Source organism: Periplaneta americana, chromosome 14 (assembly GCF_040183065.1).
Source record: "Periplaneta americana isolate PAMFEO1 chromosome 14, P.americana_PAMFEO1_priV1, whole genome shotgun sequence".
Lineage (NCBI taxonomy): Eukaryota > Metazoa > Arthropoda > Insecta > Blattodea > Blattidae > Periplaneta > Periplaneta americana.
Genome location: NC_091130.1, coordinates 69291219 through 69422660, shown reverse-complemented (window position 1 = coordinate 69422660; position 131442 = coordinate 69291219). Strand labels below are relative to the sequence as shown.

The following is a 131442-nucleotide window of genomic DNA, read 5'->3' as shown; positions in this document are numbered from 1 at the left end:
ACGCCAGATTTCTAGCACTGGCAGCACACAAATGTTCACTTGATATTTAATTTGTGAATTTGCATAGTGAATATGCAAACATACTTTCTGTTTATGGATTTTGTTATGGCAATGCATTGACTGCTGTTGAGGAATACAAACGACATTTTCCCAATCGAAGTGTTTCATTTAGCTGTGTGATTTCCTGTGTTAGTGGATGTTATCTAAAACTGACAAGCTAACAGATGTTTCATTGAGGTCAGAAAGAGAACCAATATCAGCATCTGGTATGAACTTACAATTCATGCCATTGATAAGAAGGATTTTATCTCCTTACTGAGTCTGTAGTTAATTATGAAATAAACTTATTGGAACAGCACAAGGTGCAGCATTTTCAATAATGTATCATATTACAATGTTCTAAAACATTGAAATATGTCTATAATGCCTCTCTCAATTTAAAAGTTCGTTCATCAATAACTTCCGAACCGTTACATTTCAGACATAGGTATGTTAGGTTAAATCAATGTTGTTGTTGTAGTTGTTGTTGTTTTCTAATGCCAGGTGTTTGACAATAAAGTCATTTGACCTCTTGCACTCCTATATTTTTCGAAGGTATTGTCATAGTCAGCTACTAAAGCACAGATTTTGAGGTGTTTCGAATCCATTTCTTGGTTTGAGTTGCACAATGGGCAGTTAGGGGACTGATATATTCCAATTCTATGCAGCTGTTTGGCCAAACAGTCATGGCCTGTTGCCAATCTAAATGCAGCTACAGACAATTTTCGTGGTAAATCGGGAATTAACTGTGGATTTTGATGCAGAGAGTTCCATTTTTTCCCTTGGGACTGTGTTATCAAATTTTGTTTGTTGAAGTCGAAGTATGTAAATTTAATAAATCTTTTCACAGAGTAATATGCAGATTTAGTAACAGGTCTGTAAATAGCAGTGCTGTCCTTCTTTGATAAAGCATCCGCATTCTCATTTCCCAGGATTCCACAATGGGATGGTATCCATTGGAATACAATTCTTTTATTGAGTGTTATTAATTGAGAGAGCATTTTAGTTATTTCTGCTGTTTGAGATGGTGTGTGTCTCGAGACTATTCATAGACTAGCTGCTTTGGAGTCCGACAATATAACTGCATTCATAAATTTATTGATGTGGCATAGAAGATTCCTGAGACTTTCACTTATTGCAATGATTTCTCCATCAAAACTTGTTGTTCCATATCCAAGCGATCTATAAAGTGAGAAGAGACAGCATGTAACACCTGCATCTTGTTCCTGAAGATCAAGGATCCGTCAGTGTATAAATGAAGCCAGTTTTGTGGAGGGTACCTAATTTTAATTGTCTCTACAGACAATTGTTTCATTATTTCAGTGTTTACTTCTGATTTCAGTATTTCTCCTGTTAAATTTAGATTATACTCTATATTTAATAGAGTTAAAGGGTTTGGTTTAATTTGTAAGTTTTCTTTTAAATTCGAGATGTTTATTTTCTGTTTTAATTCTTGAACCATAGATATGAAACTTTTTTGAGTTTTTAATCTACAGAGAGGACTGTATTTGTTGTTTTCTGGTAATCTGATAAGTTTTTCATATTAAATCAATGTAGATTAATCCAAACTACATTACCCTAAACAATTTTACATTGCTCCTGAGACACACTGTATATTATGAAGGCATGATTGTTGTTTCTATGAAGTGAAATTATATTTCAAACTGATGCTTTATTGAACAATTTCCAAGCTGCACATGAGATGATGGACTGGTGTGAAAAGAGAAATTCTCAATGGATAACCTCACAATCTACTACAGAGCATTTAGTTTGGTTCCCAGCTGGAAACACGCGCATCAGACATGCTTGCATGCCCAGTGCATACTGCATCATTATTGATTTGTAACCTTCCACGTGTTTTTACTCATATAATTTTTTACTAATAATAGCATGCACACAATTATATTTTTATTTCATATTGAGTATTAACCAGTGTTACAGGAATTGTTCAGAGTGATGTCCATCTGTATTCACACATTCCTGATATCTTTTGATGAAATTGTTATTCATAATCTAAAAAAAATGAGTATAGAAGAATAATCCCCACCACTATAAACGAACTTAAAGATAATATAAGAAGAAAAATTGCAAGTACAATGGAACCTCAATTTATCATTCCCAGATGTATCATATTCCTGGATCTGTCATTCAAATTCGTTAGTCCCTGAACATATTCTATTTAAACTATGACTATAAAACTCACATCTATCGTTCCTCGATTTATCATTTTCCCGCATCTCTTGACCAGATTTTCTAGCCCTGAAGCATGTAAATCCTGGATTGATCAGTTTTAAGAAATAGTAACAAGCTTACAAATGCTTGTAGCAGTTGATGTGTTCAGAATGTCTTGCTGTAAACTCCATTTGTGAAGTTTTATGGTTATTGCCTGCCGTGCTTACACACTAACCTTCCTTAAAGCTTGCCTGCCAAGATAATATAGAAGGGTCATGTTTCCGATCGATTATATTGTAAATCATTCCAGTCCACGCTTTCACCGAGTTGTGTATGCAGTCTATCACACCTATTCGATTCTCGATAGTTCGTATTTTTTAACTTGGCAATTTTTAATCTGAATTTCTCAGATATAGCATTTCCGAGTAAAAAATTCGGACTTTAGAACGACTTCGTATCATAGAAGAGAAAAATCCAACAGAGAAGAGGATTGACATAGCTAAGCATCTTGGCCTGCCTCCTTCAACTTTAACTTGCATAATGGCAAAGAAAATGGAAATCAAACAGCAGGCTGATAAGTGTGGTACATAAGCGAAAAAGAGGAAGACAGGCAAGGAATCAACTTGTAGCTAGCTCGAAAATGTTCTCTTCACCTGATATCAACAGGTGCGAGCATCAGGTATTCCCATTGATGGGACCAGCCTGAAGGAGAAATCCCTGAAAATTTCTGAAATAATGAGGATTGAGAACTTTTCTGTATTGAACGGCAGGATCTCCCATTTCAAGCAATGCCAAGGGTTGGTATTTAAGAAACTGGCTGGGGAAAATGCTGCTGTGGACACCAATGCCACAGATCTCTGGTTCCAAAGACTCCCAGAGCTGCTGGAAGAGTATGAGCCTCGGGACAACTATAATACAGATGAAATAGGCCTTTTATTCAACTGCTTTCCAGATCGAACACTGGTACTTAAAGGAGAATCCTGTGACAGAGGCAAAAGTGCGAAGGAGCGACTGATTGTACTGCTGTGCACAAATTACGATGGCTCAGACGAACAAATTCTCATTGTTATTGGCAAATCTGTGAAACCACGGTGTTTCAAAAATGTGAAGAAACTACCTGTGAGATACTATGCTAATTCCAAAGCATGGATGATGTTGGAGATTTTCAGAGACATTCTTCGCACTCTTGATAAATTCTTTGGTGCAAAAGGCAGGAAAATCCTCCTTTTTATTGACAACTGTGCTGCACATTCTCCAGACACATCCTCTTTGAAGAATGTGAAGGTGATGTTTTACCCTCCAAACTGCACCAGTGTTGTTCAGCCACTTGATTTGGGATTTATAAAGAACTTCAAGCAGGTGTATAGGAAGCAGCTAGTACAGAGGGCTTTATGCTTGATGGATGAAAGAAAAGAGGTCAAAATGAAGACAGACATACTACAGGCCATTCACTTTATTGTTTTGGCATGGCAACAAGTGACAGTCCACCATTCAGAACTGTTTTGTAAAATGTGGTTATGGGACAGAAATGAAGTGTCAGACATGTTGGAAGTCAATAGAAGTGATGAAAACGAAGACTGGCCCTGGCTGGAGACAGGAACCTCCAGCGCTGATTATTACGGTTGTGTGTCTGAGGACCAAGAGCTTGTGACATGTGCTGTGCTGTCTGTGGAAAAAATGTGTGAGGAAGTGGCGAGTGAAAGTTCCATGGAGAAGGAACAAGTCGACAGTGATGATAATGATGAAGTTGATCCCAAACCAGTGCCGAGTTTTCAAGAAGCACTAAGTGCGTTCGAGACCATGAGAGCATTCATATATGCTCACGAGATCGCCGACAGAGACCAAGTGAACATTATTAATATTGAGAAGTTACTATTTAGCTTAAAAAGTAAAGGAGGAAGTAAGCAAATAAAAATTAGTGATTTGTAAACAAGAAATTAAGCGAGTTAATAAAAAAAATCATTGATATACTACACATTCTTTAGTGCATGAATACATGTGTGTACTGTAAGTAAATTAGACTGTTTATATTCATTTTCTACAGGTCACCGTATCATTGTTTTCCCCTTTTCACCTTTTTTTTCAGAAGTCCAGAACAAACAATGAATCGAGGTTTCATTGTACTAAGGAAATATGTGAAACTTTTACGTATGAATAACAATTTCACCAAAAATATCAAGAATGTGTGAATGCAGATGGACACCGTTTTGAACAACTTCTATACAGGTCACCGTATCATTATTTTCCCCTTTTCACCTTTTTTTTTCAGAAGTCCAGAACAAACAATGAATCGAGGTTTCATTGTACTAAGGAAATATGTGAAACTTTTACGTATGAATAACAATTTCACCAAAAATATCAAGAATGTGTAAATGCAGATGGACACCGTTTTGAACAACTTCTAAAACCTATAATATTAAACGAAAAAGTTTTTTTTCAACCGCTTATTTAACGATGTTGTATCAACTGAAACACAATGGAATTGGTAACAGCGAGAAGGTATTCTGAGGATGAGTCTGAGGATTTGCATTCAATTGACAGTTGGGAAAAAAACCTAGGAAAACTCCGATCGGGTAGTTGGGCGAATCTTCAAGCTGGATTACCGTTTTTACCTGTACACAATGCCGGTGGACAGGGGCGGCTTTAGAGGTAGTGCCGTTGTGCCATGGCACTACCAGAATACAGAAGGAAAAGGAGAATTCATATTTTCCGCTCAAAACCTGAGAGAAACAAGTTACGCTTATACAATCTCTACCGTCAATATGATCTTTGCAGCGAAACACGTTGTAACCAGTGTTTGGAGGATGGATCTGTGCCAGGCACTACATCCCATAAAAAATATAATGGGATGCGCGTGCAGTCTTCATGTTCGCTCGCCCTTTTCAGCATCCAAAGCATGATCTAAAATGTGCCAGGCACAAATTGCCGCTGGCTTTTGCAATGCTTGTAAAACTGTATACATCCCCATTTACTACGCCGATCCCTTACTACCTCTCGCTCTGTCTGCCCTTCCACTTTGTCGGAACAAGTTTCGTAGAGCGAAGACTGCAACAATAAGATAATAAAATCTCTCCCGGTTTCTTGAAAACTTGCTTGAGAAAGTTTTCACTTTATTATTTCTACAACAGTACAAATTGTAGTGTGATCGTGTTAATTCGTGAGGTTGTCATCATAATAGTGGTCGTGTTATCGTGTTGTGTACTGTGAAAAAATGAACTCGGTTGGCACTTTATTGAAATCTCCGTTTTCAACTTTAACATATGAAAACAAACTTCGTATTAAAGAATTAGGCAGACTTATACCGCACTTAAATATTCATCAAAAGCAGCAAAGTGCTAAAGTTAATAGATCTCGCAAATTCAACCCAGATATTTATTTAAAAAACAACTGGATTTGTGGATGTGATGTGAAAAATGCGTTCTTCTGTTTCCCGTGTGTTCTGTTCCGAGGTGAACTTAGCTGGTCAAAAGTGGGTGTGACAGATTTAGTACACTTATGTGGTAAAATAAAAACACATCATAAGTCAAAGGTTAATATGAATAACGTCTTCAGTTTGTCTATGCTGGGTAAAGCGAACACTGAAAATCGGTTAAATTCACACTACAGACTCGCGATTGCAAAACACAATGAGCAAGTTGATAAAAACAGATATGTGTTAAATTTAATAATAAATTGCATACGATTTTGTGGGGCACTAGATTTAGCACTAACAGGGCACGATGAATCTGAGGAGTTTTGTTTGCAAAATAGACAACTTCAACAAAAAATGATGGATTTATTTTCAAGTCAGAAGAATCGGCGAACGGGTTTTATCGCGCATATCAACCTGGTCAACAAAAGTGCTCAAGTGCTCCAGTTGTATAAATTTTGGTGAATGATTATTATTATTATTATTATTATTATTATTATTATTATTAATTATTAGAGACGAGAATTTCATGCACTATAAAATCCCAAAATATGCATGCATTCATGCACTATCAAACAATGAAATATGCATGATCAAGCGAAAAATACATTAAAATATGCACTTTTATTTTTGTTTCAAATGTCTTATTTCACTTCACTTTTTTTGCACAGTTAAAAACCTAACAACATTTTTAAATTGGTTTTCCTGGACTTGTCAGTAAATATGTTTTTGTAGGCAGGGAATGACCTCTCTATATTGCAAGAAGTTACGGGTTTAAACTTGAATGAACATATTTGTGACAGTGTCAGGTTAAATTCTTCATTCAGTTTTCGCCACAAATAACCTTTTTCACTGAACAAAAGAATCCACAGTCCGGGTTAGCATTTATGACCCTGTCCAATTTGTTTTTCGCCGCTACATCCACTTTCCCACGGGCATAAGTGAGGGATCTATGAAATTCTTTGCAGATTCTTTCTTTTGTTCCATTCTTACAATATGTGAAACAGATGCGACATGCTGGTCGACTTGAACATTTTTGGTACATTTCATCTGGAATTATAGTAGACCTTACGGTTACCTAGGTACGATTTAAAAACGGACATCGTAATTTAATAATTATTTTAAACAAGTTTTGTAAGTTTTTTACAAAGAACAACTGCCATATAAAATGTTCGGAAACAGAACAGCATTGCTTAACTCTTTACTCCAACAGTCGCAAAATACGACATCCTCATCTGATCTAATAAAATCTTTTCCTTTACAGTAATCCACTGTGCAAAGAGTACACTTCTGGAATCTTTAAATTAGAAACATATTAGAACCACATTAACACTCGCAAACAGAATAAACAAGCACATTAACAACTTACGATATTCACACACTGCAAACACAGTTTAACGATGATTCCAATTTTAGAATAATCTAAATTGCTACTAGTACTAGAAAAGGAAGAGAATTTACAACCTCCCTGAAAGAGGATGCTTTTGACCTAAATTATTTGTCGGCAATTTCCTTGAACCCTCTATATTTCCTCTCTACTTACTATTCTCAAAATATCCAACGTAATACATTCATTTATGACACGCAGTGTATAGAGGGTCGTCGGTAAAGTGTTGTAAAAGTGGACTTCCATCCAGGGAAAGGTCCTCTAACACCTTATTGTGAAAATCTTAACATTTTATTTAATTTTTCTGTTATTTAGTTTTTTTTTATTCTTCAATCCTGATTCCTGAAGATAAAATATGGGATATAAAATCGAGAAACTGAGGTGTCCACACAAAACCATTAAAACATGCATTTAAACTGAATGTAATGTATATTATATGCATTATTAAGCTAAAAATTACCTAAATATGCATTATGCATGTTTTTATCCCTAAAAAGTCGAAAACATGCAAATATCCACGGGAAAAGTACACATATATTTGGAACCGGACAGTAATGAAATGGATAAGTACTAAGTTTGAGCTATGTCCTATGTTCCTATAAAAACATGCATTTGCATGGAATTCTCGTCTCTAATTATTATTATTGCTTATTTCTTGTCTTTGGTTTAGACCATAGGCGGATCCAGGGAGGAAACAGTAGGAAAAAGAATTACCCTCCCCCTTAGGGTATCCTGGATCTACCACTGATTTTGGCACTAGGCATTAAATATGTATGAGCCGCCACTGGGTCACCGTATCATTATTTTCCCCTTTTCACCTTTTTTTTCAGAAGTCCAGAACAAACAATGAATCGAGGTTTCATTGTACTAAGGAAATATGTGAAACTTTTACGTATGAATAACAATTTCACCAAAAATATCAAGAATGTGTGAATGCAGATGGACACCGTTTTGAACAACTTCTATAACACAGGTTAGTATTCAATATAAAATAATAATAATAATAATAATAATAATAATAATAATAATAATAATAATAATTGCATGCATGCATGCTGTTATTAATCATAAAAAGTATAATTGTGTGTATGCTATTATTAATCAAAGTTATATGAGTAAATTAAAAAAAAATTATATACTGTACAAATAAAGAACTTCAGTTTCATACATTTTTTTCTCTAATGGTAGGGACCTTAAATTTGAAGTTTTTCACTCTGGTTCTATGAGTGTGGCTCATAGATGTTGCTAGAGATGAGAAACATAGATCACTTAGTTCGTCAGACACTAACCAGAGCAACCACAGGCAGTGGATCTACACTACACTTTTAATGAATGATGATAATGGAGAATTGAATACCTGCCTGAAATGACCTTGTATGTAGCAATTTGCTAACTTCTCATATAACAAAAAAGTTTTACAAATGTATGCAGGGGTTAGAACCTGATGACAGATTTATTGGAAGTCTGGAGATATATCAGCCATGATATATATTGGTCGAAAGTTCATAGTTAAAAAAAAAAATTCCCCAAATGTTTAACAACCTCTTATTCGGTAACTACTACGAGTAGGATCGTTATTTTTGTCCATATCAATAGGAAATCTAACAAAGAATAATTTATCCCTCTTGTGTATTTCAATAGCATTTACGTGTAAATTTAATTTCAAAAACCTCTCATTTCAAGCCACTGCACGATGCGAGCAAGTGGCAACATCGAGGCAGAGAGCAGCTCACCTACCAAGACACACTGTGTTCATTGATCTCTGACATCTGTACCATGAGTACAGTGTGTTAACGGAGATGTTGCCGGACTGCTGAAACTTCAAACTTAATTTTCTAATTAACCGTTCATTTAATCACAAAACGCAATACAGTTTTCTATTCATTTAAGTGTACCCTATCATTCCTTTCAATCTGCAAGGTTATTTCACTTCCACCCTGTATATTGGGCCTTAATGATGATCCAACTTGTAGGAAATGTGGGATGGACAGTGAGTTGTCACCTTGCATTTTGCTGGATTGTCCAGGTCTAAGTCACATCAGGGATCACTATCTCTGGAAACAGATGCTGTCTCCCGAAGAATTTCGGTAAATTAAACAGAATATATTCTCTGTTTGAGATTCTGGCCAATATGTATATCTATTATCAGGCAGTACATCTCACTTGATGATATGTATCAGAGGAAGAATAATTGTTTGTATGCATCTGAAGTCTGACTAATGTAGTATGTAGCTAACATTGGACATGCTTGTAACAGACATGTTAAAACCTAGTTTTAATTCGACAGTGTTTTCATTCAACTGATTAAAAAATTTAACATACAAAGACTAAATTTTAATAATGTAATAGTTATATTGTCTTTGTATATTATATTTTTTAATTAATATGTAGCTAGTTGGCGATGTATGCAATGGAGGAGGAAAAAAACTGGCCACCCTTCCCAATTATCTCTTGGGCTAGTTGCCCTATAAGTGGTATGCCTTCTTGGTATCACTTGTGAGATTCAGACCTGTCTTTGGACAGTTGACTAAACAACAACAAGAGTAGCATCGTAAAGTTGGTCACACACTGCAGTCTTCTGGATTGATTTCCATTTTATGGGGTGCACAATGGGTCTAATGTGCCTAAGTGCTGCAATAGCAGTCTACGTCCTTAGTTAAGAAGAAGAAGAAGAAGAAGAAGAAGAAGAAGAAGAAGAAGGAGGAGGAGGAGGAGGAGAAGAAGCAGGAGTTAGTACGTCCAGAAGACAAAATGAATGCAACCACTATGTATTTGTTTTACAAGAATGAATTATAATCTGGAGCAGGAATTTTCATCTGTTTTAAATTTTTTCAGTGATGAATAATATTTTCATCTCAGTGATCATGTTGTTGTTGTTTTCTAATGCCAGGCATTTGACAATAAAGTCATTTGACCTCTTGCACTCCTATATTTTTCAAAGATATTATCATGGCCAGCCACTGAAGCACAAATTTTGAGGTGTTCCGAATCCATTTCTTGGTTTGAGTTGCACAATGGGCAGTTAGGGGACTGATATATTCCAATTCTATGCAGGTGTTTAGCCAAACAATCATGACCTGTTACCAATCTAAATGCAGCTACAGATGATTTGCTTGGTAAATCGGGAATTAACTGTAGATTTTGATGCAGAGAGTTCCATTTTTTCCCTTGAGATTGTGTTATCAAATTTTGTTTGTTAAAGTCTAAGTATGTAGATTTAATAAATCTCTTCACAGAGTAATACGTAGATTTAGTAACAGGTCTGTAAGTAGCAGTGCTGTCCTTCTTTGCTAAAGCATCCGCATTCTCATTTCCCAGGATTCCACAATGGGATGGTATCCATTGGAATACAATTCTTTTATTGAGTGATGTTAATTGATAGAGCATTTTAGTTATTTCTGCTGTTTGAGATGAAGGTGTGTGTTTAGAGACTATTGATAGAATAGCTGCTTTTGAGTCTGACAATATAACTGCATTCTTAAATTTATTGATGTGGCATAGAAGATTCCTGAGACTTTCTCTTACTGCAATGATTTCACCATCAAAACTTGTTGTTCCATATCCAAGAGATCTATAAAGTGAGAAGAGACAGCACGTAACACCTGCAACAGCACCTTTTTCTCTGGAGATCAAGGATCCGTTGGTGTATAAATGAAGCCAGTTTTGTGGAGGGTACCTAATATTAATTGTCTCTAAAGACAACTGTTTCAGTATTTCAGTGTTTACTTCTGATTTCAGTAGTTCTTCTGTTAAATTTAGATTATATTCTATATTTAATAGAGCTAAAGGGTTTGGTTTAATTTGTAAGTTTTCTTTTAAATTCGGGATATTGATTTTCTGTGATTATGTTAATAGCCAAAACAACAGTTACTGGGTTGTGGAAAATCTGTATGTAATGTTGAATATCTTCCTTCTAAAATACAAGATTTGACATCTCCAAGTTTTTTCTCACGAAATTCTACATTTAATTTTAACTGGATTTATGTGTTACTCATGAAAAACTATGTATAATTATAAGCAGAGGCCGGAAGTTTAGACATTATGAATCATTAAAACAGGCAGGCAAAAAGGCATCATAAATAGCTAAAATGGGCAGGTAAAAAGGAATTATAAACAGCTAAAATACGCAATAAAAGGCAATTACAAAAACCTTGCACTAGACCCACAACCTTACACTTTCCACAAAGGGATTTTGGCAGCAAGAAAAGCTTTACATAAGTCGAATGCAAATTGGGATTTTCGACTCGATGTTGCAATTACTATTGGAAGCAAAGAATCTTCTTCCCAGTAAGTTAGCCTTGGAAAGTGCATTTTTGTGTTTGGTTGTACTGATATGTTGCGATATGAAATATTTAGCTAGCTACAACAACGTCGCAATGAAAACTGAAAGAAAAATAACGTTAGACCAGCACTCATTGTTGCCTTGTCAAATAAACACAAGCAATAATTAAAATGTTTACTGTTATACATTTTTGCACGGCAGCACTCATTATTGCAAAGACAATAATATACACTTTCATTGTAGTGGTTATAGAAATAAATTAAAATATACCTGTAGGCAATTTTTAATAACAAATTAATAAATAATAGATAAATAATCAAATAAGGGCAAAAAAAAAAGCATTTATTTTGTAAATTAGGCATTTATATTAATAAAGGCAGAAAAGAGCAATATAAAACTGTGACGTTTCAATCACAAAGGTATAATTCGTACAGATTTACTTTCAAAATGAAGATAGATTTAACACATTTAAAAAGGCATTCTGCCAAAGTTCTGATCTCTGATTATAAGCATGCTTGAATAGTAAAATTAAAATATTTAAATTTCAAATATGTATACTGACTGTATAATATGTCCAATGAGAGTTGGAATCTGATGTTTGAGCAACATATGTCTAATGTTGCCATATATTCTCTCATAGTTCCAATGAAAGTTGGCATCTGGCAAGAGAGCTAGCAACATTTCTGTCACTCTACCTTCATCTGCTACTTGTTTCTGCTAGCATTCATAATCTGTCTTTCAATACAGAACAACATGTAACGTAAACCTAAAGCTTCAATATCCTTCAAATTACTTCCATTCCTTTCCAGTTTTTAACCTGCTTCCTAATTTCTGAACTACAATGATTCACAGATTCCAGATACAATATGTTATTGTAGATTTTAGTTCATTATCAGTCATAAAAAAAAAGGGAAAGACTAAAATGGAACACTAAAATAAAAACTAACGTACAATTGCAACCAAAGTGATATATTACTACATTTCTTTACTGGCATAATTTGTTTCCACTAATCTTTTAACACGACGAAGTCATAACTTAATGTGACTAACAAAATGCTGTAGTTGACTAAATTGCATTAGGTCTATTCTAAAATATTTGCAATATTTCACCTCAATTTTTAATGACACTTTCTGTACAAGAGCAGAAAGAGAGAACAGAAAACATGATGATGTGATGATACATTATTACATATTACTATGAATCGAGTAAAATAACATAGCAATGAAATAGAGAGGTGAGCAATAAAACATAGCTGCACCACAGTCTAGTATATAAAGTCACGAAGCTTGAGTTTATGAGGGTACTAGAAACAATAGACTGTGCAGGTACTATTTCGCATTGTGTATAATGAGGCGATAGTAGTGATCCTAGTGGTTAGCAACTATCTATGGACGCATATTTACTATGTATTGAACTTCGTAACTGTATATACTAGACTATAGCTGCACTTAGTAACATCAGCATCTAAAAGAATATTACAAATGAATGGTCTGGTATTGATATTAAATGCAGGAAACGTGTGAATAAAAGCATCTCTAATTCTGCTAACATGGTCACCACTACCATTGCAACAAGCCACTCTAGCATAGCAGTAGTCAATTGTTGGGTGATGCTAATGCTTCTGTCAAACTCCAACTCTCGTTGGACATACTACAATTAGGCTAGTTTTTTTCTGACTTCTAGAATACTCACTGCATAAATTTGCAATCAGGTCCTTCAATACAAAGTCCCGCAACATAATTCATACATAACACACGTCTCACATGACGATGTCGACAGTTAGGCCCATGCCGACAAAAACCTCTGTCATACCAAGGACAATCCTTTATTTTACTTTCTGGATCAATATGAAGGAAGGGGCATTCTTTATTATGACAAGCATCTGAAATGATATTAAATTTTAAAAAAATTACATACTATACAAACAACTTTTGTTTCAGACATTTTGTTTCTCTAATGGCAGGGACCTTAAATTTGATATTTTCACCCCAGCTCTATGAGTATGGCTCATAGATGTTGCTAGAGCCGAGAAACACAGATCACTTAGTTCGTCAGAAACTAAACAGAGCAACCACAGGCAGTGGATCTACACTGCACTTGTAATGAATGATAATGGAGAACTGAACACCTGCCTGAAATGACATTGTATGTAGCAATTTGCCAACTTCTCATTATTTTTATTACCACACATAGTCATTGGTTACAGAATGTAAGCCTAAAATTTTCTACATACCAATATTTGAGAACATATATTACTTTATAAACAAAAATGCAACAAATTCTTTTCATTTATAATAATTTGTGGCGTCACAGCCCTTGAAGCGCCCAGACCGACCAGCCAGATGCTGGCATCACGTTCACATGCTGAAGCAGAGGTGGACGATCATCCAACTAGAATGGAAGTATCATATGGTTAGCATGATGATCCCTCCAGCCGTTATAGCTAGCTTTTGCTACCTATTGTAGCTCCTCAAGTGTATCACGATGTTGGATGGGCACTGGCCGAAATTTCATGAGAAAATTTCTTCCCTCATGAGGACCCGAACCAGCGCCAATTCCGTAATGCGAACCCATGTGTTGCCTGAAACACGAGCTTTCCCAACACAAGTTACAAATTTTTGGTGGACCAACTGGGATTTGAACCTAGCCCCTAGTGCCAGCACTAAGACACTATGTCAGTCGTTTTAGGCAACATATTACAGAAGAAAATAGGCAACATAATTATTACAGAAGAAAATTTAACATTCCATATATATATAACAGAGCTTCACAATTCAACAACTTCATTATTCTTTCACTTCTCTAATGCTCACCCTTGAAGATGAGAAAGGGAACTGAATGGTTCTCTTCTCCCCCCCCCCAAAAAAAACTGCCACTTTGAAACACTTGAAGAGTATTTATAAGAAAAATTGTCTGCAATTAGATCAATAGTTTCATTTGTTGAAGTTTAAAATTCATTTTCAACATTAAAGAAAGTACACCCTTTGACACAGAAAATGGTCGCAATTCTGTAGCGTAAATTTGTCTAAGTGTTGTCGTTCGGGTTAACGTAAAATTCACAGGGGGAAATATTAAGCATTGAGGTCTGAGGATGAAATCAAGTCGTAGCAGCGACGTATCTGTATGTCACAAAACGACATATTCTCTATAAAGCCTTTATGGCTTAGCGATTCTTTTTTTTTTGGTAACTCTATAGCATCTATTAGATGCTTTATGGTTGTGCTAACAGATGGAGTTACTTGTCAACTATGTGATGCTGAAACGTATGTTCAGGTTACTGCCCAGCGACAGTCCCGATGTATTTTATATTTTGATGATTGGTTAATTAATATTAACCCGGCACACTCACAATCACACTCACATTCATACAAATTTCCAGACTCTAGACACCCAGGTAATTTTTCTTCTTCAAAAAAAATTCACAGGGAGCTGAGCCCGGGAATCGAACCCGGGACCTCCGGATCTGCAAGCCAGCATGATGATCAACAGACCATGGAGGCAGTCGATTCTTCCTTGTCGTTACAAAGATCGGGCTTCAAATCTCTCTATGTAAAACCACGACTGTTAACACAATGCACACAATGATTTCCAAGCTATTCCGAGATGGAACTTACTCTCTGAATACCAACCAACTTCCGTTAACACAATGCACACAATCATTTCCAAGCTATTCCGAGGTGGAACTTACTCTCTGAATACCAACCAACTTCCGTTAACACAATGCACACAATGATTTCCAAGCTATTCCGAGGTGGAACTTCTGTCTGAATACCAACCAACTTCCGTGTCAAAGGGTATACATCTAATTCACAATGATCATTATTACAAAAGTACGTTCAATTTTGATCACCAATACAAATACAACGAACATTTGTATTAGGATTAAATTTAACTAAGACACAATCACAATGAAGAAAACCAAAATATAAATACAGTCTGTTCTGAAATTAAATTTTGTTTGATTACAGGAAACTTTAAGTGGCTGGGTAGTTCAGTTGGTAGAGCAACTGGCTATGGACTGGAAGGTCCTGGTTCACTCACTCACTGTCAGTCAGTATCCTATCAAATTGATTACCAGGTCTTGTTTGGCAGAGAAAGGCTGTCAGAATGTGATGCTAACCATACTACCTAGTGCCGAGGTCAAGACAGTATGGACTTTGCCACAAAGTTCCTCGAAAGCTTTCAAGGCGACATAGGGAATACCTTCACCTTTACAGGAAACTTTAATGTAACACGAAATGCTTACTTGATGATGGTGGTGATGATGATGATGATGGTGGTGGTGGTAATAATAATAATAATAATAATAATAATAACAATAATAATGTGGGGCAACAAAATAATGAAGAAGGAACTTTAATTTTCTGAAATTTATTTAAGCAATGTTCAGTCTATGGCATTCAACGATATTTCATTTATAATATATTACTTACTAAACCTTGAGTAAAAGTAGCATTCTGGCATTTTGCTCATGTCATATTCGTGCAGAAATTCACACTGATCTCCCTTCTTGCACAAGCCTCGGAGCCAATGCTTGCAGACAATTGTTCTATCACCACGAACATGACGGAAGGGACAGGCTGCTCCTTTCTGACAACTTCCTTTCGGGTAAAATTCGCATACAGCTGCTATTGACTCTGTAACAGAGGCAACATATTAGGGCCGATTTTCTATATCTCCCCACATAATACAAGGGATTGACGTCCGATTTCCGTTTCGTTATGGATTAGATGATGGTATAGTTAAGTGACATAGGCCCGAGCTATGTAATAAAGTTGGTGGTTAGTTGAGGTAAGTGACGTGAGGGCGAGGACTGTGAAAAGATTTCATCATTACAATCCAGACCAAAAAAGAAATGGAGAGACCAGTTCCCTCGATATGAGAATTTTGATGATCAGTTTGTGTCGAGAGAGTGGGATTAGTTACGACTGCGTTCACATCGTGATTTTAAGTGTGTTCTTTTATTTTCTAGATTATTCGGGTGATTTTACGTTATTTGTTTACTTTAGCGGCACTTACCTATCATCTCATTTAACCTCGTCACAGTCCTCAATCTCTCGTCAATTATCCCCTCATCTAACACACTCTAACCTTGTCACGGTCCTGGTCTCCTGTCATTTAGCTAACCCCTCATCTAGTCTAACCTAACCTGCAATATTTACGGAAATACATGCCGGTAGAGGTCAAAATACAGTGCAACACGATCCCCACGATCAGAAACCACCACTAATGTGTGTCAAATTCTGTAAACTCACAGTGCGTAAGTAACTACGATAAATTGTATTAATTTATCAATATATAAAAAATAAACTTACTATCCATTCCCGCGAAAGGCAGTGGTAAAGCTCCATACTGTTCTTCTAAAGCTATCTCTATATCAAATTTCATATTGTCAACATTGGCAACGATAAATTCCATTTTGACTAATAGAACGGGCTTTATTTTCATGAATTAAATTAAATCTTTCTTGTTTACTTAAGATATATAGGCCTGGTTTTTATCTTCTATAAACACTAAACCATGTCTACAGTACTCTTCTTCTAATTACAATTCGCAAAACCTAAACATACGACTTCTATTTCCACCATGTTTAGTTTATACAATGCTACCAACATTCACATCCACTTACGATAATGAACCATAAATTAATTTGGTGAACTTTTTTATATTAAATTAACAAAACAAAAAAGTTTTTCGATGATTATGGAATGGCGGTATTATCTGAAAAATTAAAAAAAAAATAGGATTATATAAACCGAAACCTATGCACAGTAAATCGTATTCAGATTTCACTGTTCTTTAATACTTCATGTTAATTTTTATCGGTGACTGTGATAGATGCTTGAAAATATCGTTTAAGCCAGTTTAAGCCCTGATTACGTGATCAGGCGTTTAAGCCACTGCCATCGTGATCTAATACAGGCCGTAAGGCAGACCACGTGACTCGCTTAACAGCTGATCGCGAAAGGCGGTCTTTCAACCATATGAATTAGTTGCAGTGCATAAAGAATAACATATATTTCTCTGAAATGCAGTGTAATTGCGTCAGTAAAATTTTAAACAGTGATTGTGAGACACTTGAGACACAATTTACTTGCAATTTAAGGTATAATATTATTTTTGGTGTGAAAATTACGTTGTTGCAGGCAGAGTTCGTATGTGTAATACCTGCCTTTATTTCGATTAAATATTGCGTCCTTATGTGGTTAAGTGAAATTTTGGTCTTATAAACAGTAGGCTAAATATGTGTAATAATATATACGTGAAAGTGAAACATTGACTGGCATGTGAAGTAAGTTGTGATTAGGCCTAAGTGCAGCGTTACCGATGTTACTCTTGTCTAATCCATTATTGCTAGTTTACCGTATTTGTCTTATTAAATTTAAATTATTGCGCCCTTTTTATTTGTGAATAACCTACATTATACGAGTAAATAATACGACGTTTGATAATATACACAATTTGAACTAAAAACGAGATACATATAGTATATTACGAAAAATTATACCCTATAGTTTTCATTACTGTTACAGTATCTAGAATTATAATTAGTTGAAATAAAGCACTCATGCTTCATTACGAAATTCTTGCACATTCATTTATGCACGTTTCAACAGTTTTCAGTTGCATCGCACGCATATTTTAATGTGTTGAAGTTATAGGTTATGTTTATTCTATCAGCACTTGCCTTATTTCCATATTCGCAATTATGCATTATAATTAAGCATAACGCTACGTATAACTTATAAATGCAATTTGTCTACACTTCAATTGTATTTATTCGTTTCAGACGGTACTCCAGTCTGAAGTCTGATTAGTTTAATATGTTACTAGGGCTAAACTAGCGCTGAGGTAGTTCCCTTCGTATTCATACATCTTGCATATACAAATTAGTTCGGTTCGTTCAGGATTTTAATATGCCTTGCTTATAGGATCAAATGCATCTCCACAAAAAATAAATTCAACTGTTTTCAGTTCAGAAATTACCGGAACTATACCTCAGCGCTAGTAAGTAATATAACGTATGTACATTTCATAGGAGGGACTGTGGTGAATTTTCTACCTATAAATAAGGACGGTAACCGTGTTCTGAAGTTTATCCTAAAAATATATTCTTCTTTATTAAATCTCAAAACCGTTTTCGTTCTCAACTTAAGCCTAAAATGTTGACGCAGATAGGTTATGTTAACATGGTAAATTCTCTTCACATAAAAATAACACAGTTTTATTTATTATTCCTGCCACATTATGCAACACATAAATGGAACTTATGCACATATTACATTGAATAAAAACTTAATTGTATTATTTATTTGTTCCCTACTTTACTGGGTTGTAATGAATTGTATTTATCTAACCTACCAGATTAACACACAACTGTACATACACTAATTTCATAGGAGGGACTGTGGTAAATTTTGTACCTACAAGTAAGGAAGGTAGACGTGCTAAATTAAAATCACAATATAAATAATTATTCTTTATTAAATCTCAAAATAGCTTCCATTCAAAACTTAAAATGTTGATGCAACCAGGTTATGTTACCATGTAAAACTCCGTTCACATTAAAATAACACAGTTTTGTAATTATTTCTGCAACATATTATGCAATAAGAAGTGTGAAGGGGTCTTATACACACATTACACTAAATAAAATTGAGCGCCGATACGCTATAAAGTAATATCTTTCTCTCAGCTCCGTATACTCAAATAGAAAAGCCCGACTCATCGAATGACGTCACACAACCTGCATTACGGCCTGGTCTAGATCACGATGGCAGTGGTTTAAGCTCATCTCTAACTTGTTGGTTGCTATGGTTGCCGCAATCAGTGTCGCCAACTCGATTATTGAAAACTCGCTAAGATTCAGTACAGAAACTGCTAAATTGCTGTACTGTTAATGTAAAAATAAGATTATATTACGGCTGTGAGTGTTAAAAACGCTAAATCCCTATATGGGCAATACAAATTTCATAAATTTTACCCGCTAAACTAACACCCTATGATCTAGGCTAACACTGAAAAACGCTAGATCTAGAGGGGAAACCCGCTGAATTGGCAACACTGCCACCATCTAGGCATGACAGTTCCGGTCAGTGTTGCCAACCGGACGGAATTTCAATGCAGCGAACGGGGGAAAAATGCCTTGGACGGGTTTTCTGTTGGAAATTACGATATACATCGTATTTTGACTTTTTTTAGCTGCTGTCATTTTTAATTGTTTAATTATTGGAGGAGCGTAGACCAACCCAGCACATCAACTGGAGAACTAGAGGCAATGATGTGGATGAATTATTATTATTTTAATCAGGATTGGTAAGGGAGTTGCGTTAATATAATTTACTTTCATTTCGATATCGATATCAGTGGCGGCTCGTAGTCAAATGTCCAAGGTAGGCAAAACATGACTTAATAATGTACACAGCTGCTGACTTTGTATATAAACATAAGATTATAAAGATATGCACATTATGTAGCGATATCGATATATGAGCGCGTAGCAAATGTGTAGTGCCCGGAATCGTATTTTGCTCAAGATTTGTTATTTCAAAGTGTATGGAAACGTGTGCAAGAAGTAGCGAGTGGTGATTAGCGATTGCAAAAGTGTTATCTACAAGTAATGCTACCCAGAACATAGGTAAAACATTCAGTAACCGCACAGTCACATGCGCACCTAGCCAGCGCCATCTTTCGAGTGCATCCCAAAGATCATATCGAGACAAACGTTAGGTTGGTAACAGTGCTCAGTTTCCAAAGACAATAGCCTTAGAAGACAAATCGACTCCACGATTCGACAGTACAAAGAAAACAAAAGATCAATCATGCCTGGACCTACCGACGCTAATGGCGCCCACACTGGCAGAAAAAAAAAAACAACTAGACGAAGACAGGAAGTACAAATGCAACAAATGCAAAGAAACACTAGAAAATGAGAACGTATTTGGATGTGAAGGCGGCTGCAACGGCTGGTTCCACGCTAAATGCACTGGAATGACACAAGGCGACATGAAAGCTATAGAAAAACCTTCAACGTGTCTTATGTGGATCTGCGAACTATGTCGCAATGAGAAAGGGATACTAGAAGAACTCGTAAGATCCGTAAAGACACTTACGATCCAATTTGAAAATCTCAGGGGAGAAATAAGAGAGACGGTATCAGAAGGAGTTAAAGAGGCTCCAAATCATGTAACAGAGAGCACAATACGAGGCAGGGAGGGAAGCCTAAAGGAAATTATCAAAATGACGGTGGCCGAAGAAATAAGAAAGACGGATCCCAGAATAGGGCGAGAAAGTTCGACGGGCATCTCCCAAATGGAGCATAACCGAGAGAACCAAAAAGAGCCAGCTTCAACATCGGAGCCATCGGCAACATATCACAACACCAAGCAGAACCAGGAGATCACAACCACAAGAAATGAGGAAACTCCAATGCCCCAAAACGAAATACTACCCATGTCAAACAACGATACAAGTACCGAAAACTCCACAGATACAACAGATCAACACACCGTAAACATATGTAATACATACACAGAGGCGGTGAAAAGAAACGGAGTAAACAGTTTAAAAATAAAGACCCCAACTATCGTAGGCACAAAACAGAGCAACACCGAAAAAGGAGCGGAGAAAACCGAAAACGAACTACAAGGCGGGACTCGTAGAGCGTGGCTATATATCGGAAGACTACACCAGACTACAACACAAGAGAAAATCAAGAGACACCTGACCAAGCTGAATATAACGAACATAGTGGAATGCGAGGAGCTACAAACAAAAGGAACACTTAAAGCCTACAAGATAGGCATACCCCTCAACGACTTATCAAAAATCGACGCCCCAGAGTGTTGGCCAGAGGGAGTTATAGTTAGACGATACCGATTCTTTCGCCCCCAGAGAACCGGCGCAAGACTCGAAGATTAACTTCCTCCTATGGAACGTAGAAGGGCTGAAGAGCATTCTAGAGCTAGCCCCAAACGAGCTTCTAGCAAAACGAGACGTACTTATTCTTACCGAGACTTTTATGACTGACAACATAGACATCCCTGGATTCTACGCAACGCACGTCAACGCAACACAAGGACCGAGAGGAAGACCTATACGGGGAATCTCCTGTTACTACAAACCGTCAATCGGGAAAATACTAAACACATACCAAGACGAGGACACGCTAGTAATCAATTCTGAAAACCTAACCCTGATTGGTCACTATTTCGAACCCCGAACTCCAATAGAAGACATCATATCGACAATCATGACGGCATTGGCTCAAGCGAACCCAGGTCGCAACATAATAGTCGCAGGAGATATGAACTGCAGGATAGACCTCGCCGACCACAGAAGCGACGAATTACTAAATCTGATGAAAGAGGAAGGATTCAAGCTCCTCAACAAAAGAGACAACAAAACATACTTCGCGCACAATGGCAGCAGTACCATAGACCTCATCTTTTACAAAGGCCCTGAACTCAACCTTACAGAACACAGGGTGTGTTACAACACAGCAGGAACACCGCTAAAAAATCACTGCCCAGCAATAGCAAGCTTCTCTATTCACGGTCAGACAACGCCCACAAACCATCCCATTCCGAAGACACCCTCTTCAAGGAAACTAGACGAGAACGCGATTAATAGAAACACGGATAAACTCGACGAAATTAACAAACTGATAAAAGAACACAACCTAGATGCTGCCGCAATAACCCTAGAAGAGCTCATCAAAGATGCCACCGTGCCCAGGTCAAAAAGAAGAGCCCAAAAGTGGTTCGACGGGGAATGCTACCATGAGAGGAGAAAAGTATTAGAGAAGTTGCACATCGCAAAAACCACAGATAACCAAGTGGCTCTAAGAACCTACTGCGAATCCAGAAGAAAATACAAAACCCTACTGAAACAGAAATGGAAGGACTTCATCGAATCCGAAGCAGTTAGGATGGTGGAGGAAGCCAAGAGAGACCCCCACGTGGCTTTGAAGCCCAGAAAATCTCAAACCATAGGACAAATAGACATGACCACCTGGGAGGAGCACTTCGCTAACATACTTAATCAAGGGAAGAACGCAGCTGCATACACAACGAAGACTATAGACAGAGACCATACTAACACACACCCTTTTACAACAGACGAAGTACAGGACACCATAAGGAACCTAAAGAACAACAAGGCGGCCGGCCCGGACGGGATCTTCAACGAGCACATCAAAATTTCAGCCAATCTACTTCTCCAAGTCATCACAGATCTTTTAAACCTCTGCCTAAGAATGAGCAACATACCAACTGGATGGAGATCGTCGACCTTGAAGGTGCTACACAAAGGAAAAGGCGACCCGAACCAATACAGAGGAATAGCCTTGGAAAACAACATTTTCAAAATCCTGACCAAACTAATAACAAAACGTCTCACAAGAGAAACAGACCACAAAATTCCTGACGAACAATTCGGTTTCAGAGCAGGACGAAACACACTACAAGCAGTTCGAAACCTGATCGGAGACATAGAAGATGCTCTAAGATTTCCCCGTGGAAAATTCCACATGGTCTTTATTGACTATACCAAAGCCTTTGACACACTCAATAGGAACGTCATCTCATCAAAACTTGAGGCAATGACAGGAGAGAATAAAGAACTAATAACACTGATTCAGAATATACTAAGGAATAACACGGTCCGAGTCTCTGACATCAGCATATCAGAAGAAATTACCCAGACCAACGGAGTGTTGCAGGGAGATCCACTCAGTCCCCTGTTGTTCAACATTGCTACATATGATTCAGTCAGCAGAATACGACAGGAAGCGGAGGAAGTGAAAATATACATCTATGCCGACGACATGGTCATCGGATCACATGACGCAAACGAGCTGCAAAAAGCAACTAAGGCACTGGAGAAATGGGCTGAGGAAAACGAACTACAGATCAACCTAGAGAAAACCGTGCAGATGACTTTCCGAAAAGGCGGACGAATATCAACTAATGACAGAATACTGCTGAAGAACGAACCAATACACATGACAAATTCATTCAAATACCTCGGCATGACCCTACAGACAACAATGACGTCTTTCAGAATCCACGTCAAATCCAGAGCGGCAGCAGCTACAAAGGCTATATACGATATCAGATCACTGAGTAGACTCTCCCTAAGTTCAGCTATGGCACTCTTCAGAACGAAAATAGTCCCCATCCTCACCTACGGGATCGAGTTAATATGGGAAAAACTGAATAAGACCGACCTTCGTACCTTAGAAGCAGTGAAAGCACGATTCCTGAAAGCCGCACTGGGTGTGTCTAAATACACATGCTCCAGACTAGTCTACGAGCTCGCAAAAGAGACATTTCTGATAGAAGACCTGCGTCTAGAGTTCTCCCTGCCTGCCACAAACTGTTGGGCAAAATTATTGGAAGAAAGGGAAGAGAAACGAAATGAGATATGGCTGGAGTTCTACTCAACGGAAGCAATAGTAAACCGATCATGGACGGACACGGATCAAGAACTTCGCCACTTTGTCACCTCCATGGCAGTACATGGCTACCACCACAAGCTCTGCAAATCAAACATTTACCACGATCCCAATCCAGAGTGTATATGTGAACTGTGCGACCTAACCTGCGATCGATACATCACCCAGTGCAAGAAGCTTGACAAACCAATAATCGAATACAGCAAGAACTAAAGTGGAATCCACTAACACACTCCTGCACAGTTTGTGCGCATTTCATATTTCATAATGTAATATATGGTCCACACCTGTGGAGTAACGGTTAGCGCGTCCGGCCGCGAAACTAGGTGGCCCAGGTTTGATTCCCGGTAGGAGCAAGTTACCTGGTTGAGGTTTTTTCCGGAGTTTTCCCTCAACCCAATATGAACAAATGCCAGGTAATTTTCGGTGCTGGTCCATGGACTCATTTCACCAGCATTACCACCTTCATCTCATTCAAACGCTAAATAACCTAAAATGTTGCTATAGCGTCGTAAAATAACCTACTAAAAATTAATATATACAGTGATCATCAACCACCTACATTCTGGGCACTCACAAAGCTATGTTTATTTTCCATTCTATATTATGCTATGCTAAAAATGTTTTGCTTGCAGTAGCTGCCCTTAATGCAGGCACTTGGGGGAACGCTGAGTTTAAGATTTTCTTATCTTCATTTGTACAGTAGGTCTATGCACCGATCCTTCTTATAAGCATACCACTTAATGACGTAATTGTACCACGACTGCTGTTTTTCTTACGAATTTAGAAGCTCTCTTTCAATTGATGCTGTGGCTAAGGCTGTCACTCTACTCTGTCCCATGGTACTCCTTAAATAATACTTCACTCTGTTCAGGCAAGAGAAACTTCTCTCAACACTACAACTTGTTGCTGGTATTGTTGCAGCTAAGCAATACAGTCTGTAGGCTCCCAGCAATACACTCTGTATATCACTGTCCACAAACATCTTGATAATATCCGTTGCACTACGAGACATGAACTGATTGTCCGAATAGACAAATTCCAATTCATTTTTCAGTCGTGAAAAATTGAAGTGAAGAGAAAAATGACTTTTTACTGAATTTAACTCTTTAGAAGGTACACATTTTTTGAATTCACTAAAGCATAATGAATTTACCAAGTGAAGGAATTCTAATTTCTGCATGTCTCTGAACCTAGTCTGAAGCTGAACTATAATGTTATATAAAATTTCGAAGTATAGCTGTCTGTAATGGACTAGGCTTGAAGTAGAACTATCTCTGGTTATTTTCAGATCATTTGTACTGTTCACAATGTTGAAATATTCTTCGGTCTGGTTGGCACAGCTGGTATAGCATTGGCCTTCTATGCCCAAGGTTGTGGGTTCGATCCCGGGCCAGGTCAATGGCATTTAAGTGTGCTTAAATGCGACAGGCTCATGTCAGTAGATTTACTGGCATGTAAAAGAACTTCTGCAGGACAAAATTCCAGCACACCAGCGACGCTGATACAACTTTGGCAGTTGTGAGCATCATTAAATAAAACATACCAGTAATATTTTAACATTTCTTCGGTCTTGCAGTCATTTCTCATGTCTTCTAATTTCTTTATTTGTTTCTAAATAGCTGAAAAACAGTACCGGTACTGCATGTCAAGTGATTTCTTCTGTAATATATCAAACAGCACTCCTGTCATTGAAAATATATCTTTCTACACAGTCAATAAAAAAATTAATTTCATGTTTTGAAGATTTTTTTTGGTCCTATAGCCTCATTTATAGGTTCAGGACTGGTAAGCGGATCATCATTTGATACTGCACCTTAGAAGCTGATTATTTCCATGATATCTCTGGCTCCTGTTATGGGCAAGTTGAGTGTGAGTCTCGTGTCTGACGCACTGATCCCTCCGTTCCCCCTTCAAACCCTCATCCTCAATCATCAGTTACCAATCAACCTATCAGCGACTCTGGACTTGTAACTGCCCACAGAAAAGCAGCTTCTGAAATATTTCCAAATAATAATGGTGACCTTATATATCTGTCTACATATTAGTTCTTTTTACATATTTTTAATGGATATCATCTTCTTTCACGTGTTGGTTCTTGAAGAACTGTTATGGTCTGAACATAACATTGGTGTTCTCGAGCCATTTCTTTCTCGAACGACCCAAGATCTTTTACCACGTGGTTGATATGAATACATTAAAAAATATAGCACATCATTATTAAAACAATTTTTTACTTATACTCGAACTGTACTACTTTTTACTACCTATTTATTTGTCCAGAGAAATTAGTAGAGAAATGGCCGTGGCATACGTCAAATGCCCTTATTGACGTAATCTTACCAACACTGACACACATTTTCAATGCTTTGCTGACGACATCCAATTTTGCTAAAGTTTGGAAAAATGCCTTTGAGCGCCCTATACCCAAAGTTAAAATGCCGACTACCCCCAATGACTATCGACCTATTAGTATTCTACCTACCTTATCGGAGATGTTAGAGAGAATAGTACACAGACAAATCATTGAGTACCTAAACAGATATGAACTCTTGGACACACATCAGTCAGGTTTCAGGACTCGACACAGTACAGCAACTGCACGGTTGGAAGTAACAAAGACATCTGAAAAGCTATGGACGAACGTAAAATTACAACACTGACACTACTAGACTTCAGTAAAGTGTCTATCAGAAAGCACAGTTTCTTGGTTCTCCTCTTATCTCAGCGAACGTCAGCAGTGTGTTTGCATTGAAAGTCGAACTTCCTCATGGCGTATCGTTGATTCTGGAATCCCACAGGCATCTGTTCTATCACCACTACTATTCACTATTTACGTAAATGACATCCCCTTGACTCTACAGTACTGTAAGCATCACCTTTACGCAGACGATTTACAAATCTATATCCATACAACCTCTGGCTCACTCAATGACGCAATACACAATCTTAACAAGGGCCTTGAATCTATATCTGCATGGGCCAGAAAGTTTGGTTTCACTCTCAATGCAAGAAAATCACAAGCTATTCTAGTGGAACATCAATGTCTATTATGCAACATTACTCCTGCTCTTCCAGTCAAGTTAAACAACACAATAATCCCTTTTGCTTCCTGTGTTAAAAACCTTGGAGTTTACTTTGATATGCATTTAAACTGGAATAACCAAGTAACCCATATTAACAAAGTGCTTTCTATACTACATTCCTTAAACAGCATTCGAAAATTCCCCCGCTATCACTCAAGAAAATACTAGTGGAAACACTAGTAATGCCCCACTTCGATTATTGTGATTTTCTACTGACTGACCTCAATGTCAACCAGATGCAAATATTACGTGTTCATAATTCTTATGTTTGCTTCGTCTGCGATACCCGTCGTGCTGACCACACTACTCCATCCTTCCAAACTCTAAACTGGTTACGGCTTAACGAGCACAGAAATTTTCATTCTCTTGTTCTCCTTTTCCAAGTCCTTCACACCTCTACACGTATCTACCTTGCCTCCTGTTTCAGTTACCTGTCATCATATCATAATCTCTTCACATGCACGCAAAATAACCGCATACTAGCCATACCAACACCTAAGACATCATCATATTCATCATCATACACAATCTCGCTCTCGCGCTTATGGAATACCCTACCCAGTGACATTAGAGACTGTCTGAATTTAGTAGCATTCAAAAGCAAATTTATTAAGCATTTTCTTACTGTGTAGAGTAGGTTTAATTTTTACTTAATTAATAAAAAAAAGAAGTTTCTCTCTTCGTAACTTTTACAATAAACTGTCTAGCTTTTATTAATCAGTTAATCTTTTAGTACTTTGATTTTTATTGTATTTGTAAATTTAATATTAATTGTAATTATAATTGTAATTTTATTCTTAATATTGTAGTTGTAATCCCCTGGTAGAGGAGAAGAGAAGGCCTGATGGTCTTATCTCTACCAGGTTAAATAAATAAATAAGATAAAATGGTAATTTCTTTTGCTTGTAATGTTATAAAATATGTGATAGCACAAAGTGAAAACATCGGAATACAACTACAGACATCCTATAGAAATCATCCCCTCTGTAAGCACCTGTCTGTTACTTTCAGTCTTCTTCCACTGAAATCCAATTCTCTTGAAAACTCCAGTAGGCTGGATTTTCCTTTGTAGTGGATTAACTCCTGCAGTTCAGAAAGTGTTTTTTTTACAGTTGACACTTTCTTTTCCTTGATATAGAACTCATTTATTGTTCTTCTGATGACACACAAGTTACTGCATGGTCGAGGTCTATTTTCTTTTTATTATTATTGGTGTTCTGATGCTCCCGATGTTTCAGATTCTACATTATCAAGTTGTTTCTTTGTTGTCTTAATTAGGGTCACATAAACCCCGCACACAAGAGGCACACATTTGTGCACTTTTTTGACAGGAATAGTGAAGTCATTTTTCTCACTTTTCCTCTTCATAAATATATGTTATGACATTGGCAATAATTCCCCTAGTTTGGCCTTTGATAACTTTCCTATAAAGTTTGGATTGTGTTGGAGCCATGTTTCTTAAAAAATATATACAATTACATACGACAGGATGTTTGTAAACCTGTAATGATGTACTGCTGCACTGTCTTGGCTACAGTGTCTAAATAAGAAATTGCTAAACTTGAACGTATGCAAAACCAAGCATTACGTCTTGTCAGTGGAGCAGTCAAAACCACGCCAATTGACGCTATGCTCTCCCTAACAGAAAACAGAGCAATTGAATAAAAAATATTGGATTCTGCTGTTAAAGTTTATGAAAGACTTCTTAGATTACCCAACAACACGTTTTGTTCAAATTATGAAAACGAAAGCAAGTGATTTAAAATACAGGAAGGTTTAATCCAATTTACCCTTAAAGAAAGGACTAAATTTCGCATCATCATGGAACCTGAACAGTTCATATCACCGCAAAACCTAATAATGATGATCTCCATCCAGATCTATACTGACCTCATAGAAGTCTGAAATAGATTCAGCTACACTAAAACTCAATGCTATGGAAACAATAAACACACAATTTACTTTCATTGATTGATGGGCAGCAACTGGCAGCATTGGCTGTGTAGGAGTAGATCTTCACTGCAATCTTTTCTCTCCCTATTCAACACTTGGTTACATTCAGTCTGTTTTTGATGGTGAAAATCGAGCTATACTTATTGCCCTGTAGAATTTCAGAATTTAATAATGCTGTTATCCTTTCTGATTCTAAAACAGCAGTACAGTCTATAATAAATATGTTCAGTACAGTCACCACAAAGGATATAGCAGAATGCAGAATATTGTTAAAACATATCCATGAACACAATAAAACTGTCTCCTTTCAATGGATTCCATCTCACTGCAGCATCACGGGTAATGAAAATGCTGATTCACTTGCTAAAAGAGGCACTCAAATTCTGGAAACACAACACAATCCTTCTCCTTCCATACTGCATCACGCATCTTTCATCAAGCTCGTAAAAAGGAATATACAGAAAACCTAACTCTGAGGTCACAGAATAGTATCTAGAAAACGGATATATTTCTCATCTACCAGATTGGCCACAAAAGGAGACTGTAGCTATGTTTCGGTTCTGCGTAGGCCATGATTACCTGGCCAAACATCTTCAACGCATTGATATAGTGGACAGTCTGAATTGTAGACTCTGCTATGGATTTCACCCATCTCCAAACCTGCACAGCTATCACCAAGAAGTTAATGTGGGAGAGATACTGGGAAGCAAGGCAGCTCATGCAAGCATAGAACCTCTAATTTTACCGTTTTCTTCATTTTGCTATTTTTGTTGCAGATAGTTAATGTGGGAGAGATATTGGGAAGCAAGGCAGCTCATGCAAGCACAGAACCTCTAATTTTACCGTTTTCTTCATTTTGCTATTTTTGTTGCAGATTTCTTTTTCCTCTTCATTAATTGTAAGCACAGGAATTTGAATCAAGTGCTTGTTGCATTAAATAAGTAAACAATATTGGTCCAAGTAACAATATTTTCAAATGAAAATGTATAAATAAAACAAATTACCATTTTGGTTAATAAAAAGCAATATAATTCTGCCAATTTGTTGCATTTAATTTTATCCGTACAAATTTCGAGAAAAAAAATAACTTAAGAAAAGACTAAGAACCGAGTACATTACATAATGGAATCACCTGTCAAAGCAAATCTGATTTCTTCTAATCATTTAGATCGTCCACCACCGCTAGTGTTGCTGTACTGCTGTAATGACTTGACTAGGCAATGGTGCAGTGTGTCAGTTTGAATCCATATGCAGTTTTTTCTCATTTCTTAAGGTTGCTAAGTGTGATTCATTTTTGGTGTTACAATTTTTTTTTTTTGGTTGAATATTGGTTAATTTTCCTTTTCATAGTTTCATATTCAGATCACAATTTGTGTGTGTGTGTGTGTGTGTGTGTGTGTGTGCACACTATTTTGTTATTGGAATTCTTAGGAGTCAGAGGAAAGTGAGAATTATGTACATAGGTTAAAACTGCATACTCCATAAAAAAAAGTGAAACAATCAAGACATTGCTTATTAATGGCTAATTCTGGAAGATAGTATGTAAAAGCAAAATGGCAAATATCTTACTGATAATGAGTGGACGATGATAAGAACTACATCAGCTCTTCGTATGAACAAGAAGAGTATAGTTAATTTTTTTCAAGGATAAATTTAACAGAGGAAGGGTGTCAAAATTTTAGACTGCAAACACAGAAAAGAGCAGGAAACATGAGGAGTTACAAATTTTGATGCTTTTCATCATCATATTTACTTGTTACTACTGTTTTATTTTTGGAACTGTTAAAATGTCAGCGATGGGGGAAAGAGAATGAGGTAGATATAGATTACATATTCTGCAGGGAAAACAGTGCTGCATCACCAACATTACTTAAACTAATCCTGGAGTAATACTCCAAAAATCACGAAAATCTACAGTTGCAGTCAAGGATATAGGCTCCAACTGCCTTTTACTCCTGGGAAAGAAAAGATACTCATTTGACAGGAGGCTGGGTGAATCACAGCACCATTCTGAAAGTTTTGGAAATGGGAGAAACTCTGCCACTGCTCGAGACTGAACCCAGTACTTCCAGTCTGCAGCTAGCTGCTTTACCAACTGAGCTACCCGGTAGTTAATCAACTAGCTACAGTATCAAAATACAGTCGACTCCTAATAATTTGCATGCGGTTAATTTGCTTTGTGGGTAATTCGCGATCCTTTGGAAAGGGGGGGGGGAAATAACGTTTAATTTCCGTTTTTTCTGTATTTATGCTCTCTCCTTCCTTTCAAATTTTTCTCCTCTCCCTCACTGCTTCAACATCTTTCAACCACCACTGCCAACTGTAACACAATTATGCTATGCATAGCGGAATTTACGTCTTGTAGCATAATGTCCATAGCATAATGCTAAAATATGGCATAATTTCATTTCAGAATGTTCAATGTACTAGAGTCTGTAATGTAGGAAATTTCATCAATGTTTCAAAATGTTTTGCACTGTATCACATTGTAAATTTGATTTTGAAGTGTATTTTAGTAATTAAATCTGTCACAGTAACTTTTACTGGACTTTAAATGATTTAAAAAATTTACAGATAATTCGCGATTTTCGCGGAAATTCGTGCATTAATTACAGCATATTATCGGGAGTCGACTGTACATTATTCCTTAGCTAAATTTTATAATGGCGTTCAAATTACGGTGTTTGTCATGAAAAGTTATGCAAGGGGGAACATTTTCTAAAAATGAAAATTAATTCAGTTACTACCCATCACTAATTGGTTTCCTTCCCAGGTTATTTTAAAACTTTTCTGCTCGGTTCTTCCCACCTATTAAGTAAAATAAAACAAGGTTTTCGTCCGAATTTTCATTTCTCCACGTACCTTACAATGATCACATTATTATAATAACCCTTGTAAATGACAGCATATCAATCAATGTCTCTCATTCACTGCAACTTAATTAAGCACAGGTATATGACGAACATCAAAAGGTTAAAAATCTATACATATTTACAACATTTCTAGTTTGAAATGTGACACAGTAGTATACCATTTGTATATCCTCTCTTCCAGCCTTGTACTTTCAAAACTTATATAAATCAACAAAACTGCCACAAGTACTTTTACTTTCAACAATATCCGATATTATTTACACTTTCTGAAAGTGGGATCTTGACAAATATACATGACTATTATCATGTTAGGAATTGTAAAGTAACAGCGATAAAAAAAATAAACTAAAAATCTACATATTTCTTTTTGTTAGACATAAAATTGAACATTGTACAAATCAAACAAATATGAGTTAACAACATACATACATGACTTATATTAAAGACATGGATGATAACAGGGAACTTACAAAGATATGATTAGTTGTAAAGTCATCATATTTGAAACAGTTCAAATACTGCAATTACTTTATGGTACGTAAGTGATCGTATTTTTATTACCCTAAAGCATGTTCATTCATATTACAATACTTTCTTTTCAGAACAATGGCTTTACTTTAACGTTCTTATATGATACATAATCAATTTAATCAATCGATCTCGATACGTGTCAGAATACATTATTCACATACGCCACTCACGCACGCACACACACATACATGCACACCATTTACAGTTACATATACACAATATGCTTCACGGAATCATCAAATTGTGTGTACATAAACACTACATCAACTATTATTGTCTAATCTTTCAACATCATATTTTTTATCTTGTATGTTACCATAGCAACATAAAAATGTTACTTCAAGAAGGGACAGAAAACTGTCAAGGGGGTTATGATGTAAATTTTTATGGAAAAAAAAAAAAAGACATTCCCTCTTTAAATTACATAGCATTCTTGTACTAAATTCCCACTGCAATGGGACTTTCTGCTGGAGGTCTGAGCTTGCGTCTCTTGAAACAGCAACAACAGCCCCGCCACATGCAGAGATCAAACAACTCTACCCCACTTACATGCTGCTGGCAGCACAGCTAACATCTTTCCCCTCCTTTCTCTCGTTAATGATAATTAAACATATGAGTAAAGTCAGTTCAAGATTAGTGTTTATCTCTGAAGCTCCACTCCTAGACCGACCCCTACGCTGAGACCATTACTCTGTTGGCTGGGCTGGCACTGCAGTCCCATTGGGTACTGCGGCTGAGGTTGCTGTTGTTGCTGCTGCTGCTGTTGCAAAGAAAGTTGAGTGTTTTGGTTTGGAGATGTAGAAAACATCCCTACAAGGAAAAAAAAAAGCAAAACATTAAATTAGTCATTATGTAATAATGCCCACAATTAATTAATATTGTTGTTCATAATATTGTATGTGGTACATTTGCATATTTAAGAACTACTTAATTATTCCAAAGTGTATAGATTATGTTTAATTTACAAAACAAGATGTGGCAAATACAATCTTTCCTTCTCTTGATAAGTTCTTTATGTTTATACTGTACATAACAACAGTGGCGCCAACTTATATGGGCTCGTGGGGTTCGAGCCCACCCTATAATTTGTGTGTCTTAATGACAGCATAAGTAATTCCTTCCCTATTTCCGATGTCTCACCAGGAAGTGTTTAACCTTTATTCCATCTTCAGGGATGAAGTACCTCACAACGACAGGCAGAAATTTAATTCTTTCCCATTTATTGTGTCTATTGTAAATGTGACAAAATGATGTCTGTAAGTTCTTGTAGAGTTCATCAATTACCATAGGTTCAATTATGTTCAAGACGATAGGCTCACATTTTGTTCAGACAAATTTTGGTTCAAAAGTTTCAAAATAGTTTAGAAGAACAATCAGAGGTCCTGAATCTTATATCATGTGAAGCGGACTGGAATGCAAATGTTGTTTCTTTAGCTTCCATTATTAGTCCTTTTCTGCAGGATCACTGCTCTTCAAATACATACTGTAGGTAATGAACAATCCTCTGCAGCAGGCAAAGCAGGCAAACCAGCTTTATTCTTAACACTTTTCAAGTGTTCTTTAATGTCTGACTACCCGCCATGTACTACAGAGGAAACTCAGGCACAATGATTGCATCACATTCAATCAACTTCATGACAATATTTTTTAAGAAAAGGAAAGTTCTTTTGCAGTTCATCCGTAAACTTAGGCATGACAGGGATAGAAACTAAGCAGAATTGTAATATAAACTAATGCAAAGCTGTCGATACACATGAAGAGCACTACTAGAATGGTCGAACAGCGTTGTAAACATAAAAGACTTTACAAAAGACCATATGTCATGTAAGCGTGATTTGCACGTCTGTTTAGATTCTGAGTGAGCATGGTTTCAGATAGTAGTGATTTAGCAAAAATCGAACTGGCCGTGATGGAGATCGATTACAGGTATTCTAGAGTTGAGAACAGTGCCGTTATTTTTATAAACTTACTTGTTTTCTACTTTACTTCCCTCCCACACACGATAATGTACAATAGCAGAAGCAGCAGTTAGTATACTAGAGGCAAAAGAAATAGGCGGGTTTGGCGAATCCTTCCTTCACTACCCCGACTTCTACACCCCTCAGAACCTGCTTGGTGTATGGTCCTGTCCCAAATAGTTTTCTCCTCCATTCACATGTTTTGCACTATAGAAAAACTTTAAATAAATAAAGACAGATAGATTAAAAGAAAGTAATAATGTAATTTCTAGTAATTATAAATACCTGATTTACTGAATATTATATAATATTTCACAAGTTAAGCCATTTCACATGTAATACAATGTAATGCAAACGTAATATAAATCAAATATTAACAGTACAAACAAATATTTTGTATTTATGTATTTTAAGACTATTGTATTGTAAACACAAAAAAAAAGTTCATACACTTATCAACTTTATGAATCACGTGAAAATTAAAAATTAAAGTGCAAGAAATAAAAGTATTTTTACTGTGTGCAAAAAATGTGCACGTTATTATAACATGAACGAATTTCGTAATAAAATATATTTACGTACGGTATTGGAAGCACGCTTACAAATGATTTAGCTTAACAAAACAAATAACACAATAAGTATGACTCACAAAAAAATCGTTTATAAATTTGGTAGTCAACACACTGTTCTGACTCTATGCGAAGAGTTTCGGTTAGTCTAAATTTGTTTATGCGTCTGTATTATTGCACTCCATCAACTATTAAATACAAGAAGTGTCGAAATGGCCTCATTCAATTAATATTCAGTATAAGACAATTCGTCCATTTGATACAGATACAATTGGCATTCTAATTAAGGAATTTTCCTTATTCTGTGAAACATTTCTAAAAAATGAAATTAACATAATAATGGTATTCAACAATCTCAATAATGAAATAATTTTCAATTGGTAATGTCTTTAATAAATAATTTAATAAAATACAAAATAAAATGAAACAATACTTAAAAAGAATCCTAATTTAAATGTAAAATTCAATATTATTTCTTCATCTGTCCATATATTCTTTAAATAAATATAAAATTACCAATGGACTTTACAAAATTTGTAATTTTTTCTGCTACACACATTATATAAATTATTTATATCAGCAAAAATGCATTTTTAAGGAAATGTTCCTCCCTCCGCCATTTAAAGAGGAAAAAAATCTTTAGCACAGTAGTATCACAGATGAGCACTTGTCAATAACTAACATTCGAACGCAACGACAAAAAGGTCTCTTTGTTCAGGTCATAAACCGCTAGAGGAAATGTGGAATGAGTAGTTTCCATATGAAACCAAAACCTGCCTATTTCTTCTGCCTCTACTTTAGTAGTAGTAGTAGTAGTAGTAGTAGTAGTAGTAGTAGTAGTGGTAGTAGTAGTAATAAGAAGAAAAAGAAGAAGAATTCCCTTCCTGACCTGATGCCAATTATTAATTCTTTTATTATGTTTCCCCAGGACAATTCATAAACCAGCCGGGACACTGGGAATAGGACCTTCAAACCAGAAACGCATCCTGGTTAAACCAGAACATATGGTCAGCTTATTGCTGTCTCCACACATATTACATAGTTCATAGTTCTCAGTGTGGTGTGTTACAGGCCTTAACGTCCTACGAAACCTTTCTATAAAAACAATGAAAAAATAACAACTTAATCAGTGGACCATGTTTAGAAATTAGCAGACTTCGACAATTTGTAAAACAAGAGAACATCCTTTACGGGTACTAAATCGAAGCCTAATGTTATCTTGTTTTACAAAGTGTCGAAGCCTGCTAATTTCTAACATGGCCCACTATTTAAGTTATTTCTTCATTGTTTTTATACATAGATTTCTTATAGCAATGTTATACCCCTATGTCCTATACCCAGAAAAACACGCTGTATATTATTATGCTTATTAATCATTGTTCAAAAAAGAAAACATCAATACACCTATATCTATAATTATTTCCTTTGATATAAATCAAGCAAATCATGTTACCAAGCTATCAGCCGTCATAATAATGAGCATGACATATCCGTATCTGGAGGTGTTTTTTTATGCTACAAGGTTTTGGAAAGGGATCGAACTGCAATGGGCCAGCGCTTAATGATGATGAGTACAAGACCACTGAAAAGCTTCCATTCAAAATCTGAACAAGTGTTTCAATGGGATTAAAATGACATTAAATTCAGAACAAGTGTTTTTAAGCAAGCAAACTCAGTATCATTAAATGCTTACATACTGTATTAAAAGAAAAGAACTTTGTAAAGAGCCGGTGTCAAGATTTTCAAGACATAAGCAATTTACATTACCTCTGGCCTTTGAAAAACTCTTACGAACTTAGAATTAAATTCAAACATATAACAAACTTACACTATGCTCAGGGAAGTGGCAGTTATGTAAGCATTATACTATTTAGAGTAAATTGTGATAATTAGAGAGCAGAATTTTAGGCCCTAAAAAGTGGCATTTTAGGTGTCTAAAATAGGCTCTTAAATTCCTTTATTTAGGCTCTATAAAGTAAAAAAATAGTTTTTTTTTTTTGTTAAAGAATGTCACTAATATAAGATTCAACATTTATTTAATGCAAAATTCTAGGATTAAAAGAAACTTCCACACATTTCACAAGGGTACACATGCATACACAAAATAAAGACATTGTCTTTAAGGGGACACTCAACTATATTTTGGAACTTTTTTCCTATTTGACCAATCTTTTTCAAATTTGGAGAAAAAGTTTAATGTACACATGGAAAGTAACATGCAAAATCTCAGCTCATTAGATCCAATACTTTTCAAAATAAAAAATATTTCAATTTTTAATCAATCATTAATTGAAGTATCACTTTTAATTATCATTTTTTATTTTTTGGCTTTGTGCATTTGACTGTGACTTCTCAATGACTAGGGGAAGAATTCTGCGTATTGATTTAGTTCTGTCACGTAAATTAGTGTAGAAATTTAATTTTTCATTTCTATGACACTTTTTCTCCAATTTTTAAGTTGAGTGTCCCCTTAAGTTAGGTTTTTCATTCACCAATCACATTTCCACAGTTTGCTTCACAGTAGATGATCATCACCTATTGTGGCTATTGTGTCACTCACTGCTGTACTTACAAATGGTGAGAAAAAAGGGATAGTTATCTGTGTTGGAAAGTAAGAGAATGCTTATTCGGGTACAACTCAGCAAGTTTGTGTTAAATTGCTGACAAAGAAAGATAATAATAATAATGATAATAATAATAATAATAATAATAATAATAATAATAATAAAATTAACAACAAGAACAATTTGTGCTGCACGAGTTCTTTTACATGACAGTAAATCTAGTGACATAAGCCTGTTGCATTTAAGCACACTTAAATGCCATTGACCTAGGCCGGGATCGAACCCACAACCTTGAGCACAGAAGGCCAGTGCTATACCGACTACGCTACCCAGGCCGACTGAAAGTTGGAATTTTATGATTGAAAGATTGTAAGAACGAGAAGGGGTGGCCAGTAAGTACTTCTCTATTGTGTTATTCACTGCTAGGAAGGAGTTGTTATTGGTCTTGGAATGTAAACGGTACAGGATGTTAAGATAAACAGTAAACAGTTACGAAAAATGATGCAAAAATGTTAAAAAAAAAATTAAAAATAGGCACTAACGTCGAAAAAGGCACTTCTAGGCACTTTAAATCCCTTTATTTATACCTATATTTCCATGAAAAATGTAAATATTAAATATCAAGCCTGTATGTATCAAGGAAAAAAATAGGTTTTTGCCTAAATTCCGCTCTCTAGTGATAATTTAATCCTGTACCTATTATGTTATCCCCTCCTATATGCAATATCACGGCAACTTCAAAAGAGAAGGTTAAGTATACAAGGAAGTGTCTGCTTAATTTCGGGAGCATAAAAAGTTAAAATATTACAATGATTCAAGATAAGTAGTGAGTGTATTTGTAATTTGTAGAACTGATAAGCTGAGTGAACCACAGACTGATATAAATAAATATAGGCTACAAATGATAACATTTACAAATTAGCTGATGTTATGACAATGTTAACAAAGAAGATCAAGATCTATGAGGCAATTTTACTGTTATTCACCACTGCAACTGTACTTACCCGAAGGAGATGAGCTAAGTTTGTCACTACCCGTTGACATCCTTGAGAAAGCCAACAGTGCATCAGGAAAGTTGGGTGGTGTGGCTGGCGTGTTGCATGGGGTACATACCTGACAGAATAAAGTAGCATGTTTTAATGTTAAACTGACATAGAAACTGGGTGTTAAGAGTAGTATGACACATCCTTACTATAGGGTAAAGTTGCTGACATGCCTTTTTTCTCAGAATAAAAGAAGTTCTGTCACTCTTTTTTCTAGCTTGATGAATGAAATACCAACAATAGTCCACTCAGAATCCCACTGGTGATAACTTAATGCTAAAGAATGAGAAAGAGATCTATCACTATAGTGTTATAGAGAGTACAGACCATATACAAGTAGTAGCAGTCTGCATTTCTATTTGTGGATATAGAAATCTTTTAATTATTTTGGCTATGGTTACACGATAAGTGAAGAATTTAATTCAGAACCCAGTCTTTGTGATTTGTAGTTCGTACGTTTGATCAACAGCCAGTTTTTCTGACAACTCGTTTCGTCATTGAAGAAGCCCTAACAAAGAGATAATATATTTTGAAGATGTATAAACTTGCTAAACAAAGTGTTACTATATATTATATAAAAACGTTTCTGTATGGTCATGTTTAAAATTAAATTTTATTTGAGGGTTGGGGGGGGGGGGGGAATAGAAACAAATAAAACAATTCAACTCAGAAGCAACAGGCATTGAAGTTGCTACAGTTAAGAAAATTTCACGGATTGAAAATGTCAGTAGCTATTAGACAGGACTAGGATATTATGTTGAAATAGAATGATTCGCCAGCATACAGATATCTAGTTGTCTATTCTTTTTACTTTATTTTAATCAAAATAAATTTTATTTCATTTTTAAACACTGTCACGACACTTTCGTGTTAAGTGTAAGCACAATATGACAATGCAGATTAGGCAACTTCACTGCCATTGTAAGCTACAGTCAATTTTGGCAAGGGAATGAGGAAAGGTCACCGAAGCTTGTCATGGGCAATATTATAATGTGTTATATACTGTAGTTATTTTCTCATAACAAATATCGGTATAAGTCTTTCCTACACAAATTCATCACTGATATTTATCTACAATTGATTAAGTGATCAGCGTTCAAAATGAGAGAAATACAGAGAATAAGAAACACATGTAAACACTTAAGAGTTTCGTATTAACACAAATGTAAGTGTACACAACAATAAAACAGAGATAGTAACATTATTCATTGATTCAACTCCATGTTTAGAATGCTGATCTCAAGTCTGAATAAAGAAGAGTGAATGACTTGTGGAATACACTAGACTTAGAACTTACATTAATTCCCAGTAAATGTAGCTAATAAAATGCGAGCCATTCGTTAGCTAGCAGACCATCTGCCATTACAATCAGCAAATCCTACTCCTTATTGGAATAAGTAAGGACAAGTACTTGGTACCTTAGAACAGGGCCTTCTTGGCTAAAGTATGACAACCCTGAGCTCCCAGGGTGGAAAATAAAAATAAACAAACACGAAATTTCCAAAAATGAATGCTGGACAAAGCCATTTATGACAAATAGAAAATGATTTCCAAGGAGTTGAAAATTGGATCATAGAACATACTATCACTATCGTCCAAATGCCTTAAAAATACTATCGGGAGTTGGAAAACTAAAGATGAGATGGAAAACACTCAAAGTCTTTTAGAGAGAAAATGGAGGAGACTGGTAGCAAATAGGGAATAGTGAAGACAGTTTTCGAAGGCTTAACCCACATAGAAATGACGAGCTGATGATGATGATAATACAAACATATGTATATTTTACTTGGTACCGTATAAGTTGGGTATTAGGTGAGGCCGAATTTCGAAACAAGATAAAGGCACTTTTGTAGTTCTTACGCACAATATTTTGTTTCATATAGTACTATTCGAATTTACTTATTTATTATTAAAATTAATAATATAATTAATTTTTTGAAGAGGCAGATATAAGAGAATACGTACTGAAAAGAAATGATAAACTGTCGGTGAATGGAGAACACTTGTTTTGTTAATTATCTAGAAAATCGTGAGCATGTTTTGGATACAATTTTATTATCGACATAAAAGTGATCAGCGAAAATATCAGTTTGGATGCAGGATAGAAAATTGTTCGATCAATACCCTAATTTACTAGAAGAGGGACCTGCTATGTTACGATGCTAGTCTATCTGTATTTTGGAAAATGTTTCTTCTGAAAACAAACAAGTAAGGGACTGATGACTGTAACAAATAAAACGATATATCGCTGACTTCGATGAATTACTGATTTTTACTACAACACCATATGTTAATGACAGCAAGTTTATTATCTGCAGAAATTAAAATGCTGTTAATAGAATGCTATAAATGATTACGTCTAAAGTAGTGTAATATGTTACTAGTCAGCGAAGTATGCAATGGAGGGAGAAAGGAACTAGCCACTCTACCTCATTATCTTCTGGCTTAGTTGCCTCATGAATGTCTTATTGGTGTCACTTATGAGGTTCAAACCTGTCTTTGGACAGTTGACTAAACAACCATGTTAACTGAAGTAAAATATTTAATACAAATATGAAAATGTGTTTACAAGTGTAAGAGAGTTCTCTTCCTTATGGGAGGGGGAAATTTACGAGAAAAAAAAATAGCTTGCTCTTTTACTTGAGTTTAAACAATGAAAATGATATACTGCTATTATTTTCTATACAATAATTATACTGCATTTCAAATAATAAGGACTTACGAAAAACAATAAAATTTTTGTGACTGATAAAATCTTTATTTGGTTCTGATCAAGACAAAAGAAACAACAAAAATGCCTCAGTTTACAGTTACTAAAGAATTCATAGGAAATTCCTGTAGTACAACTTGAAGCGACTGGAAGGTCCGGGGTTCGATCCCAGGTGGTGACAGGATTTTTTCTCGTTGCCAAACTTTCAGAACGGCCCCGAGGTTCACTCAGCCTCCTATAAAATTGAGTACCGGGTCTTTCCCGGGGGTAAAAGGCGGTCAGAGCGTGGTGCCGACCACACCACCTCATTCTAATGCCGAGGTCATGGAAAGCATGGGGCCCTACCTCCATGCCCCCCAAGTGCCTTCATGGCATGTTACGGGGATACCTTTACCTTTACCTTTTTACCTTTTACAACTTGAAGCAGGAGGGAGAAAACAAAAATTCTGGTACATTTTATATCTCATACATATCTTAATACCACAATTTTTCTTTTCTTGATTCCCATGAAAGAAATTAACAGATATTATGATGGACAAGACCTCTACTCCACAGAACAAAACAAGAGTAACAAGAGATTTATTTTCTTGGCTCTCCTGCCTTGAATATCTGTTTTATTTCTGTCTCCTTCTAGTACAAATATACTTCAGTTCTTTCCAACCCAGACCTAAACATACAAATGCTGCTTGTTAAAATTAGATCAAACAGCACACGGAAGGTCTCCCTAATGCATTCCAGTTATTTTGCTCGTCACACTTCAAGGGCAATTTGTCTATTATTATAAATATTTTCAAAAGACTGGACATAGTACTGCTTACAAATCAGTGTTCCCTCACATAACATAACATTTTGCATGCACGTGGATTGAGATAATTTTTTAATCACTGTAATTAATGCACTTTTCATAAAGTTAAATACTGAATTGTTTTCGTAACTCATTAAATTATTATATACCGGTATTCGTTTTCAGCTATACACAGAATCATATTATTATACCACTCAGGTCATCAAGTAGTACTCAATCTACACCTATCACCAATCATTTCACTTATTATGCACAAATCAACAACATCTATCTATCTGTCTGTCTGTCTGTCTGTCTATCTATCTATATCTATAATAATCTCTATCTATCCATCCATCCATCCATCCACCCATCCAAATCTAATCGATCAATCCTAATCTAATCTCTCTCCATGAATCCTAATCCATCCATTCATATAATCTATCTATCCATCCTAATCTACCTATCTACCCATCCTATTCTATCCTAGTCTAGTCTATCTGTCTATCTATCCATGTATGAAGCAGCAAAGGAATCAAAGATAACATAACAATCACGAGATAAAAGCAGGATAAAACCAATAATATCAGATGTAATTCATTCAAGTGACAAGTTTTAACATCTTTTCCTTCAAGAAAAGGAGCGATTATACTATATTTGTATTTATAAAACGATTACTTTCCTACTATTTTCTATGAACATAAAGCATGATCTGTTGAAGACAAAAATTCTGTGACTCAAAGGCAAAATATGATTTAATTTCTTGCAACTTTTCAGGAGTGATTAGAGAGAAAAATAACAGTGATATGCATACACAGATATATAATAGAAAATACCTACACTTTCTTGAAGTTGCTCAAAACAGACGCCTAACTATCTGCAACACGCACAACGCATTTTTCTTCTATCAAGATAAAAAGGGGCAGACGTCAATCGAACCATTAAAATCGGTTGGGTAAAATCATAATTTAAATTTAATAAAAGGCAGTCGGAGGAGAGTGGTACTGACCACACCACCTTATTCCAGTGCCGAAGTCTAGAAAGCATGGAGCTCTACCTCTATGCACCACAAACATCTAGAAACGTATATAGGCCTACGCTTTACCTTTACATATTAATGGTTTATTTTACTTACAAAAATTTCTGCTGCAGAGAAGGTATTAAAATTATCTATTTTTAAGACACTAACATAATAATATGCATTGTCACAATCATGTGACAGTGTGTACATGTGTAGAAAAACAATAGCGGAGATTAAGGTGAGAGAGAAGACTTGCTATATGAGAAGTAAAAACCTGTAAACAATTTTATTTTTGAAAAGTGGAAGTGCTCATTATAACACGATACTAACTGAAGACGTGACATAAAGTTAAAAAAAATCGAGATTCAGGAATAATGGAATGTCAAATATTATGGGAGGTAAACTTCTTCTTGTTTGTAATGTGAAACAAATTCTTTCAAGCATGAAGATTATTAGCTACTGTGTGTAGCACCTTAACTAGGATAAGATCGCTTTAATTAATTTCCTGTTCTCCTATGTAGTATAATCTGTCTCTAATCAATTCAGTATACTGATTCAACAATTCACTATGTGATAAATCATTTTCAACTTAGTCACAGTACCTGAACGAAAACTATCGCCATTCTTTCTAAAGCCTCCGCTTACATAAAACAAGGAGCATATTATGTACAGTAAGTTAATAGCAGCAATACCACAAAATCTCGTTGACCTCACGAGTTTATTTCGGAACAGAGCACCTGTTCCTGCTATTAATATGGGTGCTGTAATTCAAGAGAGATTACAAAAACTCTTAATAATGTAATACTGCAGATGTACTGCACTGGCAGTAGCTTGTTAGTTATTGCTTGTTGTATAGTCAACTGTCCGAAGACAGGTTTGAACCTCATAAGTAACACCATTAAGGAATCACTCTTGAGGCAACTAGGCCAAGAGATAATGGGATAGGGTGGCCAGTTCCTTTCCTCCTCTAATGCATACATCGCCGACTAGCTACATATTCCACTAATCAGACTTCAAACAATTGTTTTTCCTCTGACACATATCGTCAAGTGAGATGTAGGGGAGAGGACCGTAGCCCCGGACGGCAGGTAACCCCGAACATCAATGAGTTCTTAATAATGCTCATAGATGGCATAAGTTGTCTTTGAGGGTGACAATCCCCTCATACCCCAGATCTTATAACCAAGCCAGCTGCTTCAACAGTCGAGCGGGAACGCTGTGAGAGGGAGAAGTTATTGTTATTGTGTGAATTTGTTTGTGAAGTTTTGCCGCAGCTAAATTTCAAACAAAGGTAAGGGGTTTACAAGTAAACAATTTAATATTTTACTGTTATTTATATCACAATTGTTAATCATTTTGGCTTAAAGTTGGTTATAATACTCGAAATTAATCTCAATGCTTGATCCACAATGAGTTTTTCGTTTGCACGTGTGACCGGTAGCTCCGGACACATGATCGTCTGGTAGCCCCGGACACCGCAATGTGTGTCCCTACCCCCGGACATAACTTCTCTCCATAAAGTATGTTAATTTTATGTTAGATTTAAATCACAGTTATATGGAAAATAACTGAAAAAAATTTTAGCGGTATATCTTTCTGGCCATATTGGTATCCGAGTCTTTCAAACTTAATTTAAAGTCAGTGCCTACTTTTTACATGAAATTCACTAAAAATTTATACTACTCTTCTCATTTTCCTCACGATGCAATGATGGGTGGGTAACAGTTCCATAAATTATTGGAAAATATAAGAAACTGTATTCCCCTACTGGAAACCGAACCAGTGCGCATTTTTTGTCGATAGTCCAAATCAACGAGACTTGGTCCGTGCATAGAGAACGCAGAATTTGTTTCATTAAATGCCATTTTTAAAACGTTAATTTTTATAGCATATCGTTAAATGTGGCGCGTTTTATTATAAGAGCTGAAATTAAAAAATAAATACTAAAAGAAATTATTTTTATTCCCTATTTATTTTCATAGGTAGAGATGTCAGAACCTAATCAACGAACAACGAATAGACCTAGAGGTTCTTGGAACGAGCAATCTATGAAGAATGCAATCGACGTTGTTCTTGGCGGAAAAATGGGAGTTAGAGAAGCGGTCAATAGGTTTGATGTTCCCAAAAGTTCATTGCACGACAGAATTACGCAGCTAAGAAAGGGCGAGCAGGTTAAACTGCAACCCAAATTAGGGCGTTTTGAACCAACTTTCATTGATATCGAGGAACAGTTAGTGCAGCACACCAAAGAACTCGACAGTCGTTTGATGCCTTTAACTAGAAGAGAATTTCTGAAATTAGCTTATGATTTGGCGGAAAAGTTGAAATTAGAACACAGGTTTAACAAAGAAACGAAAACTGCTGGAAAGCATTTCTACAAAAACTTCATGGAACGTCATCCTGAACTGTCTTTGCGCAGCCCAGAATCTACCAGCCTTATGCGATGTGTCGGCTTCAACAAGCCACAAGTTGAACTCTTTAATAGATAAACATCATTTCCCGCCATCTCGCATTTATAATGCTGATGAAACAGGCGTCTCATGTGTGCACAAAAATCAAAAGGTTTTATCTAGCAAAGGGAAGAGATGAGTCGGCAAACTGACGTCTGGAGAAAGGGGCAAGAATATTACGCTCATGTTTGCGATGAATCCCACAAGTCACTTCATTCCCCCACTATTTATTTTCCCTCGACAAAGGATGAATGCCAGGCTCATGTTGGGAGCCCCAGAAGAAAGTGTCGCTTTTGCACAAGGGAGTGGCTGGATGAATGGGGAAATATTTTTATCGTGGCTGAAGCATTTCACAAAACATGTACGTCCAACGAACACTGACCCTGTGCTTCTTATCGTAGACGGTCATGCCAGCCACAAGGAGTTACCAGTGATTCTTTTCGCTCGTGAGCACAATATCCACATGATTAGCATCCCTCCACACACCACTCATAAGTTACAGCCCCTAGACCGCTGTTTCATGAAACCATTTAAAAATGCTGTGTCAGAAGAAATGGCTTTCTGGATGAGAAAGAATGCCGGTCAGAGAATCATAGAAAGTGATATGGCCGGAATTGTTTCATCTGCATTCACAAAAGTGTCTCGCCTGGAAATAGCGAGGAATGGATTTTCCTGCACTGGGATTCATCCATTCAATCCTAATATATTTTCCGATGTTGACTTTTTGCCATGTCAGGTGACAGACATCAATGAAGACCAATCGCTGACAACTACTGTTTCTGAAAACGATAGGCCTCTACGCAGTGGTCCAAGTGGGGTGAACGATAACATTTTCCAAGAAGCAGCAGGCAGCCAAAAAGCCCCTCAACCTTCTACATCTGGCGTGAATGTTTCCCAGACGTTAGTAGATACAAACGACGTGGAACAAGAAGAAAGCACAAATGATGTTTCAGCTATCCTGCAGAAAATTTCGCCTCTCCCTGATTCATCCAAGAAGAGGTTGACAACAAGAAAACGAAAAGCACAAAGGAGTGAAATCTTGACCTCCACTCCTTATAAAACTATGATGATAGAAAAATCGAAGAAAGATAAACCAAAGAATAACAAACAACGTTTAAATTGCAAGAGAAATTTAGACTTTGAAGGCAAACAGTCCAGTAACGTGGCAACATCGAAAAGTTCCGAAAGCAGAACACAATGCATCATCTGTCGGGAAGATTTTGAAGAAGACTGGATACAGTGTTCGACCTGCAAGGGCTGGGCTCATGAAGAATGTGCAAGTATTGATCCTGCAGATGTCTATTATCACTGTGATATGTGTGCTGCAAAAAAGGTTGCAAAGAACAATTAGTTTTAGAAGTGTCCGGGGCTACCTCCCAATTCCGTTCTTGGACTGTAACTTGCAATTTCAGTTATTTATTTTTTTTAATTCTATAATTGACTTCTATGTTATTTCACATACTGTATCATTGTAATTTGTAACAGTGTTTCAAAGTGTAATTTTGAAATTTTCCTAGAATATAAGTTATTCAACCAGATATGACTTTTCCTTACGTGTCTGGGGCTAGGAACCTCTCCCCTACGCCAGAACCTCAACCAGAGGTTACAAATTATGGTTCGATAATTAAATTATTAATTTTATTTAAAATGCACTGGTACAAGAAATTCATCACACCATAACAAAATATTTAGGCCTTTCCACATTTCTATGGTTTGCCCACAACTATCTGTCTTCTGACAGAGGGCAGTCAGGTTTTTTAATCACGAGATGTAAATGAAATAATGTACTATCTAACCCTAAATACTCCCGATTAACAATATGACAAGTGCTAACTTAAAAAAAAATTCAAATGCGGCTAACATTTTCAAAGATGAGGAACTGTCAAGTGACAGAAAACAATTAAAGGAACCTTAAACTAGGGTCGCCATAATATTTGAGGCCCTGTGCGAAACATCGCCACTGAACCCCACTCATTTTAAATCTAAAGGAAAAATAATCGTTTTATTACAAGAATATATCGATCTCTGAATCGACAGAAGCTTTAAAACTAATTGGACGAACGGCGTACTAGCATGAGCAGTTCCTGGATGGTTATTATATTTGAAGTTTTAAATTTAAACACAATCATCTAAATTAAAAGCTTAACTGTTACTATTTCAACAGTTCCTGTTGGAACTTAGTTTGCAATGTTGTAAATACGGCTGTGTTTCGTTCTTTATTTTCCGAAAGGTAATGCGAAAATTGCAAGAGGAAGGAAGAGTATTCAAGACAATTAGGAACATTTCTACATACCAGAAAAAAAGAAGGTAGTGTCATCTGTTTATTATTATGTTGTGATATAATAATAGGTTATAAACATTGTAGAAACTAGCGCACAGGAAATTCAGATGGTTGTAGACTATTTTATATTTTGTTCAGGGGAAAAATACTCGTATTATCTGAAAATACTACTGTGGCTCACTGAAATATAGCGCATTAAATATTAAACTTTGGTTAATTATGGTAACAAGTAATCTAACAAAATATTCTCAAAGACAGAACGGAAGAAACTACTAGTAAGTTTATGTTCAATGGTGATATTGAATAATTTCGAGGGAAAAATTGTTCCGGAGCCGGGCATCGAACCCGGGACCTTTGCTTTAACGTACCAACGCTCTACCAACTGAGCTACCCAGGAACTCTACCAGACCCCGATACAATTTTTCCCTCTATATCTACAGACCTCAAAGTGGGCTGACAAACCGTCAAGCAACCAACATTGAGTTCACACTAACTCCGTGTGACTTAAATTGTGGCTTTCTGTTAACGAACAGTGATATGTATTATGCAAATCAAGCTTTCAGGTACAACTCCCTGTAAAGTTGATTTGAATAATTTCGAGGGAAAAATTGTTCCGGAGCCGGGCATCGAACCCGGGACCTTTGGTATCGGTGTCTGGTAGAGTTCGTAAGTGAATTAAAACTTTATTTGCATTGTTGACAGCTGAAGAAAGTGTGCCATCCTGTAATATTAAAATAACTTAAATTTGGTTATCTGAAAAACAGAAATGTAGTGTTTTGTTTTCCATCATAAAACAAAAGGCATTGTTGTATAGCCTCCAATATGCAATCAATTCAACATGATGACGGCCAATTATTCTTCCCAAATCAAGTCCCTCCAGTTAACTCTTCTACATCACCTTCCTTGATACGGCCTTCAAAATTCGTCACAAAACAATATGAAGAAATAACTGAAAATAATTTTATTCTTCTAATTCTGATGAAAGGTTTTACACACCAAATAAAAAACAAACAAACAATTTCAGTTTCTAAAATAAATTCAAAATACGTAGTCGATCTAACTACCGTCCATAACAAGTTATCTCTTCTTGAGAAGATGGTTGATGAAATTGATACTGTGACTCCAGCATCAACGCAAGAATCTACTGTACTAGGCATATTCCGAAAATCAAAATATCGCCAATATTTCTCCACGAAGTATTGTTTCCAATGAGTATTCCACATAACAGAACAAAGTCCTAAAAATTAACACTACTACTGCTGCTGACTTTCGTTTGATCACAAAATTCTTAGAAGGATCACAACTCCCATATCATATTTTTCGTAATCCAGATATCGAGAGACTGTAATTCGTTTTACACAATGTTTCTCATTCTCTAACACAGCCGTGGCGAAAATGTAATCGTGCGCCGAGCCACTGTGTAACCTGCAACGTGCATAGCACCTATGGAGGGAGGCGGACACCCGAAGGGGAAGTGAAGCAACTGTCTGACTTATTAACGGATTTCATTTTCCTAAGTCAAGCACTTAAATACAATTTTATACAGTATAAGGTTACAAACTAATGTTTAGTACGTGTAACAAAGGAAGAAATGAACAAAAAAAACATATGACACATTATCACAACCTATCAATTGTTTTCAGATTGTTTCTGCAACACTTTCAAAATCAGGAATTATGTCACTGCCGGTCGTAGTTGATCACGAAGGTATTTGTCTGTCAGTCGTGATCTAAATTTGGTTTTTACTATTTTCATTGTTGAAAATAATTTTTCACAAACGTAAGTTGTAGCGAACATGGCTTCAACAGAACAAGCGAAAAACGAAGCTTCGGATATTTATATTTCGGCAAAGATTTGAAAAGTTCAACATTTGTCAAGTCCTTACATCTAGCTTTCATTTAACATTACATTGTAAATCTGTGAGTTTAAATTGAAGATCTAACCGCATTAATCGTACATATGCTGAAAAAGGATCGACGTACAGAGGAGATGATGATGATGATAATAATATTAATATTAATATTAATAATAATAATAATAATAATAATTCATGTAGTATAATGCTGTTTTATGTTGTACAACCGTTTCCTCGTAATACTTGTGAACAAATCATACATTTAATATTCTCATCATATTGGCAACAAAAAATGCGTCCTCCCATCCTCCTTCAAACTTTAGTTTTTGTAGAGGTACATTGGTTTCGAGAGAGACATTGGACGATACGCCAGTCGCAGGTGAGAGACAAACAAATGGAACGGAGTTTGACTCCAGTGAGTGAGAGGGTGGGGGTTGGGGAAGGCAGGAATTAAGAGAAATGCACAGCTATCATTGCGAGCCACAATGTGCTCGTGAGTCACATTTTCGACACGGCTGCTCTAACAGATGAGGATGTCACCTTGGAGCTTAAATCTCTCAACCTGCTTATTATTCAAGTTACCAAGGCTTTCTATAGAAACAGACAACTTATGCCGCTCTGCGCAGAGGAATTGGACAACACTGAACAGGGTAAGAAGATTTTTAACATAAAACAAATTCAACATGCTTTCATCAGAGTAGAATATCGCCGAAAACCACGAAACATTCCTCAGAGTACAAAATGTCAGCGTTATGGTCACACTAAAAACATAGAATGAGATCATTTAGAATACCTTCAGCTATCTGTGACATGTTGTTTTCTAAATTTCCAAATGGAAAACAGATTACAGATGAATTACAACAACAAATCAACCTGGCCGTATTGATATGATTTAACGGAAGTGTAGTATAGTCCGCCCTTCAACTTCAAATCACAAGTAATATGTAGGTGTTGATTATTTTATAATTTGATGATGTTAATCAGAATTATTAAAAATCAAGTTAGAATAGTACCTATTTAGTTGTTAATGTTTGAAATATCTTGAGCACAAGCTTTCATCATGCAGTTTGCACGCATTAACATGTGTCCAGAAATGTCAAACCTGTATTTTAATAGACATTTGAAAATCCGACTTTTCACCAGAATTTTCGTACTGTAGTATGAAGCAGGCAAACAATATTTGAACGCGCGTAAATTCAGTACAAACTAATTGCATTTGCTGATGAATCAAATGCACAAATTACACTCCATGTGAACATTGTGAGCTTGTCGGGCGACGGCGCAGTTCGAGAGGAGCGAGGGGAAAGCTTCCGGTACCACAATGTCTAGTTCGCGTAGTAGTGTGATAGTAAAATACATAGTAAGGGGGGAGGTAACAGAGCGGGAGGTCTTTTCATTCGAGTTTACATAGCAGTAGCAGCATCAGGGAAACAATCAATACTTCGGGCGCGCAGCTGTAAGCGGCACGAATACCAACTTTTCCGTCGAAGGTCAGACGGGCCCGTACGTCTGTACGTTAGCAAAGTGCAAACAGCCAAATATCAGTATATGCACCTAACGTAAATAGGAAATGAAATATGTACTCAAAATTAATTTTGGAGTAGGACTATGGTATCCATTATTATATACAGTAGAGGAGACAAGGCCTGTCTTGTGACCTTTTCATGTGCCGTGGCTATATCACCAATGGGTATAGAGGGAGAAGATATATGTACAGGGACATCATTTTATTTTTACTTCAAGTTTTATTGTACCTGAGTTTTTGAATGTACTTCACTCCCACCCCTTCTACTAAGGAAGTTCCAACTCCACACAGAACCAAGACCGCAGATAGTAAGCAATACTGAGTTACTGAGTATAGTACGTTCCAGAAATATGTTCGCGTTTTCCAGTGACGAAAGAGCTTTCAATATTGAATCATATTTTCGCACAGGTACTGTCCGTTTGCCTACGTCGCATCCCGATTTCCCCTACCTGCTTCTGCTCGCCCCTCTGTAAAAGCTGGTCTGTCTTAGCTCTTTTCTGAAAACATTAATTTCTCTTAGGAATTGGACGTTTACGTAATATTATACAGCTGTTTAATTTAACTTAAATAAAAGGGCCTCGTTAAGTAATTAACTGTCACGTGATTTCCTCCCTTTCTACAATCATGCGGCATAACCACTTGGACGGACAGTAGATAGCATGTCTGAGTAATTTTATATTTTCGGGTCGGGCAGAAGTGAAGATTGAATTTACAGTACGTAGAGTAGGTACAGAATTATTTCAACATGAGTTACTAGTACGAAGGACGAAACTGGCAATTGGAATTAGATGCAATAGTCTATAGTGCGATAATATGCACAAAAGAACTGAAGCCTGTATCGAAATGAACGGCCACCATTTTCAAAATTGTGTTCAAATATTCATATTATGATTATTTTTCAATTTAACTTCTTTATCTATATTGTACGCTAATGTGCTGTAGACAGTATAATATACACTACATAATGAATACGTTCGCATGGATAACTCACTTCGTGAGTAAAAACACTTATTCTTAATACTGTAAGTTACTGTACTTTGATGAAAGAAAAACCTAATGAAAATTATCAAACTCAAAATCGCGATATTTCCTAGTTTACGTAAATGGATGAACTACTTTTCTTCCTTCCTATACCTAGTAGAGTGATTTGTGTTTTACGCCAGTATCATCGAACTCCAGTCTTGGAGGAGGGAGCAAGCGGTGTTTCCGGTTCTCTAAAGGTATAGACAGGTTAATATTAAAAATGTTAGTAAAAATAAAATGATGTCCCTGTACATACAGTTGGTCTCGAAAGTATTAGTCTATCCGACCTATTGATAAAAGATTAATAAAAAAAGCACTAATTACCAACTTTAATACTCGTACAAATTATCAATTAAACTTTAATAAATGCTTAACATAATGCAGCCAGAATAACCTTTGTATCAATTCATAATTATTAAATAAAAATCATTTAAGAAAATACTCCAGGATATAGTGCCACAGAAGTATTCGTCCTCCTTGTTTACTATACAGTGCATTAGTTCATGGTGTGCTAGTCTGTGATTCAGTCAGTATTATAGGTCGCGCCAGGGATTTTGGCAGATGGATTTTCTTAATGCAATCTGGAGAGCGAGTTCTCACCGCTTGCAAGATCGGCTGTTATCTCTGTCGCAGTGGAATGGGTAGGACATAAGAGTAAACATGCACGCCCGAGTATTCGTGCACTCTGGACAGTCACCTCCAAAAACGAAACAAATATTACAGTAGTCTATACGTGTCTTTGGTATTCCCAAGAAACTTGCTCGATTAATTAAAATGTGTCTCAATGAAACTTACAGCAGAGTCCGTATAGGCCAGTTTCTATCTGATGCTTTTCCAATTCACTGCGGGCTAAAGCAAGGAGATGCACTATCACCTTTACTTTTTAACTTCGCTCTAGAATATGCCATTAGGAAAGTTCAGGATAACAGAGAGGGTTTGGAATTGAACGGGTTACATCAGCTTTTTGTCTATGCGGATGACGTGGATATGTTAGGAAAAACTCCACAAACGATTAGAGGAAACACGGAAATTTTACTTGAAGCAAATAAAGCGATAGGTTTGGTGGTAAATCCCGAAAAGACAAAGTATATGATTATGTCTCGTGACCAGAATATTGTACGAAATGGAAATATAATCTGTTATATATATGGAAATATATATGTATATGGAAATATGTTAATCCTTAGTCAATAGATAAGACTGAGTTTTACGAAATACGAACATTAAGGGATGGAAAATGGGAGGCAGTAATGATCAAAATAATTATACCGATTTATTTTGTTTAACCAGCAGACGTGCAGCCTTTAAATGTAATACAAAGATTCACTCATAAAATTGGGTTAGACTATTCATCTCATCTCTCAGAATTGTTTCTAAAATGTATAAGAAAAGTAAAAAAATTCAATTTCATGTAGGCTAGTCCCTTGAAATAATGTCTTTTTTTTTTTTTTTTTTACTTCCGAGCAGAGAAGAGAGAGAAGTCGATGATTTTAAAAATTCACAAAACTATGTTTAACTAGAGACGTAAAATTTAAAGTGAAGGTTACTCTCTACAATATTGGTTAAACATTCTTAGATTTTTTCAATACCATATCCTAAGGTACTAATGAAAAGGCAGAAGGGAGTGAGAAATCTCATGTCATCCGATCTCGATGAAAGTCGATATATGGGGATCTTTGCGATCACAGAATACGAATAAGGTATTATTTAGTCCGACTTTGTCCCTAAAGTGGGACAAAAATGGGTGAAAAATTAAATTAGATATCTTAGGGGTTTTCGAGACGAAAATTACGAATAATACAATTTGTGCGAATTCAATATGGCAGTTTCAGTACTATGAATTATATTTTAAAAAATTAAACATCGGATATCGCACAGGTAACACATGTATAGTATTTAAGGGGTATGTAACACCTTTTGATAGTAGGCCTATACATTTAGTAAAATCCAAAGTGTAATTTCTACATATTCTGAATGAATGTTGTGCTGGAATTTAGTATAGTCATCAACCAATACCTCTAGATTAATAAACAACTTTTTAGAATCCATAAAATACAGTATTTATTGTGAATGGTAATTATATTTTTCAATTGGTGCAATTTGTGCAGGGAAAATTGGTTCCTCCGATATTTTGTACGATTTAGAATATTTTAAAATGCTTTCTTCTCTGTTCTATTCAGAATGTGCGTGTGAAGAAATTATTGCCCTTGTAATATCCATTACAATCCTATTTATTATACTCTTATATAAATCTAACTTCCGCAGCATGCAATTTTACCCAATTAACCAAATTATATTTTGATTATTAAGAACAATCGTAATTTTATTAACTTCAATTGTTGCACCACCAGTAGACGATCCCTAGATTATTACTGGACAAATCTTGTATATTGATCTGGTAAGGGTAGAATTTTCCTTTTAATTAAGAATTAATTTAATTTAGAAAATGTAGGAGACGTACTGTAAAATCATTGCGAACGGAAGTCATTTACATTTATTAACGGTATTCTTTGAGTAGGACTGTACCGTAGTGTGTTTCATAATAAGGATAATTGATATGAGCTCCTGTTATGAAAATATGAACGACTCAGAATGTTATCGCATCTCATTCTCGCAGCTTACAGAAACAATATTGGCTCGCCTACTGGAAATGTCATCGAGGTCATCTGCCAAAATCGGTGCCTCCGACTATAAACGCAGTGTCTGTGAGTAAACAGAGTCGAAATGGTGAAGAGAAAGAAAAGGATCTTTGTTGAACGCGAACGAATTATTCAATTAGATGAAGAAGGGAACTCTCAAAGAGAAATTGCCAATAAAACAGGAATACCGCGAACAACAATAACCAGTTTCATTAAGAGATATAAGACATCATCATCTGTAATCAATACACCAAGAAAGCTGGCACGGCGTGAAGAGAGAAGCATTGTGAGGACTGTGCAGAAAAATCCTCATGTTTCTGGCCCTATACTTCCATCGAAGGTAATATCTTCAACTGATAAGAACATCAGCATCGGAAAAGTTAGACGTGTGTTAACATAGATCTGGTTTGAATGGACGTATAAGCCGAAAAAAGCCATGGGGCAAATAATGTGAACCGTAAGAAGAGGTTAGAGTTTCCAAAGCAGTACATTAGCAAGTCACCTGAGTTATGGAAACAAGAATTATTTACTGATGAGTGTAATTTTTCCTTTATTTGATTCTTCTGGCAAGCGACAGATATGGAGAAAGAAGAACGAGGAGCTCCAATCTAAGAATCTACAGCCTACAACAAAACATGGGCGAGGATATTATACAGGATGTTTAAAAAATATGGGGCATAATTTCAGATATGTATTTCCCACACGTAGACAATCAAAATAGTTCATTACAACATGTATCCGGAAATGCTTCATTTCCGAGTTATGGCCTTCACAACATTGAAATTCACCAGAACGTTTTTCTTTCCGCAGGTCGTTGTCATTACAGAAGATGTTCAAAATGTCCACCTCCTGCTTGAATACAGACCTCACATCAATGTCTCATTGACCTGCGAACACGACTCCAAACTCCAGGAGTATTGCGTATGTCCTCAGAACATGCCATAATTAGATTCTGAAGGGATTCCAAATCAGGCGCCGGAGACGAATAAACCAATGATTTTAAATGGCCTCACAAGTTGAAATCGAGAGGGTTCAGATCAGGTGAGCGTGGAGGCCAAGCAATTGAGCCACCTCTACCTATCCATCGATCAGGAAACTTTCGATCCAAGTACCGGCGAGCCGTACGACTGAAGTGTGCAGGAGCGCCATCATGCAAGAAGTGAATGTGTTGACGATTGATCAGTGGAGTGTCTTTTAAAACATGAGGTATGGTGTTTTCCAGGAAGTTTGTGTACGCCTGCCTGCACAGTCTAACGCCTACACAACACTGAATGTAACCTTCGCCTCGGAATGAACTGTCAGAGTGCCCTCTTAATGTCTCCTTTGACGGCAACGACCTGCGGAAAGAAAAACGTTCCGGTGAATTTCAATGTTGTGAACCGGTGAATTTCAATGTTGTGAAGGCCATAACTCGGAAATAAAGCATTTCCGGACACATGTTGTAATGAACTATTTTGATTGTCTACATGTGGGAAATACATACCTGAAATTATGCCCCGTATTTTTTAAACACTCTGTATAATGATATGGGACTGTATGTCGGAGACTGGGGTAGATGAATAACAAGAAATGGCTACAACTATGGACAAAATGAAGTATCTGAACATCCTAGAACAGCATGTGACGCCAAGTGTGCAAAAAGTAGGCATCGATGGCAACTTGTTTTTTTCAGTACACTGCTTGGGTTGTTAAGGAATGGCTTCTACAGAGTATACAGTATACCTAATGTGCTACATATACCTCCCCAGTCTTTGGATTTAAATGCGGTAGAGCATTTATGGGCGGAAGTAAAATATGAACAAAAGGCAGGTTACAAGTATAGGCAATTGGAGACAATGCTTAGCTGAAGAATGGAACACAATAGGACCAAAACTGACATAAAACCTTGTACAATCCATGTCAAGAAGACTTCAATAAGTCAATGCTTCCTAAGGATAGTCCACAGAGTATGATAAGTAGTTAAACGCTTGTGAATTTATTATTTATTGTAGTGGACCATTACTTTTGTGACACCGCTTTTTCCAAGGAAATGTTATTTGTTTAATTTGTTTTTCATAAGTCACTGTTTAAGAGATATTTATTATGTTGTCATGACGTCTTAAAGTGATAATCAATACAGAATGTAATTTCAAAATGCACTGTTTTTCAATTTTCATACTTTTCACCTTCCTTTTCATTGCAAGTAGTGACCGGACGAATATTTTTGAGACCAACTTAGGTTTTAGTTTGAGATGAACTTCCGTGTCGGTAGATAGTATAATATTGACCATCATGAAACAAACTCCTTTCTGATAGCTAATTATTTCCCCTAACGTGCAGCTCACATGCCAGGTCTCGCCCCCTCATATGTAATTGTTTATAACTTGATTATAAATTATAATATACATCACTGACTACAGGTTGGGTGGTATTCAGGGGGTACAGGAGGTCATCAAAAGGTATTGACAAATTAGTGTGCAACATCGAAGAAGTTTAACGGAGTAGAAGATTTCAATGTTTAAACGTATAGGTCCAATACTCTAAGGCTGAGCGCAGACTTATCTAGCAAAACCGAAAACAATTTTGTTTTCCCAAAAAGCATTTTGCTTTAAAATCGTTTTTGTAAAAACATAACTCAGTCTTGCAATGGCAGTGGATGATGATGTGGTTGTAATGTTATGGCAGTGGATGGACTCGAGTTGAAATTCACTATGCTTGTCTGGTTCGCGCCTTAAAGAAATGAAATTACTTTTCGCGAATTATGCACTGATTAAAAAAAATAATACGAAGATTTTAATGCATGCACGATTAGATGTCCACTCGGCACCCATCCAGAACAGTAAACTACCGGTATGGAAAGTTATTATTTAGTGTAGTTCGACTTCGTATTCGTAATGGCATTTGTATCGTCTCTACTGTCATAGACACAGAACACTGATTATTTATTTGTTTTACCTGGTAGATTGGTAGATTACTCTTTCTCATGCTCCTACAAGAGTAACATCTCAGATCTCACATCTTTATCAGCTGTACCTGACCTCTGGACTCAGCTCTGCATATTCCATGCGCATGCGCACAACGAAGTGTTTTGCCTTCAAACAATGGTCAATGTTTGTGTGATGAGCAGTCTCAACTCTGCTCAAACTTACTGTATCGTGATGTACAGCGTTTTCGCTTTTTGCCTAATCATGCTTAATCGTTCTATAGATCGTTCTTACAATTTGATCATGTTTAAACTTGCTTAAACATGCTGCACAGCGCTTTTGTATCGTGCTAGATAAGTATGCGGCATTCCTATATTAATCATTGAAAAAACATATCTGAGTATGTTTAAGCAAAAACGTTTTCGCTTAAAGCAGTTTTGCTCTAGATAAGTGTGCACCCAGCCTAAGGGCTGCACAAAAGTACCTCAAGTAATTAACGAAGATATTGCGGCTCTGTCAGTAAAAAGGTCAAAACAGAATTTGAAAAAGTGTTCTTGAAAAGAAATCCGGGATATTACATACTATGTCAAGTACAAAGTATTTTAAACTGCGTACAGTCGGTCACAAGAATCAACAAGGCTGATATAAACGGTGTTAAACACGCACCAATAACACCGTGTGACATAGAAGACTTTCTCAGTACAAGAATAATTGAATGACAATCGAAGAAGCTTTCCTCCCCCCCCCCCTCCCCCAGGATTTCAGAATGTACAGAATTGTGGACTATAACAAAGTTGATGGCACTTAAAGCGTTTGTGTTATGATTTTTTGTAAATATGAATACTGTAATCATAACCTAAAGCAGAATATGTGTAAGGTTTTCCCCTTCCTGCTTATTATTTAAGCGTGCAGTGTGATACGTATTTCATAACTTAAACCGTGCACATATTGGGTTACATATATGCATTTTGAGTTCGTTACTAGTTATGAAGTCGAGTGTGTTATTTTCTGTGTGATCCACCTAACTACACCGAGCAATGTGTTCACACTCAGCTTGTTCGCTTCTGTCCCCCTTTTACGGTCTTACATTCGAGCTCTTCTCTATTACGTGTACGTGTTTTAGTAAAGCATCGAGGTTCAAGTGTATTTTTATAGTTCTTAACCGACGATCAGATGGTTCTAGGAACAGAAGATTACAGTGTCCCACAGAGTGACCGGAGGGAAACACGGTAATGCACGAAAGTACAATGACACGACAGATGTAAAACAGTTCATTGAATCAGTACCCCGCTACAAAATCCATTACATGGACATAGGACATGAAGAAAGTAAACTTGCGAATTCTGAATGAGACAGTTGAGCAAGTGGACAGTTTCAAATACTGTAGACTTACTTGGGGTGTACTATGAGCAAAAACAGAGTTGCAGCCAGGAATTCAAAAGGAGGATAGCAATGGCCAAGGAAGCTTTTAATAGAAAAAGGAGCATCTTTTGCGGACCTTTGGAAAAAGAACTAAGGAAGAGACTACTGAAGTGCTTTGTGTGGAGTGCGGCATTGCATAAGGCAGAAACATCCACATTACGATGAAGTGAAGTGACTAGAAGCATTTCAAATGTGGATATGGATAAGACCGGAACGTGTGAAGTGGGGAGACGGAATAAGAAATGAAGCTGTGAAGGAAGAAAATTAATTAAAAGTGTGGTTTATTTAACGACGCTCGCAACTGCAGAGGTTATATCAGCGTCGCTGGTGTGCCGGAATTTTGTCCGCAGAAGTTCTTTTATATGCCAGTAAATCTACTGACATGAGCCTGACGCATTTAAACACTTAAATGCCATCGACCTGAGCCGGGATCGAACCCGCAACCTCGGGCACAGATGGCCAGCGCTATACCAACTACGCTACCGAGGCCGTCGTGAAGGAAGAATGATGCTGAAACTGGACAGGAAGAGGAAAAGGAATTGGCTGGGTCACTGGCTGACAAACTGCCTACTGAAAGGAATGGTGAACGGGAGAGAGTTCGGAGCAGAAAATAGGAAAGATTGAAGAAAGCTCGGTTTGCAGTGAAAGACCTGCCAAAGAGAACACAATGAATGAATAAATAAATTTTATTTTCTTACACTATCATTTAAAAGGTATTCTTTACAATCCCAAAGAATAATATATTTGGCCTAATTTATAAAGTGTAGAGTTTAAGTGAGTATGTGATTAATCTGGTAAAAATTTACATAAAATATTAATGTTCCCAAATTCACATAAAGACCATTCGTATTTTAGAGTCATTTATAATATTGATTTTGTTTTGTTTTTACTTACGAAAATCGGAATTCAAACCTAAAGTAGATATTAAAGAGGTTAGTGGTTTATAATGAAATTCTATGCGTAGTTCTATCTTTTCAAATCATCAATAGCACTGCCAATCAGAACGTTATTGTTAAATTGTTCTGTGGAAATTTATCCACTCATAACAATAATTTAAGAAAGAGAGATCCTACACTGCATAACCACGATCTAGTATATACAGCCAGGAAGCTCAATAGGTAGTAAATATGCATTCATAGATAATTGCTCACCACTAGGATCGCTAATATCGCCTCATTACAGACAATGCGAAATAGTACCGGCACAGTCTATTGTTTCTAGCACCCTCACAACTCAAGCTTCGTGACTGTATATACTGGACTGAGGTATATAACCTTCTATGCACGTGGTGGTAAAGAAGTGTAAATCGCAACGATAAGTACTGTCCGTCTCGGACGGTCGTCGAAGCAGGGGAAATCAAGTGACACTTAACAGGACCCTTTTCTTTAAATTATTTTAAACAGTTGTATAATATTACATAGACTTCCAATTGAAGATGTGAACTCCAAAGTGTCCTAAGTACTTATTTTTTTTAACTTGCTTTATTCACATTTTAATTTATCCTTTTCAAGCCTATATATAACTGTGTAAGTTTATTTAACAGACTTTCCAAAGTATTGACTTAGTGCCTGCATATGTTTCGTCGAACAGATCGAAGGACTTCAAATTTATTTTATCAGTTTTTGTCATTTTTCTCATAACTTGTCATTTGGACTTGGTCCAGTTTGGAATCCACCTCTTCAATTCCGTACAGCAAATATTTTCGGGCAAGAGTCTTAGCAGTCCAGCCACTAGCCGTTACAGAGGGGCCAACAGAAAAGGTGCGGAAAACAGGGATGCGACGTTACCACTCTAGCGGACAATAGAAAAAATTCTGTATACACTTACCGAAACATATTCGAAGTCTCACACATATTTTGTATCTAAGAGAAAAGATTTTATTTTTAATTATTTATTTATTTAACCTGGTAGAGATAGGGCCATCGGGCATTCTCTTCGCCTCTACCAGGGGATTACAAGTACAATATTAAGAATACAATTATAATTACAATTAATATTAAATTTACAAATAGAATAAAAATCAATGTCTAGTTATAAGATTATTAAGAAGAAAAGACTGACGTAGCCTTACAAATCTGAAGAGTATCCGTAGCTTAATGTAAAATATATCTCGCCAAAAAAAACTGTATTAACTGTTGACTTGTTCTATATCTTAAAACTTCAGTGCTGAAGCGATCAATGGAATACAGTAAATGAAATGAGAAATTAAAATAAAATCTGACTACTCTTTGGCTATAGGCTATAATACTGCAGAGATAGACTATGGCAAGATTCAACAAACATGCCGAGTAGCACTAAAGAACAAGTTCGCCAGCACTAGCCGCGAGGTAGGTAATGATCGGAGCCTGGGGCAGTTGCACTTTTAACACAAGTAGCATGTACTTGCAGGAGTTGGCAATACACAATAGGAACAAAATGTTACGTCCAAAACGTCCCGTGTGGGCACTGACAGAAATAGACACAGCACGGTATAAAGTGTCGGCGCTGCTACATAGTTCGCAACTGCGAGGATTATTTTCTCTTACCTGTTTCGCTCTACCTTACAGCTAAAGTTACTACGTCACAAACTGAACCAGTTACACATACAAATCAATAAAATTACTTTATTATAAATATATTGTAGAATGTGTAGATACGAGAATTTAATTCAGATTTATTTCTATTCCGCCTTCTACAGTAAATAATCTTCACTACCACTACAGTTCATCATTACTTACTTATTTACAAATGGCTGGTTCATTGCCGCCCTCACATAAGCCCGCCATCGGTCCCTATCCTGTGGAAGATTAATCCATTCTCTATCATCATATCCCACCTCCCTCAAATCCATGATATTATTCTCCCATCTACGTCTCGGTCTCCTCAAAGGTATTTTTCCCTCCGGTCTCCCAACTAACACTCTATATGCATTTCTGGATTCGCCCTTACGTGCTACATGCCCTGCCCATCTCAGACGTCTGGATTTAATGTTCCTAATTATGTCAGGTGAAGAATACAATGCGTGCAGTTCTGCGTTGTGTAACTTTCTCCAGTCTCCTGTAACTTCATTCCTCTTAGCCCCAAATATTTTCCTAAGAACCTTCTTCTCAAACACCCTTAATCTCTTTTCCTCTCTCAAAGTGAGAGTCCAAGTTTCACAACCATACAGAACAACCGGTAATATAACTGTTTTATAAATTCTAGCTTTCAGATTTTTTGACAGCAGACTTGATGACAAAAGCTTCTCAACCCATATTTATTCTGCGTTTAATTAATTTTATTATTCATTTATTTTTATTATCCGTGCATTCATCTCACATTATTAGCCATCTTTAGCAATCATAACAAACCATCTTTTTATTCCCTTTCTTCTTCTTCATCTTACTTGTTAGTAACAATGAATCACCACATTCGTATCACAACCTTTAACTATCTTGTTCTCACTCCCATGAAGACCAACAATCAACATTAGTCATACAACTAATGGAACTCATTGCCCATGTGGTCACAAGAGACAAAACTATCCCTTACGACAACAGAGCAAACAAAGACTAAATATGAAGGGTTCAGAACCATAGTGGGCCAAGCGCCATTTACTAAAACCGTAGAAAATAAGGGTTAAAATGAAGTTATTACCATAATTCAATGGAAACACATAGCAAGAAATATAAAGAATACACATTAAAACTAAATGATATGTCAATCTTCATTAAACTATGGCATTCACTTTACTTTCATCCTTGGTTTTTAGTAAATGGCACTTGGCCCACTATGGCTCTAAACCTTTCATATATAACAGTTTCAATTGGAGAAATAGACTTCCGCTTGCCTTTCAATATGTTGACAGTGTTTAATAAACAGGCATGCTCTATTATACTCTACATATATCAAAATTCACCACAAAGAAACATAATGCTACTACTGTTCATGTTAAAAATCTATTAATGACCTATTGTAACCTACTAGAAATTGTTCTCTTTGTTGTTTGATTTTATTATGAATAGAATAAATTCTCATAGGAAATGTCTTTTTTGTTATGGCAATATGCAACTTGAATGGAGAAGAATGGAACGTGTGAAATGGATAGGCAGAAAAAGAAACGAAACTGTGTTGGAAAGCGTGGGTGAAGAAAGAATGATGCTGAAGCTGATCAGGAAGAGAAAAAGGAATTGGTTGGGTTAATGGCTAAGAAGAAACTGCTTACTGAAGGATGCACTGGAAGGAATGATAAACGGGAGAGGAGTTCGGGGCAGAAGAAGACATCAGATCATAAACGACATTATATATAGATCACAAGCGGAGACTAAGAGGAAGACAGAAAATAGGAAAAATTGAAGAAATCTGGGTTTGCTGTGATAGACCTGCCCTTGGGCAAAATACTATGAATGAATGAATGAATGAATACAACTTGTGGATAGCGTGGACTTTCATGCACTCATGTAATAATTTGAGCACTCGCCTACGACTCGTCCTGAGAATTTTTTCAGGCATGCAAAATAGTTCCACTTCTCACACATGTTACGTAACAACTAACATTTTAGGTTTTGGAACGCAGACTTGTTATCAAGGTATACTTTAAAAGAAACGCGAGGAAAAAATAGATTCTGTTTTGTGATGAGAATTTCACTTGAACTGTTGCTATTTTTGGAATAAACAGAATAAGTTTCAGTATTTCATCGCCAAAGTATAAGCAATTCTGAGAAATTATATCTCTTTCCGTCATAAATTCTATCAATACGTGTTTTTAGCGCAGACGAGATTGAACACACGAGAATTAATTATTGTCAATACGAACTGAAAGGGGGGTGAGGAAGACTTCCAAAAATTGCGTGAAACCTGCATTTGAGCACTTTTTTGTCAGACTTACAGAACATGAGTTTGACGAAACTGGCCTGTAAGGCTACACGTAACGTCGAACGTCTTTTTCACTTCGGATTTCTATTAGCTGATTGGATAGAATTCCTCACAAGTGTTCTGCGTAAACGTGACAAACAATTCATACTATAGAGCAGCGGTTCTCAAAGTGTGGGTCGCGACCCCCAGGGGGGTCGTGTAAGGGGTTGAGAGGGGTCGCGAAATGATTTACAAAATAAGTCAAAAAGTTTTCTTATTAACATTTATTTTGTATTTGGAAACAAACATAAACAACTTTAAACATAAGAATAAAAAATGTTTCAGTAGTTATAAAGTAAAAAAAATAATTAATGCGATTAATGTGCCTGTTTTTCACAAAGTAGCTTCTCAAATCTGGACTCAGCATGCCATACACACTCAGTGATCATTTTAAAGTTCAAGGAAATTTCTCACTTTTGTTTTGATGGCGATCATAGACGAGAAACTCATTTTGTGTAAATACAAGGTTGCAATATTTAACAATTTAAGAATTACGTATTTTTGCAAGCTCGACGTATTCTTGCATTCTTTTGGTCTAAAATTGGTATACACTCCGCGAAAAAAGTATAATTTAAACATTCCACCTTCAGGTACATATTTAAATGAGATTTTCCTTCATAGTTCCTAAAATTTCAGCCAGTTGAACGCAAGTGCCTAAAAACGGATTCATTATTATCTTTATGACAGTCGTAATTGTTTTTAGTTTTTTTTTCCGGAATGTACTCAAAGAGTTGTTGATTAAAACTGTGAAAACTTAGTTGCATGTCCGCAAAAACACAATATTTGCCTATCATATGTAGCGAAATTTTTCATGAGCTCTTTAATATATTGGACTGAATCAAATATCTCTTTGTCAAATGATACTGACCAGAAACAAAGTTTCTCTGTAAACCGTTAATATTATCTCTGGCTGTTATAATGTTAATATATTGGCCTTGCAAACTATTATTCAAAACGCGTTCAGTCCATTTTTATGAAAGGATTGAGCTAATAGCTTTTATCTACCGGTCTACGGACTGAGCTTGTTTTCAAGTGACATACACAATAACACAAACTTTTAGACAAGAATTGGGGTTGTTTTGGAAGAAAAGAAGCTTAAAATATGACATAAATCTAAAAAAAAAAAAAGCATACATAATATATGTATAAATAATACAAATGGCCAAATGGACTGAGTTTTGGGATCACATTCTTCAATTGGAAAATAAGTTTGCATATATTCCGATTTCTCGTCTTGTACGTACAGATATATTAAAAGTTCTGTTCTCAACTGTAAAACTCTTTTCACCACGTTACCCTAAGAAAACCATCTTCCGTGTGATAAAGTATATTTTCATATAACGAACCCATACTTCACAAATTATGCTGAAAACATGAGTTTGCAATGCCCTTCCTTTGATGGAATTTACCTTTTGTATTGAACTATTACCACAGCGCCACGGTGGTAATGGTTTGAAGTAAGGTACTATAAATGATGTTTACCTAATATTTCGTGTAACTGTTGCACCATATATAATTCAATTTGGTCATAATTTGGGTGGTATTCACTGATTTTGAGTAAAATTATCATTATTTTCGATTTTACAAGGATTTATATTTTTCGAATGGGGTTTAGTACCGGTACGGCAGTGAGGAGGAGGTCGCAAAAGAAAGTCTCGCCCAAAAGTGGGTCGCGCCTTCAGAAAGTTTGGGAACCATTGCTTATAAGCCTAAGTTATGGAAATGTCTTGCAAACTATTATCAATCTGCCTCTGCCCTCTGTTAATAGTGTTAAGGTGTGAAAACTAAGTAGGTATAGTTCTTGCCAGCTTACTGATCCAGTGTTTATAATTTTTATCTTTTTTGATTTATTTATAGTCGCTTTAACTACTAGGTCGTATCGCGACGTGTTTGTAATATTTACTGTTGGGAATACTGTGTCTATTATTTCGTGATAATTAGGGTTCAATGGATTCAATATAGATGAAGTCAATGCGAACAAGTTTTATCAAATACTTTTATGATACGTCCAATAGTTTTGAGACTACGAAATGTAACGTGTTTTAACACTCCTTGAGGTTATTGATGCGCAGTGGGGTTGAGTGTAACTCAGAGTAATGCACGACAGCTCACAGCTCAGCACTGTCAACTCGCAAGCGTCAGCAGCCCAGCCCACCCAAGACCAATAGCGCTTGAATCGGCCGCTTCCTAGCCCTTCGCACTGGGCTTCAAAGTCCACCGTAGCCCATCGCACTCGGCACTGTATTGATATCAACTTACTAGTTGGTTGCATTCTACTGCTTTTTCGCTTGCGCGTATTGGTTGTGCTTTCGCTTCGCGTATGACATAAGCCTAGTTACCCGCATACCGGACAACATGCAAAATTAAATTATTTTCCACTGCCGTCGAACACAGATTTAAAAACTGTACCAACAGTACTGTACTTCCTTAATTTCCATTCGACTCAGCAGCGATTTTATCCTTCACTACTTTTGTTTCTAGAGAGAGAGAGAGACAGTATTTTAGAATGTGTGCTTCCACGGCCGGTGTCTGTGATGAAGGTTTTCCGGGTTGAGATGCCGTGTTCTACCATTCTACCAGTAGACCACGGTATCTCAGCCCTGAAAACATTCATCACAGAGACTATCTTCTTTGCGACGCACAATTATTTGGACTCATCTTGAAAAATATAAATCAAAAACTAAAACAAGCAGCCCAACCCGGCCAGTGCGGTTACGTCACGAGCTTGTTCCGTGCGAGACTGTGAAGCCCAGTACGGTGCAGTGCGGAAGCAGCCCATGGGCTGGGCCGTTGTGCAGATCTCTGGTGTAACTCCAGTCATCCACTCCGCAAGACTTGCGAGGGGAAAATGTAATCAAAAGCGTCTCATCAGATACGTTTCGATCAAATTACTGTAGATGAAAACAAATTAATACTCAATTAATTACGCAAATTGTTTGGTTTTTAACATTCTTTATTACGCTATACTTACTTACAAATGGCTTTTAAGGAACCCGGAGGTTCATTGCCGCCCTCACAATTCCACCATCGGTCCCTATCCTGCGCAAGATTAATAGTCTCTATCATCATATCCCATCTCCCTCAAATCTATTTTTATATTATCCTTCATCTACGTTTCGGCCTCCTCAAAAGTCTTTTTCCCTCCGGTCTCCCAACTAACACTCTATATGCATTTCTGGATTCGCCCATAGGTGCTACATGCACTGCCCATCTCAAGCGTCTGGATTTAATGTTCCTAGTTATGTCAGGTGAAGAATACAATGCATGCAGTTCTGCGTTGTGTAACTTTCTTCATACTCCTGTAACTTCATCCCTCTTAGCCTCAAATATTTTCCTAAGTATCTTATTCTCGAACACCCTTAATCTCTGCCCCTCTCTCAAATCTTTATTACGCTATAACCACTTTAACTCTAAATTTAATACTATCAAACTTATTTAACATTCTATATGTTATTTCTTTGCTTTTTTTTTACATAATTACAAAATAGTAAAAAATGTATGTACATTCTTATAAAACAACTATTTCCATTAAAGATTCCTTTACATTTGATGCAAACTCAAAATAGCATTATTACAAATACACATTCTGTAACTGAATCTCGATTTAAGTTATTATCTTTGAAGAAATTGAAAATAAATTAATTTAGAAAAGAAATTAAGTTTACAGTAATGTTAAGTAATGTGTTAAGTGTTACGAATGTACAATAATTTGATCGAAACGTACCTGATGAGACGTTTTGTTTACATTCTCCTCTCGCAAGTCTTGCGGAGTGGATGATTGCAGTTACCCTCACCCTCACCCCCCAATAAGGAGCAATGACTGACCTCAAGCAGCGTTGCAACACGTTACTACATTTCGTATTCTCAAAACTATTGGACTTATCAAAAAAACTTATTTGACACAACTTGTCCGCAATGACCTGATCTATTACCTCTGTGAATTAATGTAATAGGTTCCCTCACCCCGTGTAGATACATATATGCCAAAGTCTGATAGAGCCGCAGGATTTTGCGGAGCACTACGTCATGTGTTGCATGATGAATGATATAATTTGTTTTGAACACACATGAATTGTGATTCCGGACGGTCCAGCCACATATTCGATAGTTGAGTCTGAAATTTGTTCGGCGTCGCGAACTGCGGCTTTTCTTGCGCTGTTGACACCGTTTAACTCGCTTGGCGCTGGTGATTCTGAGCTTCTTCGATTTCTTTTGACCTATTCTTTCCTCCTGTTGAGTTTTTCGTCAGTTCTTGTTACGTTCATAAACGGTATTGCGTGGCATCTTCAAAATGTATTTTCCTGAAAAATAAAATTATATAAAATTAATTTCGCGTTGAATAAAGTAAACTCGCATTTCATCATGTAGATCTCTACGAGCGTTTCACAACAATAGCAAACACAAATATGTTACATCAACCGGATGCCGTGATAAACAGAGTGGAATGCAGTCATGCAGCCGAAAAATGGCATTTCAGTACAAGAAAACCACGGGATCAGCACCGGGGATTGAATCCTGGACCGCTCGGTTTCTTATTGTATAGTGTCCATCACCCTAATGAAAGCACGAGTCGCTTGTTTCTGTATTCCACAAGGTTGCGTAGTCAGGTCTTCCTTATTTTTATCTTGAATATAGATAAGTATGCCGCGGTTAGCACTCCTGCCCTGTATTCGGGAGACCCTGTGTTCGATCTCAAGGGCCGGCTATCCTGACTAGAGTTTGCCATGGTTTTCCAAGTTTCTCCAGGCAAACAATGGGATAATACCAATCACTAAGGACCACGACTCGCTTCCTACCCACATTCTATAACCCTCCAACAATACATGATTTTATAGTCATCTTCAGTGACAGATTGACCATCCGTCCGTAAGTAGAGCACTAAAATGACCGAAAAATTTTAGTAGGTTATTTAACGACGCTATGTCCAGTACTAGATTATTATTCGCCATGTGATTACCTGACATCTGTCTTACAGTTGCGAAAAACCTTACAAAAACCCAACGAAATAATCAGCCCAAGCGAAAATCGAACCCACGCCCGAGCGCAACTCCGAATCTGGCCGAAGGTAGGAGAGACTGTTGTACCTTGGATCATTTTTTTTTCTGGTTTTTGCTGCTACCTAGTCGACTCAAACTGAAGTAGATTGTAAAGAAATTCGCTAGGAAGCTTTGGTCACAGTTCCGGTTTGATTTATTACAAAGTGTGAGTTCTGTGAGTTTGGTACCAAAAGTATATATTTCGTTTATTGTTATATGTTTTCTAACTTACTTACTTATTTAATGGCTTTTAAGGAACCCGGAGGTTCATTGCCGCCCTCACATATGCCCGCCATTGGTCCCTATCCTGAGCAAGATTAATCCATTCTCTATCATCATATCCCACCTCCCTCAAATCCATTTTAATATTATCTTCCCACCCACGTCTCGGCCTCCCTAAGGGTCTTTTTCCCTCCGGTCTCCCAACTAACACTCTATATGCATTTCTGGATTCACCCATACGTGCTACATCCCCTGCCCATCTCAAACGTCTGGATTTAATGGTCAGGTGAAGAATACAATGCGTGCAGTTCTGTGTTGTGTAACTTTCTCCATTCTCCTGTAACTTCATCCCTCTTAGCCCCAAATATTTTCCTAAGCACCTTATTCTCAAACACCCTTAACCTATGTTCCTCTCTCAAAGTGAGAGTCCAAGTTTCACAACCATAAAGAACAACCGGTAATATAACTGTTTTATAAATTCTAACTTTCAGATTTTTTGACAGCAGACTGGATGATAAAAGCTTCTCAACCGAATAATAACAGGCATTTCCCATATTTATTCTGTGTTTAATTTCCTCCCGAGTATCATTTATATTTGTTACTGTTGCTCCAAGATATTTGAACTTCTCCACCTCTTCAAAAGATAAATTTCCAATTTTTATATTTCCATTTCGTACAATATTCTCGTCACGAAACATAATCATATACTTTGTCTTTTCGGGATTTACTTCCAAACCCATCTCTTTACTTGCTTCCAGTAAAATTCCCGTGTTTTCCATAATCGTTTGTGGATTTTCTCCTAACATATTCACGTCATCCGCATATATGTTTTCTAACACGAAATTAAATTGTATTTGTAACTATCAATCAAATATGGTGTGCTTTCTATCATTTGGTGAGCAAATAGGCCTACATACGTTCATTTCCATGATTTATTCTCATCTCTAATTTAGGCAACGATATTTGTTTAAACATGTACCCTCTTGTACCTTGGATCACAAAACATCTTGTACCAAGAAACATGTTCAAAGGTACATGATGCTATCGGTTTTTATTTTATTTTAAGATCTTACCACGAAGTAAGTCTGTAGTTAAGAAGGCTCCAATTGATCCGGATGCCTTGAAGGAAGCTGTTGAAGCAGTTAAGGCTCTTCCAGGAATTAAAATCTCAATCAAAGAAGCCTGCAAATTATGGCAAATACATTTTTTAATTGTTTTGAGCTTTTACAGCTACTATTTCCACCTATATTCCTCGTATTCAAGTGTTCCAATGTACATGAGGGTATGATCGAAGGTACACGAACCTGTTGTACCATGGATCACTTTAGATATCCCTTCATCTTACATTTTCCATCATTAATAGGTCTGTAAAACAGGAAAATACCTGTAGGAACTTGTAAGGAATCTTCAATAATTATTTCAAGCATTTTTTTCATTTTAAAAATTTCATTTCTCAAAGTTAATATATATATATATATATATATATATATATATATATATATATATATATATATAAGTAATGTTAAAAGTGATTCAAGGTACAACAGTCTCCCCTACTCCCGTATGTTGGAAGATAAGACAGACAGTTATGGAAATTGAGTGGAATATATAGGAACGTAAAGGGAGAAAAAAGGGGGGCAATAGATCAACAAAAAAGCTTTTTTTGGGCGCAGCTTGCTAGTATAACTAAATACGTCTTGGCAATCTGACTTTTCATACAAATTTAAATGTAAGCCCAAGAAAGAGTTACACTTACCGTTTTAGAGTAAGAGTGTCGCTGCTTGATACATGGAGTCACGTGTTTAAAAAGCACAGACCTTGCAGAACAGGTTCCGTATTTCGTTAGAATGAGTTTACTTTTCAGGATTTATGATTTATCGGTACTGCATCACCTGATTATAAACTGAACTGTATTAAATAAAACTATTACATAAGCGGGAATTCAACTTATCACTTCCACTCCCGAAATTTCACCTTCAGGACTGCTCTCCACTATTCAACTGTGCTATCCCAGTATGTGAGGAAATAGCATGCGATTGATATTTCGTGGGCTATGTTGTTGTATATCAACTGTCCGAAGACAGGTCTGAACCTCACAAGTGATCCAACAACACACCTCTTATGAAGCAACTAGGCCAGGAGATAATGGGGTAGGTTGACCACTTCCTTTCCCTCTCCATACATAGATTGGCTACATATTGCACTGATCAGACTTCAGATGCATACAAACAACTGTTCTTCCTCTGTCACATAATCGTCAAGTGAGATGTACTGCCTGATAATAGATGTGCTTATCAGCCAGAACCTCAATCAGAGGGTTTCGTGGGTTATATGGGCGTTAAATCTCACATGTGGAAACTCAATTCGGTCTTTGCCAATCACAATTGATATTTGCGATTGTATTTACAGCAACAGTCATAAATATGCTCTACTCCGAAAGTTACAGCTGATATTGGCTCGCCAAAGAGCTGCAAGACCACATTCCAAACATTCCAATTGCCGAGAATTTTTGAGGCGCTTATATGACATTTTGTTTGTACTATCTGGAGCCTCAACTTAGTAGGCAGCAAACAGCTTTAAACTTTCTATAAAGTGGCGAGAATTATAGAAAGATTTAAGTGATAAGAGAACAGAACATGTTCTGCTATTCTTCTAACAAATATTTTTTAGTTGCATCGGCAAATATATTTTTTTTGCAAGGGACTTTACCGTATTCATTGTGAACATTTTCAAAATGAGTTTCGACATTAACTAGTGGAATGTTCCCGTCAAGGCCGAGAAATCTCAAGTTCCTAGTCTTATGATAATTGGCGTTAGTAGTAATAGGGATGTCAGTCCTACGTGCTGGTCGCCTTTCCCCTCAAGGAAATATTCCTGATACAGTACTCACTGCTGTCCCGCGTCTTAATCCTGTGGCGTCATACCTTGGACTATCGATACGGAATCCATGTTGAACGAGACCTCAGGAGAAAAGAAATTTTCTCGTGACATTTCGATCAATGTATGAGATGGTGCCCTCCGGTATAGTGATGAATCTGAGAAGCTAGTGACTTGCGAAATCTGGTTACGAAAACCAGCTGTAAGGAAGATTTCCAACTGGATCAACTCTTCACCTCACTCAACTGCAGTTCTATTAACACAGCAATGCGAACGAGATGCATACGTTCCTACTGTTTTGCTCTCAACTCAACTTCGAATTCAGATGATCAACTGAGATGATAGCAACTGGACGCGTTGTGTATTTTGATGACTGCACTTGACAATTGCTATCTGTATGAGTATGTACAAAAGGACGTACTCACAAGCTAATGATGATATCGAATTTGCAGTCACTAAACTCAAAGTTGCTCTGATGCCAACAGACATGAATCTTCAACTCAATTAAGTTGCAACAACTCAATTTCAATTTAACTGCGGTTACTCCAGTGAGAAACCTCCCTATCGGCTGGAAGGATCATCGTGCTTACCTTACGTGTACTGGTTGGATGATCGTTCATCCCTGCTGACGTATGTGGACGTGATACAGCAGTTGGCAACGAATTTATCCTTTTATTTTACTCACTTTATTAGAGGCTGAGTGAACGGCATAGTGCGGCACAAGAGATTAGATTAATGAAGAAAATCCATGATTCCATCGAGACTCAAAACAGCAGCAGCTTAAACTGTAGTCTGAATCGCAACGCTACCGCAAGCCTTAGGTAAGGGTAGAATCCCGACAAAAGTGTGAAAAATGTTCGATATTCTACGTCACAAATCATGCATTTGACAGAATGTCAATTGAGACCGTTAGAATCAAAGGGATGTAAGTAACTTTTCTATAAAAAAAAGAGGATTTACGTGGATTCAGGGTAAACTAAAGCATTTAAAATTTCAGTGGTAAAGGGATATATCTTTTAACCACATCTCACATTAACATTTGAAATTAAAACATCACGGAATGTACGTATGCTCAGTAGCTTTTAATAACATTTTATGGAAAATAACGTAAGTGCACTTACACCCCTTTGCTTCTGACCGCCTCAATTAAGATTTACAGCGACAAACAAGAAGAGTAAAGTAGCAAGCATCTTCGTATAGCATTGTCAACGTAGAAATAATAGCAGAAAACTGTATCAAAAGCGAAATTGAAGAGGATACGCGCCTATATAGAAACATTAGAGGCAAAGGAAAGAAAAGCGAAAGATTGCGGAACAGAAGGTGGGAAAAGGGAGAAGGAAGGAACATCAACACGCGCCATACTGACGTAGGTCAATACCCCGCCGCCTACTCCACAGAAGCTGCGCCTGACCCAACACATCAATGAATGCGGCGGTATACGCACGAAGCCACACGATCTGGCCACACCCAACAAACGAAACTTAAATCCCGCATTAACTGCAAACGCGAAATAAACAATGTCATATTAAAACAGTGTTCGTCATTACTTTTGTATTACATTGGAATTAAAATTTTAAGACGAGTCTAGCAGTTTATGAAACAAGGTTGCCAGGCTTTTGGTCATCACTTGAAGTGCTCGGTTTTTTAACCGTTCCTAATACAGAGAATTAATTGTACAGCTAACAGAACGGAATTTCAATCGAATTTGGTTATATTCGTTGCTAAAATTGTATTTTTTTTTCATTTTGTACATTTAAACCAATTACCTGTAGTTTCTTCTTCTAAGAAATATAAACAGCACAGTGGAGCTGCAAAAAATAGATTTAGAAATTTTCATGGAAATGCTCGTTTGTAGCATTCTTGATAAAGAAAAGGTGAAAGTAAAGAAAGAAGAAATTAATAATTTAAATTTTAAAACTTTTGTCGTTGGAGATAACAAATACTCTGTACTTACAAGCGGATTGGCTTCGTATTTTCACTGTCGGATCAGTTGTGAAAAGAGGGGAAGTGCCAGTGCTGGGTTAAGTTGTAAATTATTCAAATTTCACTCTTCAACTGGAAGATTGAAAACAAATTTTGACAAGAGTCAGAAGATTTGTACATCGCCCTCTCGCAGTTATGTCAGATAAAATTAATTTCAGAAAGCACTTCTTTTTGTGATTCAGTCTGTGGTTACGTCAGATTACCACCAGACTTGAAAAGCGTTAAAAATCAGAACGCTACATAAACAATTACTCCAGGTGCATGGAATAGGAAATTAATTCCAGTGGATTCTCTCACATGCTGGAATAAAATGAAATGAGGAAGCTGATATCTTAGCCAAGAAGCAAACATGTTTAAGGATGTCACGTGTTTCAGTTTTAAAGTTGGATTTAATCCAACTTTAAAACTGAAACACGTGACATCCTTAAACATGTAAGGCGTAAGCCAAGGCAAATCATGGGCTGCCCTTCTAACCAACAGTGATATGTTAATAGAAGCTCCAAGAAGTGAAACTGTTGCGGGGTCCCGCATCCTGACCAGTCACAATTTTTTTAATGGCGAGTATTTGAGTGTTCGCCATTCACCCATATGGAGCCAGTTCTGTACACCAATTTATCGTCAGAATCGTTGCTCAGAATGTGCCACATGAGACTGGTCTACGCTACACCCGGGGTGAGATGATGATGATGATGATGATGATGATGATGATGATGATGATGATGATGATGATGGAATGCCAACGGGAAACCAGAGCTACCGGAGAAAATTCCTTTGTTACCTGGAACACGAGCTTGCCCAACCCAAGTTATAAATTGGAGGTACGCGGGGTTCACAGGATTATAAGTTAAGCGCTCTAGCCACTAGACCACAGTGGCAGCGATCCATCGCTATTGTTTGGCAGAAGATTTCAGTTGCTGCAAAATCATCTCATCTCCAAATCAAACTGCCTGCTATGCAGCATGGGAATTGTAGCGAATTGAAAAAATCTCGCGGAATGCATTGCACTTCAGAATCACCATGGTGGGGTACAAGGACAACTTTATTGGGAAGCTAGAAGAGTGATAACAATGATTCAAAAAGTCCAAGCATTAGTCGTTCTCAACATGCGAGTCTACACGTTTACTTGTCTATCTATGTGTAGCGATTTTACCTTAAGGACAGAGGGTTATGAACACCTAAGTTACAAAAATTATGACAAAACATGCAGTAACACTTTTGACAATATCTACCACAAGATTTATGATAGCCAAACATAAATTCTATCACTGAATCTTGAAAGAATGCTGAATTGATTGGCTTGTAGTTTATTTAATTTAGATTATTAATTTGTCCTTTACTATTTGTTTAATTGTTGCAACAAAACGAAAATATACTTAAACATAAGATATATAATAGTACATTTTCTTGGTAAACTAATGATGTCATTGGTCTCAAATTTTTACCAGATCTTGCCTTGCGATAGTGAAAATCAGTTTTTATTTTTATAACTTGAAAATTAAGTTAGTTTCATAAATTTATACATGCTGTCAAAATTATTTCTTCCAAACTCTAATGTTTTAAAATATCACAAAACAAACAGATCTTTCTAAAATTATGTAAAAAAATGAGTTCTTAATAGCTGTATGCATATATAAGATCTGAAAAAAAAAATTGGACCAATGAGATCATTAGTTCACCAGGAATTTGTATCTATGTGATCTTATGTTTCAGTATATTTTCGATTTGTTGCAACAATTAAACAAATTATTTAGGGCAGACGAATAATCTAAATTAAATGAATTTATTATATGTCATTCAATTTATCTTTCTTTCGAGATTCAGTGATAAAATTCATGTATGGCTATCATAAATATTGTGGTAGATATTGTCAAAAGTATCGGTGCATGTTTTGCCATAATTTTTGTATGCGTTCATAGCCCGCTGCCCTTAACTATTTAATGGATTTTGCTTATGTTGATATGAAGTTACAGGGCATTATGAAATATCCAAAAATCTATTTCTGAACACATTCACCGTAAACAGAATGTTGTCCATATTCAGTACTTACGAGTTAATAAAACCATTAATGATGCAAATTAAATATAATCATTTCACCAAAAATTTGACTTCATCTGAAAGAGTAAAGGCTGGTTCACGATAAACCGGGAACGGAAACGACGAGAAGGAGAACGGAAATAATGTTAAATACATTTATTTTAACATTTCCGTTCTCGTTCTCGTTCCCGATTTATTGTAAACCATCCTTAACACAAAATGGTGATTTATTCGAAATCCGCTCTAAAGTTATCTTATTTTTTTTTTTTACACAAGTAAAGTGATAAATGATAAACAGACGGTATGTCTCCAGAATGACCGGGAGCTTGAGCGTATACTGCCGTCAACGGCTAAGACCAGTGGCAGACCTCATGAAGGTTCCTGCATAATAAATACAATGAACGAAATGTTAAAGAATTTAAGTGAAGATACAGTACGTCAATAAATAAATAACCACGTATGAATAAAATACAATTATTACCGAAGACTAAAATTTACACAATTATGTATGAAATCGAAAACATTTTTAAAAAGGGAAGTGCCAGTAATTGGACTTAGAAATATTCATACGAATGAAGGTATAAGGTAAAGTTATCCATATTACAGGCCCTAGACCCCAAGTAATTTCCACTTCTTTGCTCAAAACCAAAGCCGGGCTCGCTGACTTTCAGCTATAAACGCTATTGCTTGAACTATAGTGTAGATATAACGTTGACATCAGTGCTATTATCGTATCCAGTTTGACACGTAACCCTACATACATGGCTAACTTTCGTAATTAAAACGCCAGTAATCTGTAGGCCTAAGGGTGTAAATCGTTAGCTCATCCACTTGTCTGTTATCCTGCTAATATATTATGTCGTGATATTAATGTCAGTCAATATGATAATGGAGGGAATTCATTACATCTTTCAATTAATTAACAATTCAGAGAACAATGCATAAAAATGCAACATAATACACATGAGCAACAAAATTACACATGATCGAAATGTTTTACACTCCCTGTAACAGAAGTCCATTTACACAGCATACTTTCTCCTTTGAAGCTGGATGGTTCTTTCAATGTGTAGAGAAAAAATTACGAACACGAAGTAGACAATGCTCACACGATCAATATACCAATATTCGGAGAGCAATCCAATATCCGTTCGCGCAACGCTGTAGCACGATTAAGATTATACAGATGATTCTGTTTGAGCTGGTACAACTTCAAAATGTAATATATTAAAATTGCATTCGCATTATTTAGACATTTCTTTCTAGTTGTTAAATGTATTCACTAAGCGTATCCACAAGAAAAAACGTTAATAGTAAGAATTTTACAGATGACAGATAATACGGCAAACCGATGCTGTATAAAAAGTTGACATTTTCACCGTTAAAGTAAGTACAGTGCATATTCCTTTCAGTTCTTCAATATAAAAATCTTGGCATTAACATGGATAATAATCTCAAATGGGATATACAAATAACAGAAACCTGCAGAAAAACATATTTTATTATCCATGTGCTAAAAAGTATAAATATTCATATTTCCTCTTGTCTAAAAAAAAAAGTCCCTTTTGCAGACATTGTATTGCCCTATTTTGACTACGCCGCCACTTTACAGACTGACCTTTCCAGCGACAACAAAACTAAACTTAAATGTGCTCATAATTTGTACGTTTTGTAAGCAATGTTCGCAAATCTGATATTACCCCATCCCTGGAAGCAATAGGTTGGTTTAAATTAGATAAAAGAAGAAATTTACATTCACTTCTCCTTCTCTTAGAAATCTTTAACTCTTCTATTCCTTCGTACTGTCGCCTCGCTTCACTTATCTTTCTTTCCATCATAATCTGAACACACGCTCTCGCCATGAAACAATACTGACAATATAATCCCATTGCACCTCCTCATACTCATACTCTTTCATAATAGCCCTGCCAAGACTCTGGAATTCGCTATTTACTAGCATCAGAGACTGTCGAAATGAAATAAAATTACTAGGCACTTGGTCAGTAATTGAGACCCGTTCAGACATGGCTTCTCGTAAATAGTGCTCTTATTCTAGCACAAAATATTTCAATATCCGGTAATTTCATCATTATATAATATTATTATTTTGTACTTAAGCGAAAAAAAAAATCTTCCATAGTTCTTAACTTCTACCGGCTTTTATGAAATAAATTTAAAATACCTCAAGAGACTCGGGGCTCATGAAGTATTAAATATTAATCAAGTCCTTCAGACTTCATGAAGTGACTAGCCATCAAGACTCGCTTCAAGTTTTAATTCCGTGTCTATAAAACGAACGACAGAAAGTTAAAACTAGACTTTTTTTGCGCAAAGCATTGACCAGTTTTGCATCAAAAGAATTCCTCGAGTTTTCAAAAGAATCTACTAATTTTTTTGTAACATTTGCAACCTTGTATTCATACAACATAAGTTTCTCGTCTATGATTGCCATCAAAACAAAAAGCGGGAAATCTTTAAATTGAAAAAATCACTGTGTCTATATTGAATACGTAGTCCAGATTTCAGAGGCTAACTTACTTTCTAAAAGAACAGGCACACTTTTCACATCAGGCCTAATTACTTTTTACTTTTTAACTGCTGATATATATTTTTTTTATTTTATGTTCAACATTGTTTCTAAATACCGTACAAAGTAAGATATATATGGTAATAAGGCGTTTTTGTATTACTTTGTAAATCGTCTCGCGACCTCCTTCCCCAGAGGGTCGCGACCCACACTTTAGCAACCACTGGTACAGAGTATGGTGGAAATTTGAGGGCGCCGTTTTTAAATGGTGTCATTTTGTTTCAGTGATATAAATGTAATTGAGTGCATAGAGTGTATTTCATATTCAGCAGTGACCATAGATACGTTATTCTATAAATATTTATAAATAAGTTGTTATAGTTTACTATATTAGATATTATTTTTTGTGTTTGGTGCGAGTACTTCAAGGTTCTTAATCTTAAGCATGGGCACGAACTCAGAAGATATGTATAATATCTTCACAAATAACCCAGTTTTTTCAAGTCAACAACAACCAATAATTTCATCGCCTCAAACAGAAATGGAGATTTCTATAGATCCAGAAATTCATGTAAGTACTGGCGTAGAGAAAAAAATCAATGAAACAAATTAAAGTCCGTAAACAATCCAACAATGATGAATTAAGCTATTTAGACCACCAAAAAAGTCACTGAAAACATACGCTGCAAAAACTTTGGCATACGACAAATCAAAATCTGCAGTAATCACAACAAATAATAGAGTCCAGGTTCTGTCTATGGCATCTTGTATATTTACAGAACCAACCAATTCAGAAACAATACCAAGGACACCAGATACAGTCACTACAAATAGCCATAATCCTATTATGGCTACAGGAAAATGTAGTCTATCAGAAGCCAAAGAAACCTCCGCCTATTATCCTAACTACAAAGCTTTCTCGTCCACACCTGTGGAGTAACGGTTAGCGAGTCTGGCCGCAAAACCAGGTGGCCCGGGTTCGATTCCCGGTAGGGGCACGTTACCTGGTTGAGGTTTTTCCGGGGTTTTCCCTCAACCCAGTATGAGCAAATGCTGGGTAACTTTCGGTGCTGGACTCATTTCACCGGCATTATCACCTTCATCTCATTCAGACGCTAAATAACCTAAGCTGTTGATAAAGCGTCGTAAAATAACCTACTAAAATAAAAAAAAAAAAAACAAAGCTTTCTCATTTATTTTCTGATAATCAAATATTCCGAGGAAATCTACAAGGTAATTTAAAAATAACATAGGCCTACAGCAGTGAGGGTGTTAAATATTTTTGTGACACAGAAAATATTTTTTTCAAGCTCATAGATATTTTCAAATCAAATAAATATGGATTCTACTCATATTCTTCACCTAAAGATAGACCAACAGAAGCACTAATTAAGAAACTGCCACCAAATATCAAGAAAGCTGAAATTGCCGAAGAACTTAAATCACTTAACTTTTTAGTAATCAGTGTACACCAGTGGGTTCAAAACAAAAGCTCAGATTAAAAAAATCACAAATTACCTGTATACCAAGTAACCTTGGAAAATAATACTAAATCTCAGGAAATCTTTCAGCTTACCAATATTCAAAATCAAGCAACCAAGTTAGAGTCGTACAGTTTACGTCAATTATTTGGACACACATGTTCAGGGTGTCAACGTGAATCTCGTTGCTTAAAATTCAGCAAAAATCATGTAATAGCAAATTTCCCATTCAAAGAACCATATTTTCTACCAAAATGTGCAAACTGTCAAAGAGAACATACTGCAAACTATAGGAAATGCCCAATCTTTGCAAAACAATTAGAATGTTTCAATCAAAGAACATCAAGACAAACTCCCACGTGTAGAACTTTCTGAAAATACTTACAAAGAATGTCCTCCTTTACCTAAAAGGCATTTCCCTCATACTCAATTCCATTTCATCAACATAACAAAACTTACTCAAATCAATCACCACTATCCTTCTTAAATTTCTTTAAAGAATTAAACATTTAAAATATATTCAGCATTCTAAGATCAACAACACAGAAATTAAAAGAATTCAAGGACACTTTCGCAAAGTTTTTATATTAATAGAAGGTGCTAGAACGCTCTTCTCAACCGAAAATGACAGTAAACCATAATTAAAAATTCACAAACCACTAGTAGGCCTAATTCTAAATTTTAATTCAAATGGTCTTCAAAATCAAATCTTAGAATTTACACAGTATTTACAAGATAAAGCAGTTGATATTACTTGTGTAAAGAAACCCATTTAAAGAATCCGGACAAAATAAAAATTCCAAATTATAGTGTTCACAGAACGTACAGAAAAAATGGACCACGTGGCGGTACCGCCATTATCATAAAGATAACAATTCCTCACAGGTCTACCAAATTAATGATTTAATAAACATTGAATATACTAGTATAACAGTATTATTAAATACCCAAGAAACAACAATAGCTAAAGTATACAACCAGCCATCAAATCTCGAACTTGAATAAATTAATGAAATAAAACACTTAGTCATTTTAGGATATTTAAACGCTAAACATAACAGCTGGAATTCAATTGCAGAAAATACAAAAGGAAGAGTACTTCATATACAATATAGTCTTCAACATAATTATGCTGTAATTGCTCCAAATGTTCCTAATTACTACCCCTTTAGCAGCAATTATAATCCAGATGTCTTGGATGTAGCTTTATAATATCAACACACTACATCGGTCTTATCAATAACATCATCTCCTGATTTAGACTCTGATCATACTCCTGTATTAACTCTCAATACACGTTAATCAAGTATTTCATATAATACGAAAGTAAAAATCACCGACTAGAAACTATGAAAAAAATCTCACAAGTATTCCCGGCAATCCTACAATATTAACAATAAAAATATTGATAATGCCCTACAGGATACAATCCAGGATGCTTTTGCTGCAGCTACTTCTATCAAAGCTCCTGAACAAATTCAATATAAAGATATAGAAATATAAATGCTAATATGTCGCAAAAAAGCTCTTAGGCGCAGACAGCAAAGGTACTGAAATAAGAAAGATAAATCAGAACTCAAGATTAAAAAGATATTAAAAACCTGTTAATAAAAATTAGACAAAACATTTTGAAGAAAAACTTTTCTGTCAGTCAGATTCTATCAAACTATTGAAAATAAGTCTTGCTCTAACTGGGAAAAGCAGCAGCCCAGAAAATCCGGCAATTAAAAATGTAGATGGGTAAAGGCTGGTTCACAATAAACCGGGAACGGAAACGGCAACGAGAACGAGAACGGAAATATTGTTAAAATAAGTATATTTGAATGTGAGGATTCACAACTATTGTGAACGCTCACATTTAAATACATTTATTTTATTATTTCCGTTCTCGTTCTCGTTGCCGTTTCCTTTCCTCGTTTATTGTGAACCAGCCTTTAACAGTATATAAAGATGAAGACAAAGCTAATATAATTGCAAACTCTTTACAATCAACATTTATATCACATGAACTAGCAGGAAGAAACAGTGACCTTGACAGACATTAACAACGTTCTTCGATCTTATTTCAACAATCTCCAGAACATATTCTTTCTGAAGTACGTGATAGTATATTATTTAAATATATCAAATGAACAATTCGGTTTCAGGGCTTATCACAATACTCATCGTTATATCGTATTTGCAAACATATACAGTCTACCATACAACAGGACATGCATACTGTATGCATCCTTTTCGGACATTGATAAGGCATTTGACACTGAAGACATATAGACTGAAGGTCTAATAATGAAATTAATAACACCAAATCTGCCTGATGCTCACGTTTACATTCTAAAAAGCTTCCTAAATAATAAAAAATGTAAGGTTAAAGTAAACGGCCAGTACTTGTCAGAAAAAGTCATATAAGCCGGTGTACTCAAGGAGCAGTATTAATTCCAATGCTCTTCAATACTTACATCGTGGACTTTCCTTAACATGAAGATTGTCATTTTGCGCAGTTCGCAGACGACACTTTAATTTATACCACAAATTGGAATGTTCAAGAGGCATATACTAAAATACAAAGTTACATAAATAAAACTGAATCATGATTCCAAAACTGGAAGAAAAAAAATAAATACATCAAGAACTCAGCTGCAATTTTCACTAGAAGACGTCCTAAAACTTCCCTTTGAATTAAAGATTTTCAATTAATCTATTCCAAAGAAAAATTAAACAATATATCTAAGCATAATATTAGACCACACACTAACGTTGAAGTCTCATTTAAATAAAACAGCATCCAAAGGTTATAATATTTTTCAACGTTTATATCCCATTTTCAAATCACCATCTCTGAGTTTATGGTCAGAGAAAATCTTTTACACTATACTAATCAGATCAAGCATATTTTATGTACTTCCAGCATGGTCAAGTGTTTAATAAAAAAAATTGATGTGTAAACTACGTGTTCGAAGAAAAGTTCTTCATACAATTAGTGGAGCCGACTATCATATATCAAATAAATTTCTTCACGAAATTTTAAACATCGAGTCCATTGAAGATTACTCATAGGCATTACTAAAACAGTTCTATACATCAATTTTAAGTCATCCGAACTGTTTACTAAGTGAAAATCAAATATTTATTTATGACATCACACTTCAGCCACATCAATCAATCATCAGTGAATAACATTAAAGAACCAGCAGGAAGAAAACTGTGTGTTCAACATCAGAGACTAACTTCAAATAGGAGTCAAAAGCTATACAGTTTGACCTCTATATCCAAACCCATCAACGAATCAAGAAGCTGGCTGGCTCTAATCAACAATAACAACAATCAAGGTTCAATAATGTATAGACTAAAAAAGCGTTCTAGTAAACCTTAGCGATTTAGCTTGGTAAAAAACATACAATTCTTTTACAGGACAGACCTCTGAAATGGGCCTTTATAATAATAGAGATGTTCACAGTCTTTCTGCACACCCTTCACCCACGTACTGTCGATTTTTAGTGAAGAAAAATTTGCTGGTTGTAAAATCTACACAGGAATATGATTCGTTTATGGAGCTCCTTTGCACTTTACAATTGTGTGTGACCGTAATAATTTAAAGTTCTAAGATAGGATATAAAAATTAGGAATAAGGAGAGAGAGAGAGAGAGAGAGAGAGGAAGGAGGTAAAAGAGGAGTTATTTTAAGCAGTAATACACACTAAACCCGAAATAAAGAAACAAAAAACACAACACACATGTTCAAGAACATACACATACTATAGCACCACGGAGTCCTTCGGATCTGACGTCATCAGACCGCAGTTGTGCGCCCATCCAAGTCGTTTGTTTTTGCTTAGACAATTTAAGTGACATCTTTGGTATGCGGGAAGTATTCAACAGTTTTGCAGGGGGATTCAGGGATGGGTATCCTGGATTTCCCTTCTTCAGATATCGTCAGTTTCGGAGGGTTGAAGTTGCTGCAACAAGGTCGCTTTTTAGAGGGTTACGCTCTAATTAAGATTACTATCTTGTAGTCAGTTCAAGTCCCAGAGCTATGAAATTTTAGCCTTCGGTAATAATTGTATTTTGTTCATACGTAGTTATTTATTTATTGACGTACTGTATCTTCACTTAAATTCTTTAACATTTCGTTCATTGTATTTATTGTGTAGGAGCCTTCATGAGGTCTGCCACTGGTCTTAGCCGTTGACGGCGGTATACTGTACACTCAAGCTCCCGGTCATCTCATATCTCAGAACAGAGCTTCAGATACTTGAGGGCTGGACAGGGAACAATCTGAGAACTTTGTTTTGTAGCGTCTGCTTGCTTCACAGATGTTGCCTTCAGCTTGGTTATGAAGTTCAACCATAACAACGAACTCTTGTAGAATACACATCATCTACTGTTCATTTCTCTTATGTTTAAACTGAACACCAACAGCGATCCGAGCTTAACTATACTATTGTGGAATATTTCAGTCTACACCGTATTATTTTAATTACGTGTTTCCGTTGAAGTTGCTAGAATCTTCTGGAATTTAATTCCAACATTAAAAAATGCTAACGGAAGATGCGGTGATAGACCCGTCATTAGGAGTTCAAATTTATTTAAAATCCGTTATTCTAGCCATCAGTTATGGCTGCCGTGAAAACTGAGAATGGCTCAACGTAGTGTTGAGCAACCGTGTTAGGAAATGAATAAATAAATTCATAATTATTTATTTATTATCTAATTGTTAATTTTAATTAAATGCTGAGAGAGAACTTTAACGATGAAACTCATTGTCTGTCCACAAGGGGCGGCCCGTCCTTATGTGCTACAGTGCTACAGCACAATGATAATTTTTGCTCAAATAATGTATTTGCAATACAACTATAGTATCTGATCTGCCATTTGACAATTTTCCGTGGTTATGTTCATGACGCGTTATAGAGTGTTTAGTCTTCGCTCTTAGCTCTTTGGTGCCTCAGGGGGTACAATGTGCTACTCAAAACTCTAAATGAGAATGTAGACAATTAATGCGCATGTGCGAAGCTGAAATCACTGCCCTGATTGGCTATTTTTACGCGGGGAAGTGCTGTAGTCAGCTTCAGCACAACACAGAGCTTGGAGATTGCAAAAGTAAAGCGTAACGAGAGAACGCTTGTTTGTGGAAGAACTCAGGAAGTATTTACAATGTAGGCCTATTTGGTAATTCAAGTGTCCGACTGCTGCTGCCGTCTACCTGGTTTTTGAGGTTCCTCCTGAATCAGTCAGCAAGCGACGGAGAATGGAATCCCAGAAAACTGAAGCCAAGGAAGTATGTGACCGTATAATTCAGGAAACTACTCACCGTTTCCAGTCTTTAAGCTATCTAGATGCAACAAAATTGATAAACAGCAAATTTTCTGGAAATTTTTGGATAGCCTAATTTTCCTGAACGCGAACTTGAAGTTGCTGACAACAGCTATACTGTACTGAACAAAAGAGTGTTAAAAACACAACTTTGAGTTCTATACGGAACACCTGCCTTCCGGAATATAGATGGAGCTGTTCAATTGTTACAATACATAGCCTCCAACAATTCACAGGATCCATTCTGTGAAGTAACACTGTCAATAGAAAAGAGTATGATATCCAAGATGAAGGGTTTAACACCAGGGTAACTGACAGGTTCTGCAGTAGGAAGGAACGTCGTATGGATTTCATATTTCGTCACTAGGCGAGTCTCAAATTAAGATAAATACATATAAGTGTATACAGTAGGCCAATATAGAAATTGTAGCACACTCATTATTTTGACCACCAGCCGCTACTGCTGTCCACCCCTTGCTACTTTGTGTGGAATGCCCAAAATACCTAATTTTCGAAAGGCTTAAGTGGGACATGCTGTATATTACATTTCCTTTTCCAAAATTTACAGAAAGATTACCTAGATTTGTAACACAATGATTAAGCCGACAATTCTGTTTATCATAAACTATCAACTATCCCAAGCGTATCTAAATATCTCCAACATAAAATTATTTTCAATACTGAAATTATTACAATGATCAGATAAACTGTAACATAACACTGCGTTACGTTTCTTGTTAATAAAAACAAACGCAAAGAGACAGCCACTCTGAATGCACTATCTTCGCATCCCACTCACTGGTGGTAAACTTTAATGTCCTGTTTACTGGTTGACAGTGTTATAATGCCACATACCTCAAAGGCATATGCAGTATCAACTGACTATGACAATTTTATTGGTTGTTAATCTCAGCGTCGTGTTCCTGAAATATCGTTATTCCCTGCTTAATCGCGCAATATATTATTATGGTGTTTTATATCATGCACACTTATGTAGTCCAGGTAGAATTGGACTGTCGAAGTTCAGAAGTTAAGTTGGTTAGTTAATTAGTCTATTTGTTTGCTTAGCATTGTTTATTCCCTTTACATCCAAGACCTTGGGGAGGTCAGCCTCCTATTCTACAGACGAACAATGTGGACTGCGAATAGAAAAACTTTAATGTGCTCGAAAAGGAATGATTACGAACAGTGAGACAAGGCATCCACAGACTTGACAGAAATTCCCAACAAGTAGTGACAATGTCTGTAATGTTCATGTTTACCTTGTTAATAATATATTTTGTAAAGGGTCAATAATTTTGAAAAAGCGAGAATTGTGAATTAAGCAGCCATATAGTTAACAATATCGTTTACAGAGGGCCCAGTGAGACCAAAACAGAGGGGTAGTTTAGAAAAAACAGACTGTTTTCACTGCAATTTAATCGGAAAGGAAATCTATAATTAGAAAAAAGTCAACGCTCAATTTTGGAGTACAGTATGTGCTTGTGAGTGTGGGCAGAGTATACAAAAAGTGGCTAAGCTAGGGTAGTTTTCTTGGCTAAGAGGCACAGTAACATGTCCTCAAATGCGACCACAAGAGAGGTGTTCCCTGTACTGTATTATCGCCGCGCTCTCATGGTTAACATGTCGGCATCATACAATAACGTGCGGTGTGCTTTTAAAACATAATTTTGCCGACCGATTGTTGCTCTGTAGGTTTCACTCTGCGTCACGTTGTCATGTCTACTTCGTCGATAAGAATAAGCACTAGTTTGTTATATTGTTAAATGGCTATTATTATTATTATTATTATTATTATTATTATTATTATTATTATTATTTCATATACGAGTACGTTGACATTCTTAACTCTTAACAATAATTTTTAATCACATACCTTAATGTTCGTCCTCAGCACAAGACATTGCAACCTCGGTTTTAGTCCACGTGGATTAGACAAGTAGGTGTCATTTAATAATGGAAGCAGCTTATTGGTTGCAACATTGAAATTGAGACGAGTGATTAGAGCGGCGACATAAGAAATTGAAAACAATAATGCAATTAAATTTCAAAGACCTGCCGAATGTTACGCACGAGGCCGCTCAAAGACCTGCCGAATGTTAACCATGAGAGCGGGGCGTAATACCCTGTCTGCTGAAGCTATGGCCGAGGCAACAATACATCTACAAGTGTGTTGCATTATTTGAGAATCACCTTGTATGGAGAAATTATTATACGAAAGTACCTTACCGCTTCTCTCCCATTCTCTTGGCTGATTACGGTACTCAATTCGTAATTCCGTCACACGCCAGTCTCTGCTGGCAAAGTGACAACTGAAAACACTAGTTTTTACGTCTTGCACATGGCTGGATTCTAGCCGTTTTCCTTAAGTTCAAAGCCTTCATTAGATACAAACTATAGTACCTACTGTAAATACCGGCGGTGAGAAAACTAAACATTTTCGGTACTTCATGTTACTTCTGATGTGGATCTAAGTTTCCGGAAGCAGATATTGCACAGGAATTGTTTGTAGACGCAGATGAGCACAATTATTATTACTATGATGAAAGACTTTCTGCGCTAGACATTCTTCATCTTTAAGTGTCTGAATGGAACAATCAATGATCTGATATCTACCAGGCCTGACCGTAACGATCCCATTGGCGATCCAGCCTGTACAAAGGAATTGGATGATAGACACGGTAGCCTTCCGTATCTGATGATAATGAAATGAGCCTGAGAACAAAATGCCAGAAGTTGCCCAACCTTTAGTCGAAGGGGTTGAGAAAAACCTCATCCAGATAACTTGTCCCGACCAAGATTCCATCCCGGATCCGCGAGTTTCGTAGTCAAGCACACTAATTACTACTTCACACGGTGGACTAGCGTTAGACAACCCGAAATTAAATCCCGAAGAGTCCGAATGGAATAATTACATATTATAGACCTTTCGAATCGGTGCAGGAAAGGATGTAATGTAATAGCTTACTACTCGTAGTGTATCGTTATCAAACTCGCGGAAGGCCAACTTCATGGATATTCTAGCATATAACATAATTGCTTTAATACATGAAATAAATTCAAATGTAATATTAAACCTGTGGCTTAATGTAAGAACAACCAATCTCAATTTTCATCAAATGAGAAAAGTTGTGCAATCAGCTGAAAATAATCTGTATTTTATAGGCAAGAACAGCCGAAGTCGGTAAAATTTCGAAGGGCTGCTTAAGTGCTATAGGCAGTTAAATTACAGAATTTGTTGTATTTATATTCAACATTAAAAGTGAAGTTTCAACTTTCAGATAGTAACATTGGTTGTTACTGCATTAAGCTGCAGAAATAGTATCCGATACTTGCTTTATATTACATATTATATCTTAATTCTACTTATTTGAGCTTTCCGGCTATTGTCATATTTTAAATCCGAAGCCGTCACGAGGTATCGTTATCACGTGTCATGCAGCCAGGCCAACATCACAACTGTTGGAAATAACATACTATTCTGACAAATTTCTATATTTTATTTTTCTTCATGAAAAGCAAAGAGAAAAACGTAGTGATGAACAAGAAAATGCATGCGGAAATGATGCACATGAAATACAACTTACTATAATACTTTCAATAATAATAATAATAATAATAATAATAATAATAATAATAATAATAATAATAATAATAATAATAACAACAACAACAAAATATGGGTTCTTTTCGAAACTAGAGACATAAGGGTGATACACTTCAAGAATTCGCATAAAATGATTTTCTTCATGACATTTTTGTATAACAAAGAATATACTGACTGATAAGTGATAACTGAGACGGTGAAATTAGTAACGACTGAAAAATGTTTTCCTAAGAGAAGTTATCTATTATACACAAAAAGATTTCTACTTTAGAGTTTAGCAGTACCTACAAGTTATTATTCCCAGGTACAGAGGAGCGCCTTATTTCTTAAGGATTACCGGTAGCTAGTTGTAAATGACTGAACCAAAGTAATGTCTTAAAGGCTTTGATGGTTGAGGGATATGCTTAAATTCGCATTATAAAGTTGAAGGTATGAGGTAGAATTCCATGCTTCCATGATCTTGGCAGTTTTGTCTACGAGAAAAACCGCTAATATATTATCTTAACATTCATATCACTTTTTTTAAATATAGATCTTCGTAAGTATAAAAATGATATTAAAAAGTAGCCTTTTGTAAGCAAGTCAGAAAATGAAAGTTCGTTCTAGTACTATTTTGGTAGTTATTAAATTACATCTTTCCAATACTGTTAAAGAAAAATTATATAATATTTGCAGCACAATAAAGGAACTGAATTGTGAAACTCGTGAAACGTATCAGAAAGCATGTGTCATCTTGACAGCGACTTTTAATTTCGCACAACTCTTCCTAACATAAATAGTTTATTTTTAAAACTCCAATTCTAGATTCAAAAACATTCATGAAACTGGTCCCAGATCTGTAATCACGTGTTTTCCAAAATGTGAAATGAAATTATTCTATTACAAGCACAGAATTTGTCTCATCGCCAAATATTTTACACTGCATGATCTTCATACAAAACATATCCTAATAAATAGAGCTTCACGATTTTTCCAACACAAATAAAGCTTGATTCGTTTTCAATACTATTTTAGTATGCGGTCACTATTGAAAGGAGGAGGGTAAATCCGTGCAGTCCAGATTCCCCCTCCCCCTGAAATATACGTACGCAAGCACGCGCGCGAGCACGCACACGCACACATGTTAATATTATGTATGCACACCACCTTAAGTGGGAATATCTCCGCTCATAGATATAGTGAATATTGGTGATCTTTAGTCCTTCAGTTTGTATATACAGTAAGTATTAACTGCTGTATGGGAAATAGTTTTGTTTAGTGACTATTCCTGTAATATTTGCAATTTTCTTATATGTGGTCAGGATATAATTTTTCTTTTTCTTCAACTACTGTTGCAATATTTTAGTGTTTCTGTAATTCGGAAGTAGTGTATAAGTTGGTGATATCAAATGATAAGATAAGGGATCTGTTTATATTTTATTTTCTTGACTACAACAATATTATTTATCAACATCAATTATAAAATTTCCCTAACCTTTAAAACATTAACTGTTATTATTGCATAGGTACACAATTAAGAAAAATATTTATATAAGATAACCAAGGCATGTAGTATTACATTGTGTAATGAAACATGTTGTATGATAAAAAAAACACACACACACATACAGAGACACACGTTTATAATGTTAGGATTGCACAACAAATTGTATCCGCGTTTGTTACGTAATGTCAAAATACTCTACATTTATAAAAGTGCAATGAGAGGCCTTGCCACACTAGTGTGACGAAGTGAAGCACACACTGAAGTAGATGAAAAGTAATTCATTTATTTCATTGTTGTATAGTTAAATTTTTACAATTTGTTGAAATGAGTCCAGATATCGAAACTATACAGTTAATATTCTTCTCACATTTAAAATATTTTTATTTACAATGATGAAACAATTATGACAGAAAATGAAAATGTCTTTTACTAATTTGTTTATAGTAACTTAGTTACCATTAACTAACATAAATTCAATAATAGCTTTACAAACAAAAATCATGTCGCCTTTCTTTCCAGAGAGAGAGAGTCAAATATAATGAAACGTCAAAATTGTAGATTCAATAGTGGAAAGTGGAATAATGAAATTTTAAAGCGGATAAAACGTTGCAGGCGTATCGTAATATATATTGCTATACTCGATGAGTTATCAAACTCGACCTCGTTTAACATTAAAATTTTTCTACCTCATACTGTAATAAGATACGTTACGATACTATATCGTAAATAACTTCATTATTATGTTATGTCCTCAGTTTGTATTTATTATAGTAAAAATTATCATTATTACCCACAAGAAATCAATTATTGCTTGTAGCCACATATGTGACTAAATCACTTGTCTAAAAGTAAGTTTAATTTTGCGTACATTCCGATTTTATTGATATCGTACACATTACATTTCAACAGAAATGTGAGGTGAAAGTATCTCCCTTGGGCGTAAGTAACTCAATTTATTTGAACCTCGTCACTACCTTTATTTGGGACGTTGTAAAAATTCTAAGAGCGGTAGGAAATCATTCTTATTCCCTCCAGCAATTCTCACAATGGATCTGTCTCTTAAACGTACAACACGTATATCTACTGACCTACAGTACTTGAAATTGACAAATATAATTACGAGTAAGACAAATTCTAAAACAGAACAACTTTCACTCACCTGACCAAAATGTGTCCCTGGTCCTTGAGGCGTACTCGTAATTGCCGCTTCTTGGAAAAATATGCTTAACGCAGTCTGGAACAATAATAAGTAACATTAGTGGTGGTGGTAGTAGTATTTGTAGTAGTAGTAGTACTAATAATAATAATAATAATAATAATAATAATAATAATAATAATAATAATAATAATATCAGTGCAAGATAATAGATGTATTGGAACCGAAGTACACTGACGGAGCAGGTGTGTTTAGCAGATCAGACAAAAAAAAAAGTTTCTGATGTAACAATTCAATTCTATTTTACAGTCTACCTACATACCCAAAATACCAATATACAGTACACTGATTCAGCAATTCCCTTACACAACTGTGGAAGGTAACTAGTGCACAAATAACAAAAATTATATTTTATACTAGCCGCTCCGCTGCACTTGTTAGAAATAAATATAAAGTAATTACATAATTAATATAGGACATCTGGTCCAGGGAACATTCGTGTTTGATAGAAGGATAAATCGTATGTTACTTAATTTAAATTGTATTTAAATAATTAAAATGCGATCATTTTGGTCCAGAGACCACTCATTTGGTGCAATGATAATTCCTTTAACATGTTTCTTAATTGTTATTACATGCAAATAATTAAACTATGATCATTTGGTTCAGAGAACATCCGTTTTTGATGCAAGGATAATTCGTTTAACATTTTTCTAAATTAGTCTTGAATGCATCCTTTAATTAAATCACTCCAAATTAATAGAGTTGATTGTGTACAAAAATAATTTTTATGTTAACCTTACTGTGCATTTTTTTTTTAAGTTTATTTTATTCATGTCTTAACATCTGTGGTCATGTCGCGTGTTTAGAATGTGTGGGTATATGAGTAGGCCGTTTTTACTCTTGTCGAGTTCCTGTTTCTATTGTGTGTTGTAGATGGCTTGTGTTCATGCAACCGATTATAGACTTTGATTAATGTTTTTAGTATTGATAATTGGGGCGGTGATGAATCATGATATGTATCTTTCCAATCCAGCATTTGCCTTTATGACTAAGGGAAATCATGAAAAACCCCAGTCAGATTGGTCGGCCACGGGATTTGTACCCGGGACCTCCCGAATGCGTGTCTCAAACGCTACTGTCTGAGCCAACTCGCTCGGTTGTATGTCAGTGTTTATGCAAATAAAGAAATGAGGTACCCTACATAAATATTACTTTAAGAGACACAGGAAACGAATATGGGTAAATTATGAGCGCAGGAACGCCATTTCGTGACACTTTTAAAATAATTCAGCTCCATTGAGGTCTATGGTAAAATGCTTATTTATTATGGGTTGTATGGTCCAGTAAAAATATTCATCTTTATGACAAAACTCTTTAACCATTATGTTCTGTGAACAAAAAGAAATTTAAGTGTATAAAATTAGAGTATTTTATGTGGACCAAATAAAGTTGCAAAAATCAAGTTATACAATGTTTCGACAGAATATCAAGTTTTCTGTGCGTAAAGATCTATTTTCATCTTACCTCAGTCCTCATTTGTAGTATTACAACCATCTAGAGAAACTACAAATTTCAAATAGTGAAGGAATTATCCAAATTAGCTTCTGAGATTACTTCATACAAACACACAAATATTCTCTGCATATTAATATTCATAAACGTCAAGGCCGCCTTAAATAGACGGAGTCATTTGTTTTTATTCCATTATAGTCATCGACGTCGTTCCTGCATTACCTCCTAAGATGTGACATATCAATTTTCAGATTTTTGCTCTATTAAATAACTTAAATAGTTATACAGCAAATAATACAGTCTCCTATATGTAATTATATTTCTTTCTTTCGAAAATGTAACAATTCACGAACTCATATGTACCACTGCCATAGAATGAATAAATCTGTTTTTTCTTCCTACTGAAAAATTTTATATTTTGCACATGGGAGTTACGGAACAACGACGCTATAATCCGAGGCGGCCGGCTGTCAAATGTATTGTATTGTTATTTTAAAATTCTTGTATATCCTTAAAATCAGTCCTATCAAAATTTTGTTTGGAATAAAACTTATCGGAAATCATTTTTAAAGAAACTTTTGTTATGTAACATTTTTCACAGAAACCAATAATAAGCGAGATATTTCGATTTATTTAATTCAGGCCCCCTTATAACCCCCCTTTTAAATAAAGTATTTTGAATGTAGGTAATATAGCCTAAAATCTAAGTTACAACGAACTTAATTTATATTCCAATTTTCATCGAAATCCGTTCAGCCATTATCGCGTGAAAAGGTAACAAACATCCAGACAGACATACAAACAAAAATTTCAAAAAAAGCGATTTTCGGTTTCAGGATGATTTGGACTCTTGCCTAGGGTACAGAACAAAATACCATGTTTGTTCATTGCTAATGTGATAACCTGTGTTAATATGGGTGGAGAGCTGGCGTCGTGCTGACCCCACTTTCGGTAGTCGGCCGCTTTAGTAGCTCAGCTGACAGAGCGCTGGTTTAAGATGACCAAAGTTCAACTCCCGGTAATGAAGGAGTTGTATTTGTAGTGGGCAAAAATTGGAAGTTCGGGGTTCTCTCATTCTCTCCCTTCATTCTACCACCACTCTACACAATTTCCCCTTTTACTAATATGTTTCGGAAAACAAGATACTACTTGGGTTTGTTCGAAGTTGGATTGATCGTCTGCCGCAACAGATGTACCTTGTGGTTCGTCCAAAGGTTGCAAGATAGCGATGAGTAGACGACTCATAGATCTGCAGAGAGAAATCGAAATCCCCCATCTCATCTTTGGCGAGGAAATGATGAGTAAGGGGACCTATAAAGTATGTCAGATCACCATCAGAGGTATGATATTTGGATTTGTTAGCTGGAGAGAAATGCGTGGTGAGGCGGATGGAACCGGCATAGCCTGGCAGCACAATCGACACGCAACTCATTTCACAGCGGATGCAAGAAAAGCCTACTTGGATTTCAATGTATAGGAGTTCCCCATTCAACTTGGCATCAATACCAGAAGAAACGAGAATCCTGCCAATCGTTTATGCTCTACTAAGGTCAGATGTGGGACTAAAAGTAAAACTCTAACAGATAAATGAAAAACCTATCATATATAGGAGTTGTGAAATAGAGAAGTGTAACATAACTTTCTTCAGCACGCATTCCAAGCGAATCTAGTTTTAATTTTGGCATTTAGGTGTTCAAGATTCTCTAAAATCATGAAAAAAATTAAATTAAATTACATGAGAAATAAAAGGGTTAAACTTTGTCTTCTTTCTCATTATACGGCACATAAAGAAAGAGAAGTAAAGTGTTGCTGCAAAAAAAAAAATAGAGATTTCCACAAAAATATAGTACTTACTCTTTCTGCATTATTGATACCGAAGAACTTTGGGCACACTGTCAATGTAAAAGCGACTTCTTTTCCATTATTTGACGATTTAATACGATACAGAAAAGGTGTGAGAATTATGAAACCTTGGGTCATAGGGAAAATTTTGGAGAAGATAGAGGATAGGAGAAAATGGGAAAACATTAACACAGAAGAAGGTACGAGAAACTACAAAACTAAGAAGAGAAACCGATAAGGCGAAGGAAGACTAGATGAAAGAGATATGTAAAGATATAGAAGATCTAGAGAGAAAAGGAAGATATGATTTAATTTATCGCAAAGTAAAATGTTTGGACTTCACAAATAAGAACAGCAAATCCATGTAGTTAATAGAGGACGAAATCGGAAATTAAAAATAACTGACAAACAAGGAATACTGAACACATGGACGAAATATGTAGAAGAGTTTATGAGATGGGGAACCGTCCAGCTGAGTTAGCTATAAAATACGTATCAGAAGATGAAAAAGGGTTTTCTATTTTTAGGAAAGAAGTTGAACTAGCACTTAGGGAAATTTTTTAATTGGTTATTTAACGACACTGTATCAATTACTAGGTTATTTAGCGTCGATGAGATTGGTGATAGCGAGATGGTATTTGACGAGATGAGGCAAGGATTCGCCATAGATTACCTGGCATTCACCTTGCGGTTGGGAAAAACTTCGGAAAAACCCAACCAGGTAATCTGCCCAAGCGGGGATCGAATCCGCGCCCGAGCGCAAGTTCAGACAGGCAGGCAAGCGCCTTAATCGACTGAGCCACGCCGGTGGCTGCTTAGGGAAATGAAGAATGGGAAAGCAACAGGAGTTGATGGAATCCCCATTGAATTAGTGAAATGCCTGAGTGAAGACAAGAAGGAAATTCTATCATTATGCAACGAAATATATGAGAAAGGCGAATGGCCTGAATATGTTACGGAGACAGTGTTGCTGCCAATACCGAAGAAAAATGTCAAGAAATGTAACGAGTTTAGGACTATCAGCTAATATCACACTCGGAAGAAGATTCTTCTGCAAATACTGAATCGACGATTATATTCTAAGATGGAAGAACAGTTTGGATTCAGGAAGGAAAAAGGTACGAGAGATGCAATTGAACTGCTAAGAACAATCGGCGTAAGATACCTAGAAAGGAATAAAGATGTGTATGTAGTATTTATGTAGACTTAGAAAAGGTTTTTGACAGAGTGGACTGGAATAAACTGATGGGGATCCTAAAGAAAACTGGTGTGGATTGGATAGAGAGAAGGCTGTTAAGTAATCTTTATATGAAACAACAAGTCAAAGTCAGGACAGGGGAAGAAATGTCAGAAGAAAGTGAAATAAGGAGAGGAGTATCAAGGATGCCGTTTATCACCAAGCCTGTTCAGTATCTACTTGGAGGATTTAGTGAAGAACTGTTTTCAGAACATGGGAGGAGTGATAGTAGGTGAAATAAGAACAAAGTGCAAAAGATTTGCTGATGATATGGCGTTGTTAGCAAAAAAGGAGATGATACTAAGGGATATGCTACTGGAGCTACATGAGAGCTGTGAGCTGTATGGGATGAAGGCAGTGGCGGCTCGCAACCTGAAAAGTTGGTGAAGCTCTTTTATTGAGGGACATGATGTACGACTTACCTATTTTTGTAGATTAAATTGATTCGTCTGTCTCTACGAATGGAGAATTTATCAATGATGTCGTCATGAAATGGCTGCTTCTCAGTCAGATCATGTAATAAGTCCTTGTGACTGGAGATGCACGCCAATGATGTTAATCTTCCTTGTGCCATTGAATTGCGAAGATTTGTCTTTTTTGCGGTTGAGTGCAGTAAAACTTCGCTCCACTGAAACGCTTTGTTGACAGTAATGTCACAATAAGGGAAAAGAACCCATAGGTTTCTTCAATACGTCTTTGTTTTCTCTTACACGTTTTAGTACTTGTATCAGGGGAAATGATCTGGTACTCATGATATACATAAAGAAGTTCTAGTAGTGTTTTCAAATGACTTACTTTCAACAAATTTGGGAAAGTCTTGTAGCAAGAGCATTAGAAGGAAAAATATTCGAATACTGAAGAAATTTTGAAGTATTGGCAAAAGAGCAAAACTGAAGCTCTTCAGTGCCTTGATATCTAGTGTTAACTTGCATAAAAATGACGTCACGTATTTCAAAAATAATTGTGTGTACTTCTGAAAAAGTTCACCTTCTGACAGCTTAACATAATTCCGCCCTGAAAATTCACCGCTTTCTTTAGCTTTTTCAAAAAAAAAAAAAAAAAAACTCACAAACTTCATCTGTTTTCACAAAATTCATCCGAGTTCCATGCAGATTTTTTTATTCCAACTAACAAACAGAGCCAACAAAACAATTTTTCCAAATAACTACCGTACAGCCACTGATATTCACTGTACTACGCACTTTCAAAATGTTTGGTGTAAGATCTCGTACCTATCCTTTTCAGCTTTTTTGCCGATATATTAATAACAAGTGTTGGTTTCCCCGCTAACAATTCTTTTTATTTTAGTCGGTTATTTAACGACGCTGTATCAACTACGAGGTTATTTAGCGTCGATGAGATTGGTGATAGCGAGATGAGGCCGAGGATTCGTCACAGATTACCTGACATTCACCTTACAGTTGGGGAAAACCTCGAAAAACACCCAACCAGGTAATCAGCCCAAACGGGGATAGAACCCGCGCCCGAGCGCAACTTCAGACCAGTAGGCAAGCGCCTCAACCGACTGAGCCACGCCGGTGGTTTCCCGGTAACAATAAATCTCTTTCATCACCTTCAGTCCATCGCGAAAATGGTGTCTGTAACACGCTACACACTATATCGTTTATAGAATACATTCCTAGTTGTTAATAAAAATATTTGAGTCTTCACTTTTAAAAATAATTATAAAACTATCACTAAAATAAATAACTGCTTAGTTAACTTAATCTTCTAATATATCGTTTTCGCAACAAGACAACACAGTCACTCTATTCACACGTCTCACAAACTGAAATTAACAGGCACAAAGAAGTGTGGACACTGTGAAAGACAAGGAATTTTATCTCGTATTCGCGTGCCGTTATTTTCCTTTCAAAAGAGTCAAGCCAGGAGGCTATAAGAACGTTTGCAGCTACAAGAGAAATGTTTTGTCAGCGATTCAGGTACCCTCGCAAACAGGCTCTATAGAAATCTTACAAGGGTTCGTTGCCATGGTTACCCGTAAACAAATCCGCACATTGAGAAGCTCTACCTCTGAAAGAGGGATATAGCTGCAATTGTCACCCTTCCCCACTCTGCGCCAACCACTAGTGACAATGGAAGTAGTGTTCCATAATGCAGAATACCTAAGTGCAGAACATATCACAACGCAGAACGTAAACGACAAAAATTAAGTGAAATAAAATAAAATATTAAAATACTTGTAAATAAGTGAAGTTGCGCTTAGTAAACAGGTGAAGCGCCGCTTCACGAGCTTCACCCGAAAAACCGCCCCTGGATGAAGGTAAATGCAAATGAAACGAAGATCATGGTCATAGGAAGAAAACTAAAGAAAGTAAAATTGCAAATTCTAAGTGAGGCAGTAGAGCAAGTGAACAGCTTCAAATATTTGGGATGTACTATATGCAATAGCATGAGCTGCTCCCAGGAAGTCAAAAGAAGGATAGCAATGGTCAAGGAAGCTTTAAACAGAAAAAAAGAGCATCTTCTGCGGATCTCTGGAAAAATAATTGTAAGAAAGAAACTAGTGAAGTGCTTTGTGTGGAGTTTGGCATTGTATGTGGCAGAAACATGGACACAAAACGAAGTGAAGAGAAGTGATTAGAAGCATTGAAATGTGAATATGGAGAAGACTGAAACGTGTAAGTGGACAAACAAAATAAGAAATGAAGCTGTGTTGGAAAGAGTGGGTGAAGGAAGAATGATGCTAAAACTGATCAGGAGAAGGAAAAGAAATTTGCTGGGTCATTGGCTGAGAAGAAACTGCTTACTGAAGGATGTACTGGAAGGAATGTGAACGGGAGAAGAGTTCGGGGCAGAAGAAGATATCAGATGATATATGACATTAAGATATATGGATCATATGCAGAGACAAATAGGAAGGCAGAAAATAGGAAAGATTGGAGAACGCTGAGTCTGCAGTGAAAGACCTGCCCTTGGGCAGAATACTATGAATGAATGAATCAATCGATATCAAATGTGGCAATTTCTTTCGTGATTTTTAACGTGTATAATAAACTGACAAATGAAATGGTATAATATGTATCAAAGGAAAAACTACTATATGTTCGAAAAGAAATTATTTTTTACAGAAATGTTTCTACTTCTTTGTTGTCCGTTCAATTGGAAGTTTTTAAGCCTTTAACACAGAAGAATCATTACAAAATACTATAGGCTATCTCGTAAAAGTAGGTTAAAGAGTTGGGAGTAACTTGGGTGATCATTCGTCCCGATTGATGGGGATTTGAGCCTTGAAAAACCTGTCCCGATTTTTTTTTTCAATAAATAGGCTTTTGTCCCGATTTTTGGCATAAGTTTACTGTCGACAAAGAAGATATTTCTCTATACTATAGATTATATCTATTAATGATAGCAATATTTAGATTGATGCAATCTATTTTGTTTATAGACAGAACAATAATATTCGAGATTTATTTACCTTTTTTCTTGTTCAGTTAAGTTCAGCTAGGGTTTTAATCAATTTAATGCGTGTTTATAGTGAACATTAGAAATGTCTTTTACTCCTTATAAAAATGGCAAAGAGGCAATGTAAATTTATTGAAAAGAAATTTCCTTGTTTTAGAGCTACGGCTGAATATAACTGCAGTAATTTTCATTCATATTCGCTTACAAAACTTGAGTTGCTGAATGCAATAGCAACTTCTGCTAAGTATGATTGGAGTAAAGGAAGTGAATAAATCCCTTTAGAAGCCTGTTTCTGACTTGAGCTAAATATTAATGAATCTGAAAGTGCATTTAATTTCTTCTTATTCCTATAATACTATTTTAACAAGTACAATTTGAAATTATTAACATTTGTTCTTTCTTTTAGTGTTATTTACGTTTCATTTTCGTATCTATATCCATCGTATGATTAAATTTAAATCAAACAAATAATGGATTTTAGAAAAACATGGTATCCCACTTTCTCCCTAAAGAAAGTGATTAAAGTCCCACTTTCACTCAAAGTAATTATGATCAACCTAAGAATAACTGTTCCTAAACACAGTTTCTATGCGTGGGAGAATATACAAAATAGTTTTACAACTTTCGTTTCAACAGTCTGATTCTACTGCACTACTGGTTATTACACTACAAAAAAATATTATTTGAAAGTACATAAAAGCACCTTCTTCACATAAATAGCTTCATTGCAAAAGATAATACACAAACAAAACACAATGCTTACAGCAGTATCTATCTTATGTACAATGAGAAATCAGAATATAATGCCAGTGAAAAGTAGCTACTTAATTAGCCATGTTTGAAAAAAAGTTTTAAATGTTCCCGAAAATAAATTAATATTATCCGAATATTCAAATTGCACAGAATCTCAGTACCGGTAACTACTAATATATTTCAATACTTATATCACTTCCAAATACTGATTTTCGTAAATACAAAAATAATATTACAAACGATTACAATAAACTAATTGCAATGTAATATGAACTTATGCAAAAATTAGTGTAATTAGTTACATTGTCACCGGATATATACCCATTTGCAGTGTAAATACATACATACATACATACATACATACATACAAAATTAACGAGTAATGACTTATATCAACTTATACCATACAATTTTATTTTAATGTGAAATCAGGCATGTTACCCTTTGATGGGCTATAAAAATGTTCTTTGTATGCAATACAGAAAACGAAAGCGTATTCTCTATTTAGGTACACAGCATATGATTTAGTATGTCTCTTGAAAACGGGAATACTTTTCCAAACATGAAAAAGGAACTGAATCGTTACGAAAAGTATCAAACGTAAGAGTCACATTCATGACACCATATTTTTATTAGCCTAATGATACTTTAAAAACACAAATTTCCTTCAGATTTCATATACTGATAATTCGAAAACTGCTTGAAATCCCTGCCATCTGTACTAGGAATTGCAATCTGTCTCTAATCAAAGTTCTGCTACGTAGGCCCACATGGTGAGACACGGCACTTCTTAAGGCTAGTTCACAATAAACCGGGAACGGAAACGAGAACGGAAATATTGTTAAAATAGATGTGAGCATTTACAATTTTATTAACTATTGTGAATGCTCACATTTAAAATGCATTTATTTTAACATTATTTCCGTTCTCGCCGCTTCCGTTCCCGGTCTATTGTGAACCAGCTTTGAAGTACGCTTTCGTAGTAGGGCTCAGAAGGTTGTATTGTGCCGGCTGCCAAGGTCAAACTCCACTTCTTGGGACGATGATAATGAAAGCGAAGATGACGAGGCAAACGGAATTTGCCTACATCTTCAGTCTTGTTAACCATTATTCTGTTCACAAGCGCCTGGGATCGAATCAGGATTACATGAGAAGGCGAGCATGATGTTTTTACAGTGCAGTTTCGATTATCGTTGCTAATTCCTTCCATAAATCTACGAAGATTACCGAAACAAACATAATCAAAGCATTTAAATCCAAGTAAATAATAATTTATTATTATTATTATTATTATTATTATTTCGTTCCGAAAATAAAAAAGAACCATACATATTAAACATATTTTTAGGATACAATTGGAACAAAATAAAATTATGCATCGCAAAAGTAACAGTTACCATTGATTTAATTTAATAAAAATGATTAAATTCATTGCATTATTTAACAAAAGACCTTAATAAATGCTGCAAAATTCAACAAACACAGAATAACGTTTTTCAGATGTGACGCCATGTATGTTCAGTCGCCAACGTAGCTCTGACAGCAGCGCGTTTATATGCTGTTCTGGAGTTGCGCTTGGATGTGTGTTCGAATCCCACTTTGGCTTATTACCTCGTTGGGTTTTTTCCCTAGGTTCTCCCCAACTTTAAGGTGAATGTCAGGTAATTTATGGCGAATTCTTCGCCTCATCTCGCCAAATACCATCTTCCTATCACCAATTACATTGACGCAAAATAATCTAGTACATGATAAGCGTCGTTAAATAATCTAACCGATTAAAAAATATATTTGACTGGGCTTGTCATAATCTGGTCCCAGAACAATTTCAATAGTAGATCTATGGAATAGAAGAAAGGAGAATTAATCACCTGTAGAAGTCAAAAGGAGAATAGCAATGGCAAAGGAAGCTTTTAACAGAAGGAGCATCTTCTGCGAACCTCTGGAGAAAGAACTAAGGAAGAGACTAGTGAAGTGTAGAATGGTATGGGGCAAAAACATGGACATTACGACGAAGTGAGGAGAAGCGAATAGAAGCATTTGAAATGTGGATATGGAGAAGGATGGAGCGTTGAAATACACAGAGTAAGAAACAAAGCTGTGTTGGAAAGAGTGGATTAAGAAAAAATGATGCTGAAACCGATCAGAAAGAAGAAAAGGAATTGGCTGGGCCACTGGTTGAGAAGAAACTGGCTATTGATGGATGCACTGGAAGGAATGGTGAACGGGAGAAGAGATCGTGGCATAAGAAGATATCAGATGATAGACGACATTAAGATATATGGATTACATACGGAGACAAAGAGGAAGGCAGAAAATAGGAAAGACTGGAGGATAGGATAGCAATCGCCAAGGAAGCTTTTAATAGAAAAAAGAGTATCTTCTGCGGACCTCTGGAAAAAGAATTAAGGAAGAGACTAGTGAAGTGCTATGTATGGAGTGTGGGATTGTATGGGGCAGAAACATCCAGCTCGAGAATAACAGAAATGAAACTACCTAATGTGTGTCATTCTCGTGCCATAAAACTCATACTTCACTGTACTGTGAAATTAAAAAGTCATAACATCACATATCTGCAGTGCTTGGGAAAAGTGACATAAGTCAGTTTTCACAAACTTGTTTTGATAATTTATTGACAACTTACACTGGTTTATGTCGATTTGATTTTTTTTCTGTATGAATTATTGTAATGGGAGGAATATCTATACATTTTTTTCCAAGCGAACTGATGTTCCGTAAGTTGTCAATAAATTATCAAAAAAGGTTTGTGGAAACTGACTTGTGTCACTTTTCCCGAGCACTACAGATATATACCTTGGCTTGGCTTTTGGAAGACTGGACCAGGGACGGTTCCTTGCATTTAGGCTTACTGTGCTCTATATGCGTTGATTGTCCGAGTCCGATAGGTGACCTGGGTGACATTCGTGAATCCCAAGCTGATAGATCGGACATCCTGCCTCAGCCCTGAAAGAGCCACGTCCCATCCTGTGTCAACATCGGCCGAAACTCGTACTATTCGTCCCCCAGATTTCACCTCTACTTATTTGTTACTATTGCAGATGACACATAAAATGAGAAGGTGAAATCTGTTAGTGGAATAACAGGGAAACGGGAGTGCCCTGAGAAAAGCCCCTTTGCAACGTCTGTTGTGTCTACTACAAATTCTATCACGAACCGATCTGGGATTGAACATGGGCCACCTGGATGGAATACCAGAGCACTAGTGGTTAAGCCACATACGCAGTCGCACATGTACATATCCTACCTACAGTATTATTCATAAGCTGAAAACGTATATAAAATAATGCGATTATCTGTATTTAATTATGCAATTTACAGCACGATTTCTACCTCCTGTAAGATTTCTTCAGATTTATAAAAGAAATGAAATAAAATGGCTTAATTTTGGTGTGAAAATTTAGTGAGAAGGGCAAATACTTAAAAAATAGCGGCACAGAAAGTACTAGTATAGCATCTAATTATCTCTAGAAATCTAGAATGTAATGTGCACAAGCAATGATGAGTTGATAATAAAACCTTTTAACATCAGTTTGCCTCAAAAACTACACAGAGCAAACGTACTCCAGGGACTGTTGCACAGAAAAATGGACCGTGAATAAAAGAAGCTAGTGAAGAACACAGACAATGTAGAACACTGGTAAATATATCCGAGATTGTAGGCAGGCCTAGGCCTCGATCTAGTATACAAAGAAGTATTGATAAATTAGACAATTTATAAAGAATTTGAAACTGGGCATCCAAAAAATGTATCAATATAATGGAAGGACAATTACATGTGGGAAATAAAACAAATGGAAAGATTAACGCACTAAAGATAGGTGCAAGATTGATACTGCATTTTGATTCCTTCTGACTGGACTGTTAGAAAATTTTTTTTACATATAGGCCTAGGCCTAATTATTACAATGGTAGAATTGTTCGCAGAAAATATATGAATGAAATTAACAGAAAATAAGGAGCTGCAGTTTTCAAAAAAAAAAAAAAAAAAAATTGTATAACTTCACAGATGAGAGTAAATTTATGTGTTTTTCGCAGGTGAAAAGGAGAGAGAATGGAGAAATAAAGCAAAGATTTTAACAAACAGACCCTTACTCCCAACTATAAAACACTTCGGAGGTTCTATACTAGTGTGGGAGCGCATGAATGAGGTTGGAATAGAAATTTTACATTTTATTGAAGGAAATTAAGGACCACTTGGGTTGTAGTGATATGTTGAAAGATACGATAATCTTCGACAAGGTGCTGAAGGAATGAGTCTGTATACACAGTGTATAACAGTGTTCTTTGTAACCTCATATATTATTAAACTAATCTTTGAAATGACCTTAAAATTCAAAATATATCAATAAAATTAAAATCATAATATTTCATGAGTTAAACACGAACACAGTGACATGAATAAAATTCATTTACAAACACCTGTTTCTTACTTCAAAATTTAAAACTACATATTCCGTGAAATTCATGCAACACTGTTGTTTGTACGCTTACTCCACAGACAGAGGGTAGTTACATTTAGATGCATAGTAAACAAACATGCAGTGTGCACAGGGTTGTCTTTCAGTGGAGGTCACTTGCTGTTAGTCTGTCATTGAGAATTGTGTACGATGGAATGTCTTAAGGAAATCAGTTCCGATTTAAAGAAAGTTATTGTTCACCTGGCTCTGAAGGGCTATTTGTATAGAAAAAAGAAGTAAAGTAGTGCATGAAACACATTCTGCAGTGCAACACAGTGTAGAAAAATTTCGAAATCATAGAGCTTGGAATAACTTGGCAAGAAAAACCAAGCAAAAATTGTTAAATGCACATGACTAGAGATTCATAGTTAATCAAGTTGTCAAAAATCCAAGAATAAGTGTTCCACAAATTCGAGTCATGATTAAAGAGTCTTCAAACACGAAGGTCAATAATCAAACTATCTGGCGTTTGTTGTAGAAAAATGAGTACCATGGCAGAAGAGACGAAAGAGGCCGTACATTAGTGAGCCAAATTGAGCTCGAAGATTAGATTTCCATAAAGAACATGTTGGTAAGGATGAGGAATTATGGAACAGGGTGATTTGGTCAGATGAGACGGAGATAACTTAAATCTTTATGGTTCCGATGGCATTCACAGGATATGGAGAAAGCCCAACACAGATAACGACAGAAACAACATATTAGGCCTACCTAGGGGTGGGGCTTTATGTCTGCAAATGGTGTGGGGAATATTGAATTCAAAGATGGGATTATGGATAAGTATATGTACAATAACATTTTAAGATCAAATATTAGGCAGAGTGCACAAAAATGGGGATGCCACTTGTGTATATGTTCCAACAATACAATAACAACAGACGTTAGCTCAAATCAATAAGAATTGGCTCGTATGAAACATATCCCAACAACTGCGAACACCTCCTCAATCACCAGGCTTAAACCCTATCGAACATTTGTTGGAAATCTTGAAAAGAAGTGTTAGAAAGCAGAAGCGTACAACAATAGAGGAATTCAAACGTGTAGTGAGGGAAAAATTGGGTAATATCAAACCAGAACAGTGTAAAAACTTGGTAAGATATGAATGAGAAGGAGATGCCAAGTAGTAATAAAGTCGAAAGTTTATACTAAAAGATATTGTTTTTCAAAAGTGTAAATATATCATCAAAGTGTACAAACAAGACTAGACCGTTACATAGAAATTGTACATTTTTTGTTTATTTTGAAGGAACTGGCCAACCTACTCCATTACCTCCTGGCCTAGTTGCCTCTTGAGTGATGCCTTGATAGTGTCACTTGTGGGATCCAAATATGTCTTCGGACAGTTGACTAAACAATTAACAATGTATTCAGAACTTTATAGGTATTTTATTTTTTGACTTTAATATATTCCAAAGTCTACGTGTAATAGTTCTCTCATATGAAAAAAAAAAAAAAAATTAAATTATATAGGCCTATTTTCATAAGATAAATTAGCGTAAAATTACAAGTAAATAGTATTGTGGCGTTTAGTCTGATTAAAAAATTATTTTAGTAATTCTCTGCTTGCTTCTAGCGTAGGTCCTACACTTATACGATAATGACCATATTCTAACGAGTCCCACTCGGGTTGTGAATTAGCTGATATCTGACCAGAAGCTATTGGAATTCAATTTTTGATATGTCCTGTGAAGTTCGTGCACAATGTGGCTGTGAAACAAGTTTTTTTTTCATAGTACTTAGGCTACATTAAATTTCCCCCAAAGTTGTCTCATTGTCCTGTAGTAACGGCGCCAGTAATTTCAGTTGGACGGGGAAAGGCATTCGGTTTGGTGTGCACCTCTTCTTCATTATGACCAACACCATACAATTATTTTGAGTAGTTATTATTACTGGTGTTGGCAACTATTTATGATATTAAATACTGGTATTAGTATCAATTAGCTTAGCGTATGATTTATTTTCCATTTGCCATGCGAGTGTGAAACTATTGTAAACAAGATGAAGTTAACAATTAAATAAGTTTTGAAGTAATTTATAGATATTTTTATACAAAGGGAAGAGATGTTGTGAAGTAATTTCTACAGAAAAGTTATTAAGCTAAAATAATTAAGGAGTAAATTGAATAAGGAATTTTAGTTGAATTTCAAGAAATTGTATAGATTTGGAGGAGAGGATAGGAAACAGAAATCTGGGCACCAGCTCACCGTATTAGGTGTTCTGTGAGCTCATAGAAACCTCGCCAATGACGCTGCTCCTGTAGGCCTACATTAATATAGTCGTATGATCATTCCATTGTTTCTGAACAGCCTATTTCCTATCTTATGCACGCCTTTTATAAACGGATATGTAGCGGTTTACACCGGAAGCTGAAGTAGCTACTCGATTCTTTATATTATAGGCTTAATACATAGGTACAGTATGCTAAGTAAAAATTCGTACACTGGATAACGAACAAAAATTGTGTTTTCCTGTTACATTTGCATAATGTTTTAATTGATTTTAAAAACCACAACGTAAAATATAGCTGAAGAAATAAACAATATTATCAAACTTGTGTTAGAATTACAATAATCTCACAACTTCTATAAACAAGAACGGAAAAAGTATTGGCACAGCTATCTGAAGACAATATGATTTTTCCACTCTTGGTTGTTTTTGTTGTTGACATGCTTTTGACTTTAATACTGCCTCTGATCGTCTTTGCTCTAATTTTATAATGGTCTGACTAATCTTACTCTCCATTCATCTCTTAGAACAGTTTTCAACCTTTTTTTAATATGAGTTATTCCCTAGATTTTCAAAGGATATCTGGTGACTGAGGAGGTGTCTTTAGGCCTGTACATTTCTATGTATTGTACAATATTTAAAGTTTGGAATTGAGGACGGTGTATTTCGATCACTGTTCTGTATGAAGGTGAAATCGTTATACAGTATAATAACAGTGTTATTTGTACAGTTCTTCTTTCAAAATAAAACGCGGTCAATGTTACTTATGTCCCGCCTACTATAGAGACATAGGCCAATTTTACACATATTTAGTATAACTTGTTGCTTCTTTGACAGGTTAGGTTTGGTTAGTTTAGGTTTTTGTTATAGCCTACCTTGCATATACGATTATAGCGCAACATTGGCAGTGATAAAAGTGAAATATTCGTTCAGTGGGCGTTGGATACTCTACATTCACCTAATTTTATTTCGCCAAATTTCGTCCTTCCAGCACACATACAGTAAGCAGTAACACAAATAACTTTATACGAAAACAATTTATAGTAAGCCTATTGGCATTGTAATATCTGACCTGATTGTATATAAGTCGCTTTATTTAGACTTCAAATAACAATAAATTACAGAGATGATGCAATTAATATCAGTAAGATAAATCCCATTTTAATACCATTCACTGTTTTTCATCTTCTATTTCTCATTCTCTACACTTCCTTTCGCGACAGTCAAATGTCACATGTTGAAACCGTCTGCATAACGACCTTGACCATTATAATAAAATTATGGAAATCATCTCAGGCTCCACAAGGGAAATTTCTGAATTTAATAAGCAAATGAGTGAGTCCAATGTAATTACAAGAAAGATAGATTGATGAGTAACTGTCGTAGTAAAATGTATCTATGGATTTCACACGTAAACTAAAATCAAAACTTCAATATATTTATAATTATTCCTTTTCGCGATATATATAAAATATTACATAAATAACTGTGCATCTTAGATTGGGGGTTTGATATTCAAGAACTTGTCACTCTGATAAAAAAAATCAATTCACATCACACATCAGATTATTTCTTGAAGATTTGTAGTTCAGTTTATTGTAAAAGGTAGACATATGTACATGCTCACAGGTTCCTCTTAAAAATAACAATTGTATACAAATGAACCACAATGTAAAGGTGACAGTGAACAATTTAGACTTGCGTTATTCAGTGCCTGACCTTCAAGCCCTTGACCACGCCAAGCCATCAACCTTAACGAGTGATTAGGCTTACACATCAGCAGCCATTTTCGTCTGCGAATCACATTTGTTTACAAATATCTCACCTCGAATTGCCAATGTGCGGCTTGAAGTAACTGTTTTGCCTGCTCTCGTGCACAACCAGCTGCTAAAACGAACTGATTTATCATCACCTGTTCTCTCAATGAGTCCATCTTCCGCAAATACTATTAAAAATATCACACCGGATCACAACACCACACACAACTTGTTTTCAAAACTACTCATCCCCCAGACATGAATGACGTCAATTTCTCGCTTGTGATTGGTTCATACGATAAATGCTCTTCAATAAAGATTACGTCCCCCCCTTTAAACACCTTGTTATTGCTATTCCACTAATTGAGTTCACCCCCAAAGAATTCCCGGAAATAGGGTCAAAGATGCTAAACGTAAATAAACAATGTTGCCAAATGTATATGACCCTAAAATACTGATGTACACAATGAATTACATAGACAGAACTTACGGAATACATAGAAAATACAGTAAATATAAATTTTAAGTTAGAAGAAGACAAGACAAGTTGTTATAATATAATGGAAAATCTTTTTAGAAGGAATTGCTATAGAAGTTAATAAGAATCAATAGCAACAAATCACGTTCTCTATCCCATTCATAACGGATTTAAATAAACTCTCAAGAAAATTATATAGGTTACCGGCACCACGGTAAAACCGTGATTATGCCTTTTTTAAAATAATTCCTGAGCAATCTTCAGTTTCATATAAAAAATACGATACCCTGAATATTTAACGTGCCGAAAGTTTTTTTTTTTTGAATGACAGTATTTATTTCACCATTATTGACAAAGATTGCGAAAAAAAATAGTAACTAAATTTTAAATAACGTCCACCGCTGTGAAGTAACGGTTAGCGCGTCTGACCATAACATGAGCGGGCCCAGGTTCAAATCCTGGGACAAGTTACCTGGTTAGGGGTTTTCCCTCAACCAAATGAAGCAGAATTGCTGGGTAACTTTGGACCTTGGGACTCATTTCGCCATCATTAATCATCACATTCATCACCCATACCACAGCCCAGGATCAGTTCACGGTGCAGCATGCTGTAGGCCTTGTAGCCGTTCGGCTACAAATATTATTCACAGAACTGGAGTGATAAGCACAATAAGCTTCAGGTTGTAGTGCAAGTCTTCGGGTCTCTCCTCCGTACGAGAGAGAGAGAGAGAAAATATATATATATATATATATATATATATATATATATATTTAATTACAATTCGTGGATAACTCCTTCCCCATGTAAGTTAATTCTCTTTTGGAGCAACCTTACACATTAACAAATAAGCACATTCAAGTCATTATAACACTGTAGCTTAGTATCGGTTTTAGAATATAAGAAAACATGAACAATTATAAATAAGCCTGCCAGAAATGTCACACGAAAATATGGTACATTTTTACTATCAACATTTTTTGTACGGAAATTAAAGTTACAAGTTACTAAAAAATGTAAGTAATATTAATACAAGGGAGTTAACAAAATAATGAACACTACTGCCTTAAACAATGTTTATTAATGCAAATTTATTTACGTCACGTGCCTACTTTTCACTTATCTTTTTGTTTGCCCTTCATACATAGTTCATTCGCGTTTGCTGATTTAAAAAGAAAATATTTGGAAACATTAAATGTATAAATTTTATACAAATCTAAACAAAAAATTTAAAACTAATTGATGAAGTAAACATCAGTTAGAGAAATGATTGATGTTCACATTTTGAAATAAGGAACTTTTGAGCGTCTCGACAAGACTCCGGGCACCTAAGCCAAAAAAGAGGACAGTTCCGTTTTCTACGGGACATACGACAAGCTTGATTACAAAACACTTACTATTAACTGTCGGACATATCTAATAAGTCGTCTTTCACCACACCAATCTCGCTTTGCTAGGAATATTGTAATCCCACTGAAAATATTTCAATAGGCCTAAATTAAAAAAAAATATCGGAACAGGGTGCAGCAATTCATAAAATTAGTAATACAACACTGTAATTTTTTTACCACTTTCGGATAAATTCTCAGTTAGTAGAGCAACTGGCTATAGACTAACAGGTTTGAGGTTCAATCCCAGTTGCTGACGAGAATTTTCTCGTTGTCAAACCTTTCGGAATGACCTAAATGTTCACTCAACCTCTGTCAATTAGAGTAAGGATGTGTATACAGTACACAGGCGACAAATTGTTGTACGACATTTTTGTCGTCAACCTTTCTGGCTGGCAACTGCACAGCAACAGTGAAAGACAAAACTGTCGCGTCGTTGGCATGTGTGTTCATCAGACACAATTTTGTTGCCAGTGTCATCATGGATGTAGTAGTAGTAGCTATTTATTTTGGGTCTTGTAGATTGGAATTGAAAACGACAACGTGAACGTCAATTTTGGGTATATCGTATTTGCAGTAAAATACTGTCACTTAGAAAGTTTTATACAAGTTTTCAACATTATAGGAATTATCCTGATAAGGTTTGTACTACTAAGTTATAAAGGTAAAGGTATCCCCTTCACATGCCATGAAGGCACTTGGGGGGGGGGGCATGGAGGTAGAGCCCCATGCTTTCTGTGGCCTCGACACTAGAATGAGGTGGTGTGGTCGGCTCTGACCACCTTTTACCCCCAGGAAAGACCTGGTACTCAACTTTATAGGAAGCTGAGTAAACCTCAGGACCGTTCTGAAAGTTTGGCAACGAGAAAATCCTGTCACCACCTGCGATCGAACCCCAGACCTTCCAGTCCGCAGCCAGCTGCTCTACCAACTGAGCTACCAGGTTGCTGCATTACTAAGTTATAGAATAAGAATGTCCAGTTTCGATGGTTGGACCCTCAGTTGCTTGGCGGGACACCAAATGGAGAAGAAATGTGTCAGAGCTCATCGTGTGGTAGGAGCCACCTTTGAAATTTTGCCATTGAAGTAGTGTATTTTGTATAGGCGACTAAACACCAACTTACCTCTTTATGAGTTGATTTAAGGTCTACACCTTGTTGAATAATTACTTGTGCAGAAACACTGGAATAAATTTTAATGTCATTTTATATGAGGTTCCTTTTCAATCCATCAAGCCATGCAACATGCGAGAAGCTTCCTTGACAGTATGAAAAGTGTAAAAGTTAATCTACTGGCGAAAACTTCAAACTAGTGTGGAATTGCATTGGGCATTTTTTTCTCTCGTAAGTGGCATTTTACATGCATTGATTGTATATTTATCACAAGCTGAAAGGTTTGTAGGATATTTTTGTGAAATTTCAAAGTATAAAAACTCTACAAAGGGAAAGTATTAAAATACCCGTACCGGTAATAATATCTGTATAATATATATTTTTATCCAACACCTCTTAATGAAATTATCCATTGGTATGTTGATACTTAACATAATAAAGTTTCTTCTTTTTTTTTTTTCATTGAAGTTAGTGTTATTAAAAGGAACGAGTGAGGTTTTTAAATTTTCATCCACTTGATGCTCCTAGCAGCAAACTTAATTTTATAGAACATTCTTTTATATATATTCTATACTCATATTACTAGTACCAAATTGCTGCTGCTGCTGCTACTACTACCACCACAAAGTTTTCTCCGGGACACTTCTACAGTTACCAGATGTGATCGAATACGGGTATGATTAGATGTCAGAGTATAAAAAAAAATTGTTGCTGAGCTTAGAGGGGTAAAAAAAGCTAAGAGATCACAACAATTTTTAAACTCTATTCGAACCTCTTGTGATTTCAACCGCAAACAAGAATGATTTGATTATATTCCATGACCTGAAAATTATTTCTTCAAAATTTCAGTTGTGATATAAAAATCTATCTTCAGGAAATGTTCCATTGAGCACAGTAGAACCAACTTTCTCAGATTCGGAACTGGAATAAACAATTGCGGTATGCACTAAAGCCAAGAAATGTCATTGAAATATATCCTGTAACTGAAAATATGTTTATATTCTTACTTTAATTAGCAATTTGTGAAAAAAGTTATGTTAATCATGAATCATTAACATTATTCCATTCTATCTAGTGTGTTTTCCTTCTTTTAGTCTTTTTTTTTCATGTTTCTGTATCATTTATAATAGTATAAAATATGTTAGTTTGGTTTCTAATAGAAATAAATTAAATTACTCGTAAATATAATTTCCTTAAATCTTTTCTATTTACCAATGGACCTGGAAAGAGATGCTTTATCAGTCTAGCACGTTGGCCTTCCGACCAGCTGGCCTGGGTTCGACTTCTGGCCAAGTTGTGACGGAATTTGTGGTGAAAAAAGCAGCCATTGCAGTGTTTTTCTTGGGGTACTCCCATTTCCTCTATCATACCACCAAACTATCCACCTCCCCTCCATTTCATCTATCATCCGCAATAGTAAAAATAGGCTTGTGTGAAGTCTGAGATTAGTACAGATTTTTGATGCTGATATAGGAAGGTCTTGGGGATTTGGGTTCATCAGGCTACTCATATGCGGATTGGACCTGACTCTACCAGGAGCTGAGACAGGATGGTCCACCTGTCAGCCAATGACGACAGGAAGAGTTTGGGGTTCTGGACCCCTGGGGCTTATCAGGCTACTCGTCCATGACGCAGGACCTGGCTCCACATGTTAGCATTGGGTTCATGAATGCCACTTGGGCCATCTGTTGGACTTGGACAATGATTGCATATAAAGGTGTACAATGGGCCAAACCGTGTCAAAGTGTATGAATGGGTTCAGCCCATGTAAAAGCCAAGCCAACACTAGTAGGATAATGGATTTCATTGCAACGGTTAAGGAGATAATTAGAGACAAGAGAGCTAAAGAACTGCAGAAAAGTTTCCATTTAAGAAGCATGACACAGCTTCTTGTACATTGGGATGCCAAGCTTCTTCCAGAGTTCAGTGAGCTTGGCAACTGTAACAGGTTAGCAGTGGTGGTGCCGTTCGAAGGAAACACACAACTTTCTAGTGTTCTCCTGGAATTGAAACTAGTTCCTGAAAAAACCAAGCAGAAGCAGTATAATAATATGGTATACTTTATGAATGGGGCATTAACGACAACACAGGTTCAAACATGCCACCTCAAAGGAGCTTGTGTTTTACTTCAGCAGTTTCTGGAAAGAAACTTGCTGTATTTGCCTTGCCTTCTTCTTCTTCCTCCATCCCTTATGCTGTCAAGCGTCGGGGTAACCTCGGTCTATCCATCTCTGCCACTCCTGTCTATTGCTACTCAATCTCATTTCTCCCAGTCTTCCCATGTTTCTGTCCAATTCTATCCTCTCATGTTATACGTGGTCTTCCTGTTCTGTATCTTCCTTCCACTCATATTTCAAAAATCTGTTTTGCTTTCCTTTCCTCTCCCATTCTTTTGACATTGTCATATCACTTCAATTGGCATTCCTCCAGTACTATACTGACAGCTTTCCTCTGTACAACCTCTTCTCGGATTCTTTCATTTCTGATACTATCTCTTCTAGTTTTTCCTACTACTCTCCTTACAAAATTAATTTCCGTAGCAGTAATCTTACTCATGTGTTTGTCTTGCAGTTGTAAATCTGCATTTTTGTATTGTTGCTTATCTCAGACTTTCCTATCATAGTATTATTCATTTGCTAGTAGGCTGAGACTGCTTTTCTTTTAGTTCTATTTAACACCTCTTGTTCAATTTTCCGATCACTACTTATAATAGTTTGAGATATTCAGAAGTTTCTACTTTCTCTAGAGGCATTCCATTACAGACCATATTAAATTCTTCTTCCTTCAAAAGTTTTTACTTTCTCTAGAGGAATTCCATCACAGACCATATTACATTCTTCTTCCTTTCTATTCTGTTTTGATACCCACATTACTTTACTTTTATCTTTGTTCACTATCATTCCATTCCAATATTGCATACTGAAGTCTCTCTGATGTATCCGCTTTTAACATGATGTCATCTGCATATAACAGAATTTTAAGACAAACTGGTCTCATTCTCCATACCCAACTTCGTTCTCTGGGGTTCATTTACATATTTTTGTCATTTCGTCAAAAAATATATTGAAAAGTAATGGGCTGAGGCTATCCCCTTAGTATGTGCCTTGCCAATGGCACTTACTAGAAGTAGTATTAAGAAGTATATTTGTTGCAAAGCTTGTATTATCTTCATCTGATTCAGATGTACAAGCCTTCAGTCGATTAGAGATCAATGGCCAACAATGGACATAAAAAAAATTTTGAGAAATGCAGATGAAATTGTGAAACAGTCTGTTCGTAACACATGCAAACAAATACTACAGTTTTGTTTGAGATCTCTGGAACAAACACAGTTCAGAGATGGCTACAAAGAACTCCAGGACCTCACTGTCATGTTTCTGGGTGGGAGGTGGGGGCAGAATTCACCTAGTGATATGGCTTTTTATTTCCCTGGTGTCTTCCATCATGCCAGGTTGATGTCAAAAGCAATATATATCTTGAAAATATTCATGCTTTAGAAACAATTTCATTTCAAAAACGCAGAAAAAGAAACACTTCGAGAAATTTGCTTGTTTATCATCATATTGTATGTAGAAGCTTGATTCATGTGTTAAAATACTATGGAAGCATTATTCAATGGCTTGTTTCTTAAGGGGGGTGACAGGTGAAATTTTGGTCAAGTCAAAAATGGCATTTTTGTTTTCTTGCAAAAAATGATTCAGCAATCTCTATTTATATGTTGAACAAGTTTTGATGCTCTGTGGCGCTCAAAAGCATACAAATTACGCAAAATAAATAAATAAATAAATAATATATATATATATATATATATATATGTGTATGGCTGCACTCGAACTTTAATTCCATGCAAATTTTGAGAAGCTCTTTTCTCATACTTTTTTTTCAGCACATTTTATCAGATTCGAAGTGTAAAGACTCTTACAATTTTGATGCTAGGAACATGAAAATTTTACTGCATGTCCTATGTACTGTGGTCAACAAAATAGCATGCAGTGGTTATACAAATTTTTTCCTCCTTTTGTAGTAAAGATATAGGAAAACTAACGCATGACTTTTTCTAAATATGCCACTGGTCTTGGGGGGGTGGGGGGGACACATTTTATTGAAAAACTGAGTGACACAATTCATTTTGAAATATGCAGATTTTTCAGAATAATTTTGTTAATAACTCAGAAACTAATTCACTCACAGAAATGAAACTTCGCCATATCATTATTTATCACACATTGAATATGTGTACAAAAAAATCAAGGACATAGCTTGAAAATGTAGAAAATAGAAATTTCACCCATCATCCCCCCCTTAAAGCATTAACAACATATTTTATGCAGGCAATAAAGTTTCTCAGGAGGCTTTGAAAAAGTTTTGTGGCCATTTGAGGTACTCGACTCCTGAGGTAGTAGCTATATATCTTTTCAATGCCAGTGTACCCAAGGAAATAGAACTGGAAAATGGTTGAACTTATGAAGTCTCCTGATCTCATAGAGAGCATGAAAAAGAATAAATATGTATTGAGTCAGAAGAATGTTAAGGAAGTAGTATCACAAGACAAGTCAGCTTATTACAACTAGTACCAGAAATATTTTTTTTCTGTTGAGTTTCTGGATGTGGATTCTGGTAGGTGGGCCACAGATGCACAGTAAAGACAAGCTTTCCTTATCTCCTCGGAGTTACTAGTAACAAATGGTGTGCCAGAACATGGTTTGAAATTAATATAGGAATACAACAACAACAACAACCAAGGATGAAGAAGAGAAACAGTTCCTGTTATAGGTGGTAAAAGAACACTGGGCTAAGTTCCCAGACTCTGGAAGGAGAACTTCTGAACCCCACAAAACTCCAGGTAACAAGTTATTTCTTAATATTGTTTCAGTGATGCAGTTTACAGTTCTGTTGAACAGATTATTGGATTCCAGTATTTCTGACAGTATTTCACCACTTACCTTATTAATTCTATTGTTTTAAGTTTCAAGACAAATAAATGTCTCCATCCCAAGATATAAATAAGTATTTTAGATGATATATTATATCAATATTAGTGTCATATTCTGAAATAAGAATGACCAAGCATGTAATATTAGACATGGGTCTAAACTAAAATAGATATCTTCATATTTCAAGGTCTTTGGGTCACCATTTTGATTGAATTTTATTAAATCTCAGTTTCATGATAAATAGTACCATTCCAAGAGGGTGGCAGTAGGCCAGGAAATGGCTGGTACATGTTAGGGGAGATCGGGATTGAAAAATCTGTATTAGCAAGTTAGGTAAAGGTAACCATTATAACATGCACCAAGTTTTATTTTTCACTAGGGACCATTGCAGAAACTCATTGTCGAAAGCAACACCAGCAATGCAATGATCTACTGCACAATAGGTCCTACTGTCTTGTTTAACAGAGTTTTGTACACCAAGTCTTTCCAGTAATCCTAGACAAAGATATCCAGTGGATTTAAATCAGGAGAGGTCTGGGAAAAATCTACTAAAAAGAAGAAATCATATTTCAGAAGTTGCTGCTTCTATTTTATTTATGTTTACATATTTATAGAGTATTCCAGCTTAAGAAAAAAGCATTGGTCTTATGGATCTTGGCTAGTGCACTGTTGCTGCAAGATGCCTCCGTTGGTAGAAAGAGTGAGGTGTAGTATCTCTATCTCAGTCTCTTCCTAACATGTACAGCATTCTAAGTAAGTTTATCGCACAAAATAGGTACATTGAGTCCGTTGAAACAAAACTATTAATGCCATAATGACGCCTGCAAAAACATAGTTATATTTTATATACATTATACTCGTAACTAGGCTTCGGACATTTACGCCATCAACCAACTTTTAGACACTTCCTAGGCTCCACAATGATCGAAAGTAGACATTAAAATAAAGTTTTACGCATCTAAAAAGTTACTGAAATTACAAATAATAGTACCAGTAATAATAATAATAATTAATATAGTCTTCTGCCCAAGGGCACGTCTTTCACTGCATACCCAGCATTCTCCAGTCTTTCCTATTTTATGCCCTCCTCTTTGTCTCCACAAATAAGCCATATACAGTAGAACTTGGTTATAACGACATCCAAGGGATCTTAAACATTATGTTGTTATAAACGAGTGTTGTAGTAACCGAGATTCACATTATCAATCTAGTGGGGTGGAAAATGAAAAATAAATTTAATTAGACTTATTTTAGATTTATGTATTGACTTTTAAGCCTACAATGAACATAATAAAATACACGTAGGTCTACAAGTATTCTGTATTAAAACAGTCTGTTCAGTACTCACCAAACTACTTTACTTAGAAGTGAAGTAATCAGTCATTTTACTCTGTTGTCTTCTACTTGCCCAATACACACTTTCTAGGGCTAAATTACGTTCTATGTTCATAATTTCAGTTGGAATTTCACTGCTCCTTCCCTAGCTTCATAGAACATGTTCATAATTCTAATGACTTCTAAAGCGTCACTCACTTCTTTTAGTGGCCATACTGCATTAAAATGCATGCACTTAGTGAAAACTTCCTGTCGAAACTGATCTAATATAGCATAAATTCGGGCAGGTTACAATGGGGTGGGGAATCCACCTGCATTCCAGAGGTCTATGACAGAAAGAGACTGTAAAGAATTTGTCAGGGTCAGGTTTCAACAAAATATTTCTTAAAATACTTTGGTTCTTAGAAAATCTTATTCCAAACTGAGGTTGAAAATGGCATTATATGCGAGGTAGACGCATATGTGTTTGTCGTATTAAGCAAGGTAGGAAAGCATATGTCTTATGGGGAATTAGTTGGGACCACAGAATATTTGACGTTATAGGCGAGGTGTCGCACAAAACGAAGTCGCTATAACCAAGTTTTACTGTATCTTAATGTTGTCTATCATCTCATATCTTCTTCTACCCCGAACTCTTCTACCGTTCATCATTCCTTCCAGGCAGTTTCTTCTCAAACAGTGACTCAGCCAATTCCTTTTCCTCTTTCTGATCAGTTTTAGCATCATTCTTTCTTCATCCACTCTTTCCAACACAGCTTCGTTTCTTACTCTGTCTGTCTATTTCACACGCTCCATCCTTCTCCACATCCACATTTCAAATGCTTCTATTCACTTTTCTTCGCTCCATCGTAATGTCCACATTTCTGCCCCATACAATGCTATACTCCACACAAAGCACTTCTCTAGTCTCTTTCTTCAGAGATCCGCAGAAGATGCTCCTTTTTCTATTAAAAGCTTCCTTTGCCATTGTTATTCTCCTTTTGACTTCTTGGCAGCAGCTCATGTTACTGCTTATAGTACACCCCAAGTATTTGAATAATAATAATAATAATAATAATAATAATAATAATAATAAAACTGTATCAAACATCAATAGTTATTTTAATGGGTTAAGAAGTGCTTATAATAATATGTGCAGCACATGTTTTCCGTTATTAAATATTAAGAAGTGCTTATAATACAAATTTAGGATTATGTACAGCACACTTTCTCCATTATTAATTCACAGTATAATCAAACAAGAACTTAAGTTACACACCTAATGCCTTTGTTGTTTTGCTGACAGTTAAATTTTGTGTACTTTATAAAATAAAATAGGCGCAGACAATGCTGTACGTGCTTTAACAGTGTGAAATCTTAGCCTCAACTGTACTACCCCTACTTATCTATTAAATTTTTGAGAGGGAATGTTTGGCAAGAGAGCGGAAGACTATTCCACCAATTTAGCTGTTGCCCTGTTATTCGTAAATTAAATATATGGTAATTTTAGAGGTGTAACACAATTTTAGCACATGAAATCGACCTAGTTCTCAATGAAATTATGTTCTATGAATTAAAGGATACTAATTAATTCCCAGTTCTCAAGAAAAATACTTATAAATAGTTGATGAAACAGCCTCCATATGTTCAATGCTATTTTCTTAAAGTGGAATCCTCTATAGAAAGAGAAACACAAACAGGTCTGTTTACATTCTAATATATCTCGATAAGAGCACCCTTTGTGGCATAGACTACATCCAGGCAATACTCAATCTCCTGTCATATGTGTGAGAGCATTTCTAGTGCCACCAGTGTTATTGCTTCCATGGTTCAGTGACACAATGCCATCAGTGTTATTGCTACCATGATGTGACATAAATCTGCCAAAGCTGCCACAAGAGTGTGATACACTCGATTCTTGATAAATCCCCACAAAAAGAAGTCTAGTGGGGACAAGTCAGGCGATGGTATAGGTCCACCTCAGCCAATCCAGGAGTCAGAAAAACCTTCCATTAAGAAGGCATTATTTCCTTGCTTTTCCGCTTTCACATACACCACCTGGCTCCCGAAATTGCTTGTCTCAGTGCAGGATGTTGTTGCATGTCGGGAGAATTTTGCCTCGTTCCATCTGAGAAAACACTGCACTCCTTTGAGTAACTGCATATCAGCCAGCCACAAGGTAAAGGTACAATCCCCAGATAAAGATTAAATTGCGTTGAAAGCAAGATTCACAGCAACAATGTCAACAATCATGATGCAAAAGAATATTTTTTGTTTCTCCTCATGCAAGGGTATGAGCATGTGCATAGCTTGATGTGAGTGCAGCCAACAAACTTTTAGTTTTTCTCTTTCTAAACATGTGAACATAGAGACAATAAATGCAGTAATTTCTGAGATATGAATTTTTTTTCTTTCCATAGGTTCTTCCTGGATACAGTGTATTTTCAATCAGTGAGATAAGCAGTACAACAACGCATTTTTCTTCCTGAAACATATCTAATGAAGAAGAGATACAAGTTGTGTTTATGTTTCGGACAATATTTCTTAGAACGAAACCTGTTTCTCACCACTTATTTAATAATTTAATACACTATTTGAATAATTGTGTAGCCTTGAAAAATGCCGACAAAACTTTTGTAAACACAACTCATACGACTAATTATGGTTGGATATACATTCTTCTCAGTACATTCTAACAACTATCAGAGATTGACAATACAAAGTGCCAGCAGAATTGTGTCACTGGCTAAAGCCTGGTCCAGACGCTCAAGTTAGTCGTCAAGTAAAACTGCACATGCAAGCCATTAAGAAATCATTGGAGTTGTGGAGTGTCCACATAGCTCAGTGTTGTCTTCATTCAGTTCTAAAAACTGCACAGTTTTATGATCCATATGTTTCTCTTTACTTGTAATGTTTTGCAAGTAAAACATCAAGAAAGTCATTGTGTCTGGATCAGACTTTAGTGCAAACAATTAACAAGGAAAACCCACGAATTGTGTCTTGCACTGAGTTTAGAGGCAACAACTGGGGAAACCAATGTGCTGGACGTAAAAGAGCAACCTTGTGGCTGAGTAATACAGTTGAACTCCAATTATCTGTCATTCTATTAACCGAAAGGTAGATTATCCGTCTGTCTTTCTATCACTTTTTTATGCAGAAATATATGAAGTACTATATATTGTATTAACACGTTATTTTTTCTAGAGAGTGTTGTTACAAGCCTTTTCCCTTACACAGTATGATCTACTGTTCGAATTGTCGTACTGTATAACTTCTACATAAAATGTCTTCTACGGGTGTCAAAGTACAGTAAGTGTAAATAATTGAGTGGTTTGGGGAAAGAGAAACTGTGGCTCATCTCGCATCAGAATATGAGATTGGAGTGTATAAACAACATATACAACACGAGACCACCACTATTCATAGATTTCCACAGACAGCCATTACAAGGGGTTTCCTTGGCCCTTAAAAACCCGTTGTTAACAACTGGACTTAAATTAGTGAACTTCTGATCCACTACCTAGCATGTTAAATACAAGCCTATGGAGGAAATTACGAAAGAGTAAATAATATTCACTCAATTTACGAAAATCTTTTATGGTACGGATTATCAAATTTTTTCGATTAATCGTTCACCCCCTTCCTTCATTACCACAGATAATTGAGGTTCTACTGTAAGTGGTAACTTAGGGTTGACTTGCCCTGTACAATGCCACATGATCAAGACACTAAAATAGCTGTTCTGCTGTGTGATAGTCATGTGATGATTTTAAATGTATGAGATAATGTGTTTAAACCATACTGTACATACTGCAAATCACATATTGTAAAATTACTTGTGAACCATGCAAAATGGTTTCAAACAACATTCATGGTATTTAAATGTAGAAGTTTCAACCATATTACGAAAGTGTTTATATACAGTTACAAAATAGAACTTTTCATGTGTGAGATCAGATTTATATGTTGGAGAAACTGTTTCAATTTCCTGAGCAATACTGTACCCAGTGCATAGCATGATGTTTCCTCTGTATCAAATGATTACACAGCAAGTACTTTTCCTTCCATTTCGGTCAATACATGTTAGATAGTAAAATAAGCATCCTACTACTGTGACATAAGACACTGAAATTGCTGTCAAGTGATAAGAACAGATGTCAGTCACCAACAATAAAAATAAAGAAACTTCGTGGAGTTCACACTCAGTTATATTTATTGAGTTTTATGTACTAAGAGATAACTTCACGTTTCATAATTAATACTCAAACATATATAGTGACAAATATGCTGATATTTCCAAGGATAAATTGGCAATACAACAGTTCTACTGTTATCTTTGCAGTTCTTAATTCTACTAGCATAACTTCATTTACTGTATTATTATAAAATACATAGTCATGAAACAAAAACAAATAAAAATTTCAAAGGCAGACTTTTGGGTATTCCACATGCTACAGATTAACATCTCTAATGTTTCGGAACTGCATACAGGTTCCATCTTCAGGGAAATATCAGAACCTTAGGGGTCATCCACTCTGTTGGGTGTATTATGCTGGTTAATCCAAGTAAATCTGAATGGAGTCATCATGCTTTCTCTTTATATATTAGTCAAATAAACTACCTCAAAGGACACTTCTTGATACATGTTTCTAGTAAGCTAACTCTAAAAAAACCAAGCATAAAGAGCCATGAAATCATGGCCTCTACAATACTAATTAGTATCATGCGAATTTCCACTTCATTCCTATATTTACTGCTAGTGACATCGGTCAGCTGCCAGAGACATCTAGATTCAAATGTTACGAATAGTACATGGGCAACTGAAACAACGCCACTGCCATTTTGTTAACACATTCAACCAATATGTTAGAATGTTTCACATGCTGCAAATTAAGCAAAGTGGAACCTACAGCTCATTACTCCCGTCCTGAAGGAAGTCATATTATTGATTTTCTTTCCAATAAAATCTATCACCCTCCACCAAGTTTGAATCCGCAGATCCAAAGGCTAATACGATAATCAAAAGAATATGAAAATATGGTCGGTCGGTCAGTTGGTTGGTATCTGATGTTAAACAGTTGACAATGATGTGATTTGGTGTCTTGCACTCCAATATTTAGCAGGAAGACTGAAAAACTGAGTAAAAGTGGACAAGAAAATATATGTATTATTTTATAAACAGGGTTGCTCAATTAAGATATGACTCGACACTTTGCAATGACCAAAATGGTCAATTTTGTCATTTAAAAAATTTGACGACATTTTGTACTCTAATTGTTTAGGTTTAAGATGGTTTGTTTAATATAAATATGATAGTTTTCCAGAAATAAACATTTTAGTGTAATGTTGCAGATCTAAATGGTCCAGGTAGGTTCAAACTTATTCCTTATTTCTTGGAGTATTGATTTTACAATATATTTCTTTTTTCTTTAATCAACTAACCGAAGACAGGTCTGAAGCTCACAAGTGATACCAACAAGGCACCACTTATGAGGCAACTAGGCCAGGAGATAATGGGATAGGGAAGCCAGTTCCCCCTGCAATACATCAATAAATTTAAACATAGCTCTAAAACTATTTAATCTGTTGACTTAATTATTATTTTCTTTTAAACTTTATTTATCAGACTAGAGCTTGAACTTCTCATAAAATAATATTACTTTCCATAAAATTAATAAGCGAGTATTAATTATAAAATGCACAACTTTTTTAACAATAAGTATAAGAATTTTAACTCTTTACATTTGAAACACTATCATATCAGATATTTTACTACAGGCTTGCAGTAACTGAAGTCCAACAATGTAAAGAAAAAATCATGAATCTATCATGGTTGCAACAGAAGTTAGAGCAGTTGAAGAAAACTGCTATACTAAAAATGACTTTCTACTATTACAGGATACATTTTTAACAGAATTGATTTCTTTCACTGTGGTTAGCTTATATTTTATGAACATTCTGTGTGGTAACATTTTCAAAAATTTATATGTGAAACTTTTAAGGATGATTCCTAAGAGAAAAGTCTTAGCTTTTTCACTTCCAATAACGTTTTAACTGTTGTTGCTATACACAATATCACAAACAGAAATTAAATTATATTGAAGGGGCCACCTGATGCAAGTAATGAAATATTTCTTACATAAATAATGCTCGAAATATGAAAATCAAATTCATAATTTCAAATGAGAGCCCAGTATGTTTGCACTGCAATTGTTAGATTCGCTCTAATAACAACTGACTAGTTTACTGGCTGTTTGAATGTCACTGGGAAAGTAAATTTTAATACAATTTCTGACGCACCTTCTCTTTCCCAATGTCTTCAACATTCATACTGTTGACATCAGAATTGAAGGTCGAAAGTACAGGCGTTTCTTGAAACATATCTTATCCACACTGTTGAAAGACTTACTGCTTAATTTGCGTACCTGCATGAGGGATGTCCTATAATGCCTTAGTGGTAAGAAATACACTAAACTGGCTATTCCAAAATTGATAGGAAGAGGGGGGGAGATTTCCAGCACGATTGCTTAATCTAACACTGTTAGATTTCTTTCTCTGGTGACACACAAAAAATGTTGAATACAAGCAGATTCAAACTACAGTAGAAAACATGAAAGACCATATTGGTGCTGCATGTGCTGCAATAGCTCCAGAAATACTGACAGCAGTGATTCGATCAGTGATGAAGCATGCACAAGATGTTGCAATGTAAATAGTCTTATCTCTAAAGCAGGAACCACTATGAGAAATGTGAATGCACAATTAGTCACCTTCACAAGATATGAAATACTGCCACAGGCAAATACAGTATTATCATTTATAAAAAATAATGTGGACCTTCATATTTTGAAAGCTCTTAAAAAAAAAAAAAACATGCATCAGATGTTAGTTTATATAATAATAATAATAATAATAATAATAATAATAATAATAATAATAATAATAATAATAGAATTTTTGAGTAATATTTGAACCCCATAAAGCTCTAGTGGTGTAACTCCCCTTTGGGGGGGGGGGGGTGTCAGGATCGTGTTCAGGAAGTTCCATTCTGTTAACATCACAAATGGTGTGAATGGTAATTTACACAGAACTATGTAGGTAGCAGCAGATGTTTACTCTGTCATTGAAGGCATTTATTTATCTGCTGACAACCAAAGTGGTGTAGTTGGGAGTTACACCATTGTACCTGCAACAGTTTTTTCAATTCGCTGTGGATGTGCAATCTTGTAACAGTTCAAATAATAAGATTTTATTTGTTTAAATGATTAACTTATGTTCAGTGTGATTCAAAATGAATTCTAGTGATGAAGACAGCATCAGTGAGCCAAGTATGTTGGCTGATAATGCATCCAGCAATGAATATGTTCCATCACATTCAGACCTATTCAGTACTGATAAGTGTTCAAGTAATAAGAAAACAAGAAAAATATAACCTCAAAATTTCAGAGTTTCTTGTATTTGCAGGCTTTTACCAAGAGAGAGTACTGTATGTTAGGCATAATAGCATTAGACAACAAACTTTACATCATAAAATGGAATTACACCAGTTGTCCTATCAACATTTTGTAAATTACTGTTTACTATACTACAGCTCAATATATATATTTTTTTTCACTCTAGGCAATAAAGTTTTAGAATACTACAGTCGACACTATCATTATTACTACTACAAGATTCAGTAAATTGATACCATCATTAATAATATAATAATCCGTGGCGCTACAGCCTGTGAAGAGCCCAGACCGACCAGCCGGCTGCTGGCCTCATGCCCACATGCCGAAGCAGAGGTGGACAATCATCCAACCAGAATGGAGGTATCGTGTTAGCACGATGATCTCCTAGCTGTTATAGCTGGCTTTCGCAACTGGATTTCACTACCTATCGTAGCTCCCCAAGTGCATCACGATGCTGGGTGGGCACCGGTCTCATACACTGGCCGTAATTTCATGAGAAAATTTTTTCCCCCATGAGGACTCAAACCAGCACGCATTCCATAACGGGAGTCCTAGGCAGGATGCCTTAGACCACGACGCCATGGCACAGGACGATACCATAATTAATTATGGCAATTTACAGAAAAAGCCTAACTTGTAGCTTTAAATTAGGCCTAGGGCCTACATGTTATGGGGGTTACCTAAAATGAAAATCTTCCCAAAACTACATCTGTTTAAAAAGATGATGACTGATATCTTCTCACTTTTATTATATTTACTAAAAGTTTCTTCTTTTTTTCAGGAGACGAGAGTCATGACAGAGGAGTGCAAGATGTAGCAGAACCCGATCAAAACAAATCGGTAGGAGGTAAGCCTAAGTGATATCGTAAGAGGAAAATAAATGAGAGCAAAAAAGAACAGAGAAAGAGAAAAATAAATTTTGGACAATCATACACAATAAGAATGGGTAATAAATAATAATTATTATTGCAGAAAAATAATTCAATAACTGCAACTGCAGAAAAAAAAGGTTTTTGTAAAATGCTGAAGCAAGCACGAAGAAATTCATTTGAATCTTTTTGGAAAATTGGGTCTTTCTCTGCCCAAAACACATTGCTATGTGGCCTAGTAAAACAGAATACTGTATGCCACATCATCATCAGCCAAGAGCCAGCGACAGACATAGAAAAACTACTACTAACACTTTCCATGTGACCATTGACGGCAAAAGTGTAGAAGTACCTATGTAAAAAATTACTTCTTGGAAACTTTCCGAATCTCTGATGGTAGAATGACCTGAGCCATAAAAAAGGTACAAACTGGAAAGCCTCCAGGTGAAGATAGAGGAGGCAAGAGAGTTCCTGATAACAAAACTCTGGAGAAAAAAATAGTAATAGTACAGGAACACATTTCATTGTTCCCTTCTTACCAATCACATTACACTAGAGCCCATAACCCAACAGAAAGCTATGAATATTCGATTGCTCTATAATTTGTACAAAGATCATGTTGCAAATCAAGGAAAAGAGCCTGTTGCAGAGCACCTATCATACAACTTTCAACAACGAGTTTAATTTGCATTTCCATGTTCTTCACAAGGACACTTATATAAAATGTGATATTTTGGATAATACTCTCAAGCAAAGATCAACAGGACCATGAACTGCATCTACGCAAGGCTGAAAAAGCTCGCCAGTCAATGGAAGAGGACACTAAAAAGTCAGGATAGTTTTTTCTATGCATTTACTTTCGATTTGGAGAAGTCTATCTTTCCCTATGTAAAGTAGCTTACTACAAACGTAATTTATATATTTACAACTTGGGTTGCCATGAGTTGTCATCAAAATTAGAATTTATGTACTGTTGGGACAAAGTGACTGGATCTCGAGGTTCCCAAGAAATTTGTTCCTGTTTGGTCAAACATGTAGAAACAAGAGCAACTGTTGTAAAACATGTTGTAATATACTCCAGTACCTGTACAGGTCAGAACAGGAATTGAAACATCGTCATGACATTAATGAAACTTGTTTTAAGTGAAGACAATAACATAGAAATCATAAACCAAAAGTTTATGCAAAGTGGCCATTCCTATTTCCCAATGACTGTGATTTTGCCTCAATAGAAAACTTCAGCAAAACACAACAGATTTTTTGTCCCAATGATGGTACAATGTTATTGCCAAATCAAGGGGAACAAAAAAAATCCTTTCATGTCACTATAATGTCAAACAATGACTTCTTGTCTGTGGAAAACTTGTTGCAATCACGAAAAGGAAGACTGACACTGATAAACATCCTATGTCATGGCTACAGATGCAGTGGATTCGGTAACAAAAGAGTGAACCATTCATTCACAATCCTTTTTAAGGATACTCTTTTAAGGACATGTCATTTTCAAAGTTGAACTTCAAGCTGGCGTCTAGAAAAGGACACCCAGTTTCTTTTGCTAACATACATTAGGCAAAGCTATACAGAAGACACAGCCAGAAGACAGAGGATATGGAAGACCTTTTGCTCCTCACCCTACCTGTTCATCATCACTACTTCGAGAGTCTTCTTGCTTCTGATGGTGCTGAAGAAATCAGGCCAATGAATGGAGATGACAATATTGATGAGTAACAAAAATTATGTAAATACAGTGTTGTTAACTGCCATGCATCTTGTCAATCATTTTTTTTTTTTTTTTTTTTTGTATAATGGAATTAAGATTTATTTCTCAAAATGAACTTGGTGAAATCTCTACAACATGAGATTATTTGAAGTAGCTATGACAAAATAACATGAGATTATTTTAAGCCGTTATGACAAAATTATTTCACATTATTATATACATTTAAAAATAAAGTGTGGTGAGGCACTCCCGGTCCCAGTCGACTGGTATTACTGGTTTGATCAGTCTTACGAAAGTGTCCAGGTAACAAGGTCGTCCACATTTCAGCATGTTGAATATGTTCAGGTTGCGTGTGGTTGTGCTGTTCAGATGCAGCAACTGTCTTCGTGTTCAGTGAACAGCATGTCTCCTCTATCAACGTCAAAATAAATGATCCCACTCTCACTTTGCCCATCTTCACTTTTCATTGCAGGTTTCCAGGATGCCAAGTGCTCATTGTCTCATGGCTTCTTGCGCTGGTTCGGTTTCTTACGCTTGTGGGGTATCGGCTTCTTGGGTCCATGATCTTGCATGGAGCAGATTCCCTGTTTCTTCAGATATTTCTCTATCTTCAGGTCATCCATGCTCTCAACTGCCACAGAACGCCAGAGTTTCTGGAACTCATCATCCACAGGCAGAGCTGCTGTCTTGTTATTGTAGAACACAATCTTCTTCTTGTCAATCGATCGCGAGATGTATATGATCTCATCCTGCAAAGCCTTGAGGGCTTTATCACAATGTGGCAGAGATTGCTGATCATCTTCCAACAGAATTCCTCCAAGACACTTCAAGTCATGCTGCTTCAACAAACGCATTTGTTCTGATACTTGATCAATATTTAGAATTTCAAAAATAAAATATTTCCTCCAAAGCCAGTGTTTGAGGGAATGTCTCCATAACACTGGCAGTATTACCACACTGGATAGCGGTAGCGATTCTTTGTCTCAAGAAGTCGTTGACCTGGAATCTCCATTGAGCTCTTGCAATTTTTTCCCCCGATGTCTGAAACCAGAATTTTAGCCTCTGAGCATCAAGGTCCCAACATCTCAACAGCAAAAACAAAGAACCAATATCTGTCCTGGGGATCCCGGTACTTATTCCTTTTGATGCTCACTGCAGAAGTTGCAGCAGAACAAGCGACTTTAGAGGTGATAGGCAAATGGGATGGTGTTACCTGTTCATATCACAAGAAGTGTAACTCCATTTAGGCCCTTAGATCAGGTCTATAACGGGACAAAATTGATCAAAAGTGCCAATTTGAGTTAAAACAATCCTTTCTAAATACATGAATAATAATAATAATAAAACACGAAAAAATGTACTGCTGAATTTTCTATAACCTCATTAAATATCTAAAAACAAGATTAATATGAATTACACCACTTGGGCTTTTAAGAGGCTTGAAAAAAGAAAATTCGGATATTTTAAGTCTCAGCACTAGAAGAAAATAGTAGCTGTATGACCAGCATAGTAATACAACAAATATGCAAGCCCCCAGTGAAATTCTATATGGTCAGAGCTGTGAAGTAAAAACAATTTATATTACTGGAGTTACAGTTGAGCTAAGTGCATTGTGAATAGCATACATATATTAAGCTGTGTGGCACATAAAGTTATTGTTTACAATTGAAGCGTTGGGCCAAATAACAGTCTATGTTACAATCTGCTAACTGTGCAGGAGGAACAAAAATGTTACATCATAATTCCGCTCATAAAGTTACTATCGGACAGGCAACATAGACTGTTATTCCATCAATATGTTTTGTACACTAAGCGAAGTATACAATTGTACATTATTGGAAGTCATATTACACATCATAGAAGTTTGTAACATTTTTAATGCCACAGAAATGCTACTGGAGAATACAGACAAATAGTTTTACATAACCAGAATATTATGAAACATACAAAATCAATAAAAAGGTTTATGAACAAAATTATTGATGTTAATTTTTAAATGCTATATATTAATATGAATTAACACCATGCAATTTATTAAAGTTACATTTAATGTCATGTTATGAATAAACTTACATTATTGATATAATAACACTATTATTAGAAAATAGCTGCAGTAATGAGATGTAGGGACACCATTCAATTAATGAAAGTTGAAACATAATAAATGAATAAAGAAATTAAATATTACAGTTGAGAAATTGTTGGGGATGGAATTTGAACCCCTGTCCCGAATATGGCTCATCTGTTAAGTATGAACTTTATTAATAATGACAATAAAAACGCAGTTTTTAAATGCTGACTATAAGACTGTAATACATTTTAAGCAGCTCCTTCCTAACATCAAGAGCAAGCTGTGAGCATATCTCCTTACAAGAATTTCCACAAATCTGTTCCTGAAACGAAATACCTTGATCAAATTCCAAGATAAACTAAGTATAGTGGCAAAAAACAACATAGACCAACTAATACTAGGTAAAGTGTAAATTAAAATACTGTACAACTAATAAAATACTGCAAAAATAACAGACAGGAACTTACATTACTTCGGGGATCTTTCGTACTAACCTGCGACTTTGTCTTCCTTGGTGTACACTCAAGACCAATATCTCTCAGCGACTTTCGTGACACATCTTTTCACTTATTAATATTAATTTGTCTGGATCCTCCTCCCCCCCCCCCCCATTTTTTTTAGCCGGTCAATATCTACCATAGAAATTGTTACTGTCTTGCAGTCGTCCATTTTATGTAAAGATCAACCAAAACCTGATAGAGTTCAAGTACTCCCGATACAATGTAAACAACTGGATATACTAGAAGGGACTAGTGACATAGACCGTTGTTTCAACCAAAAAATGCATGGTTGTATCCTGTGTAGACGTGCCCCTGATACAGATATTGAAAAACAATTTTTGTGACAGCTGTGTAGGACTATATACAACAATATTCCATTAAAAATTCGATTTTGAAAAATTGTAACATAGACCGTTATTCAACCTAACGCTTCAATTACTGATACCACATCTTTCACCTCTGTTTTTTACGAACATGTAAAATTAGTTTCTCACTCTCTGTCTCATGTTTGTCGTCGTTTAATCAACTGTTCAAAGACAGGTTTGAACCTCATGACACCAATAAGGCATCACTCATTAGACAATAAGCCAGGAGATATGAGGTAGTGTAGCCAGTTCCTTTCCCCCCCTCCATTGCATACATCACTGGCTAGTAACATATTACACTATTCAGACTTCAGATGTATGCAAACAATTGAAAAAAAAAAATCCACTGTTTCCAATTGATGCATGTTCTTCTGTAGCAGACTCATCTGGCTGATAAAACCTAACATGGGCTTTATGAGTGTCCCTTCCTATGTGTTTGAGTGTTACAATCTGTTTGACCAATGTACACATACATAGA

General features: G+C 36.0%; 2 protein-coding genes across 2 annotated transcripts in view; both read right to left on the bottom strand.

Moving 5' to 3' along the window:
* Clp (Cleavage and polyadenylation specificity factor subunit 4) overlaps positions 1-17124 on the bottom strand; it is a 21342-nt gene extending 4218 nt beyond the window's left edge. Inside the window, exons 1-3 of the mRNA XM_069845508.1 lie at positions 16606-17124; positions 15724-15927; positions 12983-13172 (exon numbers count right to left, since the gene is read on the bottom strand). Coding sequence (XP_069701609.1) covers positions 12983-13172; positions 15724-15927; positions 16606-16738 — 527 coding nt within the window. The 5' untranslated portion in view covers positions 16739-17124. The remainder of the gene's footprint in view (positions 1-12982; positions 13173-15723; positions 15928-16605) is intronic.
* Positions 17125-31872: 14748 nt separating this feature from the next.
* Positions 31873-109034, bottom strand: LOC138713419 (UBA-like domain-containing protein 1). Its single transcript, XM_069845509.1, has 4 exons — positions 108830-109034; positions 91534-91608; positions 38286-38394; positions 31873-33000 (listed from the first exon to the last, which is right to left on the bottom strand). Exons 1-4 carry the CDS (start codon positions 108935-108937, stop codon positions 32831-32833), a joined length of 462 nt encoding a protein of 153 aa, XP_069701610.1. The 5' UTR covers positions 108938-109034; the 3' UTR covers positions 31873-32830.
* Between the last annotated feature and the right edge of the window lie 22408 nt (positions 109035-131442).

What these genes read in the sequence shown, in the direction of transcription:
- LOC138713419 (XM_069845509.1), bottom strand. Translation starts at nt 108,937, where the DNA reads ATGGACTCATTGAGAGAACAGGTGATGATAAATCAGTTCGTTTTAGCA. An exon ending in CCGCACATTGGCAATTCGAG is followed by an intron (nt 91,609 to 108,829) that starts GTGAGATATTTG and finishes TTATTGTTCCAG; the next exon opens with ACTGCGTTAAGCATATTTTT. An exon ending in ACTTAGCTCATCTCCTTCGG is followed by an intron (nt 33,001 to 38,285) that starts GTAAGTACAGTT and finishes TTTTCCTTGTAG; the next exon opens with GGATGTTTTCTACATCTCCA.